A 142,213-nucleotide genomic window follows, 5' to 3' on the forward strand; every position below is an offset into this window, starting at 1 on the left:
GAAACACGCTCCACAGGGAAAGGGCCTCTGTGCCCTGCTGCATTGCAGGCCTGGAAAAGAGAAAAGATAAACCAGGCGATGAGTTACTTCCCCTGTGTGAAGTACTGAGGAAGAGGAGGGTGCAGCAGAGGGATTAAGAAATAAGCCTCGATCCCTGGAGAGGGGGTGGGACAGAGACCCCAGGGCTGCTGGGGACCTACTTTAAAACTGTATTTGAGAGGCAGTTGTGGTGCCGCTGTCTTAAGGGAACCAGCCCGGTGTAAACGACATCCTGCAAGCGCGATGCTCTTGCAGGGATGTATTGGCTCAGCCTGGTTTTTGGCTGAACTGCAGGAGTCCGCGGTGCCCTTGGCAGCCTCCCTGCCTCCTTCCACTCCTGGCCTCAGGGAGACCCGAGGGAGGCTGGTCCTGGAGAGCTAGCTGCTGCCATGCAGGACCCAGCATCCCACGCAGGGCACAGGGGCTCTGCGTAAGGTATGGTCAAAGAAAAGGGGTGAGCAAAACAGAGCCGCTCAAAGGACGATTAATTTCACAGGATGACATATTTTTCCCCACTTTCATCATTTGTTGGTACAGGATGGTGATTAGCGGAGCTGAGCCTGAGCTGCAGAGCTCCCTGCAATCTCAAACCAGCAGCAAAAAGCCCTAGGATCCCATTTAGCCGCCTGTCCCTGTGGAGCAAACCACCTGAGTACTTGTCTTTCTAACTACCTTTTTTTTTCTCAGTGAAGTAACTTGGATTTTTTAATCATGTTTATTCACTTCCTAATTTGCAAGAATTAATTAATTCACAATGGATGTCTTAGTCATGGCTGGGAATTAGTGAATTGCTGGTGTACCAAGAGCTCTTTCACGTGTTGAATTTAATTCCTGTTTCTAAGAGCTTAGAAAAATCATGCTCTCTCTGCTCACGGATTTCCCTACAGCATACTATACAGGGATGGTAGCTGCACTGAACCTATTACTTGCATGATCTTTTTTCCAATGGTCATTTGTAAAGCAGTAGTGTCTATTTTCCAGGAGCTGGTGTTGAACCCCTGTACTGGCGCTTGCCTTTAATTCCTTCTTCTCTCTAGTCAGTACCCTGAATATTATCTGTTTAAACTTGAATGTTTTTAGCATAATTACAGGTTAACAATTTGAACACAGACATACACACCCTTCCCATGTTGGCTTTGAAAACAATTATTCCCAGCTCACAAGCGAGATATACGAACTGCCAACGTTTTGCCAGCTGCATGCTGTGGGCGCAGGCAAGCTTGGCAAGCCATGCCCCAAGGCCCCATCACCTTGCACAGGCAGCGTGTCCCCTGCCTGCTCCAGCTCCAGCGCTGCTCCATCTCTTATATCAAATATATATAAGAGCAAGTATATATATGGGGGATATAAGCAAGTATATTTATATAAATATATATGTACACACACACTTGCTCTTATATCTTTTTATATATATCTATATTTATATAGATATATATACTTGCTTATACCCCCACGTCCTATCCGGTGAGGTGCTGAGCATGGCAGGGCTGGCTGGGGTAGCCCCCAGCGGCACCGGCACTCTGGCAGGCTGGACCCGGAGCCCACGGTGCCAGTCCAGGGAAGCATCCCCAGTGAACCAGCGCTGCTGCAGCTGCCCAGCCACACCGCCCAGGGCAAATTCCTCTGTGCTTCCATGCTGCCCTACACAGGGACAAGTTGCAAGTGTAGTCAGAAAAATTCTTCTGCGCCCGAGCCATAGCACACAGCGGGCTGATTCACACAGGCAGTGCCACACACGCAGAAGACCTGTTGGCTGAGAATTTCACAGGTCTTTCCACATCAGAGATGGCACCAGGAGTCTCACTTGGTCTTTAATCAGCCTGTTCTTCTGCTGTTAAGAGTTGTTTCCCGCAGGACACTGCAGTCAAGCCCAGGGAGCTCCCAGGGTGGAAAATGGAGGAGAACAAGGGGACTTTGCACAGCGAAGTCAACGGGATGTTGCAAGCAGTGACATACAAAGGGTCCAGGAATGAAAATCCATCTCACCGGGGTGAGATGATGGACTGTGAAATACTGGAGGTTGCTGCCAGGCTGCTAAAAGACACAGCTAGCGCAGAGTACGCGGGATATACATCCGAAAATGCAACACATGGGGCAGTGCGATGGCTGAGCACACTGCTTGGGCACGCCGGCCGAGCACCGCCAGACTGCTGTGATTTCTGGGACAGCTGGGGGTGGTGTTTGTTGTCAGGGTATGAAGACTATTTTTGCTTATGTTTGGGTTTTGTTTTTTTTTTTAATTTGATAAATTTCCAGCTCGGAGGAAGGGAACGCCTGCCAGGCATGGGGGAAGAGAGGAGACCCTGCAGTCCCCAGGGGAGCGTGTAGGTCCAGCACCCTGTGCAAACCCCATTGCACTAATTCAGGTATCGCTACAGAAATTGCTTTTGCTTTTCACTTGCCTAGCCACCTCACCGTGGTTAGAGTAAATTCTCACTCTGTATAATAGGAGCTTGCTTAGCTGTGAGTACAGCCAAGGCGAGAGGAGCTTCATCCCATCCGTGCCTGGCTCCCCCAGCCGCCCAGCAAGAGCTGCCGTGTCCAGCGCAGCGTCCCTGCGGGAGCCCGCGGGGCCGCAGGAGGCAGCTTTGCCCACCCAACGCCGCTTGCTTGGTGTACGGCAGACAAGGCAACCGCCACACGTGAAGCTCAGAGCAGCAACATGCTGCTGCAGGAAAAAATGATGGCATCAAGAAGCCTGACCTAAACCCTCCCCAGCGATGTGACGGGGAAGCACAGGAAAGGGAAGTGGAGACACGTAATTAAAAAGGAGCTGAAGCTAGGAGCTGTCAGCTGGAGCTGCGCGGTGCAGCAAAGCATGAGGAGCTTAAGGATGTTTCGGGAAACCAGGCCAGCAAGTCCCACGCTGCTGCACGGCAGTAATGCATCAGACCTGCGGGGGCAAGGTTTCACCTCATGGCTTGTAAGAAATTCATGACTTTTGTTCCATAAAAATACATTTTTCTGCTTTGAAATCACGTTGTGTATTATGCCGCGCTCATGGACAGTATCAACTTGATCTATGCTGGGAGAGATGTGGGCTTTTTTCGATTCAGGCTAATCTGCATTTGTCACGGCGAGAATAATATATGAGTATGACCTTCCAGGGACACAGAAACAGCCCGAGCCCTTCCACACCGCGATGGGAACTAGCAGAAAACCTTCGGACTGTAATTCACCGGCAACCCGACGCGCGGGGCCGGCTGAAGTCCAAGTCCAAGGCACGATGCTGCGTCACAACCCCACAGCTGAGCCCTGAGGTTTGCGACATGGGAAAAAAGAGTTTTCTGACAGCGCAGAGGGTGCAGGAGGTTGGGGCAAAGAGGAGCGGGGGAAATAATAATAATAAAAAATAATAAATAAAAACGATAAAACAATAAATACTAAAATTAAAATAATAAAAAATAATTAAAAGCATATGAAATACTGAATACTAATAAAAATCAAAAGAAGACTAATAAAGAATAAGAATAATAAAAAATAATAAAATTTAAGTAACAACGAATAATAAAAGGAATAAAAATGGATGTTAAATGCCAACACCACGCAGCCCGCGGGGCGGGGGGCCTTGGCGCGGGTGTCCCACCGCCGGCGCAGGGCCGCCTGGCCGCGGGCTCCCCACCCCCACTCGCGGGGGCGGGCACGGGGCTCCGTGGGGTCCCCGCCGCCGCCGCACGGGTCCTGCGTGGGCGCCGCCCTCGGCCCTCCGCGCCGGCAGGGGGCGGTGGCGTGCGGCAGCGGGCGGAAGCGTCGTCGCGCTCCGCCGCTCGCTGCCGCCGTCGCCGCGCTCCGCCGCCGGGCGAGGGAAGGGCCGCTGCGACGCAGCAGAGCGCGGGGCGGGGGGGGGGAGGGGGCCGGGCGAGCCGGGGCCGCGCCGCGCCTCTGCCTGCAGCTGCCGGAGCCGCGCCGCCAGCCGCCGGAGCCGGGGCGGTCGGGCCGCCAGGGGCAGGCCCCGCCGGACACGCCGCCGAGGAGGCGCCAGGCCGCGCTCCGCACGGAGGTACCGAGGCGGCGCGGCGGGGCGGGGGGCCGGCGGCGGGTCGGAGCCAGGCCCGGCGCGGCGGGCGGTGCGGGAGGTGAGGGGGGCCAAGGCCGCCGGGCCCGGCGCGCATTGTCCGCCGCTGCCCCCGGCGCGGGGCCGAGGCGGGCCGGGAGGCGGCGCCGCCGCGGCCGGTGCGTGCGGGGCGGCCGCTCGGGGCAGGGCCGGGCCGGGCCGTGCCCTCCGGGCCGCGGAGGCCGCCGGGGAGCGCGGCCTTGGCCCGGCCGGTGCCCGCCGCTTTCCGGCCCTGTCTCGCCGCTCGGCGGCGGCCGGTGTTGGGGGCGAGCGGCCGAGTCCTGCCGGGCAGATTGGCCTCGCTGGCGGCCTGGGGAGGGGGGCAGTGCCCGGCTGGTACCGGCTTCCCCGGGGGTCTGTGCCGCCTGGGCTGGGGGGTGTCCGTCCGTTCGCGTGTAACAGCCGGAGGCAGCCGGGAGGGGAGGGCAGAGGGCAGTGTCCGTGCTTCGCCGGTGCGGCAGCGCCTTTTATCCCGAAGTTCCTCAAATACCGTGTCCGGGTAACGAATTAACGCGCAGAACGGCGCAGCGTTTACCTCAGCCCGCAGAAGCGGAGCCGGTTGTGGGCTGGGAGGCAGCCGCTGCTGCACGGCGGCCCTCGGGACCGGCAGCGGGGGGGAGCGCCGCGCCCCAGCCGGGCGGCGGGGCGGGCGGCCGTCACCGGGGTTCGCCTTTGGGTCAGCTGAAATCCCCGCTTCCTTACGTCCTTTGTGACATGAAATCATTGGAGGTGCGGAGCAGGCACTGACTTACGCAGTCCTCTCAATGCCTAGGTCTAAGGCCTCTTCCTACCATTGTTAGTCATGTTCGTAGTCCTAATAGGCCTCTGTGCAGAAATAACTGTATGTGAGGGCTGTTAAGACCCGAATTTTTTTGCAGACTACCCCACAGAAAGCTAACACAGCGTGATCTCTGCGTTCCATAGAAGAAAAAAAGTTTTTTCATTGTTTTTTCCTACAAATCTGTGAAATACTACTAGTACTGAAACTAGGATGTATTCAGTATCATCTCTGGTGTTTTTTTTTTTTTTAGATTTTTTTTTTCTTTTAAAGAAAATCTAGTTTTTGGTAAGTGATCATGTAGGTGCATAGGGCTTATTTAAAACCGATATGCTGTCTTATGGGAATGGTGTGATTTAATTTGCATGATGAGTCAAAGATTAAATTACATGACCTAGGCTCTTCAGTTTCAGTGAGGCAAGTAACAAAGCTTGGAAGAACAGTTTAAATGTAGATCAGAAATGAAATTTGATTTGCTTCAAAATATTGTAAAGTTTTGCGTGTGTGTGGTTTTTTAAACTTACCTGTCAGAAACTCTAATTCAAGGCCCTGTGTTTTTCTTTCAGCAGTGTAGTTCATCATCAGGAAATGTGTCTTCCTTTTTAACGTGAAGAGCTCATGAAATCACATATTGTCAGAGGAAACTTAACATCCTGAGGTTATGCCTTGGCATCTAAGCTTTTAAATAATAGATTTTTACTATTTGAAACACTGTGTACCTTTAGTTAATACCTGTTACCTAATACCTGTTGATGTGGCACATGCCTTTAACTGCACAGAAAAAAAAGGCCAAGAAGTATTCTGTGAATTAGAATAAGCATGGTACCTCTTTCAGGGTCAGAAATAACTTGATTTTTTTTTTTTCCAGTTGTCCTGTACGAATTGGCAGCTTATCGGATCTGTGAGAGTGGCATGAGAGATCTATGATTCTATGTTGCCCTGTGGCACTCTGTCTTGGTAGGATTCTGTCTGTCATGGGCTCGCTGTTGTAAGAATATTATATTTTACAGTTAGCTTCATGGTTGTCTTGTGATGTGAGAAACTATTGAGTCAGCTAGCTAGTATATGCTTGGCTTAAATGTACTTGTATTTAAACTGTAATCTCGATGGTAGTGTGATATACATGTCGTTTGGGACTTTCCTTGGTCAGACAGAAAAAATACCTTAGTACAGAAGGAGATTGTGTCCGGTCGTGTTGGGAGCAAGCAGAATAAAGGTGTTGTAATGTAAGTTTGTATGTGTGGACTAATGTGCTGCTGAATATTTCTAAATGCTGATAGCATTGATCTTTTTCAAGTTAATTGTGCTCTCTTATTTATGGTGACGCAGAGTTCTGAAACTTCGTTGCGTTGTGTAGGCATTTAATGCATGGTTGTAGACGGAGAAGTGTGAAACAGAATTCATGTTTTTTTTAAGATACGTGTATTTATACAAAGGAGACTAAATAAAAGTGCCCGTTAATTAATACTTTGTGACAATATGTCTTTGAGAGATAATTATGCTCTTTGGGTATTATCAAACATAGACAAATGCGTATTCCCTGTGGGGTGTGATAATATTAAGAAAACTCCACCTCTTGGAATTCCTTGATTGCTTTTATGAAACATTTATTCAGGAGGGAATGGTATCTATTTTGCAGTCTACCGTGGAAGCTAATGCGTTGGTCTCTTACTAATTAATGGATGGTAGTTGAACGAGACCTTACTGTTGCGCCGTACATGCTGCACTTTCTAGGTTTTTTTATGGCATTTTTGTGAATATTAGAATTACCGACTAGTGTCCTCCCTTCTGAATCAATTCTGTATTGAGTTTTTGTAGATTTAATGAGATGTTTGCAGCCTTAATTTTTGTGTAAAACCTTTCTGAAAGGTTTGATAATCTCTGTAATGCGCTTAGAGGCTTTAGACACTTGCTAAAATGATGTCTTTTTTTGCAGTGCATGTAGAGTTTTGGAATGGCGCTCTAATAGTTGATGCTGGTTTGCAGCCAGGGGCAGGAAGGAGCCTAGATGACCTTTTGAATTCCCTTCTGACCCTGCTTTTCTGTACTTCTGACACTTTATAATACAGTTTATTAAAGCGTGATTACCTTTGTCTAATTGGAGGCATCTTGCAGCTTTCTATCGAAAATAAGATTTGACTCATCTGCTCCTTCAAAATTAGCAGTACCACAATAGCCTGCAGCTATTTATGTGAATAATGTGCAAAGCAAAAACATGAGTTAAATTTCAAATATTGTATTTTTTACATTGTGTAGTTGAAATCTTGTAAATTTAGCAATTTCTGGTAAGGAAACAGTGGGCTATGTGCACTTCTAACACTGCTTCTTAGCTGCAAGTTGAAGGCAGATACTAAAGTCATTGTGTTCACTGTAACTGTATTTTTGTAGCTGTAGATAAACCTCAAGCAAGATGAAAAATTCCTGTTGCTATTAGTGGTCAAGATTGTGCTGTTCTAACAGGAGAACTTCTAAAATGCTACTTCCCCAATTTGTTGTCTAATTTAGGGTGTTTATTAGTCTGAATTGTTTGCAAGTTTGGCTCTCGTTCCCTTCCGTCTGCGCTCTCTCTTTCCCCACGTTTTCTCTCAGTATCATGCTGCTTGCACCACAAGATGTAGAGGTGTGAGCTAGAAGGAAGCTGAATGTCTTCAGTTAGAAGGTGAAACTATGCTGAGATCCCTCCCCACCCCCCAAGTGCAAACACAAAGGTTAAATTAGAAGATGAGGCTGTCTTGAATTATTTTAACGGACCGGAGCTCGGCTTTTAAATGCATGCTTCAGGAGTACCTAAGGCTTAAACTGGTGTCATGTGAGTTTGGTCTTTTTTAGCCTGAGCAGATTTGTGTGCTGTCGTTATTCCACCTTATGATAAAATGGCACATTCATTTGTCCCTATTTAAATACTGTTTATAAAGGATTGAATTCAGGATTGATCCAGACTGGAAGCGGCCAAAATACTTTGTGTTTACAGGAGTAGCTGTGGTCATTCCTCAGCAGCCTTCATAGCCTGTGTTTTTTTCAGACAATATTAATTTAGAAAGTAAATTGCTTAGGTTTAAATAAATAACTGCAATTTCCTTTCTAACTCCCTTGTTCTGAGTATTCTAGCTAATACTTCATATAGTCAAAAGACACTATAAAAAGTTCCTGACTGTGGACTTCAAATCTGCTAAAAGGAAGCAAATTTTAAGCCTATCCACAAGTGCATAAAATTCTGTGGGAAATCGCTGAATGTTGTAGCTAATCTTTCTGCTTATTGGAAATCTGCTACTTCTAATAAAATACCTAGTTCCTTTCTAAAGATCTGTTCGCTCTGTAATTCTTCCCTCCCCTTCAAACACTCAGAGAATTCATTGCTGAAAGGTTAAATATAGCAAGACAGTTCAAAAATTGAGAAGTTATAATTAGCACAGAACTGTAGTATTAGTGTAACATGTTTTTCTAAGTTCAGAAACATCTTTGGATGAAGTTATTTAGGAGTTACTACTTGGACTTATTTTGAAATGTTCAAGTATACTGTCAAGTGTTTCACGGTGAAATGGCTGCATCAGTGAAAAATCGCTGTGTGCTGCTTTTGATCCTTACCCCGTTGTGTATTTTTTTTATCAATTTGTACTGATAACAAATTCATTTTTCTTACTAAAAGAATGTAGCTAAAAGTTTAACTGCAAACCCTGCAAGATTTGAAACGTGACACTTAAAAATAGCTAAGATAGAACTTGGCTATAAATTAAATTGAATTAGTGTGTCAACTTTTCAGGGAGTTGAATATGCACAATTGCAAGAGAAGTACTTATGTTCAGTCATTCATGTGTGCAAAATGCCTTATCTCTTTTGAAGTTATCTGTGTTAAAACATATAATGAAAAAATTGAGAAGTGTTCCCAGAAATGTGGAATGCATAATCTTTTTCTGGCTGCTAGAGGTGCCCAGGCAAACAGCTGACATCTGAAGAAATTCCTTTCTGAAAAGTTTTTATTGTTTTATTTACTGACTTTTAAGTAAAGCATGCTAGTACACAGAAATATGAAGACAGCCTGTTGAACAGACAGTTGTGGAAGGCCCTTCCGTCTTGCCAGACGGCTCTTGTGTCTGGTGCCGCCTCGGATTTTGCCAAGCAGAAGCTGACTGTGCGACTTGCCTTGTTTTTCTCCTTACTCACCTGGGAAGGCTTACCATGGATGGATACCGTTTTTTCAAGTATTTGTTCAGAGCCATGCCAGCTTCCCAGGTCATCTGCTGAGGAGGTTGCTTAAAATAAAAATCCGTAGACATTGAATTATCAGTAGCATCTTGTATGGTATGATAGATGTGTGTGCTGATAGCACATATTCAGAGCATCCTGCTGCAATGAAGTCTCTGATCTCTTCTTCTTGGTAAGCAGTTTCAAGAGTTTTTGCTACAGTTGTAGAAATGAGGCAAAAGATACTTGTGTCATTATATTTTACTTTGACTGTTACATGTGAAGTATTCCCTTTACTGCTTTGGCAGATGATGGTCCTTTTAATACATGTCAAAAGATTTTTTTTATTTTTTTTTTGCTTGATATATTGTAATGGTTTATAAAATTAACCAGCATATAACATTTTGACTTTATTGAATGTCATGTAGACAAAGAAAAAGCAAAAGAAAAGTTTGTTCACAGAGAAGTAAGATTTTAGAAAAGAAAATGTAAGGGATTTTATTCTACCTGAATGAGACCTTAGTGATACAGACGTGCACTGAGTGTAACACAGGTGAGCCCTGAGAAGTCTCTCCCACACAGTTTATGAATGCATCGTTCTTCTAACCTGTAACACCTGCTATTCAAGTCCTAAGTTTCTTCTGTCCGGAGATTGGTAGTGATGGAGAAACTTTATGGAGAAATTTAAAGAGATACCTTGTAGGGCAGAGAGTTGAGGCACAGTTCTTGATAAAGACTTTGTACATGCTCAGTACTGTATTAGAAAAATGTTGGGAAAGTGAAGTTAACATCTCAAAAGTTAGCAAATATTCAGAACCTCACTTTGCTTATACTGACTTGGTACAAAAAGTTTGATTACGTGATTGTTTTCAGTTTTTTTTCAGCAGGACCTTTTGTTCCATCAGTGCACAAGGAATGCTCAGTGAAGGGGCATCCTTTGCAAGTACTTATTTTGTCACAATGTATTATTTAGTCTTTTGCTTTATGGCATAAAACTCAGTTCTCTGAGTACAGGAGGATTCAGGTCCTTGTGGTTTTTTCATTGGTTCACAGATACTAATGAAAGTACATTTCACAGTGTTCTTCAGCAGCATGGTGATTCTCCCCTTTTTCAGATAACGGTGCTTAAGCACAGAGAGTTTTCTCCTGTGTTTGAGTGCGTGACCTGACGTGTGTGTTGCCTGGTGGAGCACTTGAGAGCTTACACTTCCAAAGCTTTTTTTCTGGTGGCATCCATTAATGATGTGAGATTCAGTTGCCTAAACATAGATATCTAGTATTATTTTAGATGCTCCAAGGCATCTGCCCAAGACAGGTAGAAGGTTTGTGATTTTCTGAAGGGTCAGTTGGAGACCAGCTGTGCTGTTCTAGTGTATTTGCAGTGACATTCGTCGTTCAGGCACCGGAATTGCTGCCGTGGTATCAGTTGTTAGTCTCAGAATCTCATTTTGGGCTCCCAGAAGAGGATGGGTACTTAAGTAGTGACCACACGTTAGGTGCTTGGGTTATGTGTTGCCTAATGAGAAAGGAAGATTCAAGGTAGAATTCTGCTGTCCGGGGCAGTACTTGAGTCTTGACTGAGGGACCTGGTTTTGCTGTCCTCGGCCTTGTTGCATGCTTTCCAACTTCAAAATCAAATAAGGAAAAGTTCCTATGGAAAATTCATCTTTTTTGTAGTCTGATACAGTTTGTCAGTGGAAGGAATGAAGGCTTCTCTTAAAAAACGTACAACTGAGGAAAACTAAAATAATTAAGATAATTAGAAAACCTTAAATCTTGAAGTGTTGGGTGTTGGATTTGAGGGTCTTGCTACTTGAATGTGAGAAATTAAGCTTGTCTTAAAATATGGTCTGAAAGCAAACACAAACTTCAGTGACCAGGTCAACTAGTCTTTTTCCATGGATTTCATGGATAATGATCGACAACGAAGGAAGCTTCTTGAAAATATTCTATGTTTTCTAAACAAGTGCTGTTCTGGACGTGATTATTTAGATTTGTAATCTCTAAGAAAAGCAGTATATTGACTCATCAGTATTGACTAACATAGTTCCGTTTTACATCTATAATTGACATTGAGCAATATTTAAACTCTGCTAACTCTGTAATAGGGTGGAGCTGGAGTAAACAGATTTTCTGTGAGGAACTGCATCCATTCACAGAGCAGTTTGGGCAGAGTCCTGGCATAGCTGTGCAGTCTGACTGGTGTTACTCTTAACCCATGTGTTACGGTGAAAGGATTAACATCCTTAGATCCAAAAGAGCCTCCTTATTTCAGGGTTATGGAATATTTTCCAAAGAAGTCACAATCACTTCAGGGCATTTGTGTGTGATGACAAACTTATGAATGTATTGAAGTTTTAAATTCTGTTAAAGAATTGCATGCCAGTTTTCTTCATTCCTTTAACTTGGAAAAAACAGCATCCAACCCACCAGCTTTCTAACTGGTGACTGTAGTTATTCCTTCCTACCTGTACATACACATTTTTATTTATCTTAAAGAGAAATGAACTCTGTTCAGTAAGCTTTCATTCTTGTTTGGGAACTTTTATATATATATAAATATATATATATATATATGCGCGTGTGTGCATATGTATAAATAAAAAATGTTAACAGCCACATAGGCATGGATTTACAGTATACATCCAACAGAAGATGGATTATGTTTTTTCCTTTGAGGCTGACCATGCAAAGCTTTTTGCTTCCCTTAGGAATTTACTGAATAAGGTCTCAGCTTTGCTGTGATTGAGTTGTTGGGAGCGGAGTCTGAAGAGCAGTTCTGCTCTCCCCCAGGCATTGGCAGTCGCCCCTCATGTATTTATGCAGGTTGAGGACTTAACAGTATCAAATCTAGGAAGAAATGTCAAATCTGTGTTTCAGAATTAGCTGTTCTTGAGCTGTTTAGTGAAGAAGGAGAAGGCTTGTTGGCCAGAAATACAGAATCTGTCCTCTCTAAATGGGTTATTTTTAACTTTCGGGATGACTTACAAGCATTGAAAAGTCTTAGTAAGTACAGCAGAAGTTTCTACAACTTGTCACGTCTGTTTATTATGGTACTCTGACTTTCAGTGTTGTGGATTCGTGCCTCTGAGATTTATACCAAAACTGAGAAAAATCAGGACTTTCATCAAGTCCCTAAATTAGACAACCAAATTAAACCAATTTTAAAATGATTGTGAATGGGAAAATTAAAATCTATATTTTAGGAGCTAAAAGGGAAATCTGGATAGTTTGAAAAGCAATAGTGTCTTTCACATTATTTAAATACTTTTGACTTAGTAGTGAAAAAAATTATTTTAATAGATATCTTAATTCTGTGAAGTTCCCTGATTTACTTCTGTATCTAATGGGATAGTTGATCAGATTCCAAAACTGTCACTGCATGCATTTTATTTTTGTTATTTTTAGAAATTTTAAAGATACCATTACAGATTTTATAACCATTTTACCATTATAGAATTTATAACCCATAGTACATTTTGACTGCAGTCAAACCTTAGGTTATAGTTTTAAACCACAGTCTTGAAAGCATAACCTTACCATCTCCTTCTTAAATTTAGCATTTTCCTAATATGTTGATTACTTTTGTCACTGAAAATGGAACTACAGTATAAAAATTTTCTCAGAGAATTATGGTTTCTTTTGGCTCACCTTTGTAATTAGAACGAGTCTTTTAGCATAGAAAAGATTTTTTTTTTTTTTTAAACCATTAAAGCTTTTGAATAACTTCAGAGTTTACCAAGGCTGTGAATTTTGATAGCTGCAAATTTTTATTTCTAGAGTATTTGATTGTTTGATTTAAGGGCTCGTGTTTGGTTGAAGCCTCTTGGTGATGTAGAAAGCAATGAGATTATACTGTTGTAAACTCCTATCAAAGTAATTTTTATAATCCCTTATTTAAATAAAATTAGTGTTAAACTGGTGCACCATTTAACAATTTTAAAGGGTTTTTTTGGTTTGTTTGGGTTTTTTTCCCCCACATAGCCCTAAGGAAGAGAAGGGGTTGACAGGATGCTGACATAGCTGAAATAATTAATAATACACAATGTAGGAGTTTAAGCATCAGCAAAAATGCAGGCATTTCCACCTGAGCTTGGTGTCAGCCCTTTGGAAGATCTGCCGTCCTTTGGAACGATTTTTTCAGTAGTTACAGAGATGATGTATGATCATTCCGTGGGTAAACTTGTAGAGCTGATAACTTCTTGTGGTAGTGTTCAAAGTTTCTCTTGGTAGCATTACACAGTAATTGCATGAGAGGAAAGTTGGGAGCTTTTATTTTAGTATTGCAAAACAATTTGATAGTTCCTTTTTCCAGTCCAACTCTTCTTAGCAGATCAGATAAAGGAACTGTCCCTCAGACATGCTTCAGTTTTTCCACTGTGTTAGTTGGCCTAATCTTAGTCGCTTCTTGTTACAAACCTAATTTTTTACTTGCTGTCTCTAGACTGGAAGCCTTCACACATTTTTGGTTTGTGGACCTCTAGGTGTGTTGCAGGAGAGATGCCGACTATGAAAGTATCAACAGTGCTGGTTTTAGTTACATTTTGTGAACCCTCTGGGCTGTTCTGCCTTGGAGAATCAACATCTACAACAGCTATTGCTAGCTGCGTTGAAGTAAAATCAGTTGGGAAGTCTTCCTTTTGGAAAGATACCTTTCTGCTGTGGTATTCCCCCTGCCCCCCCTTTTTTTAAATGCAAAAATGCTTTTTGAAACTTCTGGGCAACTTGTCTTAGTTGTAGCAAGCAGGAACTGTAAGGTATTTTCTTGTGAGTTTTGGCTGGAATAAATTTAAATGTTAAACATTTTATGAGGACCTTCTACCCACCTGTCCCAAGGTTGTTATTTTCTTGTATTTGTTACTGTGATGGAAACAGAGAAGTTCGCTTGCCATGGTGGGGTCTACCCGGAAAGAGAACTCAAGTGTCCCCAAAAGGGGAAGACAGATGAAATGTAGCATGTATGTATACGTGATGGATCACCACAGGCATCTGGGCACGTTGTTTCTATTCTATTTCCATTTAATGTACAAGTAACTTTCAGTAACTGGAACTCCCAGGTGGTGCCAGGAGGAAAGAGGACTTTCACGTGGGTTTTTCAGGAATATCTGCCTTTTCAGAGTGTGTATGCTGACGTATCCTGCTGTATCTTAGATCTTTGGACTGGCAACTTGTGAGTCATCGGAAGGACTCTTAGTTAGGTTGGCATGGTAAGAGCTTGGAGACATTTTGGGGGGCAATCTAGATCATTCCCCCTCCTTGATTCCTGTGCTGCAGAGCATTTCAGAGCATGGAGTTCAGGGTTTAGTTGAAACTCCTTTCCCTCTGTCTCAAAATATTTGCTACAAAAGGAAAATACAATGGCATGGTGTTAAAAGTTCTGGCTCTCACCTCATCTCTGCTGAAGGTTTGGGCCATGGATAGTTCTCCTAACCCTGGTATGCATCATCTCTGCCCTTAAATATATTTTTCTGTGCTCTGTGATCTGCCTTGCCCCAAAGGAACACACCTGTCTTGGCAATTGAGGTGCAATGTGGTTTATGTATCAGAAATCAAATCCATTAGTGACTTTGAAGATTTAGACCAAACATGTGAACTGGCATGAGAAACATAGGTGGTTTGAGGAAACTGTGTAAAGGACACTTTTTTTACAGCTGCTTTAGATATATTGTGATCTTGAAATTATTTATGTGGAATTTCTGTATCGCTGTGGCTGGTTCTTTTCTTGGGAGAATGGAGTGAATTATCCTTTAAGGTTTTGCTTGCTTGTTTATTTTTTATTATCATGGCACACAGTTTGATCATCAATTCAGTAATGACTTGTAGTTTGGTTGAAAAGGGAGATTATATTATGAATATGTTTTCTCTTTCCTGAACCCATGACAGTTTTTTCAGGCTAAATTTCAGGCAACTACTTTTCATAAGATTATTTCTTACAAACGCACTGATGTCTTGGTATCAATGAGGTGTACATCTGCACATCACAGATGTGTTCTGGCCTATAATGTGTTGGTGTCCCGTCCCCCCCCCCCCCAGTTTCAAGTGATGCCCATGAAACTAATTCTTGCTCTTGACTATTCAGGGAAAGGAGAAGTTTCTCCTGGCTAGCCTCTGATTTTGCTGATCTTCGTGCTGTTTTCCCATCTGCCACATAGTCCTTGGTACAGCGTACTCAAGAGGAAGCAGGGATTTTCATCTGAGGATAAGATCGGTGAAAGTTCCATACTAAAAGATATCTCCACACAGCCAGCTTGGGAAAATTGGGCACTTGATTTATGGTGGTACTGATGTTGGTTTGGCAGTGTGAAGGAAAGAGCACCCTTCATAAAGGTACTTAAGCAGTAAAGCCCTAGCACAGTTGTAGTTATCATGGTCAGAGGTTGTGGTTTTTACTAATATAAGCTGTATGTGCACTAGTCGGATTTACCAACAGAGCTGTGTCAGTAAACCCTTTGTATTGTCATCAAAACTGTGTTTTAAGTGTCAGGGACTATGGCAAAAAAATAGTTTGGCAGAAAGCAAATTTGTCAAATGGATAATGACCTTATGGATCAGCTCAGATATTGCCTGTACATCAGCTCCTAGTACTAGGTAAGAGATAATTTAAGGAAAAAAAAAAGTTAATGACTTTTTTTTCTTTACTGAATGAGGATGTAATGAACTAGAAGGAAGGGATTCAAACTAATGACAGGGTCATGATTCTGAGTCGTTTATTGATTGCCCTCTCCTGCTTTCTCTGTGACTCAGTACGTAACTCCCATAGGTTATTTGTCAGGAACTCCCTTTCACAGAGGAGATATGTAATCATTGAATAATGTGCCAAGTTCTCTCAGTTTCGTGTAGCAAGAATCAGCTTGGATTCATGAGAGTTGATCTCAGAATAATTTACATTTTAATCTTTGTCACGCCAATGAGATCTCTCAATAGAGGTAAAAGTGGCAGAACTGAGGAGTCATCCGTGGTCTCAGAGTCACCTCTGAAGAGTTTGACCAATTGACTCGACATCTTTTTGCAGTGCAGCTTGCCGTGCCTGTTGGTTTTGGGTTTCAGCCCTAGTTATGTCAAGCTAATGCACAAATGTAAACCCAGAGACATTCAGCTATGCTTGACTACATGTCATCTCAGCTAGCTTGTAAAGGGCTGTTGGGACTGAGGTGAATTGTACAGTTGTCTAACGTAAATAGTCTTTAATTGTGAACTCCCAAATTGATTATTTTGGAAGGGAAGCCTTCAGAGGTGTAATATGTCAAAGCAGAGACTGATGTAGTGTGTTATATTCTGCCTATGGCAGGGGCCAGTAGTAATCAGTTAGGGAAGATGGATACTCCTTGGTATATCTTCCCAGTTCTTAAGTCAGTGTTTTTAGGATGTTCCTGAGCTACATCGGGATCAGTGTTTCATAGCCCATTAACTTCATGCTTTAATGTCGTCGTTCCGTAAGTGATCTTGTTCCTTTGTAGGTTATATTTATTAAAGGTTTGTTTTTCTTCAGATAAATTATATGAAGAGCTATGATGTGTTGAACTTAGATAAACTTAGGTTGAACATTAGAAGTTTCTAGCAGGCCACAGAATTTGGTCTCCAAAGGAAGTAAAGGAAATGTTATTTTAAAAGTAATACTATGACATGGTTCTTACTGAGACTACATTTGGGTAAATACTTTATCCATTTTGATTTTTTTTTTCCTAGCTTTGTTACTTGTGCTTCTAGAGAATGGCTTTACTGAGTGTAGTTTTTTGTTTATTGAGTGAATACTCTCTAAAGAAGATTGCACCTTAGAGGATTGCACCTGGAGCAATCCCAGGACCATTCTCGCAGTTTAATTGTTCTCAACTTCTCTTCAAAACAAAACGCCCAAAAAGCGCACGTGCATTTCCCTTCCTATCTTGTGCTAGTACTTACGATTCTCATCCTCCTTCCTTACGTAACTAATTCATGTTTTAGGTAATCTCTTTTTCCTCTGTCCATTGCACCGGCTTTCTGGTTAAAACTAAATGCTGATGTTGTGGTGCTGGTGGGGTTTCCTGTCCTTCGCCTGTGCAGTTTCTGATATTCATACAGCCGTCTTTAGTTATTGGAACGTGTTAACTGTAGACGTATTGCACTATGTGAAATGAAGTCAGAGATTAAACTGCAGTGTACTTTCTGGCTCCCCTTTTGCCACTTCTTCACTCTCAAAATTAACCCCTAGGTGGATATCAGAAATCTGATGCAAAGAGAAAATCTCTGGAAAGGAATGGGAATAATACATACCAAGGAATAGAAATAGTTACAAAGGAGACTCTTTTGCGTTGCATGTTTGCTTCCAAGGGTGGGTAGAATGGCACGTACATAATTGCAGCATTTTGTGTCATGTAACAAATATTCTGGGTTTCGTGATGATGCAGTAGAGGCATCTGAGCCAACAGGGGATTGTAATGCCAGGTTATGAGAAAATTATTTGAGCTTCAACCTGTCCAGAAGTGGGCATATCGTCTGACAACTTTTCTTGAAGCTTGAAGTAAGTTCTTTTTTGTGCGCAGTGTGTTAGAGAGAGTAGTTACTTTTTGTGGTGAAACTTGTGATTATTATTTTTTTAAAAACATATTTACCAAGGAATGGGTGAGGCATTTACATGCTGGTCTGTATACCATCTTGCAGTATAGCAGTAAGGTTTGTGGGGAAATGAATGGGTGGGGTAACTAAACAGTACACCAGGGAAAGAAGCTGAGTCATAAGATTTCCTTGAATATGGAGAAAGACCTGGGATCTCAGATACTAAGCGTTAGTATTAACAAGCTTTTGTGCTCATGCTGGATCTCTGAAGCCCCTTAAAGGCAGCAGCCTTGTTTAAAACCAATTTCTACTTAAGTTTCTGCAAAAGCTCTGTAGCTGTGTGTTAAACTGCAATGAATATAATAACGTACAAGTTACAAAGTGTAACGTAGTTTCAGGATGCCACAGCGAGCAGTAGCTGCCCTCCTCTTCCCCCAGCATGGTGCAGGTGTCTGGTGGAGAAGCAGGCTCTTGAAGAGGCAGAAGGATCAGTGAAGTAATTGAGTGGCAGGAGAGAAGCCTGCTTAATGAAAGGAATTGGCAGGCATTTGGTGCTAAAGAAACGAGCAGGGCTGTGAACTGCTGGGGACTTAATTGCCTTGAAATTTTTAGAAAGCAAGAAGCTATCTCACATTATATATTTCATTTTTACGTAGAAATTTATTTTCCAATTTTTCTTTTTTCTGAATCCATGGAATTGATCTTTTTTGTTCACTTAATTGTTCATCTGTGTTACAGCAGAATTTTTTTCTTCATGATTTTCATTTTACTCTGAATTAAGTTACCATTCTTAGATAGGGTATTTTGTTCCCATTTTAAACTTTAAATGGGTCACACCACAAATAATTCTGTGATGCAGAGTCGTGAAACTGCTTTTGAATCAGATTAAAGCTTTTGTGTGCTGCAGACTTGATAGAACAAGTTAATAGTGAATTTAAGCAAGATGCTAGTGTTCAGCGGTGGGTGGGACATGCCAGATATGAGATGAACATGCCTGTCTTGCAAGAAAACTTATATGTATAAATTGTGTTCCTCGCAAAATGTCACAACAGATCCAAACAGATCATTGGTTGCTTTAGCCATTTAGTATGTCAAACGTTTTACTTCTTGTATGTGAGACAGTTGATGTAGCCCTTCTATCCACATTTTAAAGTTATGTTGAAAGAAATGCTGAAAAGATGTGCAGTAGTATTTAGAGGATAGCAAAAATGCCTTAGAGCTGGAGTAAACTCTTAAGATTTTTGCCAGCTGGTAGTGCCAGTAATTACCATTTACAGCCATGGCCATTCTGTTTATGACATGCTTATGCAGGTAAACCGTGGTTATACTAAATAGTTCATGCTGGAGCCCTGAAATAGATTGAGATGTGGCTTCTGCTCTTTATCAGTCTCATTTCCTCCATGATAGGAAGGTTTTGCATGTGAGGTTGTATTAGTAAACTATTTTGGATGAGAGGCTGTCATGTTTCAATTCGTTTAGCATATAAAAAAGAAAATTGAAACATGATTTTGGTACAATGCTGAGGCTTTAGAAAATTGTTTAATCTAGTGGGAAACCACATATCCAGAACCAGGGTACTGAAAGATGTAGTAGACAACAGCATGTGAAAAATGTGGAAGAATGTTTTAATAATGAATGTGAGTACTCAATTAAAATAATGTACTGAAGGAAATGATGGATGCTGCCTTCGGTCAGCTGTACTTCTGCAATTAGAAGTGGCAAGGCCTTTCAGGAAGACATGCTGTAGCCCGGAATTTGCAGTGGTGAGCTGGCAGCGGTATTTCGGATGCTTCGGAGTGGCACCTGGCTGCTGTCCTGCCGTGCTAGCTACTGCACGTGCCCTGGTGCAGCGCAGGGCAGCTACAGAAACTGCAGTCAGTAACTTAAGTCTGGCTCAATACTCTGATAACCAGTAAAATTCTATAATCTTGTACAAGAGGGCTGAATAGCTAATATGGTGTCTGCTTCTGGCTTTGAAGTGCTTGAATATTCTTTTCCCAAGGAGCATGGTACCTTGCATAAAAAATGGTTGTTGGATCAAAGGAATGGCTGTCAGTCGTCCTTCTGGATGCAGGGCATGTCTGAGAGTGAGGCAGTGCTTTTAAAAATGCATAATTTCTTGATCTGCTTCTGTTTTTATCATTCCAACCAGACTTCACAGCGGTGAATTCTAGCTAAACTAACAGCCACTTGTAACAGTAAGACCTGATGAAAACTGATTTACGTTATTGTTTTCAATACTGGCTTAATGATCCTTGTTAATCCAAGGGCATACAACAAAAGAACAGGTTCTAAGGGGAAATCAGTTCTATCAGGACAAACACTCGCTGGCTGTGTTATATTTTTAATACAAACGTGCGTCTCTAGAAAGATGCACCGTGTTTTGTCAGTAATAGACTGATAAATTGTCAATTAAAAATCCGTATACAGAGTAGACCCAACTGTTTCTTGTGAATCTAGGTATTTTGCCTTTGTTGACTTGTTAACTTATTTTACTGTATTTACTTAAGTCAATCTCCTATGTGTTATTAACACTGTTGAATGTAATCCGCACGTGATGTGATTTCAGGGTAGGGGCTGGCAGCCTCCCTCTACATGGAGGAGGAGGTGGTGGTGTGCCCTTCCCTCCTGCTGGCCCCAGCCCTCTCCTCCCCTCCTCCCTTTGTTGGGCTGGCTCTGGCTTGCAGCTGAGAGTGCCTTGTACTGGACTGTCTTAAGAACCTTTCAGAAATCTTTTTTTTTTTTTTTTTTTCTTTCTTATCCCCTCAGTTTTGTTGGGTTTATCTTCCGCCATTTTGGTGAGTTCACTCGGCACACTGGTCATTCAGAAAAATATCGGACCACTCAAAATAACTCAAAGTAACTGATGGAGAGCGACCTTCCCCCTTCAGTCCTGATGTTGATTCAGCTCCAGCCTTACCATGGAGTGCCAGTATGGTGAGATCATGAGATGAGGGAGCTGATTCACAGCTACTTGCTGGTCAAAGGGGTGTTTTTTCTACATTCCCTAGACTACTCATTGCTTACTTTCCTTTTACGTGTTAGTTTTCTGATAGCGTAGTGAGTTGAATCAGCTCACGGATAGGTCAGCTGGCCCTGGTGTAAAAGCAGGGGAAGGAGTGCGGCGCTGGGAGCAGCAGGGGAATGGGGTGTCCCCGGCGGTGGTGGCAGCCAGCTGTTGGGTTGGCTCATTTGTCTTGGGGAACCTTACTGTTAATTATTTGGCCTTATTAAAATTATGATGATTTTGCTTGATCTTCAGCAGTTTTCTTCTTATGTGCACACTAACTGGATGTTACATGTGCTTTTTCACTCGGCTTGGATTTTTTTAACATGTGCAATTGTAGCCAGGAAGTGGCCAAAGGGTTTTTTCCTCCTCTTTTCCTCATTAGGAGCTTATTAAAAGCAGTCACCTTAAACTCTTGGTGTGTAAACAAGGCAACAAGATCTAGCTGAAGACTTAATATAGCACAATTAAACTGTGAAGCCTACAATAGAATAAGAAATTGATTTTATTGTACCTGGTTGTTTCACAAAATTGGGAATGTAGGGTTTTTTGTATGTTATTTACGTAGCATTTTGCATGGGGCAAAGGCGGATGTTTGCTCTCCTGAGCTGGTATAGTGTGAATTCATTTGATGCTTTATTTATGAATTATACTTCTATGCAGAGAAAAAAAAGTTACAGCTTTTTTATGTTGTGGTGATTCATGGTATATCATAAGCAGAAAGGCTGAGTTTGCTTTTGTGTCTTTCCTTATAACAGGTAGTATTCCTTTACCTTCATTATAGCTTTAAAAGCCTGCATCAGTGAGTCTTCAGTGCTGGCAATTAATATGTCTGTGGAGTAACTCTTTGCACGTGCCACTGCAGTCATGAGCATTACTGTACTGTTTCTTGTACCAGTATTTTTCTTGAAAATAGTCATGCAGGCATCTTACAATATGCTTTATTTAAAAACAAAACAAAAAAAACCAAAACCCCCACACCACCTACAACAGAAAAACCCTTCTACGGGTAAGTAATCAGGTTTTAGACTGTGGCACACATTTCTGTTATATAGGTAGCACATTTTCTGACCCTTCAAATTAGAAAAAGTTATAACGATTACAAGAGAGAGCATACTCCAGGCTAGTGAATCTATTCTTTAGAGAATTAAAATTTATTAAAAGAGAGGGATTTGTTTATTGTGCTTCTGTATTTGTTCTTGCAGCAATTTTTGCTGCAAGAGGGCTGGCCTCACAGAGAAACGCTTTTAAGTGTTGTCTGCTTAGTTAAAAAAACAATCTTCTATATGGAACTCATTAGTTTTAAATTGGACATTAATTGATTGTGTGGTCAATGCAGCAAATAAATATAAAGCCTTACACATAAAGCAAACACTGCACGGATGCATGCTGCATTGACAGAGCTGGAAATTATATACTATCTGAAACAGTGGGACTACTATCTCTTGTTATCACAAAAGCCCAAATGTCCCAGCGTTCCTGAGTGTGTGTCAGTTGCTCTGTGTCAGTTGAGCTTAAATCTCTGGGTATTTGGCTGCATGCCATATTAATTGTTTGATGGTCCATTTGGATTTATTTAAGATTTCTAAATGTGGCCATGATACCAATGCTTTGAGGACCTTAAATTTTGTTACGTTTGGTATTGGTGAAATAAAACGCATGCCTAAGAAAGCCTGAGTTTTGTATCATATCGTTCATGGTCTCTTTTGACAAATGTATAAAAGCAGTGAGGTTTCTGGGAAGGTAAGATAAAGCAAAGCAGTCCAGCAGAGCACAGAGGTAGCCATATACTTGTTGCAGTTTAACTCTTCAAGAGTCCTGTGATCCCTTTCTTAAGCACCAATCAAAATTTTACCATGAATTTGCAAGGCAACTAGGTGCTAGTAATGTGAAACAATTCTCATTTGACATGATGTAAGGTCTGTTCTTATTTACAGAAAATGTCATTTGCTGTTGTTTCCTTTTTTTCTCGTTTTGCAGATGTGGGTGGTTGCAGTTCTTTCCGATCTCACACAGATGTTGTCATTGTCTATTGTGCACAGAGTGCTGCTTGGGGTAGTTTTGCTGGGCTGAAAAGGGAACAGCCTGTCTATGTTCTCCTCACTGCATGAAGTACAGCTCTGAGAGACAAAGGGCTGCTCCTGATTTTTTTTTGGCAGCATGTGGCACAGGTTCTTCAGTAATAGAGTTTTGCTTCAGAGTTGGTGCAGTCTTCAGGCTTGAGGCCCTAGAGGAAGCTCCTGGCAGTGCCACTGCATTCCTTCCAGTAATAAAATTGAAATAGCAGAACCAATGCATTTATTCCATTTTTTGTAATAAATGAAAGACCTTGAAGCAAAATGTCACCTTCAGTAATCAAGGATGTGGATTTCCTTCTTACTGGTGCTGGCAGTCTTTCCTGATTTTTCTAAATTGCGTATGAGAAATGCATACAGGAACTTACCTGAATTGGGAAAAAAAATGTTTAGTATAAAAATGTGCTAGTGAACTGTTATTAATTGATTATTTTCTATTAGATATGCTAGTACGTACAGTAAAACTTGTGTATGCATGTAGGTGTATCCGATTTATGCAGAAACTGGAAGGTTTCATGAATAAGTCAAAGTGGTAGACTATTTTTAATTTAAAGAAGAAATTGAGCACTGTCTGGAGGGAGATCAGGTTTTGCAAACCTAGACGTTTGGCACACCATGAGGACAGTTGTTTGCCATTGTTCTGTATTTCTATGTTATATATGTTATCCATGTTGTCTTTTAGTTTAGAAATAACATCGTTGTGATCCAGAAAGAGAGTGTGCAGAGACATTTTCTTGGTTTTGATTTCTTCTCTTTGTGTATTGCTGGAATACCAGGTTTTGTGATTCCATATAATATTTTTATTTTCTCAAAGAACTGTTTTGATTCCTACTGGATTTTATTCTGTTTTAACACATAATGCAAGGAGTTAAGACTAGCAACTTTGTGAGCCAGTTGGGCTCTGTTACATGGGCATAACCGTCTTCCAGAATGAATATGCTGAGTAGTTGTTAAATACTGTTATTATCAGTGATGATATGCAAGCGTGAAAGAACCCAGCATTGTTCTCAGGGCTCGTCTTAATTTGGCAGGGGTAGTAATCAAAGGGGGAGATAAAGGGACCATTTCAAATGTTGCTGTGATGCTCGAAGTATGTCATCTATGTCATGGAGAAATTGTCCTTATTTTCACACCTGTCTCTTTCTAGGAAGAAAAATTCCTGTGTGAAAATTCCGTAGTTTTCATTAAACATTGTTTTAAATGCCATTAAATTTTCATTAAATAAAAATGAGTAGTCACACTTTTCTTAAAGGTAGGTTTCTGTTCCACTACGTGTGACACGCTTGAGGCATAAAATTCTCTTGTCTAAGACGTGACCTGTGGGCACTTTTTTATCTCTTAGGGTACCAGTCCTGCGTTTGTAATTTCAGTGTTACAACCCCTTCTTTGTGCAGATTATGAATGAGAGACTACTATAACAAGACAATTATTATACTACAAGATAAAAGCAACAGAAAGTCCTTGTGATCTGTTAAAGAATGGAAATGGCTGGTGGAAGGTCTTGTTTCAACCTTCATGCTGATAACTTCTATCTGAAAGTAATCTGATTAAAAACAACCTACCTTATGCTTTTTATCAGCTGTGTTAGGTCAGCTGCAGGCATGGAACAGTGAAGGTATGATCTCTGTAGCCGGTTGCCTGAAATACCTATTTATGGAAACTTCCTTGGCTAAAGATCTGAGTGCTTCTGTTCTTCACCTTTAAATTGTTGCCCTTGGGCCAGCCCAACTTGTTTGTGTTACAAATCAAAATAACTCAAAAATAGTATCAAATTGGTATTTTTAATCCTTGATCAAAACATGATTGAGTAACATCAGGATTAACATTTTGGAGTTCATAGTGAATGAGCTGGTATTTTAATCAAGGATCAAAGCGCATGGTATTAGATAAGAAACTTTAACATGTACTGGTTATAGTTGACTTGTTACTAACTTCACGGACATTGTATGGAGATAGAAATTACTAACTTCCAGGGTAATATCCCTTCTTTGTGATGACGGTGTAATCTCTGCTCTGTCAGCTTCAGCTGTCTTTTGTGTCTAGCAGAAGTAGCACTGTCAGCATTTTTAATGCAGGATTTCCTGTTCGTTTCTGTCTAGATTAGAGTTCTAGAAGTATGCTTTATGGAATTCACTTGTAAGAAGTTTTTATTCTTGTTTAAATGGGGGTGTGTGTTTAGTAACAAAAGCTTTTGTATACTCATTTATACTAGTAATACTTTTCTGTTTTGTACACAGAAATTAATATGTGTGTGTGTGTGTAAAAGCAAATATATGTAAATATACAGAGGAATTAATGTATTTGGATTCAAGAGCAAAATATTTTTAGGGAAGGAAAATTGCTCCGATAAGAGAGGTTTTGTCTTTTTGAAAAACATACATACCAGGTGTTTGGTGTTAATGTTTTCAAGTGCCTTATTTACATCTCTGTTATTGGTGAAAAATTTTGTTTCCCATAAAATGAGTGGGAGTGAGACTGTATTTCAGTATGAAGTTACAGTAATACTGATACAGAAAAGCCAGGTTGTAGCAAGTGTTTTGACATAGGAATAAGCTGCCGTCGGCAGCGTCGACTGCATCATGCTTGTAGCTTTGCAGTCTACTTTGCATTTGTTAGGGAATGAATATGGGTAAAAGCATGTACCTGGACAGTTGTTGCAGAGCTACCGAGACATGATGACTTGTGTGTCAAAGACCTAATATAAGAAGGCATTTTGCTTGATAGCATTAATTGGAATAAATTATCCTTGTTAGTCTTGCCCATATGTGGCATTTGTACAGTATATGGCTTTGAATGTAATTAATGTACTCTTTAATTTGTTCCGGTAGCATAAGATACTGATCTTAATGTGCGTTCTTAGATTCTATATCTTGTGTTTTAAAAGAATGAGAAACACAAGCATTTAAGTTTGTTATGGTAAGCTCTACTTCAGCTGTCAGGGATGTGTATTCCACGTATGAACACCTTTGCTACTCTCTCTTGATCTTCATGTGTGTTGTTATACTGACCTCATGTTTCTATTTGTGACGTGCTTTTTTTTCTCCTCCTTTTCCAGGTGAAGCAGGAGCTGTAGTAGGAAGACCTTGTGGCTCGCAATCATGCCATTCCCTTTTGGCAAGTCCCACAAGTCTCCTGCAGACATAGTGAAGAACCTGAAGGAAAGTATGGCCGTTCTAGAAAAGCAAGATATCTCTGACAAAAAGGCAGAAAAGGTACAGTAGGGACTTTCCAATTCCTGAACAGTAATTGAAAGGGGGGAAAAAAAAAGAAATTTACAGCTGTTGAAACTGAGTCAATTAGGAATTATTTTTGGGTTTTATACTCTGATAAAGGGTAAGTTATTATGTACCTTTGAACAGCTCTGTATCATGTTGGTTGCCTTTGCGTTTTTATGTCACTGGCAGCTGATAAGATATTTAAAATAATTTGGTTTGGAACTGTAGGACGTTGCATTCTTTAATAAGCACCTCACAGCCGCACAGTGTTCCGGTGCTTGTGTCCACCATAGTGGCTTTATTACTGTGCAGTAGTTCTGTCTGTGCTTGTTCATGCAAATGTTCACAGAGCAGAGTGTCTCTGTTTCTGAAACTGAGGAACTTTATCTCCATGGATGACAGTAGAGGATATATTTGTACCTTTCCTTGCCTTTTCTTCAGCCCACAGGAAGATATGGTGAAAAGTTCCCGCGCTGGTACAGTTTCCTTAAGATAGGATGGTTTGCTACTTCAGGATCTGTTACCTGTTGACAGTCATTTACTTTTCAACTGGTAGTCTCGATAGCTTTACTAAAAGTTCAGCCTGTGTGCAGCTGCATCCCATTTAGTGACTCGTATGACAGGGGTATTTGCTGTTTAGATGAAGTTTTTCCTGATAAACTCAGCACAAGGGCATAGATTTCAATACTTCCAAAAAACCCCAAAACCAACCAACCAAACAAACAAAAAAAGCAAACAAAACATCACCGTCTCCAATCTACCAGCTTTTGAAGCAGGCTATGATACCCTCCTTGGATCCTCTCCCAGCATTATTTAACTGTTCTGTGCCATTTTTGGCACCCTTACAGAGTCATGTGTAGGAGTTAGTCACAATCTTTTTCATGTTCACCAATATTTTTAAGCAGAGTGTGGCCAGCTTTTCTACATCCAGTTTCACCTAGATTTGGCACTACTACTTGTAAGTGCAGGAGAATCTGGGTCTTAACTGAATTGCCATCTTTATCCTGATATTCTTTAAAATCAGCATCTTCTACCCCAATGCCAGCATGCAGTATGTTCCAGGTCTCCTGCAGTGTTCTGTAGTATTTTTCCCTGATGCTTTTTCTCTCTTGCTGGAGAGAAAAATGTTATGGCCTGTTATGCAGGCCTGTGTGGAGGCTGGGAGGATTTTCATTTGCTGCTGCTTTTCTTCTCTCTTTAATAAAGACATCTGTCAGGAGAGGAGGGGCAGGTGCATTCTGAAGAGTCTGTGATGAGACATGGCACTGCCTCCTTCATCTCAGCCTCATTATTAATTCCTGGAGATGCAGCTTGATCTTAAAATCCATGCTCTTTTGTGTCATCTTTTTCTTTTTGCCTAGACCTCTAATGGGGAACAGACTGGCTTCATTCCATTGCGCATAGCTGTATCACATACCTGTGTTCTTGATACTGTAGCTGAAGATTATTATGTACCATTTCCTTCTTGCTAGCCTTTAATCCCACACCTCCGTCTTCTTTAAAGACCTCGTTTACGTGAGGCTGCTGGTTTGACAAGAAATAATATGCTAAGCCTGTAGAGTTGTTTCTCCTGTTGTGTCATATGGAAAGCAACACATGCTGCTTAAAGGAAAAAAGAAGGCAACCCATGTTCTCTAGGTTAAATGTGAGGAGGGTTAAATAACTGACATTCACAAGACTGAGCTGGGTATAGTAGTGCTGGCCTCTGTCATCCTCGTTATTCACAAAGGAGACCAGTTGATGAATCTGAACATTCACAACACCAGCATCCGCATCTCCATACAGAGATTCTTCAGGAAATAGTTGTTCCATTGGCAAGCCCAGCCTTCTATGACGGTGACTGTGGTTGTGGAAGTTTATCTCAGATTCTCAGATCGTTTGCTGGTTTAATAGTGAAAGTTCTTCAATATCTTACGGACCAGTCATCACATCTTTGAGGGTACAGCTCTGATTAAACCCCCTGAATTTGTGCCCTCTTCCTGTCCAGTCTGTAGAAATGACTGGAGTAACTTTGGAGTTAAAAGACAGCAAGGGTCTGAGCAGTATCTCAGTATTTAGGCATCTTCTTATCTTTCGCTACCTCTTTGATTGTTATGATCCTTTCTGCAGTGTAACTTTCCAGCCTCCTTTGGAGAAGAATTCTGTGCTGATGAAAGGGTGAGTTCTGTGGCCAGGAGTGGAACAGAAATAGAAAAACTCATTGCACAAAAAGCACAAAAATTATTACCCTTTGGAAAAGGGGAGAAGAATGCCAGGGTTTTTCTTTATTTAATAACTCCATTTTATTAGTGATTAGACTTGTATAAAACACAGTCTCTTTCTCTCTCAGTAATTTCTGCTTCATTGTTGCTGTTTCATCCAGGGGTGTGCTTTTGTAGCCTGTCAGGTAACAACAATGAACTTTCAAGGCAAAGCAGCAGGGTACATATTCAGTGTTGGTTACTGTTTATAGTAAAGACAACCTTTTGGGTGCAGGGAATATTTACTTTTCCTATACTACTTTTGTTTCTTCAAATTAAGTACACACAGTTGCATTTTTTCTTTACTCTTGAACATACGGAATTGGAAATGTGTATGTAGATTAGACTAAAAAAAATTTCAGCACATGTTGAAGTGAAGTGAACGTTTCAAAATTTAGTTGTTGTTTTAAATATTTCTTCCACAAAATGAAATTAATTGTAAATGCCCTTTTATTTTACACCTTATGGCTGGCTGAGGTTCCAAAGACAAACTAGTACTTTTCTACTACAGTACCACAGTGTTTTTAATATGTAGTTCACTGTAGTTCCTACCACGCGGCAGCAGCACAACGCTGTTATGAAAATATTTAGTTTGGTACTATGTAGAGGATGCTCTTTGACAATTTCCTAACACGCTTGGAAATACAGATTTGTAAGAAAATTAGACAAATAATTTTCCAGAGAAATTAAAAGTGTAATTAATTATGTTTGAACAGAATACCTCAAGTTTTTTCAATGCTTCGACTGAAATTTAAAACGTTTAACGTTTAGTGAAAGGAAGAAAAAGCAAAGTAAGTAAGAAAGATCTCTAAAGCCTGGACAGTGTGTGTTCCTGTATGTTCTTTATAATCAAAATGGAAGAGATTCTTCAAAGCCAAAAATGTGAAACAACGGTAGTGATCACAGTGCATCTTGTTCAATTATGGAACGTTCTGCTCTGTAATACTGGAAAATTTGTTTTATAAACAAAAATCTGAAATTCAAAAACTGAATTCTAGTTGCATGTTAATCTACCTTTTTTTTTGAGCTCTGTGAATACTGGAGAAAAATCAACCAAGCAATTCTCCAGGTCATTTTGAGATGTTCTTCAAGTTTGTGATACCTGCTTAGGAACAGAGATCTGAAGCTGCTATAAAAGCTGGGCTGTGTCTCGCTGCTGACAGACTGCCTCGTGTACCACAACTCTGGCTGCTTGTTGGCTGCAGCCTTGTACTTAGGATTGAGGTGGTAGCTTGCTGTCTGTTAGTATTTTGGAAGGGAAACTTGAAATAACAAGTGTTTTATAACTGAAAATGTGTTCATCACATATGCTGTTAGTTTTCCATTACTTGTGTTTTTTCAGAAAGGGGGCGGCTAAAGGGAAGGAGAAGGAGAACTTCCATATAAATGGGACCTACCCTTGATCTAGCCCATTAGTTAGTCTTTTATTTGCATCTCTTCCTCCCCTTTGGCTGACATCAGCATTTATTTTTATACTACCAGTTCACTTGGTTTGTAGCACATGTTAACTGTCGTGAAGGTAAATATTTACTCATGTAATAAACTTGTTCTTCCCTACCCTCTGACCTTGGGCTAACCTGCACAGAACAGCTCCGGTTTTGGCTTTCGGATAATTGTTTCAGCCATGTTGTTAACCCATGCAGGTTGACTGTTGCAGGCATGGTCAGTCTCTCTTCTTCAAGTTACCAGTTCTACGCAGTGGGCAGTATACTATATGTATGGGACAATGCCATATGCTGTTTTGATTCAGCAGTCTGACTGTTATATTATTTCATGTTGCCATAGGCATAGATCAGATCTCATTCAGTGAGTTAACGCTGTCATTTACAAAGCAGTGAAATTTGAAATTTGTTATGTACATGTGTACAATTAATTCATGGTTGAAAGAAGGCTAAAGGTTAAGTAATCTGCCTTGCATACTGCATGGGGCTGTTACTCAAACGGTAAGGTTGGGGCTTCTGGAAGTAATGGATGAGAAGACATGCTTCTCTTCTCATTGGACTTAGCTCTTTAATCATAGAATCATAGAATACCAGCTTGGAAGGGACCTCAGGATCATCTGGTCCAACCTTTCTTGGCAAAAGCACGGTCTAGACAAGATGGCCCAGCACCCTGTCCAGCTGAATCTTAAAAGTGTCCGATGTTGGGGAATCCACCACTTCCCTGGGGAGATTATTCCAATGGCTGATTGTTCTCCTTGTGAAAAATTTTCCTTTTGTCTCCAATCGGAATCTCCCCAGGAGTAACTTGTACTCGTTACCCTTTGTCTTTTCCACGTAACCCCTTGTAAAAAGGGAGTCTCCATCTTCTTTGTAGCCAGCCTTTAAATACTGGAACATGGTGATCGGGTCTCCCCTAAGCCTTCTTTCCTCAAGGCTGAACAAACCCAGTTCTCTCAGCCTTTCCTTTAGTGATATCTTCATGCTAGATGTCTGCTGAAAAATAATGTGATCATTTTTGGCCTTTAGAATAAACTGGTGGCACCGATGTAGATAATCATGTATTTACAGAATTGCATGTTTTTGTAAGCATTTTGAAATCCAGTCAATTTAAATAGAATTATTAAAACGGTGTTTGTTACTTATGATAGATACTGCTCTAGAGTAGTAAAAATATTTGCCAAGTACAGGCTCGAAACTATAGCTAGCTTACCTTTTTGATGGATGTTTTCATTAATAGTGCAATTTATGTAATTGCATTATTGATGTGGATAGAACCCTTAGCCATAGGCCCGGAGCCTGCTCAGCTCACCTTAAATACTTAAGGACTGATAATGTGTTCTTAATCTTTTTCTACTGTTTCTCTAAGTAAAGGCAAGTATTGCTTCATAAAACTCGAGTACTCCAGCTGAATACTCCAGCTGCACAAGTCTATATGTAGTATTTGGTATTTGAACTGCTTAGCATTTAAGGAGATAGTAAATTTTGGGAATATCTGTGAAATACCCTAGAGACTGGAATAAACCATAATGGTTCATAGCTATAAAGACATGCAACTGATTCTGGTGTGACAATCACATGTGTGACTTCATGGTGTCTAATTTTATTTTTAAATAATGTCTTCTTGTCTTTGATAAAAATAGAGAAAAAAAGTACTTTATTTTATTTACTTTACATTTTACATTTATAGTCTGACTTGTCCTCAAATGTTACCGATTGTTTGGTATCACTGAACTTCAAATGTGACTTGTCACAGAATTTGTCTCTAAAACTCAGGTTGTTCCATGGTTGCTGCTTCTCAGTACTGAGAAAAAAAAAATATTTAAAAAAATAGATAAAAAATACTTATATTAAAAGTAATATTTTATATGTAATATTTATCTAGATACTATATATAGATTATATATTATAGTATACAGTATATATTCTGTATATATAAAATATATCGTGCTTATATATTATATTAGAATATGTATTTTTATATATATGTGGCATCTGATTGTTAATTCCGCTTTCCCTTTGCTCTTGGGTTGCTGGATGAACTTCATTGTGCATTTTGATTTTCCTCTAGAGTTTTTTTTTCTTCTGTTAAAAGAAGGTGGAACATTAGGCAATTATTTAGGCCTCATATCTTAGGAAATCTTGCAAGTAATGCTAACTAGCCTTTTGTCTTTTTTGAAATCTTTGTACTAGTTTTTCACTTAGCTCTTAATATTGATATTTAATGTAGCATTATATTTTCAGGTGTAAATTCCATTCTGCATCTGAAATGACAAAAATAGCTCTGCACATCATGTATTTGGAATATATTAGAGAGTTCATGGAATACAGAAGAGTAGAGAGATTCTAGAATAAGTTTGTAAGAATCTGTTTCTAGTCCTTTTGATGTTGAGATTTAGAGTAGGAGACGTTGAGTATTAGAGCAGAAGCTGTTCTGTGTTACTGTGTCTCTAACCATTACTTCCCACTAAAGCCGTATGTCATTCCAAATTCAAGTGAAGCACATTCAGATGGTCTTGGCAGTTGGGAAATAAATTAAAAGTCCTGGTGTCTCTTCTTAAAGTTACTGAGTTGTATGTTCATATTAGGTCAGAAGGATTTTTTTTTTTTTTTTTTTTTTTTTTAAAAAGAGTACTCAGTGTTTGGGAACACCGTATTTTTTTCTGTCTGGTTTGTAAGCATTTCCATTACTAGTGTCTTTCTTGGGGTGGTGGTGAGGGAGAGCCTTCAAATGTGGCTATTAAAGCTTTGTGAGGGTTGTTCGGTCTTCTGGGGTTTTGGTACGAAAAATTCTCCACTAGCATTCTTCTTAATTGCAGGCATGCCCTCAATATTGCCACTGTCTTACTTAAAATAGGTTGCTGCTTGAACCTCTGTCTTTCTTCCTCTTTCATCTTGCTTTCTAAATTAGTGTGCAGGGACAAACTGCAATAGAATTTTTATTGCTGCTTCCTCTTTTCTTGGTAGCCATGCTTCGAAGGCATCTCTTCATCTCTCCACATTTGACAGATGTTCCTGTTCTTTTCCTAGTAAAGAGATAATTGTTCTGAATTCTAAAGAAATAGAACAGTTGTGTGGCGTAGTACTATTATAATATGGTGAGCTGGCTTTCTCATTTTACGTCTTCAGGAGCTGTCACGAATCCAAGCAGTCATATCGAGCACCTGCTTCTTGCTGTCTTACTACCAGTGCACAGAAAATCCTTTGGAATTTCGATTAAGGAGGAGACAACTGGGACTAGGAGCTGCAGTTAGCAAGAAAAGGGAGGCAGCGGGGAGTGGAAAGTTGTGGAGGAGATAAAAATGTTATGGAGCCTCCTTAAAGGTCACGGAATCCTTACTTGCATACCTAGCAAAGCCGGAATGGCTTTGGCTTGAATAGTGCATGGGTCACGCTGATCTTAAGCCCCTCTAGATAAAACGCACAATCGAGAAATCTTTTTACATACCTCTTATAAGGCAGGCAATATCCAGAAAGTGATAATTTTTTCACTTCGTTAATCTTCCATGTGCTACCAATCATAAATACTTTGCATTAAAGTGTATGCGTACCTTGTTGGCAGGTTCATCTAATTACTAAAAATTAGTGCACTTACAAGCCATTCATACTTTTTAGGCACGTGAAGAACTAATACAATATAATTAAAGCAGCTCTTTAGGATTATTATTTTCAGCATTTTGCCCCCAAGCTACATAAACATATATATTGAAGGGAGTAGTTCTTCTTTTTTCTCCAAGATAACTGTGTTTTAAGATTTCAGAAGTGGGTATTAGAGGTGTTCTTGTAGATTTTTTTTTTTTTTTAATGTAGTTTTACTCATGAGAGAACACTGCTTCCACTGCTAAATGTTGCTCCAGCCCATCACGGCAACTTAGGAATACTTTACAGTGCCTTCCCAAAGTGAGAGTTCAGACCTGTCTGTCTTCTGTAAGATGAACTTCAAATGGGAAGCATCTTAGACTTCTTATTGTCTCCTGTATTGCTGTGTTCTTTTGAGTGCGTCTCTGGTCTGTTTGCCAGTTTGTTCATGTATACTGAGATAACCTGAAAATTAAAGGAGGTTCTCTTTGAGGTTTTGTTTCCTTTGGAAAGGAAAAATTTCGTCTCCACTGACTGGAATGAGGGCCTCGTATTTGACAAAACCTGATGAGTGCAAAATCTGTAGGAGGGGTACATTTGGTCTCTCTGAGCAGTTCACTAGAGACAGGCATATGTCTCCATGTCACATTTTCCAATCTGATCCTGTGTACCTCTGTTTTACAGAACGGAAAAATTGTCAGGTTCTTTTCATCCATTGCTATTCTTTAGGGGATTTTTGAATGGGAAGTTTAAAGGCAGTAAAAAGGAAGAGATTTTTACTTTTGGTAACTTGTCAAATAAATTGCATGTGTCTTGCCTCCGCTTTTTTTTTTTTTTTAATAACACATAATGGACTTATTTGCAGAAAGATTATCTATTGTTTTTTTAACAAGTTGTCATTTCCTGATTTCCCTCCCCCTCAATGGAAGTTTGTAGATTATAATAATGCAGTGTACAGTTACAAAGACAAATGACATTGTGCTCTAACTGTATTCTTTTCCCATTTTCTTTAGGCCACTGAGGAGGTCTCAAAAAACCTTGTTGCCATGAAAGAAATCTTGTATGGCACAAATGAAAAAGAACCACAGACAGAAGCTGTGGCACAGCTTGCTCAAGAGCTGTATAACAGTGGTCTTCTTAGTACCCTAGTAGCCGACTTGCAGCTAATTGATTTTGAGGTAAGAAAAGAAGTTTGACATTTCATATATTGTATATGTTAAAATAAACACATCTGAATTCCTGCCACTTTAATTGGTTAAGACATCTTTCGATCTTCAGCTTTTTTTTTCTGGCTGGGACAAAACCATTAGATGGAGAACTCATTGTTCCAAACTGCCTAGAAAAATAAGCAAATATAGAATATGAAATCTGTGAGTTTAAGCACATGAACCGCACAAAATTGAAGTAGATAAACCTCTTAATTCTAATGATACCGTTCTGTTAAAATTATGGAATAGTTCTTAATTGTTGTGTACACAGAAGGGTTAATCTCTTAGTAGTAATGCCATAGTGAACACAAGCTATAATACTACAAGGCATGTCTCATTTCATTAAATTAAATTACTTGGAAAAATAAGGGAATTATCATAGCATTTATGAAGAATTTTAAATATTTAAGGTAAAGCTGGTAGTTTTAATTACAGTCCAGTATTTCTCTCTCTCTCTCTCTCTCTCTCTCTCAACAAGTGATGCAATCTTTTTTCTGTTTTCCTCATCTTTTTTCTGTTCATTAAAAAAACAGCAAACCCAAGTTTTTATTGATTACTTCAAAATAGCAATACTTATTTCTATTCAAACATATCTCTATACAAGCCTCTATCTGGCATTTGTCACCACATGACATGGAATAATTTAGCTTCCCAATGCCATCGTGAAAAATCACCCTATTTAGTTATAAGAAATTGCAGTACAATTGGATTTTCCTATATTTTCCCTGAGGTCCTGCAAGAAGCATGCAGTTGTCTAGGAAAGCAGCCAAAACCCACATATCTTACTCCACAGCCTTGACCATAAAGACCATCCTACTTAAGGTTGCTTATAAACGGTATTGTTCATAAACAAGTTGTTCACAATGCGAACACAAGAGTTTAAGGTCCTATTGTAGTATGACATTAAAAAGACAATAGCTTTCTTCCCTGTTCTTTATTCTCTTCCCTCCACCCCACCCATAACTCCTTCTGATTTGTGTTTAATTGTAATACGGTGGTATTTTTTCCCTACCCAAACAACTGTTTATACCAAACATAAAACATTCAAGTTGTTAAATAAGCAAGGAGACCTGGGAAAGCCAAGAGGGAATGCTGAAATGTGATGGCCTTTAATTGCTGAAGAAAGGAAATAATGAAATGTCATCTGGATTCTGCTGACCTCTAGATTCTTATCAGCTTGGTGTTTACTCAGCCTGGTTATTAGCGAAGGAAAGCTTCATTATCTCCTGGTAATGAAGAACGATAACAGTTTGTACAGGCTTGGTCTTATTAAGGAGAACTATTCATTTTATATTCTAAGGGGACTTGAAAAGATTGCGAGTGGTTTCCTGCTTGTGGACTTCTGCTGCTTTGTTACACAAGGATATGACGGTTCCCCCTTGAGAGAGAACAAGTCATTCACGCCGCTTTCTAGGCTGGACCACGTCTGCTTTTTAAGGATGGGATCTGGCAGACTGTCCAGCTATTGTTGTTACCTAGAATTAATGTCAACACATCTCTACTCTAAACCTACACTAGCTTCCCAGCTGTGACAAAGTCAATCAGATGTTGGCTTTGATATCCCAAATCTCTATGGTTGGGGGTTTACTGCATTGGAAAGGGATTTCTCCATCACCAATGGAGATACGAACTTGATTTCCTGTTGGTTCTTAAACTTGAAGAGTAGGTCTAGCATTTATTCCTTCTGGTGTCGCACCACAGCTTGAGGTCATTCAATGATGAAGTAAGTGTCTTTTTTTTTTTTTTTGGTCAAGAACTTCAGTCTCATTCCTGAAGAAAGTTTCCTTGTAGAACAGGAATAAGCAGCTAATTAATAGACAAGGACTGTTCACTTTGACTCTTAAACTGTCTCAAATGTATTTGAATCTGAATAGTATGGTAAAAAAACCCAGAAAAGTAACAAAGTAAAAACTAGAAAAGTAACAGATTTAATGTTGTAATGTTTTAATTAAGAAACCGTCTGACTGTCCAGACCTTGCTGTATGTAAAGACCTGTTTAAAATGATACCCTTATCTGGAAGCTTGCTTTCCAAGTAAAGCAGTCAACACAACCATCTACGTACCAGTTATCTCCCTGCTGATTTGCGCTAGTGTGTCTGTAGGAGAGATGGTATCCCTTGTGGAACTGTTTTTTTTTTTTTTGTTCTTGTTTTTTTAAATGAAGAAAAAAAAAACAAAAAAAAACAAACAAAAACGTCTTTTGCATAAGGGAGCCTGAATCCTTCTGCTCAGAAGACAATACTAGCACAGTCTCCCTCTCACCTCTTGCAGTCGTGACTATTGGCACAGGGTTCAGTGTCTGTTTGCCCTTGTTAGGCCATGAGATCACTTAGTAATGCATCCTTTTAACAATAACTAGCTTTGGTATTACTGTGTACCACTATCAGTTCAGTTATGTGCATAATAAGGAAATGCTGTTCTTGCTGGTGAATTCAAAGCAAATTGTGAGATCCAGCGCAAAATTGGCAATGTTAGTGAATGAGAGTTGATGACTATATTATGTGGAGTTTGAGTAAAGCAATTTCTGCAAACACTGCTCTACTCATTTGAGAACAAAGAGTTCTGGTGTTGCTTTGGGCTGGCTTTCAATGGAATTGTAATTGAGAAAACAAGCGTTTACAAACAAACTCTTATATCCTGAAAACAACACTAACAAAACTGTCCGTGGTAATTCACAAACATGCCATTTGTAAAACTACAGTTCTCCTACATTTTTATAAACGTGATTTTTTTTTTTTTTTCCATTATGCAATCTTCTTGATGTTGGTTAGAACACTGAAATAATTTTGAATAATTGCTGTTGTTTTTAAAATTCTTGCTAATTAAATATGCCCTGCATTTTACTCAAAAGCTTGCTGATGTTACTCAGGGCATTTATAGTACAGCTAGAGATTGTCAAGAAACATTATCTGCGTATGGTTTTTGTGTATAACATTCAGGGAACCTTCATGTGGAGTTGCTTAACAGGCCTTTATTTGCAAGTCCAGGCTTAGTACGAGTTTGCCTAGGCTTTTTCTGGAGTAGATCTGATAACAGGTAGTCCTGAAGTTGTCTTTATGGCAATCCAAACTGGAAAGTTGATTGCAGAAATCTGGCTTTTAAATGGTGCATATGAATGACAGTGAAAAGTGCTTATATTTATAATCAGCTTTTTGTTAGATGTCCGTAGCAGTTTGTCATCTTCAGCTATGGTCTGACAGAAGAAATAAATAGATGTGTATATATTCAAAAAAGAGAATATTCCCAGCTCCTTCTATACTGTCCGGTGCTATCCCTGTGCATTTTCTTGTGCATAATCTGTGCTGAATTTCAGCATCCTGGTCTTATTTATACTTCTTTTTTGTCCGTTGAAAAATGTGAGACTTGCATTTTAGGTCAGTGGATGATTTCTCTTTGTAGTTTTTATTTATTATTTAACTTCCACAAGTTACAGTTTTAAGTTGTATGTTAACACTGCAGTCAGAAATGCTCTGCATACTCTTAATGGTGGCATTACATGTTCCTAGGCAAGGGGAGAGGATAATGGAGTAGTGAAGAAACACACTTTCAGGCCAGAACACAGTAAAAACTGGTATGTTTTTAGCAAAAACAAGTATAAAACAAGCCCAGGAAATTAATGCTACATAGAAGTATCTGATGCAACATCAACTGGCTTTACTTCTTAATGTAAATTACCTGTGATCTGGCTGCAACATTAGGTAATATTTTGAGGGCTTTGGCATATTTGAAATGGGTATAAAGAAACAGAATATTTGATCTGTTTAAGATCAGAGGACAGAGGCTGACTGAACTGCAGAACTCGCACAGTATGAATGCATGAGATGATGATAATGTTTAATTGTTGCTTGCCTAGTGGACTTGAATGTTACGTGTTTAACTGCTAATGTTTTTGACAGGGCAAAAAAGATGTTGCGCAAATTTTCAACAACATTCTCAGAAGGCAAATTGGTACAAGAACTCCCACAGTTGAATATATCTGCACTCAACAGAATATATTGTTCATGCTATTAAAAGGGTATGTACACTGTGAAGCATAAATATGCTTTTACGTGAAGTAAGAAGTTTTTAAATTCATGGAGAAGCAGTGAGTTCTGAAATGTTTTTTCTTCCTTTTTCTTCCTTTGCAATATGCTTGATTTTTTTTTTTTTTTGTCTTGGGGCCTGTAATTCCCCTAAGTAAAGGAAAATTTGAGTAATAAACCACCAAAAATATACTTTTGCATGAAATATGACTGAAAATTGAGAACTGTTAATAACCTAAAATATTCTTACTGGGGTATTGCAGACATTTTCCTTTCCGAATACTATTTGATCTTATTTAAACTATTTCCTTGTGAACTTACTCTCCTATCAAGAGTTAAAGGCTGGTTTGTTTTTTTTTTTTTCCTTTAACCACTGTCATTTCTAGTTTTCTGTCCTATCCCTTAGTTTTAGTTTGGTCTTAGATGTTTTATTCATAGTGATTTATATTCCTGTAGTGACACAAATGCACCAACTCAAACTTGACCAAACAAAGAATGATTTGGGGCATATGGTGCATGCCAGACGGCTGTTTCTGCCTCTATTCTTGTATTATCTGGTGTGCTGGATATTGGAGAATCATTCCATACTAAATACGTGGTTGCACATGTAGAGCTGTGGATCTCAAACATGAAAGCAGAAAGGCATTACTAACATTTTCATGTTTAAATAAGATTTTAAAAAAATCCTGAAAATGTGCTCTCTCCATTTAAAAAGAATGGCTCACATTACTAATAGTATTAATTAAGAAGGTTCTGAAAATTGCAATTCCAATGTGTTATTTTGGGATAGAAGCGTTCATCAAATATTAATAAACTATTTTAAAAATGCAGCTATTTCAAGTGCTCATTTTATAATTTGTGTTAAAGCTGCTGGGTAAGCTTACTGCAGTTGATGAGTACTTATTCCACCTACTGGGATAGCTAGAGGATGTATGTTTGTATCAGGAATAGTGTGGCCAGCAGGACCAGGGAGGTGATAGTGCCCCTGTACTCAGCATTGGTGAGGCCGCACCTCGAGTGCTGTGTTCAGTTTTGGGCCCCTCACTACAAGAAGGACATCGAGGTGCTGGAGCGTGTCCAGAGAAGGGCAATGAAGTTGGTGAAGGGTCTAGAGCACAAGTCTTAGGAGGAGCGGCTGAGGGAGCTGGGGTTGTTTAGTCTGGAGAAGAGGAGGCTGAGGGGAGACCTTATTGCTCTCTACAACTACCTGAAAGGAGGTTGTAGCGAGGTGGGGGTCGGTCTCTTCTCCCTAGTAACAAGCAATGGGACGAGAGGAAATGGGCTCAAGTTGTGCCAGGGGAGATTTAGATTAGATATTAGGAAAAATTTCCTCACGGAGAGAGTGGTTAGGCATTGGAACAGACTGCCTGGGGAAGTGGTGCAATCACAGTCCCTGGAAGCATTCAAAAAACGTGCGGATGTGGTGCTTAGGGACATGGTTTAGAGGTGGACCTGGCAGATATGTTAACGGTTGTACTCGATGATCTCGGAGGTCTTTTCCAACCTTAATGATTCTATGATTCTATGAAAAGGCCACGCTTCTCAGTGAGGTACTTGCCTGTGTTATGTTGGTAGCACTGAGATGTGAGGATAATCAAGTATATTTTTAGCGTTTAAACAGGAAGCTTTATTGTGTTCTTCCTTTTCCCTCCTAGTTCATAGTAGTAATTAGAGATGCCAACTAACCTGCCACATACATGGCGTATTAGGCTATTTTATTGTAATATCTCTACATTTACCTCATTGTGGCCATTTGTGTAAGCCACTGGAAGATGGATCATACAAGACACTTTCTCTGTGGAGAAAGCATGAGTTTTACATCTTTTAGTTTCATGCTGACTCCAAAGGTTTAGCGCCAGAAGCAGTATGGAATATTTTCTTCAATTCATACGCATGTAAGATATACACTTGTCTGCCAGAAGTGCTTTGTTGTTGTTCCCCCCCTGCCCCCTCCTCCCCCCGCATTACAGCCCTGATTTTGGGGGGAAGCGAGATTTAAATGTTAGTGGGACAAAAGGATTATTAATTGTGACATAACACAAAAGAAAATATTGATTCAGTACTTCTTCAAAATAATTTACAAAATAAGGCAAAGACATTAGAGGTGCAGAGAGATGAAGCTACATTCTCAGCATGCTCTCATTGATATGTGACTGAATGAGGGCTGTAACACGTTTGTCCTAATTTTTAGTCTGTCTTGTCACTCTTCAGAGAGCATTATTTTGACAGGGATTGTTGAAACACATATTCATAAGTCAATATGTTTGAAATGGGCATTTAGTTAGCTTTAATGACTTAAATGTTACATGTGGTATCCAACTGAGTCAAATTTATGTAAATTTAAACTATGGAGCGCGTTGCAAAAAGTTCAGTAGATTTCAAATCTCCGTGACAGGAAAGCATTGCAGGATTTAACATGAAAATTAGTTCACAAGAAGATGTTTTTGTATGGTAATGTAGTTAGTGCTTAGTATGCACAATGATACTTTGCTCCTGAATTATTCTGGTGAATTTAAATGAGCTTCCAGTGGTATAGGACGAAGGATTCTTTAGGTGGGAGGCAGGAAGGTGTATAAAAAGCTTTGACTGCACCAGGACCAGGTAGGAACAACAGACATAACTTTTCTGTAGACTGGGATAGCGTATATTGCAACATGCTAGGATGAGTTCTTGGTTTGGAAAGACAGTCCTATCTTCTTCCAGGGTCCTACTATTAGCTTGCTTGTGAAAACAAGGAGCTAGTAACAAGTATAACGGTATATTTCTATCAAACGTGTCTTAAACATGCTGTTGTGAGATTTTGGCAGCTGCTGTTGGCATATGCTAAAATCAGTGGAGAGAACCCTGTAGTATTTGAGCAAGAAAGCCTGCCAAGAAGTGTAGCGACAATTTCTAAATGAAGCCATCGGGGATGGCTTCATGACTTCCGTCAAATCAGTGATGGACATGTTCCAGAGGTCTCTTGTAGGAAGGTGTGGACACTTTGCTAGAGGCAATAAAGACTGAGGCACAGAGAAGGTGTTCAATATTGTCCTTAAAATCAGAGGACACTGTTGCCAGAATTTCAGGCTTGAAGCCTGTGATGTGTAGAGTGGCCAGTGATGCTGAAAGATGGTTTAATGAAAGAGGAGGCATGAATTCATGTCCAGTATTATTAACCCTTCATGCTCATATTAGGGATAGTTTATGTAAATTGCTGTCATGTTTAAGCAAACAGCTTTCAAGACAGAAATCACTTACCGCTTTTCCAGATGTCTGCAATCCCAGCAATATGAAAAAAGAAAACTGATTTTGAGTATGAAGAAAATATTTTTTAGTCTTGTTTCTCAGTTTGTGAAAGTCATTTGTATTGGCTATAATTTGGCATTTAACTGGTAATGATTTCAGTAATATTTCGTAGAAGTATTTAAAAGTGGAGTTTAATGCAGAAATAAGTACCTCTAATTTTCTGAATTTTTGTTTATTTGATAGCACTGAAAACTGTAATAAGCAGTGTGGTACTGCAGCACTAACTTGTGAAAGTATTTATAAAGCATCTTTGTTGGTGTGTTTGTTTTGGGGTTTTATTTGTTTGGTTTTTTTTTTTAAATAGGTACGAATCTCCAGAAATCGCTCTAAATTGTGGAATAATGCTTAGAGAATGCATCAGGCATGAACCACTTGCTAAAATAATCTTGTGGTCAGAACAATTCTATGATTTCTTCAGATACGTGGAAATGTCAACATTTGACATTGCTTCAGATGCATTTGCCACATTCAAGGTAATTTACATACAACATTTGAATTATTATTTCTGTAGTACTCTGCTGTGTGAACCCAGATGTTGTATGTTACATTCTTGGGCAAAACAAGCCTAGGCAGAAGGAAAAAAAATAGGTGTGATGCAGATGGGTAAGCTGGACACTGTTGTTCCTTATTTCTTAGAATGTAAAACATTCCTTTAAATATATATACACTATGTTCCCAATAACTTTTATTCTAGAAAGCAAGATTTAAACTATCATACGTTAGCTGAATATACGTGCACTTCCATGCCAGGGGCTTTTAAATCTGTGTTTCCAGCTCTTCAAGTGAGCAAACTCCTTTTCATTCCATTACGAACCTGAGTATATTTGATGCTGATGCTTTGTCTGGGGAATTTTTTTTTTTGTCCTAAAACAATCAGTTATTAATACTATAAGCATAACACTGATCAGTATTAAATAGTGGGTCTTAACTTTGGTTGTGTATAGTTCTGTGCAGAGCATAGCCTTGATCCATAAATGGCATTCTTCAGTGATAATTCCACAGGCTATTTACAGGCTATTTATTTATTATGTGAATTAACATAACACATAGCAGACCTTTCCTAAGTGATACCAAGAGCCTTAGCAATGTCCAGGTAACTGCATTCATGTACTAAATTTCTTTGTTTAATGAAAGAGCAAAATTTTCTGTTGGATGTCTTATATATGCTCACTGTTTAATGAGAATGTATATGTACTGTTTAAATATTTTAGTGAAAATACTGGGTTTTTGCTCTTTTACAGGATTTGCTTACAAGACACAAGCTGCTAAGTGCAGAATTTTTGGAACAACATTATGATAGGGTGAGCAGATACATTTTAATATTCAGAATTTTCTAGTCCTGTGTATCTTATTTGAATAAGTCAGTATTTTCATTCCTTGTTTAGCTTTGCTTTTGGAAATTTACATACAATATTAAACCAATTGAAATTACAGTAATTTCTGCCAAGCAGTAGAATTAAAATCAAGACCTTACTGTTGAATGTAGAAAGGTGTAAAAACAAGAGAAGGCAGCAGAAATCTAGTTCTGTGAAAACTAGATCGGATTTTTCCACTAGAGGGAACCCTTTCCTTGTCTTTTGTCTGTATTAACGCATAACAAACAAAAATTAACGAACAGTATTCAGTACCAGAAACTATTATAGTTTAAGAAATAATGAGATAACTTCTTCCACCACATTGCAATCTAAGCATTAAAGGCTCCTAAGAGAGTAAATTTTTTTTTTTTTAAAGCGTATACAATGTTTAAACAGTAGTGACTTACAGGAACCTACTGAGATTTCAGATTTTGTTTACATTTTTGTTATGAATTTGCATCTCCTCCAGTTTGTTATAATCATTTGGAAGAAGAGTGCGTATGACACTTGGAAAGGTCCTAACCCTTCTCTTTATTCTGTGTGTAGTTCTTCAGTGAATATGAGAAGTTACTTCATTCAGAAAATTATGTGACAAAGAGACAGTCACTTAAGGTAAGGCAATTTTATTTTCTTCTTAAATGCAACGTTAGAGAATTCATTTAATTTCAGGGTGGGTTGACTTTAATTGAAATGGCTTCAGTAACTGCCTTGGATAGTGTTTATTTTAATTTTTCATACGTTTTAATTCTTGGGATCGGCTAGTTTTCTTTAGTCCAGTCCTTCCATTATTTAGTGTCCAGCACACACCAAGTCATTTCTCTCCCTATGCAGAAATGGCTATATGCAAATATGTTTATTTTTGTTTGGTTTTTTTTCTTCAACAAATCTGGACACAATTAAATAACATAATAAAGATTCACATGGTGTGACTAGAGCAATACTAATCTTACATTCAAGTAGGTCAGAAGTAGTGAACGTAAATATAATACATAACTTGTAGCAAGGATGGTAACTTGTGGGGAATATCCTTTTACTCCCTTCTGGACAAAGAAGGTAGTAAAAGAAGTGTAAATATTTCTCATTTGAAATACTAACTCTTTTTTTTTGTTTGTTTGTTTGGGGTTTTTTGTCTTTTAAAACCATATTCCTATTGATGATGTATAGCTTCTGTATAAATGAAAAAAAAATGAAATCATGGGGAAAAGGAATGAAAAAGACTTTTCTTTCAATTCCAGTTCATAACAAGGGGGGAACAAAAGGCGATTTTTTTTCACTTGTGAGAAAAAAGAGAAACTGCATCATCGAAATAAGAGGAAAATGTACCCTGCACTTAGAAATTAAGGGCATTTGAGTTCTATTGTTGCTCTCTTTACAGACTGGTGTCAACTACTCAGTGTGTTTGAAAGCACTTATGAAAAAGTTGTTTCTTACGTCTGGTATCAGTCATTTTTTCATTTGGGCTTGTTTTCCACTTTTAGCTTCTTGGTGAATTGTTATTGGACAGGCACAACTTCTCAATTATGACGAAGTACATCAGTAAACCTGAAAATCTCAAGCTAATGATGAACCTTCTACGAGACAAGAGTCGTAACATTCAGTTTGAGGCCTTTCATGTGTTTAAGGTATGTTTAAAAAAACCCACAGTTTAAACAAACAACAAAAGAACCCCACCAGAAGTTGTTTAGTTGAGTAAATTACTTAGCTGAGCCTAAATGAAGCTTATCTTCATGTCTACTAAGTGGTTAGATAAAGAGAGAGCTAATGTTTGTCTTTATTAGGATCCATCTTTACAAACAGCTATTTTTTTTATCTTTTGAAAATTGTTTAGAAACCACTTAGGGACTTTCATATGATTGTCACTGTAATCTCTCTTAGAAAAATCTGGAATTAAGAAAGGTGAAACGCAGTAAAGATAAGGAGGAATGCATGATTTCATGTGAAATCATGAAGCATCTCGGAGTTCAAAAGTGTTCTCATCATGCTGCATGTTCTGTGAAGGATAGCAGTATTTTAGTCGTCACCTACATTTCAAAGCCGAAATTGTAGTTTGCACATTGTAACAGATGCCTTCTGACTCTGCAGCAGACAACCAAATAGCTAAGAGCTTCGAGATACAATTTGACATATAAAAGCTTTCAGTGAACTTTAAGATACCCATCTGATGCTGTGTATAGTATGAAACCATTCATTTCCTATAGAATTTATCCGTGAGTTGTGTTCAGTGGTTTCTGCAGAGGGTGTAGTGGCTGATCACCTCCCACAAATTGAATTTCCTTTGGTACTGGTGTTCAGCTTCTATTCTAATAAAATAAAATTACCCCCTTTTTTTTTTTTTTTTTTAAACTTGCATTTACTCCATCATTTTTTTCTGTAGAGATACTGGAATATGGAATAATTAAAATGTCACCTTAAGTTGTTGTCATCACTGTTTTGTTGGCTAGGTTTGTTTCTTAACATAGTCTTCTGTTTCCTACTGTTATGCTAAATGCCTTTTATTTTCTTGCAGGTGTTTGTAGCCAATCCTAACAAGACACAGCCTATATTAGACATCCTTCTAAAGAACCAGACCAAACTTATTGAGTTCCTCAGCAAGTTTCAGAATGACAGGACCGAGGATGAACAATTTAATGATGAGAAGACCTATTTAGTTAAACAGATCAGGGATTTGAAGAGACCAGCACAGCAAGAAGCTTAATCTCCAATAAACCCTTAAAATATTAAACCCAAATTCAGCATTTGCTGTTAGATATTCAGCATCAGGCACTCTTATCGATTCATGAGGAACATTACTGCTAATCTGCTGTTCAGTGAACGGTTTTTGTTTTTCTCTTTTCTTTTTTAGTCCAAGTTGAAAAACATAGCTGCTGCTTTCTTGCACAATGTGGACTTTCTTGATATTTGTGTCATTTCAGAATTCAAAGACACTGCTTGTTTTAGGAGTCCTGAAAAGAAAGATTCTAGGTTGAAAGCAAACATATAGATACTAGTTTGGTTTAGGAGAGAAGGTATTAATGTAGTTAACAGGTTGCATGCTTGCAAATCTGAATAAATCTGTATGTTTGCACTTACCTTGTTTGAGATATGAGCACAATGTGACCTGTGCGTACCTGGCACCATAGTATAAGATTATATGCCTTGATTAAAAAAAAAAAAATGCGCAGTGCTTTATTTGTAATCAAAGGGGAAATGTATCTAAGATGTGAGCTTATTGGGATAAACAGTTGTCTTGCAAATAAACTGATATTGAAACTTAGCAACTTTTAAAAGAGTGAAATCTCAAGGTTCATAAGGAAAAATGTATATATGCCTTTCACTGCTTTATAGAATTTTTTTTTTTTACATGATTTGATTTTTCTGAGAATTGACTTGTAAACTTGGAAATATGTTCTAAGGGTTTTTGTTAATTTTACTTTAAAGGTATTTCAGACAGTAGACCTAGCAGTGACATTTTGCATTTCATTTCAACAATGCTTGCTGGTTTCTTTTGTATATAACTCCTAGGCTGCTCATTTCTTTAAAATATGATTTAATTTGTACAGCAGAGGAATGTTATTGTATTAGTCTGTAACTATTACCTAATATTGAGTTTTGCAAAATGAATGCTCATATGTAATTGAATACTCAGATCACATGGAAATGCTGATTTAACAATCTTAAGTACTGCAGCATTAAAAGGAAAAAAAAAAAAACCCCAAACAAATTTGTTGTATTCACTTATCTAATGGGGTGCCATCAATTAGGGTAGGCTGAAATAGAGAACTGGAACCCTTTATACTACATTCTTACTGGATAATATTGGCCTTATTCAATTAAACTAGCATTGTGCTCACCAGCTCTGCAAATGGCAAAGATTATGCTAAATTAATATCGAATCCTCTTACTTCTGGGGAGCCTGCAGTGCATCATTTCTTTCTTACAGTAAATAACTCAGTACAGTAGTTGTGAAAGTGAATGATTTAATTCCCTCCAACTTCAAGAAACAATTTCATAGATGTCCTAGTGTAACAAAATGATTGAATTTTGTTGATTTTTGTTCTTTAATGCTGCAAACTATCAGTATTTATAAAAACAAAAAAACCCAACTGATTTTGCACCATGTTTTTGTTACTGTGACCATACAAAAGGAATCTACTAAGTATAGCTAAATGATGTTATTAAAATTGTATCTATCCATCGTATAGTAACGCTAAGATCACAACCAAGCAAACTTATGGATTGGAGTCTGAAAGTTCAAATTCTGCATGGCTGAGTCTGATTGAGAATGCTATAGAAAATGTTTGTTGCTTCCTGTCCTCTTCCCAATTAAAATATTGCGCAATCAGCAAGGTGAAACTCCGAAGTGATGTTTAAGCTGATTTGAAAGCCTTCACCAGGGAAGTCAGTCAGCTCCAGAAAATTGAGTGTTTTCACTCAGTTGTTTAAAATTGCTCTTAACGTTATAATTGGTCTTTTAAAGGTTCTTAACGTGTCCTTTGCAAACCGATTCATTTTGCCTACAGGAAAGAAAATAGCTTACTCTTACTGAGGATCACTTACACAGGCAGGCAGAATTGGCCATGAGGTGGTATTATAGTTCAGTACTAACAGTCTATTATATTTTGGTTTATCATAGCTGAGTGGAGGAAAACATTATTTGCCAAGTTACTCACCATAACATATAAGGCTTCCTCTTTAGAAAAACGTAGATGTGCTAAAGATTTATATATGTAAAGAAGTGAAAACATTTGGACTGGGATAGAGGTTACTCTATGTTAGGCCTTGGAAACAATGGCTATGGTGACTTTTTTAATATGTGGAAACATTTGAATGTTGGCTCTCAAAGAAGTTGTATTTAAATTAAAGCTCATTTGATGTGCTCTTTGTATTAAAAACCTATTGTTCTGGAAGTGGTTTCTTATCTGCTTGAAGGCTTAAGGGTATTACTAAAAGTTATTTAAATGTGAGCGGTTCTTGATTTTGCTTTTTTTTTTTTTTTTTTTTTTTTTTTAAATAAGAGATGTATACAGTTGTAATTCTACTTCTGTGGTAGCATTTCATTTCTCCTGAGGAAAATGCATTTCTTATCCAAAAAATCTGGCTGGCCCCATAATTTAAATTGAAATAAAATTTTGAAGAAAAACGTGTGTTCTTTACTGTGTTACTGAAGAGGACAAGTTTTCTTGTGGATGTGTGTCTGTTCTCCTTTATTGCCTTAGAGGGGTTCAGCTTTCTCCCTTTTAAATGTGAAATAATTTTAAGTCATGAAAAACTCTGCCTTACAAAAACATTCTTAAGGAATTAAGACAAAGTGCTGTATTAGAGATATAATCAATTTTAATTAATTGTTGGTAGTCCCTCTTGCCTATTTGTAGCATTATTTGCTGATTCTGTTCCTTTTTTGCATGACCAAGGGCAGAGAGGAGATGCTGTTTCATGCATCACATCTAGAGACAGGACCTGATAGGATTAGTGGAAGTGAATCTTCAGTAATTTTTGGCCTTTCCCTTCTCTAAATTTCAGGAGCCAAAAGTGTGTGCAATTGGTAACTCTTTCCTTAGGAAGTCCTGTGGTCTCTTTGCCTTTGAAGCTGTCTGGCTCTGTCCGTTTTTCACAGGTAACACCCCAAGTTATGGAGGGTAGCAAACATCACTAGAGTTGTGTTACACTAAAAAAACCAAACAAATAAAACCAAACCATTCAGGAGGTTTTGATGCAGATTCCTCAGATGGTTTTGTTTAGCAAAATTACTGAAAAATCTGGTTTCCTGCCAGGAACTTACTTACCTTGCAGACAAAAATATTTGGTCTTTTATAGCCTCCCACTCAGGGCTATACCTGTTTGAGCCCTTATAGAAAATGTTAGTATTTTTCTTCCTCATTTGACAGTAAGATCACAGGTTACAAGGGGAAGAAATAATTTATGCTTGTAGTCAAACAAATTCCAAATTTTAATTAAGAGTGCTCAAGCTGGGTACTTGACAGGGTGTTTGGATGAAACGGCCCTGGTGGGAGTAGGCATGGGAAATGCAAGGAGATGTTGCACTGACTTCTTAAAATTTGTTTTCCCTACAGAGCTGACCAGCAGGACCTGCCTTCTGAGCTGCCATCTCTAGCAACCGGAGTAAGAGTCGCCCTCAGAGCCCATGCGAGCAGGTCATGGACAAAGCTGCTTTCAGTAAGTTTGCTTCTGTTTGTGGCCTGCCAAGTCATTCCTAGCAGGCAACTTCATCGGTTTTCCTTTTGCTGCTACCCTTTTTTCCCCCCTTTTATTCTAGACCTTTGCTGGCTGCTTTGTTGAATAATTTTCCTGTCTGTATTGCTTTCCCTTACGTGGCTGTTTGCTTGAGCTGGTGCGATCTCGTTGGGTGTATTACCTTTATTTTCTGTCATCGTTTTGGTTATTTTTCATGATATATCCATACTCCTTTCTCCAAAGGTTTTGGTCTTCGTAATGCTGTTTTAAGCGCTGTTTCCTTTACCTTTTCAGCATATTGTAATTAAAGTTGATTGTTAGTATCATAATAAGGAAAAAATAAGCCTATTCTTTTGCATGTTATTTCTTTAAATAGTGTTCAACTTAATCTGAGCTCATTGAACTTGTGAAGAGTTGTTTCCAGTGTATGTGATCTATATTTACAAGTGTACCTCGGTAGATCCAGTTTAAATCCCATATGACTGGAGGCAGGTCAAAATATCAAAAAAATCAAAATATGGAAAGAAGTTAAAAGGAGGGAGGAGAGGGACACTTCAATATATTGCATTCTTTGAAGGAAATTGGCTATTGCATGAGAGAAAAGACCTGTTTGGCTTCCCATTTAGAGATATCTGTTGACTTACCTATATTTAAAAAAACACCACCAGAATCTCCTGAGTTATATAGCCATATATTTTTGGTAAGTGTGTTGTATTCACAACAAAATATAAAGGCAAGCTCTTTTTTTAGAGGGCTCATACTGGAGATCCTGGTTTACAGAATAAAGTAAGGATATTTTGTTTTCTTGCTCAGAAATGCCCTGGCCAGAACTGGCTTTCTGTCACTCTTCATAAATGGACCCTTCATGCTAAAGGTTTCCTCACCACCTATCGCAGGAGAGTTTTCCAGCTGTGTTGCGGTGGGGCTGAGCGTAACTCCGGGACGCAGGGTGACATCCACCGAGGGAGTGTGTCACGCGTCTGGAGGTGACGTTAGCCGAATTGCCTTACGTGTTCCTAATAATGGTAACACTAAAGGATTGATCAAGAGGGCATGTTTGGAGTGAAGGAAGGTAAACAATGTGCTGTAACATAAAGAGATAGTTTAGATATGTTTTGGGGGGGTGGATCTGTTTGGAAAAAATGAGATAAGTATATATGCTGCTTTTTATATCTATTGGAACAGCTATGTATGTGCTATTTGAGATAAATGATTACAAGTGGAGTTGTCTGTTCTCCTTGCCTAAAATTAAATCAACGGTAGGTTTTTTTCCATTTCTTCCCCAGCAAATTCCTTGTACTGAGCTGTCATGGAGGATCCCGTTACAGTTCTTGTTTCTTCCTCTTGTGGCAGCCTTTGGGAATGCCTCGCATCCCACCATCAAGAAACTCAGGGTGATAAAAATGTGAGTGTTGCTTAACAAGGTTCTATTATTAAAACAGATGTTGAACTGAATTTAGTATTGCTTAGTGTTACTTAGCGACTTGCAGGAGAGGATTAGGTTTGCATTTAATTTGAGCAAAAAACAAGAATAGAAGCTGTACAGATTTTTAGGGCTGTTTTGGCAAGTTTAAGAATGTTGTGTATTCTAACAATAAATAAGCCTTTGTAACTATAATTCGGGGCATCTAAATAAGGCATCCAGTATGTGTAGTACAGTGTTTAAACAACCAAGGTGTGAGTAAGCCAAGTTTCTGGCCTCAGCTCTTTAACAGCCTCTACAGATTGTACGGAATTAAAAGAAAATGTGTCACCAAGAGAAATCAGACTGTATTGCAGGCTTCTAGGCATCTAGACAGGTTGAGAAATACAGTCTGGAGAGACTAAAAGGCGCAAAGGTTTACCTGGCTGTAAAACAGCTTGCAGCAGCTGAATTTCCTCATCTTTTTCCATCTCTGGAATTACAGAGTGCTGGGTCGTGCCAGCTAATATCCAATTACATGAAAACAGCATTTGAGGATTTACAATAATACATTTTTACGTAAAACGTTTTTGCCCTAGAAATTGTTTCTTAAAGAAGGAGAACAATCTCACAAACAAAAACAGTGTATTGACAGAGATAGGTTTTTGTAATGTTTCTTCAGGCTATTAGAACAGTAGGGAAACCATCTAGGCTTAACTTTGTGATGGTGCACGTGCTTCATGTTTGAGGAGCCCTTACAAAGCACAGACATGCAGATTAGGGTTGGATCTTAGTTTTAAGTCATATCGGAGCAATGTTCTAGAAGGAAAAAAAGCACAGATAACGCTAACATAGCAGGAACAGTTACAAACCTGCAGAGAAGAGTAAGATTACTTTATTGGAGGTTCTGAATAGCTTGTAAATATCTGTTATTTAATTTAAAAGATGAAATGGTTTGCCATGCTAGGTTGTAGGCCATCAGAGTACAATACATGTAATATGGTACACACTATACAGACAGGATTCAAATTTTGGCTTCAGTTTATCTAATGTAACAAACACGTATTTTAGAACAAAGAGTGAAAAAGCTATGATGGACAGTGGCTGAAAGTATTCTTGCTTCTTGGTGTTATTTGGGAAGCTGGAGCCCAGCTCTCCAGTTCCTAATGCCAGTCTTCCCTTCTCTTGGGTATTCACCCAGTTTGGGTGAAACCTGCAGGTGGAAGGGGAGAGGCGTGGTGACAAAACCAGAATTTTTAAAGTATCAGGGAAAGCACATGCCTCATTCCTTACTGCTGCTTTACAATTTTAAAATGTTTTCCCTTTATATCTTTGATATGAGAATAAACTGAAAGCTAATATGGGTTAGTTTAAACATTTGTACAGAAACTTTTAAAAGAGCATTAAGTTGTGAGTTCATTTCTTTTAGCCGAATGTTTCTTCTGAGCTATGTTTTTTCTTTTAGCCTTGACTGGTGTAAATTAAATTTCCCTTGACTACACATTGCACTTTTGGTAATTAGTAACACATGACAGCTGTGCACAGGTGGTGTTATAGTTTAGTGTGCTCTGGTATAAGGTTCATACGGGGAAAAAGCAAGTAGGCTGAATTCATGAGTACAGCGAGTTATTGACAGCTCTAGACATCCCAGTTCTGAAGAGAAAGTCCTTCTTCTTTTACTAGTAAAGATGTGCAAAACCTAGGAATTGCAAATAATTGTATTGATATTTATGTTGGCTGATGGCTTCTCAGAATGAGCAGTAAACCACAATCTAGTTTTGAAAAACATCTGCTAGGCAGGTAACACCCAAGGTGAAATATTATTGTGTGGCTTGTGGTTTCAGCTCGTTTCCACCAGCTGTATAGGCTCTGCTGCCAGCTCCTGGGCAGGAGAGAGTTGGCGCTGCTGCTGGTACAGCTGCCCCTTGCTGTGGAGTCAGCTTTCTGCAGTCCCCTGGCTGACCTGGCTGTGCCTCATCCCACAGACTTCTTCCACATTAGATAAAAACCTTCAGGAAAAGAACATGGAGCAAGGTAAGTCGGTGAAGCAAAGGGTCAGAAAAGACACAGTTTTGCAGCTGAGCTGCCAGCATTCTCATAACACAGCACTGCAGTGTGAAGAGCAGTTTTGTGTTACCTGTCTCTGACTCAGATAACCGTGTTTAGTCAGCCATGTGAGCTGAACTGTTTCTGGTCTGGGGATATGATGATTTGTAAATCTTCCTTCTCTCTTCTGGTGCTCCCACTCCCTGCTTCTGAACTTCCAAGCCCATAAAGGATATTTTCTGCAGTTCTGTTTTCTGTTAGTTAATCCCTCTCTTACCAAGTCAGATTCTTTACTTACAAAATCCCAGTCCTCTTGGCAAATCACTTCTTTTGGGAACTGCCCTTCCATTCCAGTTTGTGCTATTTGTCTCTTCTGTCCTTTTTCCAAGGGGCTCTTTTGGATATCTTGGGAAATGTTCTGTAATTGCTGAATCTCCTGTAAGAAGTGCAGTTATTTATGTCTAATAATTTTTTCTCCAGTCGTAAAGAGTTTATCATCCAGTATCATTGCTGCAGGCAACGTGGTTTCCCATAAGCCACTATTTGTATATCATTAGAAAATAGAGAATAGGCAAAGCAAGAGTAGATCATGAGTACAGCACGTGTGTGGCTCACAGCTCTGTGTTAGGCACACGAGAATTTTGACGGTGATGTGGAGGGGGGTGGGAGCAAATAGCATAGTTTGACCAGGGTGAATCTTACTAATGGTTGAGGTGCCACAGGTTGGCATGGGGGTTGGTTGACCAGGTAATGTTAGGAAGCCAGCTGCTATCAACACCCACACACAGCTATGTGGGGCACTAAATACCTGGAGTTGGTAACTGATTTATAAAGCAGCCAGTATTTTATCTCTGCTTTCAAAATGCTGCCCTGTTTGTATAAACTCTTGTATTTGGGTTTCTGGTGTCAATGATGGGCTCTGTCAGTGAGTGAGCTTTTGCAATCTTTCCTGTTAGTTGTGTGCTGTAGGAAGGTGGCTGGGACAGTCTCCTTCTGATCTCAAGCTAGCTGGCAGGGTGTTATTACAGGTGAACCTTGCTCTCCAAACAGTCAAATGGTGTCTGTGTTGTCCTGTGACTAGACAGCCGTCTGCACAGAATCTTCTGAACTCAGCAGAGATCAAATCTTTGATTTCCTATTCTCTCGGTCCATTAGTCCTAAAAAGACTGTTTCTGCTGCAACAGTTTGATTTGCTGTGCTGCTACCAGAAGTGACAGGTTTAAGGACTAATCGATGCCACAAGTGTCCAGGTTCAGACTGACCCTTGCCATTTGCATGCAAGGTAAATATCTCAACGAGACCCTGTTTCCCTCCACTGCTGTCTTATTAGCACTTTCAGGACAAGAAAAGGCAGTTGCAAGTGGAACAGCATTTGAATTGGTACACCAAAGGGACAACGAGCTCGAAACATTGTCCAGACAACTGGCTTCATGGCCTGACATGAAGGCTGTTCTCAGGACTGGCCTGCAGCCTCTCCTGAAGAGCACTGGGTGATGATACCCTTGTCACTGTTATTTGTTGCTTGAGTGAAACTGCTTTTTGTGCCACACCTCTCCAACCTTATCCTCTGGCACAGTGTAGAGCTGTTTGAAGGCTGCTGGAAATAATGCTGCCTGGAGCAATTTGCTGGAGTGAGGTCCTTCAGCCTGCAGCTGCTATACCTCTGGACATGTGTGGTCTGCTTCTCAGGGGTCTGCAATGTCTACAGGTTTACATTCACTGTACAGGGAGGTTTTGCTTTCTTTGGAGGGAAAAAAAAAAGTCCACAGATCAAGGGTCAGAAGTCCTGTGACAGCCAGGATATGGTTTTAATTTGATTGTCCTTATCTTACAGTGTGGCCTTTAACTTCAGGATGCAGAAGGTAAGTGAGAAGGTATCTCTACCCAGACAGAGTACTGGCAGTTCTGGTCTGAGGTTCTCCACACCTCAAAGAAAACTGCTGTGCCAAAGTGGGTTCTTTTCTGTCCCTTTTTGCCTCCACAGCAGCGGAGGGCACAGAAGCAGATCTGGGCCAGACACTGGTTGTTCCTGGTGACATCAGTTTCAGGTTTTGGATCTGGCTTCCTGATGTTTCTGCGCATACTGTGGCCTGATCCAGAGCCCACTGAAATGTAAAAGAAGATTACTGGTGGCTTGCAGGGCTTTAGATCTGGCCTGTAGGACAGTCCAGGTCTCAAGGCATTCGTCATCAGTACTGAGTGGGCAGAGGAGAGCCTCCTTTTAGCCAAGTACAGGAGGTTAGGCGTTTTTGTTTATAATGCAAAAAGAAATGAATGAAAACCAAGCCTTGGGAGTGTTCCCAGCTGTAGGAGAAACTTTTGCTCTATAAGCAAAGGAGTGGAGGGATACTGCTTTCCAATGGATTTGTCTCCCATGCATGTTCCCTGTGACAGGCTTACAGGTGGGAATCAGCATGGGGGTGGCCACTGCGGCTCTACATGTGTGCATTGCCGAGTTTACTGGTGCCAAGCAGAGTTTGTGCCTCTGCGGGGGGGGAAGGCAGCCAGCAAAGGAAGTGGGATGGGGAAGAGGAGACGGCTACAACGATTCCCAGGGTCAATGTGGAGCCGCTGAGTGGCAGCAGCCAGCAGGTATGTTACTCTGGAGTAGTGGGAGTTGGGGTACGAGGGGTGAGGGAGCAGGGATGGGACCTGAGAGAGGAAGAGGATGGGAGAGATGAGAATGCTCTTCCATAGGATGGCTCCGGGCTGAAGGGGGTTGAGGAGGAAGAGGTGGTTCCAGCAGGGAGGAAAGGACATGGAGATGGAAATGCTAGCTCAGAAGGCATCTGGGGATTACTGGAAAGTACCTCCTCCCTCACTGGAAAACATGTATCTGGGCCTGTCTCTTGCAGGTGGGGATCCCTGCAGGGGGCTGCTGTAACCTTCTGCCCCGCTCTGTAACTGGGGAGGAGTATTGAACACCATCCCGCCCCGCACAGCAGGCACCTCTGGCACTCGCGGCCATGGCGCTCAGAAATGAGGCAGTCACACAGGGCCATCTGAAAACTGTAGTCACGGCCCTTGCTTTGTCTGAGACTGGGCTCTCTGGCTGGACTGTCTCCATCTGAAAGTATCCAAAACTGATGGGGATCCTCTGGGGCATTGCGCAGTTTAGTTCGAGTCAATTCAAAATTAAATACTGTGTTTCGATCGTCTTTACAAACCAACCTTTTTAAATATATTTTGGCGGAAACAACCTTTTTCCCCTCATGGAAAACTTCTGTTTTCTCAGAAACAGAATTCTGTTTCAGATCTCCCCTATGGAAAATTCCCAACCAGCTCCAATTCTAAAACTTGATGCCAGAACGCATCTAGCAGGCATTAGCAGAGGGTAACTCGGGGTGTAATGTATCATTTAATCCTAACTAGGGCAACATAGCCACATGAATCTGAGAACATGAGCAGGCACTCAGCATCCCTAACTCAACATGCAGTAGGCAATCCACCAAAAGCACCCATGCAGAACAGGGAAAAAGAGTTATCATTTTTCAGTTTTGAAAGCTCAGTTCTACCCTGAGAAAAAAAGCTGGCAAAATGTCATCAGATGCGCCATTATCTGCTTCCTCTTACTGACTTCCAAATCCAAAGTGTTCACTTTACAAATAAGAAGATGCTTTTTTTTTTTTTCTTTTTTTCTTTTTCAGATAGTTTCACCAGCAACCAGTCCGAGAGACAAAAAGGTTTCCTCCTCCTATAAGAAGTATACAGGGAAGAAAATTATCTGGCATGTTTGCAGGCACAACAAACTTCAACATTTAAGTTGGTTCTGTTGATGCACAAGAAATAATAGTCTCAAGTCCTTCTCCCACATCTCTGCTGCTGCTTTCCTACTCAGAAGAGAGACTAGCTGACTGAGAAAGTGCTGTTCCCTTCAGCAGAAAAAGGATTTGGGATTCAAGCCTGTCTCAAAAGGTAGCTTAAAGCCTATTCATGGAAGCATTGCCCAATTTAGCACACATCCTGCGAAAAAAGCAGGCTTCTGGACAGGAAACATGCCTTGGCAGCGCAAGACAATATCATGCTGGGAAGGGAAAAGGAGGGAGAAAGGCAGGTGAAGTGCTTCAAGATGTGGTAATGCTTAAGTGTCCTTCCACAGTGTGTTGATGGGTCTCTGTTTTTTGTGTGGACCATACAGGCTCATCTTTTAGAGCTGAGCTGACAGGCTGTGGTCAGGTATTTCAAACTTGTGTCCTAAACACGGACTTTAGTGTATGTTAAACCTATCCAGACACTGGAGTACTTTTCCTTTTCTAGCTTCAGTGTAAACTGCTGGCTTGCCTGCCTGCCTTTGACATGAACTGAGCAAAAGAAGCGGCTCTGGTTCAGGTTTGGATACGTGGTGTCATGGGCCAGCACTGCTATGTCAGCACGGCTTAGGGGCAGAACTTCTGTTTTGAAACCTGTGTGGATGCAGGTTAGCTTAAAGCATTTCTTGGAGCCTGAGAACAGACCAAGCCATTACTCAGTCACTGTCCCACTACTGTTCACTGAAAGTCCCAATAGCACAGGAGTGAAGAAATTGATTATTCCTTTTCCTTAACAGGGACTTCTTCCAGACGCACCTAAAAAGACTGTCTACAGAACAAATTGCACTAAATATCCAGCCACAGACCCATCAACATGAGTGATTGTCAAAGGCAATGAAAACGTGTTTTATTTATCACTAATTTCACTCAGATATCAAGGGCAAGTTTCTTCTGCCCGAGGATAGCTGTGAATTTTTGGAGGGAGTTTTTTGTTTGTTTTGTTTTTTTTTTTTTTTTTTTTTAAAACTAACCCATTATCAACTTAGAGATGCTATTTTTTTGGGCCTTTTAAAAATATTTCTTGCAGCTGAAATAGGCTTTAGTTTAGTTTGGTTTTTGAATCCTCAGATTTGCTGACTTCCATCTGCAGCCTTGAGGATCCAATCCAAGATGGGCATTAACCAAACGTCCTTACCAATGTGCTTGATCCTGACTTGTGCATGTCTTTGATGCTGTTTGCCTCAGAGCCTTCAATTCTAGGCAAGCCTTCAATTTTTAATGTAAAACAGAAGCAGGAGCAAAAAATTCTTTTTAGAGTAAGAAAGAACTACTGAAAAACCCCTTTCATGTCCTCTATGTATTATAAAAATGGGAAAAAAGTAGTCCAGAGGTTCTGTGGCCACTTCCTTTGTAGGCCTCCTTTGATGATTTTGTTCAAGCAGTTCTGGTTTTTGGGTTTTCTCTAGTGTGAGCCTTCCCCGCAAAGAAACAGATGAATAAAGTTTCTCTTGTTTGTCTTTAGGTAAAATATGAAGCTTTACACTACTGCCTTTCAGGTGCTGACACGAGCTGCTCTTGCACTTTGAAACAACAGGTTAATTCTTACTGGCTTTTCCTGTTGTTGCATCTCGTTTTTGAGAGTGATAAAAATGAAAGTAATTTTTAGGCAGCATTTTGGACCCATTTAATTTCTCAGGGTTATAGAGTTAGAAGCACTCGGCATTTCACTGCTCCTGCAGGAAAGACCAACCAAACGCTTAATGAAGGAAGTCTGGTTTCTGAAGATTTGAGCGTGATTGCAATCTCATAATGGCAAGGTTTCCACCTGAGCAGCTGTTGGCAGTTCTGAAATGTTTGGTTAGCCTGTTATCTCTTCTAAAGATATAAATATAAATATGTATTTAAAAAGAAAAAGGTAGAAACTAATAGGAAGTTGTCATGCAGGGCGATATGCAAGCCCCAAACGTTCCTTGTTTATCTTGTATCTTTGCACTGAGTGCATTATTGCATAATGTCACAAGTGCTGAATATTTTCTCTAGCGAAGTGATGCACTTTAATTAAATTCACTGTTTAAAGTTCAGTTATTCATTAAAGGTACCCAGTTGTCCAGAAAGACATGCTGACCTTGGATATACAATCCTCTGAAGAGGACCCTTAGGGGTATGAACTAGAAAAATGTGGAGAGTTCCTTGGCCAGTTAACTACATAGATGTATACCGTTCATCTGACAGTTTTGAAGCGACACTGTTCGCTGTCTGATATCAGCAAATCAGGGCGTCCATGTCCTTCAGTTTCTCTCACGGAATCTGGACTTTGCTGCTGTTAGTTGGCTCTCGCAGCCAGGGCTGAGCCTCAGCCTCCCAGACAGCTCCAGCCTCTCCTTTGACCAGGGTGGGAGCCCTTGGGCGTTCCTGGTTAGTGGCTCACCTCTGAAGGGCCTTTTTGTGATGGAAGCGAGCAGATAGAAAAGCTTTGCAAAATTCAAGCTGCATTTATCCACAACAAAGAATGTACAGTTCTCAGCAAACAATAAAACATTTATTCATTTTCATGCTCTTATTTTTTGTTTTCCACTGCTCAAGTGTTCTCTGTGTTGAGGTTGAATCTTTCAGGGGCCAGTAGCCCTGTGCCAGCAGATGTCTTCTTTCCTGAAACAAGAGAGGCCCTGTTTTCTCCTAGCATCTTTTGCCCTTGTCTAGCCTCAGTGTAAAATATCCTTTGCTGTAGAAATGTGTTTCTTATTTCTCTCATCTGCCTAATGTTCCTTTCTCTTTGAATTTTGTCTTTTATCTTCTCAGATCCAGCACTAGTTTGATCTTGTTTTCCTCTGCTGGTGTTATCCCATCATCGGCCGGTGAGAGAGACAAGAAAACTGGCTTTACCAGGAACAGAGTTATTCTTTTATTCTCCAGAATTATGAAGGGCTTGGCTTCTAACAGTCTTTGCTCAACCTATGCGTGGATAAGCAGGTAAAAGACACCATGGTCTTTACTCAGCATAAGGAACATGGGGCAGCAGGCAGTGAAAGATGGTCAAAAGATAAAGAAGCGAACACTTAGGTTTCAAACAAATAAATTTGATTCAAGAGGTTTCCCTACCTACTGAAGTGTCAGTGAAGCTTTAACAGCTCACTCTACTTGTGAAAATTTAAACTGCAGCACAAAATCTGATTGTGCTTCGATAAGGGTAAAGGCTTGAAAAGGTATGGCATATTTTTGTGATTCTGTCAAGACAATGTAATCTCCTACCATCTAGGAAGCGTGATCAAAGAAACACTGGCTTTGGGGGTTGCAAGCATCTGCTGAGCAAGTGAAGTAAGTGATGTTTAAAGGTCAGAGCGCTCTGTTGATAAGAGAGACGTATTAAAGGGGCAAAAGAACCACAGAGGACTTCCTGTGTCGTTACAGCAGGTGATACATGAAGTTGAGAGGATAGCTGAACAAAGAAAACCACAACAATGATGGGGTATTTAAAGCAAAACAGGGAAATAATAAGTCATCCATGTTTATTAAAGCGGAGGGAAAGAGATTTCTGCCTCAGTTCCTTTCTCTATGGGATATAAAGGCAGCCTTTAACAAAAGGGGGGGGAAAGTCCCAATTCTGTTTCATTCCTTTTAACCTAACCAACGAAAATCCCTTTAGCCTGTGGAAATTATCAGTTACATAATGTTGTTACCAAAAAATCAGTGTTTTTCAGGAGTCTTGAGTTTAATCCTTCTTTGTAATCAAAGCGATATGTTGCTTGGTTGTAAACAAAAACATCCGTACTCATGAGTGTTTCTCAGATATCCAGAATTAAACAGCATTAGTGAAACCCCGTAGTTGAGGGCATGTCCTCAGCCATATGCAGTGCTGTGTGAAGACACCCAGGCTCTCTCTGAGTTACTTCACCGGTCTGATTACCTGGTGCGGCTCTCCTGGTCTGTCACCCAGCTAGTGGTTCGGGGCAAGCTGATGAACTGCTCTGCTGTGTTGTGCCGTGAATACTTGCTTGCAAGGCCTTAAACAGATAGCAAGCACAGGTTTATTTGGAATAGATCATCCCCATGTAATAGATAATGTATTGATTTGGGAATGTATTTTATTGCATTTGGTGTTCCTTAGTGAAAGTTTGACTTCCCAAAAGGAATGCTTATTTGGGGGAAGACCTTGCCAATGCATTTTCCAAGAGATTCCTGCTGTTTTGAGCAGATTTATACTCCAGACCCTCTAGTATGTTAAGTGGCCTTTTTGTCCACCAGAAGCTTTTCCTAAGAGCTTTTACGCAAGTTTTGTTGCTAATTATTACGCTGGTACTAAATCAGGTTGTACATGTTGGATGCCTAAGGTGCCCAGCTCTTACACAGGTGATGCCCTGTGAAATGGTCCTCCTTAACAAGGCAGGCTGATGCTGTCAGGAAAGCTCAGTCCTCACAGGGACTGTCCATATGGCCTGTTACTATCCGTCTGTTGGTATGAAGACAAACATCTTGCAAGAAATGGAGGTCTGATAATGTGCACAGTGTGAGAGTGTGTGTAGGGATAGGCTAATGTTGACATCATTAGTGCTTGGTCACCTAGGTGATGGATCTTGCTGCTATAGTAACCTGGAGGCTACATTACTCATCAAATATGAATTTTAACAAACAGGAATGTTTTAAGGTGTTTGTATCTTGTGTCCCCTGTAACTCTCTGTTGCCCTTTTAAAATATTTACAAGAATTGTAAAATGAGACTTTTAAGTAAAGGTTTTATTCCCCATTTTTTTCTTGGAATTGTGTCCTGGAAAAGACATGATGTTTATGCCCAAGCATCAAACTTAGGATACAGATTTTTGAAGAAAAATAATGCTATTGCTTATTGCCCTCTGAACTCTTGCCTCTTAGGACTGTCCCTTGCTAGGGAAGCTGATATTTTGACTTGTATCCAGAGGAGTTTCAGCCAGCTCAGTGTATTTATCTTTAGGTATCCACATGGACTTTTTATATACTTGTGCCATCATGCATACCTGCAGCCATATGCTTTTCCAGGGTCACGTCTGAAACATGGATATTCTGTGTATGGCTTGTGGTGGATTGTGGGACACTAACTTCTCTTTCTTGACCCAGAAAAGAAGTGATTTTAATACATGAGGTGCTTTCAGCTCATCAACAGCATAGTATATTCATTCAGGGATGCGACCTTAGATGCTGCTGGGTAAGAGATTTTCTTGGATTCAGACACCAGCATGTGTGTCTCACTGAGATGTGTGAAAGATGATTCAGAAGTCACAAGAGCACAGAGTGGCAGATCAGCTCATAAGACTGCTGATTTTTCTTTTTGATGACTACATAAAAATTAGATCTGTGTGCTTTCAGGAGTCCCGCAGTATATGCCCTCCATTACCCACAGTGTGTCATCTTTTTCACTTGGACAATAAAGACAGCAGGAGATTCTTTAAATTCCTATATGGTGGTACTTAATGCTGAAGAGATTTCTAGTTTCCTCTTGGCACAGCAGGATGGGACAAGGAGAGTATGTCCTGATGACTTTTGAAGGGACAAACTGGTATATCCTCTACAACCTGACCTGGCTGACTAGACTTTCTGCTTTTTGGAAAATTTTACAGGGGATGAATAAAAATCTGGAAAAACACTAATGAAATCAAAACCACGAGTGATTAAAAACGAGACTTCCAACTTCCTGTCCCACTTACGCAGAGCACTCTAGGCTTGCAGTGAAGATGGAGCAGGGCCAGCATGTGCACGCAAGGACTTCACCAAGATAAATTTCCGCGTAAGCACGGAGCCATAGAATAGGGTAGTCCATTCATCAGAACCAACTCTGTGGAAATACCCTAGAGGGTAACCCCAGTCATGCTTGAAATTTCCAAGAGAGTGCTCTGATGGCCCACCATACAGTGGAATCATAGAATCATTAAGGTTGGAAAAGACCTTTAAGATCATCAAGTCTAACCGTTAACCTAGCACTGCCAAGTCCACCACTAAACCATGTCCCTAAGCACCACATCTACCCGTCTTTTAAATACCTCCAGGGATGGGGACTCAACCACTTCCCTGGGCAGCCTGTTCCAGTGCCTGACTGCCCTTTCAGTGAACAAATGTTTCCTAATATCCAGTTTAAACCTCCCCTGGTTTAAACTTGAGGCCATTTCTTCTTGTCCTATCACTTCCTGTTTGGGAGAGGAGACCGATCCCCACCTCGCTACAGCCTCCTTTCAGGTAGGTGTAGAGAGCAATAAGGTCTCCCCTCAGCCTCCTCTTCTCCAAACTAAACAACCCCAGCTCCCTCAGCCGCTCCTCATAAGACTTGTGCTCTGGACCCGTCACCCAGCTTCGTTGCCCTTCTCTGCACATGCTCCAGCTCCTCAATGTCCTTCTTGTAGTGAGAGGCCCAAAACTGAACACAGTACTCGAGGTGCGGCCTCACCAGTGCCGAGTACAGGGGCACTATCACCTCCCTGGTCCTGCTGGCCACACTAGTTCTGATGCAAGCCAGGATGTTATTGGCCCTCTTGGCCACCTGGGCACACTGCTGGCTCATAGTCAGCCAGCTGTCGACCAACATCCCCAGGTCCTTTTCCACTGGACAGCTCTCCAGCCACTCTTCCCCAAGCCTGTAGCGTTGCATGGGGTGGTTGTGAACCAAGTGCGGGACCTGGCACTGAGCCTTGTTGAACCTCATACAGTTGGCCCCGGCCCATTGATCCAGCCTGTCCAGATCCCTCTGTAGGGCCTTCCTACCCTCCAGCAGATCAACACTCCTGCCCAACTTAGCGTCATCTGCAAACTTACTGAGGGTAAGTACAGCACTGAAGCTTTGCCTGCTCCTGGCACAGCCAACTGCATGGCTGTTGATGCAGCTATGTTAGATATTTCAAAAAAGCCTGAGAAGAGTATTTGTTCATGGCACTCCAGCTGTAATATAAACCTGAAAATATTGCCTCTGGGCATTAACAAGACTCTTTAAATGCTCTACTGACCAGCATCTTCACTGGCAGAACAGGGACTAGCTGTGTCCACATGATCATGAGCAGAATGCACATTCTTGGGAATAAGGGTAATTGGTTGGGAGAGATATAATTTAATAGGCCTTGAAGATAAACACAGGGAAATGGAGGATGCTCTGTACATAAAGTCGTCTGGATTTGCTGTCTCTGCTACAATGAGAGGGTGGATAGAGAAAGATTGCAGCGTACTTTGGGCATCTACTTGTAATCATTTGGGTTGCCCTTGTTCCTGGGCAGAAAGGTGTGAAACAGTGTAGGGGGACAAGAAGAGGATGTATAGAGAGCTTGCTTTAGCTGCATGACTATTGTGCCCATGTAATTAGCTGGATTAGAGCTAATCTAATTACATTTTTTATTGCTTGTCCATTGGCACTATTGGCTTCTGTTTGTGGTGAAGGCTGGTTGACCCCATGAAGCAGTCTCTTCTAGTCAATGAGCAGGTGCCCTCTATGTCATGTGAGATTAGGCCAGCTTTAGAAGAAACAACAACAAACAGTGAAGTGTGTGTGTTTGAGAAAGGCTTCATAGTAGTTTGTTCTTCTAAATGTTTCACCATTAAATATTATTTCTTCCTCAGTCCCTTAGGAGGCAGACCCTGCCAGAAAGAATTTGCCTATGGCTGGCAAGTTGGGTGAAGATTAAAGACCTGGAAAAACATTCTTCATGACTGAATTCTGCAGGGAGCCCTGATCTCAATCCCTGGTCTGTAAGATCACCAGGCTGAAGTGCTGCTGCCACATTTGTGAAGCTGGAGCCCGGTCATGTGAGTGTACCAGGCACTGTAAATAGGAGTGAGTAGCTACAACTTTTTTTTTTCTCAAAGGAAAGCCAGCTGCTTTTCCTCGATCGCTTGGAAGATAAACCCAATTTCCATGTCATCAGCTGAATTTCAGGTTCTACTTTCATCTTCAAGTTGTCAAGGATAATTAATAGTAGTAATAAGGGAAGAGGGAACAACTAGAATAGGTGGGATTAGGCAGTGCTTCTAGCTCTGTATTGAACTGCTTATACTTCTATAGAGCTGAAGCAAAGGAAAGCTGAAGGTCCCTAGACCAGGTGTTTCCCTTCAGCTTATTTAATGCTTGAACATGTTTTAGCTGGTGAGTGCAAGGGGAAGTGGACAGATCATTCTCATCACTTAGAATAAATGTTGGTGTCCTTTTTCCTCTCAATGATTTTCCTCTCAGGGTTAAGGACTAGTGGCAGATCTGCCTAGAAAACAGTGTTATTTGTTCACCAGAAAAGCTGATGGGTGAGCGGGCCAAGCCAGCCAAATTAGTAGGAGCAGTCAAGGGTGAAGGTGGAGCTGACTAGGCCGTGCTCAGTGCTGCGTAAGGGTAGCTGGCCTCAGAATAAAAGAGGCCTCTGAGTTTAGAGAACTCAGCTATCCTACATATAGATGCCTACGCTCGGGGTTTGAACAAAAACTATTTTTGGTGAAGGTCTTCTTAGGTGGTATCTTTGTTCCCTTGTCCCTGGGACCTTCGGACAGGAGCATGGTAATTACTAGATGTGGTTGAATTTGCTTGCTTTGGCTTTTATTTCATTTGGGCTGCAAAGCAGAGGATAATTACATAGCAAAGACTAGATCAATTTCTGCCAGTTGCTGACTCTGAGCTTGCTTGAATTTGTGTAATATGTGTTGATGCTATAAATAAGAGCGGCTCTGTCTCTTGCACTGAAAACTTTTTGTCAACCATGCAATACTGAGATTTTTTTTAGGTATTAATTAAGTTACGGGTATGTATAGGATGCCATGTGTTGCTCGGAGGGATGGCAGATTCTTTCCATATGACCCAATTTGCAGTAGGTTTGGGTATGACAAACAAGGTATCCGAACAAAAGGGTTGTTCGCTGAGTCACCCTCCCAAAAAGAAGGCGAAACTGAGGATGTCTAAGCAGTTGTTTGGCTTGGGTTCTCAGTGAGACATTTTTGTCTGCATGTCCGTCTGACATGCTCACCATGGTTTTGTTGTTGTTTTTTCTCATCTTTTTGGTGTGTATTTTCAGTACTGCATTCAAAGGCAAGGCACTAAAAAGAAGTACCAAATCTAAGGAACCAGGGCAAGAAGGAGGGTGCCTGCTATGCAGATATTCTGGGCAACAACTGGGCACCAGGCAAAAATTTCAATAAAGACAGAAGAGGCGAAAGTGGGGAGAAGAGATTCAGGCTCTTTCTTGCTCAGTCCTACAAGCAGTTAACATTGAAGTCTCCCTCTCCTAAGCATTATTAGTATTATGGTGTCCTGTGATACTTCATCCCTCTTGGGTTCAAGGTGATGGTAGTTTTCTAAGCATGTAACATAAAAACCTGAGATGGTCATCAAGATCTGCTAATTAAAGAGACAGCAGACTCATTTAGAGGCTGAGGCTGTCACGAAACACCACAGCAATTATCTCTGAGCTTTGAAGACCCGTTCTTCAACAGGCAAGCTCCTGGAAAAAGACCACATTTTCTTTCCTCCTTCCCTGCATAAAATCCACTGGAGAACTGGTGCTGGTATTCAGTGTCATGCTCCTTTCTCTTCAGTGTGTTCTGCTCTTGCCAGAAAGCATTTTATTCAGGCTGAGCATGCTCGCTCACTTTTAGCAAGCCCTGAAGAAGAGCAAAACTGAGAGATAAGAAAAAGGTGGGGTGGCCTTTGCTCACAGTATGTTACTTGCATGAAGGATGAGCATGAGCTGGTGAAAACTGGGGGCGGCTGGTGTAAGCTAATACACACCTTGAAACTACCCAGCCTTTCTGTAGCCGACTGAAATACACATTGCGCTCAGAACTGTAATTGCAGGCACATTTTCTTGGAGCCAGGCACTTGACGCCATAGAAACTGGAGTCAGTGGTGCTTCACTCCCCACATCTAAGACTGATACTATGCTGCATCTGCACTAAGTAACTTCATGTAATGAGCCTGTTGGTTCAGCCACTGTTTTGGCAAAGCTCATGGTGAGGGAACACTTGCCTGCACCTGTCAGAAGATGGTTTTTGCCAGGCCAGGCCTAATGACTTCATGATACTAGTCCTTGTGGTGAGGGGGGTATCAGCCAGCCTCCCAAAATCCCTTCCCATTCTTTTGGTTTGCAGGTCCCTGGCAAGAAGGAGGGGGCTTTGGTTCAGTTTGTTGCTTCCACAGAAGAAGCATGCGCTGGGCTTTTCCACATCAGTTGGCCTCTTTCAACATCAGACAAGCAGAATGTTATTACAAGGTTGGTGCACATAGAGCAAAAAGTCCTGTTCTTGAATACAGAACTAGAAATGAGGTGACAGAAGGGAAAGGGAAAGCAAGAGCTGAGACTACATCTTCTCTTGTACTTGGGGGTCCCTCTTTGGGAACTGGGGAAGGATGCAGCTGAACTCTGGGGCTGAGACCTCCCACCTGCCTTCTCCCACAACTACTTAAATCTAGTCCCATGCCTTCTATCTTCCTAAACCAGCATCTCCCCTACATTCCCTATCTCCTGCTTTTCTTCCTAATCTGTATTTTAACACTTGCATTCATATGTAAAGGTGAGGAATAGGGCCCTTCCCACTTCCTGGGCTTTCTTGGCTTTCAGGCTTGTATCCTGTTCTTTTGACCAGTGCTTTCCCACCAACTCGAATGCCCTCCCTGCTGGTCACAGCCTTTCCAGAAGTGGTACAAAGTACTCTGTGTGGAGTTCTCCAAAGTATTTTGATTTGTAGAACCCCTAACGTGTTTCCAGTAAAATTGTGGATACCTCTATAGAAAAACTCCCTCTAAATCATAAAAAGTATAAACTGTACAACAGTTCTGCTAATTTTTTTGTCTCTGGTATGCTCCCTGCTTATCCTACGACATAGAAATACAGATTGGGTATTTAGGGCGCTGTCTCTAAGCCACCTTTTTCCTTCCCTTTCTCACCATCCCTCCCCACTTTTTTGCACATACCTGCTAGGGGGTTTTGGTGCCACAGCAGGCAACCAGGTGTTACCAAGCATCCTGGCTCTGGCTTACAGCAGTCCTGCCACCAGTGGTTAACTGAATATAGTGGTTCAGGTCAAATCCATTGTACATCTGGCCTGTGCAAACTTTTTGAAAAGTGGATATTTTTTTATTTTTTAATACTGACCGAAGGATGTTAAGTGTTAGCCTTTTATAGACTAGAGTTTATAAAAGAGTAATAACTGGCATACCTGGGGCTTGCTAGTTTCCAGGAGGGAGACTAATCCAGGATAATTCTTACTATTAGGAGAAAATTACTCACTTGTTATTTTTGAAGTACATAATGGTAATAGATTTCCATTTACCCTCCTAGGTGGCCCAGGGCTTCCTGCTGCTGCCTAACTGTCAGTTTTGTTTCAAAGAAGAGAAAAGAAGGAACAAAAGACTCAATCCATGATAGCTGTAGTAGGGATTGACATGTTACCCCAGCTGGTGCGGCATGCACACCCAGGAGTGACAAGAAATTCAGCTCAGTTCAGCTGCAGATGAATGCTGTGACATTCCATGGAAACTACTGGATTGATTCTTTACCTTTGGCTATAGGTAATTACTTTGCCTTGTGCAATTATGTGGGGTAATCAGAAGTAGATTATACAAGGAATAGCAAAACCCATCAGTGCATCCTCCGCATTTGTGATCTGTTCCTTTAAAAGTGATTATGATTTTTTTACTTTTTTTTTTTTTTAGCCCAGCCTGTCTCTTGTTTTCTATCCAGCTGATCAGTATGGCATAGGAAGGGAAAATAAAAGTATACTCTCAGCATATTACTGAGTTCTGCTCATTTTTACAGCATGCTATCTAGTACAAACCCTTATTGGAACTGCAGCGGAAAAGCTGAATGATTTAAGGACTCTAAAATTCACATTTTCTTCCAGCCTGATATTGTGAAGGACTATTAATACACCAGGCAGACCTCTGAAATAGATGCAGCTCAGTAAATGACAAACACATTTGGCTTGGCTTGGAATATATTAAGGCAGTTATCTTGTGCTCTCTCTTTAATATATTTTTTTTTCTACATAAAGTGGTACTTTTTTGAAAGGTGAAAAGTGGCAAGGTAGCAGACAGTTTCTCTAATAAAGGTTTATAAAGTTCCCACCAATCCATTACCTGAGAAGGGCTATCATGCTGCTATGCTTAATGAAAGAACAGTCAAGTAAATTGTTCCTGGGACCTCAACTTAATTACATGCAAGAGATGGAAACTTTGCTATCAAAGACTAATAAAATGTCAGGTGGCTTTAATGAAGTCAGTAAGGCGGCAGTTTTAAACTGAAACCTGCTGGCTTAATAATAGAAAAGACAGTAGATTTGAGCAAGATGTTTTATAAGCAGCGTGTCATTTCTCCACTGCAAGGCAAGAGACGCATTTTTTAAGCTGCATTAGCAAGAAATGTTAAGTTCATTCTCAGTGTTTATCCTCTAAGCCTCAGACTGAAGGGCCTATAGCTGGAGGAGATTTCTTATTGAAAAATTCTTTTAGTCTGAAACTTGGCATATGATGACTAGGGCAATTTTTCTTAATGCTTGCAAAGCCATTTATCCAGATATGTAATTGAAATCAGGAGATGCCTCAGAATGACATGGCTGTGACTGACAGTAAATTTTGAGATATTAAATAAGTAAAGAGGCTTAAAGTTTTAGACCTTTAATGTTGACCCATTTTATAATTATTTGGATGTTTTCCTATAAATTTTTAAAATACCTGTTTTGGGTCCATTGTTATGCTGAGAATAACTTGCCTTCCTCGCCAGTCCTGCAGATTTTTTTTGTGGTACAGTAAAATTAATACGAGTATTCCAGTTGTATTCACAAATACTGCAAACTGGTAGATTGTTCGAGGCACTTGTGCGTATTTCCATTAAAAAAAGAAAAAATAATTTTTAAAAAGGCATTTTTTCAAAGTGCATGTTGACATTAACAGCATCCTGCAGGATTCCTGACCTCATGGGGAGCATTTTTTTCTCCGCGGGTGCTTTTGGGGGCCGGTTTGTGTTTTACAGGGTGACGTTTAAGCCGTGCCTGGGCACGAGTTGCAGAACCAGTGGCCAGGGAGGGCAGTGGGCTGTCAGGTGGGGCTTCCTGGTGGAGAATAGCCAGACTGGTCCAAGCGGGCTGCTTCTGAGCTGTGAACAGGGGACTCCCCCAACACACACGCTCCGATGTCAGTCTCGCATATTTGATCAATACCACTTTCCACTTAAAACAGGAAATTAGTTGTTGTACTCCAGAAAAGACTCAGGTTGGTTCAGTAGTTGACAGGCCAGTGCCTGACTTGCATAGAAAGGGCAGAGCCGCTGTCACTGCTGCCTGGTGCTCTGCTGCTGTCTTGGCATGGCATGATGCTACCTTTCGGTCTGTTTGCCTCTGAAAATCAATAGACTAGTTCTGTCAGGAGCCCTGATGAACATCAGGAGCCTCGTGCTTATTTCTCTCAGTATCTTTCACAAATGACGTAAATATTAGAAGAGGATCCTTTGCTCTCCTGACTGCAGGCTTGTTCCACCAGTCCTGCAGACTGACTGATTGGGGATGGGGGGTGGAGGCATGTTTGCCACAAAGAACAAACCCCAATTTTCTACAGGTTCTGCCTTTAAACTAAAGATTTTTGTGACAAGCTTTCTCTGCCATTTATCAGATGTATTGAGAGATTTCATATCACTTTTCCCTAGCTGGCATCCTGGCTTTAGATTTCTTCTCTGTGATGAGAGCTGCCCAGTAGACCATTGGACTGGAGACAAAGGAGGTAATATAGTGTTTCTCGTACAGAGAACTTTGTTTGGCTACACTCTTCCTCGCACAATCTAAAAAAAGGCAGGGCCAAATCTATGCCCAAGAGTGATGAATGGGGTAGAAAGTGGGATAACCTGGTGGACTGAGAGGAGTGGGGCACAGGGATTTCTGCCCCTCTGCTCCTATTCTGGATACTTCCTTGCTCTAAGACTACATGTCATTTAGGATAAACATTATTAGAGTAGTTAGTGACTGCCTTATAGCTTTTGTCACAGAAGATCCTGATGGTGTGTCTTGGCTTGCATGTTGAGTGTGAGATGTTTGGATCTGTCTGTAAGCACTCCTGATGCCAGAAACTCAGGATCATCTTGTCTCAGTTTGAGCTCCTAAAATTAGGGGCTGTTTTGGAAATGCTGCCCCTTAGCTCTGTGTGAGATAAAACTTGCAATCCTGATGTAACTTTTACCCACACGGCGGGATGCCAGGAGGACTGAGCGGCTCTAAATATTGAACAATGGCAAGTCAGCACTATGAGCAATTGTTGTGAGTCAACATTGAATCCCTGCCAAAGATGCTTTTTGCAAACAAACTTTAGCACTAATTTATCAATGGGTTAGTTCATAACATGATGTAAAGCACTCAGTACATAATGAATCCTTCTGGATCGAAAGAAAATGCTCATAATGACTTTATTATAAATAAATACTATGTTTAAGTGGACCAAATCAATGTAAGGGTATTGCTGTGTTTCTCCACTGACAGTTTGCTACTTTCTGTACTACCCACAGCTGGCAAGAGAGGGTTTTGTTAATATTTTTTTCCTATTTTGTTACCTTAACAAAACTGTCAACATGTGTTCTTTACTCCTTGCTGTGCAAGTGCTTCAGTGAATCCTGTGTACCGCCAGGTAAAGCCCCGCTGTCCCTGCTGTTCAGAGCCCCTTCGTATCCGCGGCCCCTTGCAGGCAGCGCTGCTCCTGCTGCTCCCCAGCCAGCATTCAGTGCCGCGAGACCAGAGTCAGTGGCACAAATGCAACGGCCTCAAATTCTCTTCTGCATGCCACACTCTGCTTTTGTCGGGAAGGGCTTTTTCTAGGTCACTGTCCCCACGATGAAGGTGATCCATCTGTTCTGCTGCCCAGAGCTGATCCCAGGGAGAGCCCACCTGAACGCTCTCCGTTCCTCCACGGGTTCTGGTCTCAGGCCTTGAAGCGAGCGGCAGCTGGGTTTATCCCAGCTTTCCCCAGAGTAACCTCTCCTCTCTGCGTGCATCCTCTCCAGGCTGATGCATCACCACGCTTGGTGGGTTGTTTTAGTTTTGTTTTATTTTGGTTTTGTCCCTTTCCTGACCCGATTTCAGCGATGCCACTTGCAGTACTGAAGATTCAGCACCGCAGAGAGCTGGGCCTTCTGGGGCTGCTGCTGCACCCTCCGTGTGCTCACGCCTGCGGAAGGGCTCGAGGGCTGCAGCCAAAGGCTGTTGAAGCAAGAGCTGGCGGTGGCTGTTGCGGGGAGCGAACAGCTTTCGGCTGAGACGGGGAAGCAGCCGTGGGTGCCGGTGGCAGGCAGATCCCTAAGGACAGGTTTCTCGCCCGGGACTCGGACGGTGCCTGCGGGCCCCCCGGGCAGCCCCGAAGCCCGCCGGTGCCCCGGGCGCGGCCCTGCTGGCTGCAAACCCCCGTTTGCCTTCACAGCCCTCGGCGGGAGGGCTTGGGGGACGCCCCCGTCCCCATCCCACCGGCGCGGCGGGCGGGGAAGCGGGGCGGCCCGGGGGTCTGCCGGGGGCGGGGGCGGCGGCGGCCCCTCCCCGGGGCGGTGCCGGTGCCGGTGCCGGCGGCGGCGGCGGCGCGGGCGGCGGCGGCGGCGCGGGGCCATGGTGAAGATCGGCGTCCAGCAGCCGCCGGCGGTGCTCAAGCCGGAGCCGGAGAAGGAGAAGGCGAAGGCGGCGGCGGCGGGGGGCGATGGGGCGGCGGGCGCCGTGCTGCTGCCCCCGGGCGCCGTGAGTGCGGGGCGGGGGCGGGCGGGCGCCGCGGCCCGGGCTGTGCCCGTCCCCCGGGCTGTGCCACTTGGGCTGTGCCCCCCGGGCTGTGCCCGGCGGGTGCCGCCGGTGGCGGCCCTCTGTGCGCCGGGTTTTTTCCCTTTTCTGCTAAGTTAGAGCCGGTCATAGCTTAAAAGTGCGTGCGTGGGGCCGGGTGTCTGCTCGGAGCTCTGCTCCTGGTAGGAGAGGTGCCTGGGGGAAGATAAAAGCGTCTGGTTTTATGGATGTTAGCTCGTCTCCTAGAGGGTGCGGAGGCATCCGAAGTTTGGAAGAGTGGGGAGGGGATGAGGCAGGGTGGTTGCACCGTTATGGGGAGTGACATCCATGGGCACTGAGGTAAATGGCCAGCACGGACAATGGGCATCACAACTCATCCCTTTGGTCTAGGTGGTTTTGCCTGGGGGAATGTAATTTGGGATTGATCATTCATGGGTGCAGTTCAAATTCTAATGTCTCTGAAGGCTCAGGGTTGACATGGAGAAGAGGCGAGAGGATCAAAACGGCGGGTGCTGGAGCAAGATAGGAGGCAAGGGGATAAGAGCATGCACAGCTCTCTAGATGCTTTGCAGTTTTCAAGATGGGAGTTGACATGCTGAAGTTGAACCGCTCTGCTGGCTTCAGGTGACGGGTGTTAGAGGGGAGCCAGTGCTTCTGCCTGCGGAGGCCGGGATCCTGCCAGGCGCGAGGTGGATGAAGGCGTTGGGGCACCCCTGGCAGACGCAGAGCTTGGCTGGGACCTGGGGGTGGAGTTATGCCAAGTCCCATCCAGACCGCGTGAGTCACGGGCAGGCGCCGGCCCGCAGCGGGTGGTGCGGCCGGTGCCCCTCTCAAGGAGGAGAAGATGAAACGGGCACTGTTGCGTTTGGCCAAGAGTTGAGTGTATCTGAAGCCTGTTGTGCTAGAGAGCCCCCAGCTTGCGAGCTCTTCTGCGAGGGTAGACCCGCTGGGGTAAATATGGCATTGCGTAGTGGGAGGGTGTTGCCCAGAGAGGTGGGCCTGACCCACAGCGTCAAGTCTGCCTTGTTACAGTGCTTCTGTATCAGAACAGGAGACTAAAATGGCATTTCTGTATTCCTCACAAATGCCTTAGACTGTGCGCGCAGTTTGATCATTTATTGAACCCTATTATCTCCCTGACTCAAAAAACTATGGGGGAAGCTGTAGTCTTGCTCCGTTCCTGCAGCAGTGCAGAGCATCCCTCCTCACGTCCTTACTGAGCGAGTGGGAATTACCTGCCCCGGAGAGTTGCTCTGCAGTAGGTGCTGCAGGAGATTGCTCAGTTCTGCAGAGAGTTCAGGGAGTCGCTTCTGTCATAACGATCTCTTGCATCACGCACGGATGTGCTCGCAGCTCTCAGCTGGGCTGTCAGTGTCTGAGTGTGCTCAGTCTGTCATGATTGCATCTATTAATCTAATGCCTAGGAGCTGTATAGAAACCTGTAATGGGGCAATGTGGCCAACTGTGATCTCTCGGTGATTTCCAGACTTCATCTTTTCTAATTACGAACAAAAGAAGGTGGTAGGTTTTTTTCCCACCTTTGATGTCCAGCCCTGAAATTTGACTATCACACTGGACTTCCAGCGCACACTGCCATAAAATCAGTTTTCTGCAGCTGAGAAGTCGGTCGTTCTGCCGCTCCTGCACAAGCTCGGGCAGGATCTGGCTCCTTCTCACATGCACTGTGAGAAAAAGAGTTTAAACAATAATAAAATAAAAGTAACAGAAGCTTATTTCCATCATTAGTGCTGCCAGATCCCAGCAATCAAAATTATTCCAATTCAGGTCCTGCCAGATGAATGAAATTGGCTTAGGTAGCAAATAACAAATCTTGGGTTCTTTACATTGCCTTCGGCCTTTCTCTGACTCCTGAGGGGCACTATGTTGTTCTTTTAAGCCCACATGAGCTACAAAGGAACATAAAAACGCAAACGTAGAACAAAGACTCTTCAACAGTCTCTTAATTCCAGCAGACAGGCATGTAAGAAAAATCAGCATAAGACCTGTGACAGAAGGGCAGGAGCAGGTTGCTGTGAGTCGGTACAGCATGAGGGCATCCAGGGAGCAGCACATCCACTGACAAGAAGGTGGCCTTTCCCTGATGCTATTTTTCAGGGTATTGCTATGACACTGGATTCTTTCGTAATGGTCTTTTGGTTGTAGTTTGTACTTAGCTGGACTGAGGGTGTGTGCTGCTTTGTAAAACACCCAACTTGTGGGGTTGGTCTTTCCGTAGCCAGGCTTTCTTGCCATGCTCTCTCTCTTGCTGCCGATAATTCCTGTCTGTGTGTGTCTTGCTCTAGCTGCCTTGCAGCAAAACGGCATTGGTGACATGCAAACAAGATGCTCTGCATTCCTTTCTTCTTTGATCTCACAACTTCAATCTCAGGGATAGGAGCCAGAGCTGGGATGTGATTCAGCGGCAGCTTCCGCAGCCTGTGAATTTTGGCAGGTGCTCCATGAATGCAAAGATGTGGCATGCAGGAAGATGTCTGTGATGCTAATGTGTCCCGACAAGTAGTAGGTGACAGCAAGCTTGCGTGTGCTGAGCCTTGTTTCTCCCCTGCCCAGCTCAGTTTGAACTGGAAAGAATATGCAGTTTGAACTCTGTCAGAAAAATCCACGTAATTTTGAGGCAATTGCAACGTTTTAAGGCCTTATAAAAGAAACAGTCTTGTTGTCGTTAGTAGGAGCTGGGAGGACGTAGCAGCCTCGAGCAGAAGGCAGTTTGAGGTTATGCAGTCAGTAATTTGTTGTATTTGCTGGAAAATATTTTCTCAGTTGCAAAATAGTATTTAGTGAGTTTTAATTGAACTCCAGATTTACAGTCTGAAATGGAAATGAATACATACGCTGTGTGTACTGTTCTGGGAATTATGCTCCTTGCATTTGTGATGGATGTTGAAATCCACAGGAGCTGAGTAAAACTGATGGCTGGAGCTCTCTAAAGTTTGGTTTGGGGATTTTTTTGGTTGTTTCCTTCTAAACCTTTTCTAATACTAGCAGCTACTTATTCTGCAGAGACAGCGCAAGAGCAGGAGGAGAAGGGGTTTCATTAAAATTTTCTGCTTCACAAGGGGTAAATGATAAGAACTGGAGGGAAGAGGCGCCTCTCATCCCTCTTGCTCTGTGTGTGGCAGAGACCGGCTGCTCAGCTGCCCTGGCTAAGAGCTCTGCCAAATGCTCCTCCCTGCTGGCCCAGGGTGAATCGTGCCTTACAGCAAATGCTGCAGCACAGACTGTGTGTCCGTGGGGACCGGGACGGTTTGCAGACGATGGGAAGACATCTGTGTGTGTCGGGGGATGCTTTCACAGAAACCTTTTGGGGAGAGGAAGCAGAAAGCAAAACCTGTTGTCCTGCGTCTGGGAAAGGCTGTGCTGAGATGGCACGTGCGATCGTGTTTGTTTTCGGCTTGCCAGAAGGATGAATGTTGAGGGGAGGACTGCGTCTGCTCAGGCCGTGGCTACTAGGTCTGGTTGGTGGGAGAGAAGGGCATTATGGATGAAGCAGGAGGACTGGGAGAGTGCTCTCTATACCTGCAGGCACTGGCAAGCCTGCTGGAAACACCTTGGCAGCGGGTCAGAGGCCCAGGGGCTGCAAGGGGCTTTCCAGGGTGCATGCAATGGTGTCCTGTGGGTGCGACTGATGTTTTGCGCTTGGTTGGTTGCAGTAATACAAGGCTTTGGTTTCGTGCCTTTCCTCCCATCCACATTACCCGAGACTTGACAAGACTCTTCCTTTTGGTGGGCTTTGGATCACACACACCCTCATCATCTGGAAATGCCTTCCCACAAGGAGCTGCTTGCCACCCGGTGCTGGATCCGTCCAACCCTTCTGTCTCTCTGTGTGGTCTCTTTGTAGGCTGCACCTCAGCGTGACCGTCCCGTGGGGTGCCTCAGCCTCCTGGCTGCAGGGCTGCCACTCCCTGGGTGGCTGACAGTGAAGCTGCCCCAGCCTCTTCCTTGCTCCCAGCCTGGGGCAGCTGGCGGCAGGTCGCACACCAAGCGTGTTGCTCCGTTTGTACAGAAATAGCAGGGGAAAGCCCTGAAGCCCTTGGGGAGTGTGTTCCCTGAGGGGGCGGCTGCCTCTCTGGTGCCCAGGAAGCTCTTTCCTGACTGCCACTGCGACACTCCCCAGTGAGGAGCAGGTCTGCTGTGGATGTGGAGCTCTTAGCAGACAGATAGTGTCTTGCTGCTGGGGCTGTTGCTGTGCCCCTGCTCCCCTGTCTTTTCTTGTGCTCAGGCAGGGACAGGGAGCTCTGACTGCTTTGCATCTGCCCGAGCAAGCCTGAGAGGACGCGTGCTTCATGGGAGGTGGCAGCAGATCAGAGCAGGACAGGCAGCAATGCCGCTTCTGGCCTTCCCAGAGGTACCGGTGCGCCATGAGCCATGATGCTCCAGAGCTGGGTGCCAGCGCATGGGGCAGGCGAAGGAGCGGCGGCTCTTGCTGGCCATGCAGGCAACTCTGCTGGCCCTGTAAAGTGGGTTCGTGCCAGCTTGGTGGTAGCTGCTGTGCCAGTGCAGTGCTGGGTTTTATGAGCGACCGCCTTGCAGGATGTTTTTGGGTGGAAGACAGATGGCGAGGGAAGGGGATGTGAGGAAAAGTCTTTTAAACAGGCTTTTTCACAAAACAAGTTGTAAATCCAGAGAGAGGGAGAAAAACTAGCTGGCAGCGATGTGGATTGATTACGTTCATTGACGTGTTTGCATGTGTGAGTCCAGGCCTGATGCTCCTGAGCTGTGGGTATTTTCACCATGTTGAGGTCTTGATTTAGGGGTCTAAACACAGTAAATGTTAATTTGAAGAAGCTGGCTCCTGTAACAGAAGATTATTCCTGGCCTTTGCCCAATGCCCCTGTATCCACGTGGGCTAAAGTGATGACTTCTTTTTGTGTCCTGTATGGAGTCATCAGCTTAAAAAGAAGCGTTGTCGCTGGTTCTTAGTTCTCCATGGTTTTGGGATGCCTTGGAAGCAGAGGAAAAGGGCTGAATTCAAAAAACATCTCTGGACCCTTACAGGATCTGCTCTAGTGAAGTGCTAGACTTGAATATCTTACTGGACTCCAGACATGAATATTTCATATTCCAACTGAGCATGACAAAGGATCTGGCTAAAATTGGCAGGGGGATTAAGAGAGGGAATGACTATTTCTAGCAGAAATGTTATAAATGCAACTGAATTTGGAAATGCAGAGCTCTCTTTCACCAAGGTGATGTAGAGTGAAGAGCTGGAGACAGAGAAACTTGAAATGTCTGTCTAGAGGTGTGCATTCTCCCAAAGCTGGAGGAGAGCCGAAGCCAACACAGCTTTGCATGTAGGTGCTCTTTACATGGGAAGAACCTGTTGCGCTTGCCCGCTTTGGGTGCAGGAAGTTCTCTGGCAAAACACAGAAAACAAAGAAATATCTTTAAAAAGAAGTAGTTTTAAAGGGAATAAATAAACCATATGAAAGCAAGAGGCAGAAGCTTTTCTGCACACGCTGCATGTATTAATACTGCAGTGCTATAGGTCCTGTCCATAGGACAGGAGCCCTCCTTGCTCTGCTGTAAGAAGCCCTGCGCAGTGCAGTGATAAGCTGAATGCTGGTTTTCACCCTGTCGTTGCACTGTGCTGCTCGCGTGGCTGTCTGGGGAGAGGTGGCCTGGCAGGCGGGCTGCATGGCTGCTCAGAGGAGAGGAGCTCCTGCGCAGCAGAGCATCGCTTCCAGGTCTGGCGAGACGGAGCATCTAGGGGGGATGAGTTGCCCTTGTGCGCAGTTTTGCAGTTCCTGCTTTTGTGCTACCAAATCTTTGCTCATTAATGGGTTTACAGGAGATCAAAAAGGCATTTTCACTTCTGGACGGGTATTTTCTTCCCAGGTGATGTGTGGGAACCTAGGCATGTTTTGGTTTTTTTTTAATGCCAGTGTTACCATTTCAGCGAGGACAGTGAGAGGTTTAGTTTTTTTTAATCCATCCCTCTGCATTTTCTTTGCAGAGTTGTCTTCCTTGCTGCTGTGCCCTACCGTTGAAGTCAGTTTGAACAATAAATCTGAGAAGGGTAAATTTGCCTCCTCTCTTGCTGCTGTTAAACTAGACACTGTTTCTTTGTCGTGAATTCTTGAGTGTAGGACTGACTGTCAGGGTTTTCCTACGCTGTTGCTGGGAGAAGAGATAATCGCTGTCAGTGTTTCTGAAAGGGAGCAGTGACTTCATTTTACAGTGTGACGCTGTAAGTCCTGATTTTCAGGGAAGAGGCAAATGTTGTAACCTGAAATCTGGTTCCTTGTTAAGACGCTTCAGCTTGAACTCTGGGAAGCGCTGGACTCTCACCCCTCTGCTCAGAGCGAACAGTAGGAGTTTACAGCTCTGATGCCCCCTCTCGTCTGCAGAGCCAGCAGAAGGCAGTACCTTGGCTGTTCCAGCTGGTAAGCGCCTTGGGCATGGCCGTGTCCTCCTTTGTACCAGCCTTTTGGGAATCTGTCAATGCTAGTGGATGAGTGAGGCAGGACAGCAATGGCTTAGTTGGCCACAACCAGATCAGCAGTGCTTGTCGCCCTTGGCAACACCCAAAATGCCTACTTTGCTCTTGACCATCTCTGCCTGCCTGACTGTAGAAGCTTGGAGGTGGGTGCTGTAGTTTTAAATTGTACATTTGTTTGGACCCCAAAACTATCTGGACATGGAGCTCCCTGGGGGGAAGCAGTGGTTAGAGCCCAGCTGCGGTGTTCAAGTGAGTCCTCTGCCCCACTGTTGCTCTGCTGTGGTACTTCATCAGGATCCAAAGCCATCACTGATGGCGAACAACTTCAGGTGAGATCCTGTGAAACCTTTTGATGTGTGTGGTCTTTTCCCTGTCACATTTTCTGCTTTCAAATGTGTTGAGACAGCACCCGATCCTTCGTACTTTTTGCAAAATCAGTCGCTAGTTCTCTGGGCTTGTGCCCAGAACTCCCTGGGCCTCTCGCACAGGTTGGTAGGTGGTTTTGTTTTATACTGGAGCAATTCTACAGTTTTAGTCTGGAGAAAGGTGAGTGTGTGGCTGTCAGAAGGGAAGTCTGTCCAGCTCCTTCTGGAGGACATGGTCCCACTGTCCTGCCATGGGATAGCTCGTGACTTTGGTGGGCAGTCAGGCTTGTAGCTTGCTTCTTCCCAAGCCACGCATGAAGGTGGAAGCAAGCAGGCTGGTTTTGTGGGCAGCTGGTAGCAGCTTCTCTTCACTCACCTGGATGGAGAAGAAAGACACTACACTGAGAGCAAGCTGAAAGCTGTTGGCATTTCCTTGCATCAGTTTCTCAACGTTCTTGAGTATTTTTGGCGTTGGTCAAAGATCTTTCAAGGACCCAGGTGTCTGCCCACCTGCACATGTCTTTACCTTTGAATCAAGTCTCCCTCTAGCTTTGCTAACCCCTCGATGTAAGAGCTTCCCTTATTCCCAGAGCAGTCGCTCTGCTTCACTCTTGCTTGAGCTATCTTTTGTCTTTAATTGCTCTAGATAGGTTTTGAGACCCAATGCCAAAGCTTAACCTTCATTCTTCTTCTGGGGAAAATTCCCATTCTTTTAATGCCACCTCCCACTTCAGGGTTGCAAAAAAACCCCCTGGCCTTCACTTGGCCATGCTTCCTCCTTCCCTGTCCCAGGTGAGGTCTGCGCAGGTGCTCCAGAGCCTTTTAGCTGTGGTGGTGGAGCTGCCCTGGGGCAGGGACTGATTCTCCACTTTGTCACAGTGAGTGGCTGCAGCTCCTGTTGATTTCTGGAAATCAGGCCATGTTTATCAGACTCCATATTTTGGCAGTCAGGCTGTTAAACACCCAGGTTGGGGCATTTTTTGCCTCTTTATCACAGCTGTTTATTTTCTCTCTGCCTGCCTGTCTGTTCAGTGTGACGCCTGGGACTCTAGCTATGTGCCCGGTAAGAATAGGCTTCTTTTTACAAGGGGCTTTGTTGGCTCTGCTAATGCTCTGAATGGTTTTACTCCTGGGAAAGTGGAGAGGGAGGCTGGAAAAACTCCAGCTGGAAGTTGTTGTGCCTCTGCCAAAAAATAAAATAAAAAATATATATGGAAATGAATTACTCACCCCTGTGCAAAGAGGGAGGAGAAACAGTCCCTTAGTTCCAGAAAGAGATGGAAAAAGGAGAAAAGATGGAGGTTTATATCTCTCTTACTGATGGGGGAGAAGGAAAATATGATCACTGAGCGCTTAGGAGCTCCCACATGCTAGGTTGCATTTTGAACATCCTGCTGTCTTTGTCATATAGCAACAAAGCTGGGGGTTTTAATTAGCCAGTGGTTGTTTTTGATATTCTAATTTCCAGTGCTGTGAAGTGACTCCTGAGGCAGGTGGCTTTGCTAGTCACGTGTGGCGGTGTCATTTAAAGATGTGATTAGATTCATTTATTGCAACCTTCTTGCCTTCGGCTGTGATAGTATCTTAATTATAGCTTTTTTTTTTTTTTTTTTTTTTTTTGGCTTCCAGGCATCTTTGAGTCCAAAAGCCATCAGTTGTGTTCTCCGTGGAAAAGCTGCTGCGTGCCGTGCACAAGCGCTGCTCAAGTGCTGTGCACAGGGAGTTCAGTTGCCTTGGAAACTGTGTGCTATATATATGTATATGTGTGTGTATATATCTACATGCACAAGCGCATTATTTTCTTTTCTGACCTAATGCTCTTCAGCCTGGAAGGACCCTCCTTCCAGGTAACAGGCTCGTTCAGGGGCCTTTCATTGCTAGTGCTGAGCACTGGCCGCTGTGACTCTCTGCCAGGGCGATGGCTCAGGCACTGTTCCTCACTTGGTGTCACCTGGTGTTTCTCTTCATTTCACTCCCTCTCCTCTCTCCAAGCATAACTGCTCTTAAGGACAGGACTCATTTTTTTGTTCATCTGGCAGAGGAGCCTTTCTTGGAGTGTGGGAGATGCTTCGGTGGATGCAAGGATGAACTGCCTTTGCTGTGATGGCTTATCTCTCTCCGTTCCTCTTCCCTTCTTGTCTTCCTTCATCTGCCTTTTCCCTGAATATAGTCTCTCACTTCCCTTTCTCCAGAGCCGTAGCTTGGCAATCACTCCAGACCCAAACCCTGGCTGGCCACCCGTGCTCTCTCTGGCCATCCCTGGGGGCTATTCACGGCCAAGCTCCCCTGGGTCTGAATGCCTAAATACGGGAGGAGTTGTCTCTGGGAGGCAGGTCTGGATCTCCTTGCCCTACAATTTGCCCCACAAATTCTCCGGTGCTTTTTATTGTGCAGAGCAGTGGTACTAAGTGCTGGCAGTGCCCAGCACCTGCATGTAGTAGGGATGCTGTCTGTGGGGTGGATGGACGAGAGGGCTTTGCTTCGCTTGCAGGAAGAGCAGGCTGCATCTCTGCAGACATGGGGGTCGCTCTCCCAAGAGGCGACACTCAAATCCAAGCCCAGTGCATTGGAGGAGAGGTCAGTCCGTACCAGCTTATACCCACTGCAGCAGCACTGCAATTTGTCAGCAGTCAGCTGTGGGGTTTTTCCATCTGAAGTCAATGGAGGTGTTGCTATCACAGGTCCTTATATTTTGTAAAGCAGTAACTGATTTTGACTGTGAATATGGGACTTGATGGGCTGAAGGTAGAGACCTTGAACTGATTTTTTTCTTTTCCCATACTCCATATTGGCCTTTGGTTACCAGAAATGAGTAAACAGCAAAATCAGTTACATTTTTCTGTTGTGGGTTTCTCAGGTTTCGAGTCTGCTTCCTTTGAAGAAGCCACGGCTGCCTGTGGTAGTGGCTATAGTTACGTCAGTACATCTACATCGAGAGCTCAGGCTGCTGCTCCCTTGAAACAAGCAACCTCCCAGAGAGGGATGACATATTTTGCTGCCTTTCAGATAGCACTCCTCTCTAAACCGCATCTATTTGAGTATTTACTCTGCATCACATTTCTCTCCTCGCTTGTCAGTCATCAAAATCGCACCTACTATTTTTAGTTGCCCCAAGCTTCTTTGCCTGTTGGGGATGTATATTTAGACACTTGCCGAGCTGTGTTCCTTGTTTGTCAGGCCCTGCTACACCTAAAATGAAAGATATCAAACCTGCATGTTTCAGAAATGCTGGAAAAATGATTTGTGGAGAACTCAGAGCTGTTTCCAAAGCTGAAGGAGCAGGAAAAGGGCATGAGCTGAGCCCATCTCTGCCGAGGCGGTGTGTGATTCAGGGGGGAGCAAGACATGACATGACACCTTTAATTTCCTCACTTCTGTCATCTTCAGCCAGACGTTGGTGATGAAGGAGTGATAGAATCAAATATCTATTTTTCATAAGCTTGTACTGTATTAATGAGAAATATCAAATGCAACACCTCACTGGGTATGGTTCTTGCTAGCAGTTTGTGCTAGTGTTGTGTGTCCAAAGGCTGAGGACCTCCAAGGACTTCTGCATTTTTTTAAAAGGCTAAGTTCTTCAAAAAGACAGAGGACACCAGGGCATGGCAGCCCTGCTGGGAATCTACACGGTTCTTGCTGTAAGAAAATCTCTTGTATGGGCATTAGTCCTGCTTTGCAGGCTGGAGAAGGATGCAGAGGGTGAACAAGGTGCTGTGGAAGCCCAGTCACTGGCACTGGGGAGTGAAGTTTCCAGCTGGGAGTGAATGTGCTTGCAGGCTCTCATCTTCCCTGGCCTCGCAGGGCCAGAGCTGCTGACCTGGGGCTGGGGAGCTCAGCTCCGGGCTGCAAACTCCCCTTGACCCCGTGTCTGCAGCACTGTGAAGCCTGGGGGGTTTTGCTCAGCAGTAGGTGCCCTCAGCAGTGCCTGGCAGGCGTTGATGGTTTCCCTGCTCCGTCTTCCTCTGGCATTTGGACTTGATTTCCATCCTGTGGACGGGCCATCGCACCTGTAAAGCACAGCCAGGTTTCTGTCCAACACCCCCTTGTAGGAGAGGTGCTCCTTAGCCATTCGGTAACAAATAGGGATAACAGGACACCAGCCATTTTCATTGTGTCTTCAGCGAGACCTGAACTTTTGAAGCAAATCCCCAAAGATTGAATTAGCATTTTTTTTTTTTTAACCCTCAGGCTAATTTCAAGTCTCCTTTACCAAATGGTCTGTATCATAACTTCATCCTCTCCCATCTGGGCACCTGCTGCCTGTCCTGTTCCTGCGCTGGCCCCGCGAGCAGGCAGGGCGCTGAAGCATAGTGAAGAGCCCGTTTTATCCAAGAAAAGGAATTCCTTTTTGTATTCCAGTATCCTGTCTGCTGCCAGGTGCTGGGTTGAGTGTCTGTAAAGCAATCATGCCTGCAAACTGAAGCCGAGTCAGCACGTCTGGGTTATTCAGGCTTGTGCGCTGGAGCTGTCTCTGATTCTTGCCCGGCAGGGTGAAGTATTAGCAGGAAGTATTAGCCTGGCACAAAACCAAGACGCGCAGGCGCTCTCCTTGAGAGACGGATGCTTTCCCCCATTACCCATGTGGAGCAAAAGCGAGCTGTGCCTTCCCTTTGGATTGCAGCCTTTTCCAGTTTTCACACTGGAAAGGGAGCTGGACCGGCCCTTTCTGTAGGGTCAGCAAAGTGGTGGCCTCTGCTGCCTGCACTGGCGTTAGAGCATGTGGCAGTGCCAAGAAATACAGAGCAAAGAAAGGATCATCGCGTGGAGTGGCAGGGTTTTCCTGCCCTGAAATCGCAGTGGGATACTCTGCAGAGCTGTGGATCTGTCTGTGCATCCTTCTTGCGTGCACATCTGTAATGCCTGGGCTGTGGACGTTGTGCTCTGCTGCTGCTGCTGTGACTTTTCCATCTGTTCATTCATGGATAAGCAAATGAACGTTTGTCCTCTGCACAGCCCAGAGAGGGAAAGAAGGGCCTTATGTTGATTTTTGTGTAAAATATGCCCGACTGTTGGAATATCATGTTTAAAAAGATGAAAAAAGAAAAGGAGAGCCCATTTGCTGAACTGAAATACCTGTCCCAGGGATGGTTTTGACCCCAACCTTTCCCATTTCTCTTGGCTAAAAAAAACCATAGTTGTTTGAGGCAGAAAATTAGTAGGATGGCTTGTTGCAAGAAGAGTGTCTGCAAAGTTTTTAATCAGTTTGTCCGCAGTAATCAGTAAGTCTGCAAAGAGCACAGACCTCCTCTAGCAAATAGCAAACCAGCGAGGGTTTATTTGCCCCTCCCTACCATTCTTCAAACACAGTTTTTCTTTTTAGTGGGGGTAATTTTTTTTCTCTTTGAGCTGCTGTGTCCTTCTGAACCCTCTCCCAAGCTCTCTGTGGAGTTAGCACTTGCAGCTCACCGAGGAAGAGAGCAGTACATTATCCATCATGGGAACCTGGCACCTTTCGGATGTAATTCACTGGCAGAGCGTTAATGAATTCTTATGGAATATTGATAAACATCTGGTGAACGTACAGCATTTTTGTGTGTTAATATTTTGATTTTTGTCCTCGGTGGAAATGCGTGTCTCGAAGGTGTGGTCTGCTCTTCAGGAGAACCCCACTGCCAAGTCTAATTCTTTTCCCCACCACTGAAATTCATGGAGGTCGGGAACGCTGCCAGATCTGCAAAGCCTGCTGTGCAGCATGAGCGTGGTGCATGGTTTGGTTTGCCGGTTGGTCCTGGGGGTCTTTCTGGCAGGGATGGCTTTCCTGCAGCTTGCTGCTGGGACCACCTGGTTCTCTTTATGATAAGGTTAGCTTAGGGGAAGACTGCTCCCTTGCTGGGGAGCCCGGCGTTCCTATGGCAAGAACAGATGGAGATCAGCTGCGATGGATTTCCTGTGTTTTAAAATACCCACATTTCTACTGCAGGGAGTGGCAGTCCTGTGGGGAAGGAGGTACGCTGCGGCATGAGCGGAGCAGCAGCCTGTGGAAGAAGCTGCCTGGATTTTTCCAACCTGGTGAAGATTTGTTATCTTGGGTAAAATGCTGTTAAAGCAGGTTGTGCGCTGCTCGGTCCACAGGCTGTCAGCACTGAGAACGCCTCCAGCCCAAAGCTCAGGTGTTGACTGACGTGTAGTTGCTTTTAAATTGTAATTCATTCATCGTGACAAAGGCTGCTGGCCTTTTAATCTGCTGGACTGGGGAAGGAGATGCGTGTTTCAGTGAGGGTTTGCACAGGTGATTTTTATGCAGTATTTTGCAGGACTGTGGTTAATTGTTCCCCTTGACCTGCCTGGCAGCACTTTTAACTTTGCTGCCTTAATCTCTCCATCAGAATGGTTGCTGTTGAGTTTTTCTTTCCTCCCTCAGGATTTGAGGTTTTTTTCATTTTTCCCAGTGTTCTGTAACTTCTCTCAGGGCAAAGCTCTGCTTCGCTTCCCCCACCTCCTCCAAAAATGCAAAACTCAGGCATTTTTCCCGAAGCCAGGAATGCTTTGTAGGGAGCCGAACTCATCTCCTTTGGCGGTGAGGGGTGGGATGTCTCGCTGTGTCTTTGGCTGTGCAAAGAGCACAGACCTGCTCTAGCAAATAGCAAACCAGCGAGGGCTTATTTGCCCCTCCCTACCATTCTTCAAACACAGTTTTTCTTTTTAGTGGGAGTAATTTTTTTTTCTCTTTGAGCTGCTGTGTCCTTCTGAACCCTCTCCCCAAGCTCTCTGTGGAGTTAGCACTTGCAGCTCACCGAGGAAGCGAGCAGTACATTATCCATCACGGGAACCTGGCACCTTTCGGATGTAATTCATTGGCAGAGCGTTAAACATTTTCTCAGCTGTGCTTCAGTGTCAGTAGCAGGAGATATTTTCGTTCCTCTTCACCCCCACTGTCTGCACTCTTTCTCTGATGACAAGTGTCTGGGGAAATTTGTTTTTGTGAAACACTTGACATACAGCATGACTTTCCTGTCCTAGCAGTTCATGTCAGAGCGCCTTTAAACTTCCTCTAGTAATGTGATTTTTTTTTTTTTTCTTTCTTCTTTTCTTTGTGGCTTGTCACAGTTGCTGCCCCTCATCTGTAGAAGAAGGAGAAGGGAAAGATTGGAATTGAACCTAAAATGTGGTATTTTTCAGTTTGCTCATCCCTTTATTTGCTGGAGGAGCAGTTGCAAACTGATTAAAAACTGATCCTTCAGTGTAGGGAGCTGGCGGTGAATAAAGGTGCTTTCAGCAGCTGGGATGGAGAAGAAATAAATACAGATTAATTTCTCCTGGAGGCGTGCTGGAATTGTGGCTCTCCCAAAGCAATTTGGTCTTTGCAGTTATCAGTCTGAATGTGGCTAGAAAAGAAGTAGTCAATAGCTGGAGCAGTCCGCGTCGGCTGGGAGTGGAGTGGGTAGCAGAGGGGTTGCAGGATCCTGGCTCTGCCCCTGTTCTGTACCTCGATGGAGCTCAGGTGCCGGGGAGGTAGGGGGGGATCCCCACCTGGCAGGCTCCCTATGGGTGCCCCAGCGATGCTGGGGTGCCCTTGCCTCAGGGGCTGGAAGGACCTGTTAAATCTGTTTCTCCAGCTTGTACGGGTCTCTGGCTAGCCGTGGAGAGAGCATCTTTCTAATCCAACACATCAGATCACGTACTGTGGAGAGGGAGTTAATCTGCAGGAGCCATCCCTGGCGTGCCTCTCCCCTGCCTGCCTGCTCAGCTGAGGGCAGCTTTCAGCTCTTCTGTGTGGAAACTGGGGCATCTCTGAACCAGCTTCTTTCATCTTCTTCTGAAAGGCCTTACATCTTCCTGCTTAACATTACGGAGGGTTATTTTGGTAGTAAAAAGAAGAGCATCGTAGGCTGGAATGAGTGGTCCCCAGGAGGTAACCATGCCTTTGCACTGCCCTCCTTCCTTTTCGAGGGCTGTGATGAGGTGAGCTGGCTCCTGTCTATGTAGATTGGGCAGCACTCTAAAAAAGGCAGATATGTTTTCTTTTGATGCTCTGACCATATTCCTGGTAGGTGTGCAGGAATCTGCTTGAAAAGGAAGTTGAGATCAACATAGCTGTTAGGGTAGGCTCACCCCAGCGTGGCCAGGAGGTTCTTCTCTGAGACCAGTAATTTCCACCTCAAAAATGCTGCAAGAGTGGCAGCATTTCAACAAAAATTTTTGAGTGTAAATACATAAATGCTGTTACATTCAGTAGCCAGGAACTCTTAGTTCCTCATTTCCTTTTTTTTGGTTGATCCTTATCGCCCACTGAAACAAAGCTTGACTTTGTTCTGAGCAGTTGGTGGGAAGCAGAGTATGCATATATATGTGTATGTTCACACACACATATGTAAAAAAATAAATATATATATTTGGGGGTTGGGAGAGGAAAATGCATAAGAAGTGTTTTACTCTTGCCAGAACGCTGCCAGATGTGAAGCCACTTTGCAGGATGGTGCCTGCCTTCTTCAGTCGCAGACAGCAAACTCATGCACGGCCTTTGCATAGAATGTAGTTGCTTTTCTGATCCCTTGCAGTGGCAGCTGACTACTGCTCTCGTTTTCATCTCCCAGGAGGAGCCGGCTCCCGCGGTGCAGGGCCGGAGGTCATCGCTCAGCGGGGTGTGCTACCTGACCATGGGTCTCCTTGTGCTGCTCCTGGGCTTGGTCTTTGCATCGATGTATGTGTACAGATACTTCTTCATCACCCAGGTACGGGCGAGTCGGGAAGGTGGCTCTTCAGCCGGAGCAGCCAGACAAGCTGCTTCAACCTTTGAAAGAGGTGGTGCTGTTATTTGTTGCTTTGCACTGCAGTAATTCGGGAGCCAGTCCTCCGGGCACTGTAGACGAGGCATGTCTTAAGTGGAAGGCTCAGGTTCACCTCCATCCTGATTCCCAGGAACGGCCTTCCAGAAACCCTCCTTTTCCCCTCCCTTGTGGCTTTGTTTTGCCTTTTTTTTTTTTTTTTTTAAACTCCATAAAAATATCCTGCTAGTTCTGCCTTTTAAACCCAAGATCACTGCTGTCAGGGGGGTAAGGCAGTCTGAAAGCGTGGCTTTTTGTGAGGGGAGAGCAAGCCCTGGAGACAGCAGGGAGGTACAGGCAAGGGAACAGCTTTTTGCAGTAGGTTTTTTAGGCCCTAGCACAGCAAAACTCTGTAGGTGTAACAAAAATAAGTGCTGCTATTAATAAAGCAAGTGGAGAAGTGAAAAGTAAGCGGGAGATGGTATGGAAGATAAGCCCTCAACGTCCATTAAATTCAGCACCTTTTCTTCCACGTAGTCTTTGCAAAGCCTGGCCTAGCTGAGGCACTGGGCTGGCAGCGTTGTGGTGGGTCAGAGCATAGGGAATGAGAGAGGGCAGAGCTGCTTTTTAAGGAGGAAACTGCTGAGCTCTGTGGCTTCCTGAGTGTTTAGCCAAGAAACCCCAGAGCATTGATTTGCACTGAAGCCCTCGTTCTGCTGCAGAGCAGCTATTAGTGAATGAGTTCTTCCAGGACCGCCGGCTGCCTTCATCTCTGCAGCCAGCACTTATCCACTCAGCAGTATAGTCTTTTTATACACTCCCTTGCTCCATTAATTTTCTTGCTGTCAAATTAATTTGCAATCTTTGTTTTAAGATACATCAGCGCTTTATTACCCATGCTCATTTATACCTGATCTGGAAACCCTGCGACAACCGTAGGGCTGCTCCACCCTCCCATACACTGCTGTGTTAGTGTGATGGAACCCTGTTGCAGGGCTTTTGGTGTAGACATTTCCTTATGAGATGAAGCCCCTGGCATTGAGGGAAGATTATTGACCAGGTTATGGACAGCGTTCAGTCCATCACCCGGTCAATAGCCTGCCCTCGGCGCACGCTGAACGGTGCTGGGAAATGCCTGCTGGCCCATTTTGGCCCCACTGCCTGCCTGCAATACCAAATGGCAGCTTATATCCAATTACACAACAAAGCCCGTTCAACATGGTCAGAGATGCTTTGGAGACCAGGGCAACAGGACCTTTATGTCTCAATCTCCAGTGGCTGCAGTTTGTCCCTGTGATCTTCGTGCTCAGACTTCATCACTCTGTGTTGGCTTTCTTGCCTGTAGCTTGTGCTTCTGGAGCCCTGGAGAGCAGCAGCTTCTGTTTTGCAGTGAGGCGAAGCCACTTTGTTTTGGTCCATTTGCCATATACAAGCTACAAATGCCTTTGGAAATGTTACTCTGCTTGCCCCAAGCTTATATGTCTTATGTAGAAAAATGCAGTTACTGGAAGCCCTGTCTATGGAGGGGTGTGAACAGCCCAGTTAGGAAATTTAAGAGCCTACAGGCAGTCAGTTTGCCTTTCTGAATTACCCCTTGTGAAATCCCACAGGGAATCCTTTACTCCCTTTGGACCTGGCTAGCAGGAAGGGAGATGTGGTCATTTCACAAGGGTCTTTTGCACTACCTTCATCAAGAATGGTTTCTGGTAAAAAGACTGATCTTGAAATATTCTCAAGCATCTGTTTGAAAAGGGTGTCTTGACCCAGTATGGCTACGTTTCTTCCTGTGTTTGCTGTAGTTGTTAGTGGGGTGTATGAGTGTTGTACCTCCACCTGGATCTCGTCCCCACAGCTGCCCCGCGAGAGTGTGTTTCACTGCGGTGTCCTTTACGAAGACTCGCTGTATTCACCGTTCAAAGGGCAGCTGGAGTTGCACGAAGACGTCAAGATTTACATGGAGGAGAACTACGAGCAAATCAACGTCCCAGTGCCCCAGTTTGGAGGGAGCGACCCTGCGGATATCATCCACGATTTCCAGCGAGTAAGGAGCTTGTGGGGCCTTAGGGGGTGTAGCACAGGGCTGAGCTGGGGTGCACCAGCACGGTGCTCATGGCCTAGTGCTATCACTGTTGTCATATATATCTACGATGACCTTGTTACTTAGCTGTCCTCCTTCCCAAGGTCCTCCCTGAGATTTTCCAACCTGCTCATCTTGCTTGGTAGGGAGGTCCTTGGACAGGTTTGTTGCTTAAAGCAGTTTCCTGTCTTCCCTGAATTCCCTCTTTTCACCCATCTTCACAGCCACGTTTCATTGTGAAGGGCTCAATTCCTTAATTTCTCTGGAATGCAGGGTCTGACAGCTTACCATGACATAACGCTGGATAAGTGCTACGTCATTGAGCTGAACACCACTATCGTGATGCCTCCTCGCAACCTGTGGGAGCTGCTGGTTAATGTGAAGGTACAGCTGCAATTCTGCTTATTTTGCATGCTTTTCTTGAGTTGGCTCCTGAGTGCCAGCTAGAAGCTCATGGGGTACCAAAACTGCTTTGTCTGTGGAAGAAAGCCTTGGCCCTGACCAAGCTGAGCCTTCACATAGAGCGAAGGCTTCAGGGGGTTTAGTTGAAACATTAATTTTGCAGACAGCACGGTAACGCTGGCATGACAGATCAACCTGACCAGGGTGACACAGAGAAGCAGCAGATTCCTTCCCTCTGATGTTTACTGATCAAGGAATAAAAGAAAGATTTCCCTCCTTTCACTCTTGCTGTGGTTACTGCTGCAGTTTGCCATTTGTAGCACTCTGTCCCTTGGGGAGTACCAGGCCTTCAGCTTTCACCCTTTGTGGGGGGAATCTGTGCTGCCTTCCCTGCTGTGCTGCAGCTTGCAACGCTGGACTTGGGCTCATGCAGCTTTGTTCACAGCAGGCATTAATTGGGTTTAGTACCAGCAGGTTTGTTCAGCTCAGAAGCCTGTGCTGCTATTGCAGTGGCTGAAAATAGTCTTAAAATAGAGTACTATTTAATCTTAGCAGCAGGAAAAAAACCCAGGATTTTTAAGACTGCAGAAGACGCAAATATATCTCAGTCTTTTGCAGGTAAAGCAAAGCACTGAGGCTGGGTCTCTTACTCCCTTCTGTGATGGTCTGTTTAAAAGAAAAGAAAAAAAAATCCAATCTAACTCTTACTCTTTCTTAAATTCCCTTTGCTCACGTGCTGCGACATGCAGTGTGATGAACTTTGTAGGGGCTAAGCTCAGAGGCAAAAGATTGTGCCGTGAAAAATGCCTGATCTCCAGTCCTTGTCAAACTCCCAGTTTGTTTCCTAGCAGTCCTCCCAATTTCAGGCACTGTGACCATCTGGCAAATTTGCTGGGATCCCTGCTGGGGTACAGCACACATCTACTTATAGCTTGCTCCAAACCAGCCACAGCTTCTGACCATGGCAGATGACCTGTCCCTGAGGCAGAGGGAAATGGAAAAGGCAAGACTGCACAAGCTGACAGCAGAGCCCCAGAAAAAAACTGAGAGACTGGGAATGCTGGTCACATTCTAAAATAAGAGATATAAAATCACAAAATGATGCTTTCTCTTTATTAGAAATTGAATTAAAAATACAGTTAAAATGGTCTTACGTGTTTGATTCTTTAAAGAGACTACAAAACAGATGTGGGTTTAAATAACTTTCTGATTATTGGGATGGGTGAGTGTCCAATCTGTCTATGGAGGTTTTAAAATGCATCTTAGAGACACTGTTTTTAAGTGTTTAGCTTGGTCTTGAGCTCAGAAAAGGTTTTTTGCCATGAGGACAGAAGCGGTGGAACAGGTTGCCCAGGGAGGTTGTGCCACCTCCTTGAAATCCTTAGAGGTTTTCAAGACCAGACTGGATAAAGCCCTGAAGAACCTGGTCTGATCTCATAGCTGCCCCTGCTTTGAGCGGGAGGTGTGACTGGAGACCTCCTGAGGTCCCTCCCCAGCTGAATTATCCTATGAGCCTGTGATGCTCATGTCCACAGGTGCAGCCTTGCTGGTGGCCTGTGTCAGGCAGAGAGGGGAGATTTCTCCCCGCTGCGGTGGACCTTCGTCACCTGATGACTTGTCCCCCTGCTCTGAAGTGCTCCTGTTTGGATGGTGGATGAGCTGCATTGGTCCTTGGACTTGGAGAGTTTTGCCTTGCTCCTCTTGCACCTCCTTTTGCCTTCTCTGCTCCTCTGAATTCAGAGAAGTCCCTAATGAATAATACTAGTTTCCAGCTTAAAGTTTAGTTTTGAAGATGTTCAGTGGCTTCAGTCCTGTTTCTAGGACTGAACCTCGGTCCAGCAAATAACGTTAGTTGTTTGCGCCAGCAGACTGCGGCAGCACAGGGGTTGAGTGAAGCTCTTTTGTGCTTTTCCCCCTGGCCAGCCTGGTGCCGGGGTGCCCCTTTGCAGTGTGGTTGCTGCATGTCCTATGCCTGCTCTGTAATCCCTGCTGTGTGCGGGCACAGCTGTGCCAGACCCTGCTCACGTCTTGACCCTGCTGTCACCATGTATGTGTTACCAGGCCTCTTGTGTCTGATTTTTTGCCTGTAAATGGCAGCTCTGCTACTTCTCGCAGACTTTATTCTGTTTAGGTGTAACGGTTCAGTGAACAGGGCTGCATAAGGATCTGAGAGAAAAGGATGGGAGGGATGCTCCCCCCGTGCAGCAGCAGGAAGTTGGAGATGACCCAGTTAAATGGTGGATGATCCACATCTTTTGCAGAACACAAGACGCTCAGTGCTGTAGTTTTCTTAAAACTCTTGGAGGAGAATTGAAGGTATCATGCTTGTTGCACAGTCCTGCAATGGAGGAGCAATGATTCCTGACTACTTCAGCTGCCACAGCTATTTAAATCTAAAACTATGAAGAAAGTGGATTGTGTGCATGTGTCGGTCTCTAAGCCCTGTCGCCAGGTCAAGGATATGGCAAACCCTGAGCCCCAGTCCCGGGTGTTAACATGACAGCTCCTGCCAGTAACTGCACGTATCGCATGCCCTCTCCTGCACTTTCCCACTGAGAATCAATAATTGAATTTCTTGCAGAACTGTTGTGTTAGTGTAGTACAAACTTCCACTAATAGTCTAGTCCTCCAGTATTAGAGTAGATCTTTATCGACCCAGTAGGTTATGCCAGCCCAACAGCGCGGCGCTAAGTTAAGACAGCATGTTTCCAGGTACATCTCTATGGAGATAACCAGTCCTGTGGTGGAAACTGAAGAGGTGATATTTGAAATTGTGCTGTTGTTGGTTGCTTTGCTCCCTGATTATATTTATATTGGCCCCAGGATCTGCAAGTTCTTTTATTTTTGTGACTCTTCTTAAGTTAAAGGGACCAGAAGTGAGTCTTTGCTTAGCATCTAGTCTGCTCGGAAGCGCCTCCCGGCCCAAGCTGTACTTGTAACACAGCTGCTTATTGTTGCAGCGATGCCCAGAAAGCTGCAAGATGCCCTGAGCATCCGGGGATCATCTTGCAGAGAGTCCTCACGGCCGAGAAGGTCTCTTTCCTGCAGGGAAAGAGGCTGCCTCCATCCCTGGGGTACTCCTGGGTCCCCCATTTTCTCTCTCCTTGTTTTTTCTAGCCCCTGGTGGCTTTCTACTGTGTCTCCCCACCAGGCACCCCACTCATCACCCTGGTCTTCATAGTGGCCTCCACCCCAGAAGCAGGGAGCTCATGGGTGCTGCTTTGCCTCAGCTCAGTCCCTGGCGTGAGCTGCCTTCCTGCACTGCCCCAGAGTCGCTGGACGATGTCTCTGGGGTGATGGAAGTGTGTTGAGAACTCACTTTCCCCTGAGTGCCCACCGCTACCATGCAGGGGTGTGTTTCTAAATGTGGTGCCCATGGCCCATCTCTAGTCCCTGTTCCTGTGGGCTGTAAGGGCAGGAGATTATTGTGGCTGTGCTGAATGGACCAAGGAGGAGGGGGAAGTGTGGAAAACTCAGCAAACTGTTGGAATCTGAGCAAGGCTGGTGTTTTTGGGTTTTGCCTTTTGAAGTAAACATAAAATGCACGTTTTCAGTGGAGTTCCTGGCATTTTGCTTGAGCCTTCATCCTTCTCCAGACAGGTTCGTTGTGCTTTCAGAGTTACAGCTTTGCACACCCCCCTGTAAAACTGGGGTTAGTTTATAACAGGTTTGATCCTACACTGGCTTCATCCCCTACGTGAACATTCAATTTTCGGATCTAATCCATTTTGTGTGGCCTGTACTAGTAGCATGGGACAGTTTACTGCAAGGACAGGGAAGAATGTTAACCGGCCTCGGTAAGTGGGGTTTGAGCCTTCAAACAGTGAATTTTCCGCAGTTTGGCTGTTCTTGGCGCTTTGTGTGAGGCAGTTCTGTTCGAGGAGGAGATCACAGCACTGTTTGTGCTTTTATTTTGGTGGAAACTGTCATTTCAGAAAGGGACATACCTGCCTCAGACATACATAATCCAGGAGGAGATGATCGCAACTGAGCACGTCAGTGACATGGAGCAGCTCGGCTCCTTCATCTACCGCCTCTGCAGTGGCAAGGAGACCTACAGGCTGAAGCGGAGGAGCACGAGGAGACGTAAGAGCCTTGCTGTGTTCAGCTGTCCTAACTTGCTTTCCCCCCACATCACAGTCGTTATTTCTGCTGTTACAGCCATGCTGGCCTCTTCAGGGCGAGAGGGGAGGTTTCCCTGGGGGTGTAAGCGCACAGGAGATCTTTTGAGGTGTTTCCCATCGAATTCATCTAAATCCAAATCTGGGATGATGCCGCTGCAAATGGGTGCAGGCTGCTGTGTTTCTAGCACTGCATCTATCAGCCTAATTAATAGAAACATTGAGAAAATAGTTGCAGGAGCCAGCAATTCATTTACATGTGGACTCCTGGGGCTCACCTAATAGCAGTGCTGTTGGGAATTGTTTGGAAAATTTCCCTAATGGAGACACCCACTTCAGTGGCAGCTATTCAGAGCAGATTAGATCTGCAAATTGCCTTTAATTAATTAAGTTCCTAATAATATGGGAAAAGTTGTGAAGAGGGAACATTGGACTACCTTAAAATGATTTAATGAAAATCAGCAATATGTATCTCGTATACAAATGGTAATATTGCTGCAAAAAACTCCTTTATTTCAGTATTTGTATTTATTTGTTTTTAGGTACTGGTGTACTTACAGGCTTACCTGAAACATGAACCTATAGTCAGTTTGGGTTTGAATCTCTGGGGAAGCTGCAGGGTGCCGAGAGCGTTTGGGTGCAGAAGTCACCATGGCTGTCGTTTGTGGTTGCTTTCCCAACAGAAGCTGCACAATTGTGGACGGGGCTGCCAGCACGCTGGCTGCTGCTCTCGTGGAGCCCTGGCACAGTCCTGCTTGTCAGCAGGGGCACCACCGGCTTTGCTGTAAACCACCACCGGCAGAGCTCCCCAGGGCTGAGGTCCTGCAGTTTAAGGGCGTGGGGAACATTACTTGTTTCCCAGAGAGGCTGAGGCCATAGCAGGATCAATGCATGCGGGGATACAAACAGCCAGACGGGTGGTGATTTTAAGCCCTCCTTGGCTGCATTCAGAGCTGTGCTCTGTACCAGCGTGTGACTTCTGCTGGTTTCATGAAGCTTTCTGGTCTCTGAGATGCTGACAGCTGAAACCAGCTGTTTCCATGCAGGTCCCCCAGCTCATGGCAGCTCTTAGTGCAGGACCATGGCCTAGAGAATATGGCTATTCTTCCAAAGACCAGGTTATACTGCTTTTCATATGGGCTGTGTTGTTCCTGCATTTCAGTGTTCAGTGGTTGCATCTCATCTGCTTTCCTTCCCCTACTCACTGCAGCTCTTGTAGATCATCATTTGTTGAATTTCCTCTCTTCTCTCTTTCAATCACTTCTAGGTATCAGTCGACGTGAGGCTGAAAACTGTCATCGTATTCGTCACTTTGAAAACACTTTTGTGGTCGAAACTGTTATCTGCAAAAAGTCATGAAGCCGCTCTCCAGATGTAACCTTCCTTGGCTTTGCTTGCACACACATGCTCTCAGCCCTCTCTTTAGACATGGTAATCTGTCTTACTTTTTTTACTCCCTCCCTTGCTTGTGCAGCTCTAACCTCTTGGGTCCGTTGTGGCCTCCCAGTGGATTCTCTTTTCTCCCTGCTACCTACCCGAGACGTTTGCTGGGCTTAAATTTACACAGTGATCAAAGATAGCCTGGGAGTAGATGCAGCGTCTTCCATGCCACAGGACAGGAATCTCTTTTGGGAGCAGGTTTGGGGCAGAAGGGATGGCCGAGAAACAGGTGTGCTGGAAATAGGTGCTCTTTTCCCGGCTGGGTGATTTCAGGCTGGTGTAGTGCTTTGAGGCTGCCATGGCACTGGGACAGAAGGTGTATGTACAGGAGGAGGGTTACCATTTTGATGCTGATGTAATGACCAGAAAGATGTAACCAGATGCACTTAGGAAAAGAATAGTTGTGAGACTACAGACAAGGTGATTCAGAAAGCTCAGCAGAGGGAGGGTTTCTGTCCAAACCATGCTGTGGTGGTCCCAGCTTGCTATGTGCTGTCCCCCTGAAGACCAGATTTCAAACACTGAAAGCAACCACAATGTGTTGTTTTTATGACTGGCTCCTGGACTCACCCCTCACCACGTCTCCTCCTGAACGCAGCATGGCTCAGCGTGACCCACTGAGCAATGCTGGGTATCCTAATGGGTGTTCAGGGTGGGCAGGAGGCCGGGACAAGGGGCAATGAGGTGGGCTGGGAATGGCCACAAAGCAGAGGGTGAAGTGCAAGGCTGTGCAGGCTTTTCTCTAACACACAGTTACATCTGCTGTGGATCCTGGGCAGATCTGCTGGCACTTGCCCCAAGGAAATAGAGAGGTGAATCTTTGATGCAGGGTGCCAAAGCTCACTGATGCCCTATCTATAGGCGGTGGCTGTGGGTGGAGCTGGGTGGTTTACTCCAGCCCCGTGTCTGTCCTGGCCAGCTCTGCTTGCCTGGAAAGATGAGTTATGTTCACACGGGTCTTCCTTCCTGAGTTGTCGAGATCCCATCTGTGTGCGGATGGGGTGCCATGCCATGTACAAAGTTGTGTCAGCAGCAGAACTGGTAGTTACCGGCAAGTGCAGAAGCAGAATTTTAATTTTTTTTTTTTTTTAACAGAATGTGTATTCTTGTAGAACTCCTCTGATGAAAGCTGTTTTGATAGTAATTGCTGCAGTCCAGCTGTGTGTCACATTATCTGCAGGCACCATTGTAGTACAGATATTGATACAAGGCAAGATTCAGCTGACCAATATACTGCAGAGAAATTGTGTGACCAAAACTGCATTTCTATTGATCATCAGACAGTAGAATTGCAGAGTAATTACATATTCTTCCCTCTGTTCCATAAATATAGTTAAAACTAATTAGGTTCTTGAAATGCAGGCAGTTTTTTGGCTTGAAAGACTGGGGTGAGTTTCAGCTTAGCACATTCTTGTTAATTGGTTTCCAGCAAATCTGGACGTGTTCACCATCTGTTGAAATGAGCTTGTTGTTTTAGAAGAGGAAGGATAAAGTAAATGCAAGTACAATCATTAACTCAGCAGAACCAAAAAAAGTGAATATATTTTAGAACAAAACTTTTAAGTAATAATACTGTGAGTTAATTATGTGAAAACAGAACAGGATCTCAAAATGGTCAGTAATGCAATAGAAATTAGTATGTCCTTAGAGACTGAGAATTTATTTTTTTGTATAAACATAGTTTAACAGGTAGAGGAGGACACTTTGGTTTCATTCTGTTTTAAGCTTGATGTAAAATGAAGAATTAGGTGCACTTCACGCAGGTTGGTAAGGAAAGCCTCGCACTGCCAGAGGGGTATTTGCTTTTCTAGCGTTGTGTTTTTCCAACGATAACTTGCTACTAGCCCTAACCTTTCATTGTGGAGTGGATGACAGGAAGGGTCAGAGAATAGGTTTGCTTAATGGAAGTACCACAAACTGGTAAATTTAAGCCCTGCGTTTCTCTTCATTTCTAGGAACCTAAGCCTGCACTCAGGTGAGCATACGGACCTTTTTCCCCTTCCTTCTGATTCTGCATGAATTAACTGGTCATTGAATATGTTAACTCTGTGCAATCCCACAGCTGTAAGGACAAACCTTGGTTCTTTAAGGTGAACTAACGTGGTCATTGTTTCATAGAATGAGAATGAAGTTGTCTAGAAAGAGAACATAAGATGCTTTGTATATTTTGTCTGGTAGGACTCTTACTTCTTAGGAAAAATCCATGGGATAATAAAATCTTTTACCTCTGATATGTAAAGCGTGTGTTTGTTCGGAATGAAAAGCACATGCCCTCCACGAAGCTGTTGCTTGTGGGCGGCTGCACCCAGAGGGTAACCCCTGGAGGGGCCAGCCCAGTGGCATCCTGGAGCTGGGCAGCGGGAGGATGCTGCAGTGCAGAGGCCCTTCCCCATGGTGATGGGAGAGCTGCGTGGGGACCTGGCTGAGCCCCCCGGTGTCGGAACCTGCCTGTGCTTGCAGGCTCTGAGGGGCTTTTCCCCTGTCCCTGTGCTTCCCTGGGAGACTGAAGGGCAGCCCGTGGTGGGGAAGTCGCTGCCAGACTGAGGTCTGTGAAGCAGCAAGATGCCTCTGCTGCTTGGGTGGCTTGTGGGTGTCTGATCTTCACGCTCAGCCTTGCTTCTCCAGCTGCCCGACTTCTATGTAGAAATTTGTTTGCGTGTGGCCTAAGCCTGCTGTTGCCTTCTGGCCAGCTCGATGGGCCGCCCTCTTCTCCTCGCTGCACGCAGCGATGTGGGTCTGTTAGTGTTCTTTCAAGCTTTCTCTCCCCCTCTTTCATCTTTCCTGTAGGGAAGTGTTAGAATATTGCTCCTGAACTTGACTGTTCCTCTTTCCAAAATTAGTCAATCAGTGCGGAAGTTCACATTTCACTTGTTACAGTCATTTTGGCTGCATTTTGCATTTACCTCTTCAGTATCTGGATACTTTTTCTATTATTGGGGTTCTGCAGAAGAGATCTGCATCTTACAGTAATTGTGTTTGCCAAAGCCTCTTCTGCTGGGCTGGCCCAGCCAGCTCTGCCTGACGGCCCTCTCCTTCCATTGGCACTTGGCTGAGGAAGCAACTCTGCATCATCCCATGGGGAACCTGACTTCTTTAGACATTTTCACTTTTTGAAGGCTGAAATGCTGATATTAAGAACATGACTGATGCATTTCAGTAAATCTAGTTACCTTTAAACATAGCCACCTCGAGACTTGTCCAGTGTGAAGAAAACCAGCTTGTATTGTGAAATTTTGCATTTTCTTTTGAACACTCACTCGCTCAGTTTTTCATTTCTTGAGGTTGTGCTAATTGCCCCTTGCTCTTGGGAGGCTTGAACTAAGTCAGTTCTACTTCCTAATCTTGCTCACGCTCTCTGGCAGAAGGCTGCCTTATTTGATTGAACAGTGGCACATATAAAAGCTTGGCAATAAAGCCTGCTTTAGGAGGACTGTGTGGCAGAGAGGCAGTTGAAACCCTAAGATATGGGTCACTGTGATAGCAGCTAGCATCTAATATAATTTACCTTTTGTTTTTAGTACTTGCATATTGCGGTACATCTCAGGGGTTGTTATTTAGCTTTGCCAGGCAGTGCTAAGTAAGTCAAAGTTTTGTTTTAGCTGTAGGAGCATCTGCTTCCAGGTTCTCGTGGATTTTTAAAAAAAATGTACTGGAAACGTATTAAATTAGCAGTTGAGGGGAGGGACCTCAGTGTCTCTTCTAAAACGTAAATGAGCTCTTGATTTGTGACAAGTCTTTTACAGCTACATTCACAGTCCAGTCTCATCCCATGAAATGCAGCCCATTGGGATTTCTGCAGACTTGGGATGAGGAATGTTTGGGCCATGATGGACCACATAGGCTCCAGCAAGGAGGCTGAAGGATCTGCTTTTTCACCAGCATGGTGGGGAGCCCATTTTCGGTGGGGGGAATGGCTGCATCTTGTTGATGTGTCGGGCATGCTTCTGGGTAGGTGGCAGGAGGGCTGCTATGCCCCTCGGGAAGGGGCAGCCAAGCATGGGCAGTGGGCACATTTGTCTGCTGCCAGCCTGCTGATGCCACGAGGCACGGGAAGCTCTGTGCTCACAGGCGTCCGACACAGCAGCTCTGCCAAGGGTTGGCTGCCCACTGCCAGCATGGATGTGGGGTGGCTGGTCCACAGGGTGTCCTGGGTGTCTGAAAGGCCGTGCTTCCCACACTGGCTTGGTACGGGCAGCAGGGAGCTGCTCTTCACAAATCGCCTTTTGGATTTGGGGATGAAGAGGGATTGTTGGGCTGCTTTTATGGTGTGAAGAATGAAAATACCCTGGGAAATGGGTCCCTGATGCATGTATCTGAAAATTGAGCAGTCCCCTTGTTATTATGGTTTATAAGACTTTCAGTTGTCCTTACTGGGAATTGACTACAGCCTGTTCAGCTCAACATGAACAGCTGCCTGATATATTATGTTGATGCCAAGCTAATGAAAGCCTGTTCTCACTCTTGTACATACTTACGGATGTGCCTTAGGATGTACAATTTGTTCCCGAGCATTTTGCTGCCATCGTTCTGATTTCCACCCAGGGAAGTATTGTGGATGCTGTCACAGCTTCCAAGAGAAAAAAAAGCTATATAATCTACCAAAAATAGCTTCCCAAGTTAGTGTCCCAGGTCTCAGGAAGATGCCAGTTTCTCGTCCTTTTGGTAAGTAAAATTCCTGATGGTGATGTTCATGTCCCAGTGAAAGAGGTACTGCAGATCCATTGGAGGGAATGTTTTCTGGAGTAAATGAACAGAAAGCAGAGTTTGAGGGGAGAGTCGCTAACAAATGTGGGTTGAGCTTTAGTGAATCTTTTCTGCTGGGAAAAAAAAAAATAGTGTAAACAGGTAGGTGGAAGCACCTAAACTTCCTGATATTAAGCTGAAGCATTTGTTTTAATATTTTAGTAATTAAGTTATTGTTTCTTGGTTTGAAACTTTTTTAATCTAAAAATGCTGAATTAAAATGGTCAAGTAACATGGGAATAAAACAAGCACTGTACATTTTGTGTTAAAAGAAACATTTATGTTGACCAAAATGTCAACAAAACATTACTACTTTTTTTTTTTTTTTTGTGCTGGAAAAACCTGAGATAAAGAACCTAATTTTGGTTTGATCTGAATTTTTTTTTTTTTTTTTTTTTTAATTTGCTTCATACCCCAGCAGGAAAAGTCCCTTATTTTCTATCCAGTATCCAGCCTTACTGCCAGCAGGGCCAAATGCAACTGATAAGGGAACTGGAGCTTGGAGCGACATTTACACCACCCAACTTGTCATACTGAAATTAGGAGCCTTTGCTTCCTAGAGAGTACGGAAATCTCTAGAGGATGATTTTGAGTGCTCAGTTTAGGAGTTTTTGCATACCTTAGTCTCCTAAGGTAGATGATATGAACACCCTTGTGTGTCAGATATTTTTAATGACTGGCATTTTTTAAAACAAGACTGACTTTAGGATGGGATGATACTGGCCGTTGCTTTTCCGGGCTGCTGTGTACGTGGCCCCTTGTACGTAGGACACTTCTGCTTCTCTGCCGGAGGACTAGACCTGCTTGCTCTGAAATGCAGCTGGCTCTGACTTGCTGGGTCTGCAGGTAAGGAGGTAAGTGTGTAGCAGAAATACCAGTTGGGTGTCCCTGTGTGGTAGCTTGTGGCTGCTGCTTTCACAGTCTCTGTTGTATTAAAGGAAAATCTCTTGATTTAGGTTGGAGCCACCTCCAGAGCAGCTTCAGCTGATCACTAAGTGACCTTCCCCATCCCCATAGTCTCCTTTCGTATAGTCCCTTTTCCACGGCGTCCTCACAGCTCCCAGATGGATCTTGCGGGGCAGAGCTCTCCCCAGCAAGGCGGCATGGGGCAGTGCCCCATTGCAGAGGATGGTCCCCCAGAGGCATCTCCTGACAAAACACCTGCAGACAGGCGCGGTGCAGCACAGCCCAGTGCCTCAGCCCCTGCCCTCAGCCTCTCCGTGAGTGGGCTGTGACTAATGGCCTGCTGGAGGCAACCGGAGGATACTGCAGAGATGATACAACATGCAAGGCAGACTTGCAACTGTGACTGATTCTATGCGCTTACACACCTCTTCTGTAGGCAGGTCACGTCAGAGGCCGCGCTGGAGCTGAGTGCGGTAGGCAGGCAGGAAGAGCGCATGGTGCAGGGACTGCTCGACAATTCCCAGCGCTTCAACTCCTTCACTCTTGCTAAAATCTTAAAAGAAATGGGTGGGTTGAAGAATCAAGAATCAGATGTTTCCTTAAGTTGCTGAGAATATTTGCTCTGGGAATATTATTATTCATAGTGAATGTGGAATGTGTTTGTGCCAGCTCTAATTAACCATTCTTGCTAGCACAGAGATGTTCTCCAGTGGAAGCCAGTACATTATTCTATTCATTTGGATTAATTAATGTGAAAAGGCCAAGTATGTAATTTCATACTTGAACTTTTAGATCTGTATTTGAATTGAATTGAAATCATGTTTTGCAATGATTAAAATATTCTCGTGGTCTGACCGGGGAAAGAAGTTTCAAGAAAGAAGACAACTTAATGTTGAAGAAAACCTCTCAAAATAAAATTTGTCATTTTTTAGAGAGATTTCTCTAGGATGTCACTCTGCTCCCCCATTTGTTACTCATAGAGCAACTTGTTCTCAGTAAAGTAACAGTAAAGGCTTTGGATCAGGCCCGAATTAATTTCTCACTCTTCTCAGGTGGTGATTTTGTAGTTGCCACTGCTAGAAGGACAGTCAATCCTCATGAGCCGTTCTCCCTTCTCCAGAAACTGTTGCATGTTAAAACTCGGAAGAGCTACAAGCTTACTTGCTTTGGCACTGTGGATACATGGGGCTGCCTGCTGAAAACAGCCTATGTCAGCAGCGTTGTCAGAGCATTGCCCTCTGCAAAGTCTGCAGAGGTTTTGGGAGGTACAGCCTGCCACTGGCCCCCAGGTACCTTCTCCTGCCGGCATGGCTGGGTCTGACGGACCAAGGAGGCCTGGGCAGCGCCCGTGGGTGAGCGGGCGGTGACTTAGCAATGCACATCATTAAGAAATTTGGCAAGCTGGATTTGAGAAATGAAAGAAAATTACAGCTCAGTGATTTTGAATGTATAGCGGCCTTTGTGGTAATTACACCAGCAGCACCATGTTAACGGTCTCTGTGGGGGAGTATTGGAAAATACAGACCAATGGAGTTACCCTTTAGAGAAAGGTTTGGACCTGACACAGCTGTGGTTTTAGTTTTGAGTGCTGAAAGTAGCAACTTTAGGCAGCATTTTATATGACTGCTGAGTTCAGTTTGGTCTCCAAATGGACTGATCATTTTGTAAGTCAAATATTTGGGAGCAGTCTAGTAGACTGATGTGATGTTGCTATACAAGCTAAGAATAAACACTGGAGGTCACTACAAAAACGTCAAAAAAAAAAAAAAAAAAGAAATGCTCAAAGACTAATAAACCACGTACAGACATCTACATCTACAGGCTGGCTTTAAAATTAGCTGTGACTGGCTTTGCACGGCCACCTGCAGCTCTGGCTCCTAGTGGAGGAAGCAGGGGTGGCTGTGTGGGTTGGCAGCCTCATGCTGCCAGCTTGATCATGTTGCCAGTTGTGGAGCTGATTGCTTTTGGTTTTGCAATGATTTTTAGCAAGATCTCAGAGTGAGTTAGGGCTGTCAGACTAGCTGAGGGGGAAGGGAGCAGGGGGCTCGGTGGGGGGGGCTGGATGCTGGCTCCAAACTTCAGAAAGCGCTTCCCATCCTTGGCCTTCCCCAGTGCTACTGAAGACTCCCTGCATTATAAGAAGCTTTTAATACATATTTCAAATGTCCCTTTGGATGCGGCATGGTATGTATGCAGCTCACTGGGGGGCTCACATGCCTTTGTAGGACACATAGCGCAAAGGGCTTGAAGCACTCTGCCTTCAAGGCTGCCTGCTGGGGTCTGAGGTGCTAACATAACCTCCTCCTTAAAAACTAACAGCACATCCAGTTATTGAGCAACGCTGGAAAAATCCCGCGGCACCACACACAGCACCTGTTTGCACAGGTCCCTGTGGTGTAAATGAGGCAGGCACAGAGCAGGAGGGTTCACCTGCTCCTCCCTGGGGCAATGAATGCGGCTGGGAACAGCAAGCAGGTGAATTCCCACTCAGCTGCTGGCACTAACTCTGTGTAAACGTGTTGTGTTTCCCTTTGTGGGCAAGGTCACTGTGAAACTGTCCGCTAAATCAGGAGTCTTGGTCAGGGCAAATGTGGTTAGCCCCTGGGACCTGCTTGGATGGCCACAGTGAAATGGCAGCTGTTTTGGGGCAGACTGTCCGTTTGCCTCTGCCATGCCAGATGGTGACTGTTGGGAATGAGCACTGAGCCTCATCCAAAGTCTGGGTGCCTGTGGCTGGCTGTGTGCTACCTCCCTGGCCCACCAGCCATAGAGGCAGCCCTTAGGTAGGTCTTTATCAGGCGCTTAGTTGTATTTCAGGGACAGCTGCATGGTCACAGCTGTCTTGCCTCTGCTTGAGCGCAGGACCTGCGAAAGAAATGAGGGCCAATTAAGCATATTCTCTCTCCTGCCCTATTTTGGTCACTTTTCTCCATTCAGTTGAAGACATCCAGGTCCCCTGCACTGCCAGGAGGGGCTTCTCTCTTGGCGGCAGCAGGCTGGGTTGCTGAGCAGTGGAAAAAGAATTGCCTGATAAAAGTGCTTTGAGAAGCATTTTGCAGTATTTGGAAAGGAGATATTTAAAAATGATGCTCATCCACCTCTCCAAGGAAAATGAGTGCTACAAAAGTACGTCCAGTTGCAATGTAGCTTGGGTCCCTCTGAAACATAAGGTGGGTTTGCAATAAGCGTTTTGGCCCAACTCTCTCTGAGCTTTAAAAAAAGATTCAATTAAGATGTCACGGGTAGAAATGCTTTGTCTTTCTCCTCGCCCCAGTATTTTAGCGTTAGCCCGTGAAATGCATGAGCAAACAACAAACAAACTCAAACCTAGTTGCCTTTATAACAGCAGGTACCAAATATCAAATTGACTGGTTGAAATGTTAAGCAGGGAGAGGAAGGCATGTCAATTCTGTAAGGAGGTTTGCAAAGGAAATGCACTTTGCTTTCGTTCAGTGCTTTTGATGAAGTTTAATTGCACTAAAAAGTAAATATTTGGTATCAATCTCCTTGACAATTTGAATTCAGCCAGCATAGCTGTTTCTGAAATGCTGCCTCTGCCAGAGCAGTGCTTTGTGCTTGCCTGTAGGGACTTGGTGGGTCTTTACATTTTCAGTTCACTTCTTTCCCCAAATTTTTCATTAACAGCAAGTGGTTGACTGTTTTTATGCTATGACTGCTGGAAGGGCGGCTCCGTGTGGGGCTGTTTGCAGAAGCTGTAAAATTGATTAATTCCTGCTAATATTTGCACTTTCAGCACATTCAGTTTGTTTGCTGTGAAACTTGTGGGCCGCGTAACCTTAGATGCATGCAGCTGTGATGGGGCAGGGTGGCCGCTGCTTGCATCCACCGGCTTGGCCAAAAAGAGTGAATTTTTTGAGCAAAGAGAAGGCTCTCGATGTCTGACACGTGCCTCCAGGGGCTCGGCGGCCGCCACCATCATGGCTCCAGTCTCAGGCAGTGAGCGGGGCTGAGGGCTGCTCAGCACCTGTGCCATAGCATGTGGGGCTGCTTGCATAAATTAGCATGTCATTAGCTCATCAAATGAGCCCCATCATTCAACACGTTTCCTGGCTGCGACTTGCCTCAGCTGGCTGAGGCTGGCCCAGGACATGCTGCGGTGGCTGCTCATGGTGGTGCTAAGGGAAGGAAGGACCTGCCACCTCGGGCCTGCATGCCCTGTGCCTCGATCCTGCTCACATTTGGTTTTATATTCACTTGTGTTCATGTCCTCGTGCTCACCCAAACATGAAGTAAGTGGGGGAAGCTTAAAGAAATAGTTCACTGTCAAAAACCACATTATTTCCTCACAGAAATGTGGCCCTGTGGGCAGAGTTTTGTCACTGGAGCTGTGTTTCTGTGCAAAATCCTGCCTGTGTACAGGAAACTTTTAAAGGTAATACTGCTTTTCTGACTGAAACTATTTTTGGCAAATGGCTTTGAGGAGAAAGAAGTTAAATCCTTTGCTGTCCGTATTTAAAAGTAACCCTCGGGCCACCGCGTCGAGGCGCAGTCTGCCTGTGGCTGGGCTTGCCCTCCCAGTCCCTTGGTCTCTTGTCAGGGGCCATTGCAAAAACAGGATCCCCAGGTCATCTAATGGAGACAAAATCCCAAATGTGGTGCTGTATTTTGGAAAGTATTTGAGGGTGGTCGGGGTTTTTTTGTTTTGTTTTGTATTTTAAAACAAAGCAAGCCAGCTGTGGCAGAGGGCAGCAGGAGGAGAAAGGGCTGGCGCTGCAGCCTGCTCTCAGGGGATGTGCGGCACCACGAGGGGCCACATTTCTTTGTCACTTGTCATTGCTTTGTCATTTAAAAAAATGCGATAAAAGAAGTAGCTGGCATGGTTGGAGTGAAACACTGGGCAGCAGCCAGCCCTTCTCGATGTGGGTGTTGGATGTGACTTGCACCTACTGTGCTCTGATGTCAGTGGTGCAATTTGCAAGGAAAAAAAAAAAAAAAACAAACCAAAAAGAAAAAAAAAGAGGAAAAAAGCTATCGTATGTCACCAGAGCTTAACATGGAAAAAATTGCAAAGCCATTGAGAGAAATACATGCAAAATACATGATTTATTCAAAGACCTGTCACTGTATATACCTTTTCTTGGTATTTTCCCTCTGTGGCAGTTTAAGGCTGGAGATGTAGCAGTGCTTTGCACAAGGCCTTAAATGCTCTCTGCCTTCCGCTGCAGGCGTTGCTGACCGCTGCGCCGCCGCTTGTTAGCTCACCATGCCTGCTCTGAGATGCTCCCTCAGCCCTCCATCATCTCCCACTGCCAGCCTTCACCGGCACTTGCTCGCCTTGGGTCAAGGGTGCTGTTGCCAAGATCTTCCAAAGGAGATTTTCACAGCTGGCACCGGCCGAGGAGAGCTGCTGTCGTTGGCCACCACTCTTCACTGTGTTTTTCTTTCCTTCTTTTTTTTATTCTTTCTTTCTTAAAGTTTCTTTCTCCTTTAAAGGTTTGGTAATGGATGTTGAAAATTGTTCCCATCTAAGGCTGTGAATAGGAGCTAAGTGACAGAAAGTTAAAGCAAATCGGACACTTGCTTTTGGTTGCATCTACTGACTCCTACCTAGGGAGGCAAAAGCAACTCTAAAACCACTCTGAAATTTTGTTTACAGTTTAAAGAGCAGCTGATCCCTCTCAAAAAACCTTCAGCCCAGAAGGATTCTGCTGCTTTGTCTCTGACTTTTCTTTATTTCTCCTTCATTGTTCTTTCTAACGAATGCTATTTGCATGAAAACAGGACCTTGTGTTTCTCAAGAGCTGATCCATCCCTATTACTTATTCCTCATTTGGACATTGACCATTGGAGTCTGAGTCTGTCCAGGGAATGCAATTAAATCAGACCCTCCAGACTCTAATCCTCTGGGATACTGGGCTCATTTCCACAGCAACTGATTGTGATATAGAAAAGGGTTTCTAACTTCAGGTGGATTAATTATGCAGCAGAAGTTGAGCAAACATGGTTGTAATGGAGAGTGAGGTGCAATAATACGGAAAATGTAAGTTACATCAGTGAACTACCTTTCTGACAGGGATGCCTCCCCAGAGTCCTCCAAGGGGCAAACGTAGCTGTTAAAGAACTGAAATTTGCATGTGCTGTTTCTGGCCATGTTTGAAGCCCCACTTTTCCCCCGGAGGCTGTGAATCCTGGAGCCGCAGGTGCCTGATCTGCTGCCCCTTTGCTCCAGTGGGCCACCTGCAACGTGGCTCTAGCCCATGGCTGGTTTGTCACCTGCCATAGGTTTGTGGTGCTGCTTCTAGTATCTTTATCAATGATCTGGACGAGGGGATGAAGTGCACCCTCAGTAAGTTTGCAGATGATGCTAAGTTGGGCAGGAGTGTTGACCTGCTGGAGGGTAGGAAGGCTCTACAGAGGGATCTGGACAGGCTGGATCATTGGGCCAGGGCCAACTGTATGAGGTTCAACAAGGCTCCGTGCTGGGTCCCACACTTGGGTCACAACAACCCCATGCAACGCTACAGGCTTGGGGAGGAGTGGCTGGAGAGCTGTCCAGTGGAAAAGGACCTGTGGGTGTTGGTTGACAGCCGGCTGACTATGAGCCAGCAGTGTGCCCAGGTGGCCAAGAGGGCCAATAGCATCCTGGCTTGCATCAGAACTAGTGTGGCCAGCAGGACTGGGGAAGTGATTGTCCCCCTGTACTCGGCACTGGTGAGGCTGCACCTAGAGTACTGTGTTCAGTTTTAGGTCCCTCACTACAAGAAGGACATCGAGGTGCTGGAGCGTGTCCAGAGAAGGGCAACGAAGTTGGTGAAGGGTCTAGAGCACAAGTCTTATGAGGAGTGGCTGAGGGAACTGGGGTTGTTTAGTCTGGAGAAGAGGAAGCTGAGGGGAGACCTTATTGCTCTCTACAACTACCTGAAAGGAGGTTGTAGCAAGGGGGGGGTTGGTCTCTTCTCCGAAGTCACAAGTGATAGGACGAGAGGAAATGACCTCCAGTTGTGCCAGGGGTGGTTTGGGTTGGATATTAGGAAACATTTGTTCACCAAAAGGGTTGTCAAGCATTGGAACAGGCTGCCTGGGGAAGCAGTTGAGTCCCCATCCCTGGAGGTATTTAAAAGACATATAGATGATGATGATGATCTTAAAGGTCTTTTCCAACTTAAATGACTCTATGATTCTATGATTCTTCATCTCGTTGGATTTGGGAAACTTGCCTAATGGTACTTTGTGCTGTCTTCATTAATACTCAAAATGTTGCAAGACTTTTCTAGGTGTCCTTGAACTGACCAGCAAAGTGCTTCTTTCCTCTCGGCTCCCTGTCAGGATGACCTTCAAGCTTTGCTGCTTTGACATTTTGTGTTTATCCAAGAAAATAATAATTTGTAGCCTGAATAGTTTTGCCAAAACTTTGGTAAGAGAGATTGTGACCTCTGCGGTCCTGTTTACATCTGTGTTTAAAGGATGTGTAAGCATGATGTGGGAGCTGGATTGTAAACCTAATGTGACTAAGAAGAAGGTTGAAAATAAGATTCTTTGATGTATGCAGCGGAGTTCTGGAAAAACAAACACTTCATCTGATGCAAACAAAATAGTTTTCAGCATGGGAGTCCTGCTGCTGTGTTGTGCAAGTTAGACAACCTGATAGACCAAAAGTTAAAATGGATATATTTACCCATAGGATCAGATTTTTGCTTGCCAAAAAGTGGGAGAGAGATTTGGGATGTCTTTTAAAGGTGTTTGGTGATAGGTGTATGTGGGCATCCCAAGGCAAGTGACACAGGCTAATTTGAGAGAGCAATAACCCATAATAGCATGAAGTATAATAACGATGTGAATGGTGTGATTATGTCCAGAAATGAAATCTAGGATAAGGCTCAGAGATACTTCTTGATTTCTGCCCTGTTGTTCCAAAACAAGGGAACATATTATTCTTGCCTCTGTATTTTGTGTTGCAAAGGCCAGGGGCATTAAACGTCTCACTATTGCTACTGAGTGTAGGGTTAGGTTTTGTCTTGCCATTATAGCACGGAGATGGTTACAAATGCAAATGTGTCCAGCCCATTGCTTTACCTCCTCCCACTCCTGGTAGCCTAAATGTGTTTTTCAGAGGAATCATAAGGCAAGGTATGTCAGGCTGTGGGTTTGCATTAAATCTGATCTGGCTCCTTTTGTATGGTTTTTGCAGTGAGAGACAGGTGGAGGTGAGAAGGGCCCAGAATAGCCCATCCCCATTTGATTCGACATTGAAAGCTGGGTGGAATACACCAGGGCATCCTAAATGGGAGCAAACACACCTTGTCACACAGCAAGGTCCTGCCCCAAGGTCCCAACACGCCTCTGTACAGCTGTAGGCAGGAACAACAGTGAGAGCCTGAGCTCAGAGTGAGATGAAGAGTTTTTTATAGCTCAGGCTTCCTTTTGTCTTCTCACTACTCATATAAAATGGTCTACATAAACATATTTATTATTAATACCAAATTATTTTACTCTGCATGAGGGAAACAAATCTATCTGCAGGGTTTTTACAGCCACACTGACCTTGGTCTGTCAAAAGTCCCATTGCTTTATTTCTGCCCCCTTCCAGCTGCAACGTTTTTGAGCCACTGCACTTCCTGTTAGCATGAATCAAGTCAGACTGGTCCCTGCTGTCTGCAACTTCTCGTGCTTTCCTAAGCTCCTCTTTAAACTGAATAAAGCTGTTTCAAGTAGTCTCCTTCATCGTCTCAGATACTATGACTGGCTGAGCAGGACCAGGTTAGATGCTGGTCTCTGGGAGATGGCTTTACTTGTAGTCACAAAGTTAATACTTAACAGGGAATGGTCGGGATTGTGTTGGGTGTACTCTGAAGTGTGATCTAAACTGGGATTCCTGGGTTTGGAATGCTTAGTTTTAGATTAACAATTGCCTAGCAGTGTTTATAACTCTAAACTGCTGATACTTGCTCTCAAGTATAATCCTAGTTTAATGCCTTTTTTGTCTTGGAATAGAGAGAAGGATTAATAGGAATCTGTGGCATACAGCAGACATGAGGTTTTACATCCTTTGGTGTCTGCAAACGGCACTGATTCAGCTTTTCTTCCTGGGAAACATTTCTAGTTCCTCATAGATTTTTGGTTATATCAGTATTCCACAGCAACTTTTTTATCATATTAGATGATGTGGTAAATGTCATTCTTATGGAGTGACAGTGTATAAAAATCAGAATAAGAAGAATTGAGATAAAATGAAGGATAAACAGAGGAGTTGTAGGTGTCCTTTGCCTTTCACAGTAGCTAAAGACACTGATTCATCAGAGTTTGTTGCTATGGTAGAAGTTTCTCAGTGAACAAGAAACCCGATGGGGGGAAAAGTCTCAGCATTTCCAAAGAATTCAGTGCCTCCAAAAAGATGAAGACAGAGGCATATGAAAAGGAAGCAAGGATGAAGACAAGGATAAGGCGAGCTGGAGCACTTGATTGCCTTGTAGCTTTGCACTGGCCAGTTGCAAATCTAGGAGCAAGCTGCACAGGTTGAGTTTGAGAGCCAGACTATCCTCCCACAGAAACCAGACATGTCCAGGGCTCTGCATGTCTCTGTCACACCAAGGTCAGCAATGGGAATGCTCCGTCACTATGTTGTGTCACTTAGGACATTTTTGCTTCTTTATGAGACTTCCATCTCATACATCAGTAAATGCAGCAGATGAAAAGACCACACAAACAGCTTTATTGTGTGGGGAAATAACTGTGAGGTGAGCTGGGGTGCAATTTCTGCATGTGCCTATCTGTAGTACTCCACTTTCACAGCAGAAGTAACTATTTCACACTTCTTGTCTGTGAGAGTTTTCTCAGAGGGCTTCTCCCTAGCATCTAGGGTGCTACAAATTCATCTTTAGCTCATGGTGCTGTCTTTCTGCAGAGAAAACAAAGGACAATTTTAACCCTCTCTAGTGGCAATAGAAATGTTAAGACCACTTTGAGAGGAGCATATGCATACGAAAATTGCTGTAAAAGCATATGCATTTCTCTTGAGACTTGCTTTTCTGACGTTTTTCTCATTATCACTGACCACAGATGTGGCATTGCTCATAGTAAATATTTTGTTCCATTCATTGTATGTGGACATCTTTCATAAAACCTGAAAGACAATAGTGAAATCTGTCGGGGATAATGCATGCATGGTACTTGTGCTGATTCTTTGTTTTTGGGATATGAATGCTTTTTTGGGGATTTCTGTGGTTATATGCAAATATCATCAATGATGTTTTCTTTCAAACCTTTTCCCTTCTGAATCCAAACAGATACTTCCTGAGCCTGAAACACAAGATAATAGCTGTACTAGAAGAAAAGAAATTTGGAAAGCAAAGGACAGATGTGCAGAGCGGATAGCTAAGTTTGAGCTTCACTGCTTTCCCAGGTGAGTCAGTCTGCAGGAAATAGGACATTTGGCTTGTTTAAGTGTGAAATATCAAAGCTGCTGAAACACATGCCCAGTCTTTCAGTGAAACCTGCAAATAAATGAGTAGGGAAGTTACTTATGTGAATACGATACATGCATGAATGTCTGCAAGACAGATCTGTTGGCAAGAAATCCGGCAGCCTTAGAGTGCATTTTGTGAAAGGCCTCTCAAATGAAATGGGTTGGTTGACCCAAAGGGTGAAGTTCCCCGGCAGAGCAACTTCACCACCTCCCATGACCCGCTATGCTTTCAGTGCTGGTTTAAACCCTTTCCTTTTCACTATCCAAATGCAAAAACAAGTGCAAGTGGAAAGAAGTGCTCCATAACAGCTCTCTAGCCCCCATTCTCATTCTTTCAGAATAAACTAATGATTTTTAGCTAAGAACTGTATGTGTTAGGAATGAGTCATCTGTTCTTAGAGGTGAATCATTTCCAAACAAATCCTGGGTTTTGCTTTCTTTTTTTTCTCAGATGAATCATTACCTGTATTCTGGAAAGCCTGCGATGGCTTTAGATGGCAGATTTTGAGATTTTTTTTTTCCTTTTATTTCTTAGCACTGTAGATCTTCAGTATTCTCTTGGTGCAAACAGAAATCTCTGTAGTCTCACTAGGCTCCCAGTGTCATGATTTGGATATAAAGCTCTACAAATGAAAAAGCTGTTACAGCTACCCGCCTGAGCAAAGAGAATGGATCAGACCACACCAGATTTGACCTGTAAAGTGAATGTTCAGAGGCCTAGAAGCAATAAGATCCAGCAGAGAACTTTTGAGTTGAAAATGTTGCCTTTGCAAAATTATCATTTCCCCCAGAAATCTAGAATGAAAGTTGTTACCCTGTCCTGATAATTCGTGCTCTCTGAGAGCTGTCAGAAGCACTGTGAGGCATGTGCAGAGGCAGGGAGCTCAGACAGTGGTTAGCTGTACCCTGTCTGTGGGGAAGTAGTAGCTTTTCCATACCTCAGCCTGTCTGTTTCTAGAAAAAAAGCAATGGCCAGAAATGCTGGAGAAACCGGGGGGTGGGGGTGTTGGGAGAAGAAGAAATGCCTCAGGTGCTTTTAACTTGTCCTTCAAACAGTTTTTTCCTGCCTCTTCTAAGCAGTATGTTATTGCTGAGGGAGGTAGCCAAGCTAAAAATTCTTAAATTTGCTATTCGTCTAGCTACTGTCTACCAGCACTCTAAATGAAATTACAGTGCAAGTTACTTTATGATCTGTGGGACCAAGGACAGCAGGATAACAAACAAATAAGAACAGGCATACTTAAAAATGGAAAAAAAGCTGAGCAACAGGAACCATAAAACTACAGGTGAGCTTCTAGTCTCAATTATAGCAGTATAAGCCCAAAGTCATGTCAATAAAACTAATGGAGCTGCCTTGGGCTATAGAAATGCAACTGAGATCAGTTTCCTCATATACTTTGGCATTTCCTGCCTCCTGAGGTACTGACAAAATCCCCGTTCCCTATGTTCAGGCATTATCAGTTAAAGTGAAGGCCCTCTTGGTATGGCCCACTGCTTTGAAATGTAAAATAAATCTCCTGCATCAGCACTGTTTTCTTCTATTAGTTTTTAACTCTGCTTCCAAAAGGAGTCTGAAATCTCAGTGGTAAAACCTTTGTGTCTATTGAAGCGCAATTAGTTAAGGCATAAGTTATAAACAAGGAGATGATGAGGATTCAGTGTCTGCTGGCAGGGAAGCTAGTCAGATATTCTGAATTTACTGAGAGAGTCAATGGAAATGGCAATTGATATGGAGAAGGAATTCTTGCTGGAATATCCTGGTGGGTTTTATTTTCATGCACTTGGACATAACCAGGACATGCTAGTGTAAATGCACAGCCCTGGTATCATCAGAAGCACAGTTCATCAGCTGAACGCCAAAAGGACTCTGTAAACACTAGCAGACACTTATGTCTATGTCGTGTCAGTGTTTCCTTCCTCAGCAACTGGACTTCTTTGGTACAATCTCATATATAGATACAGTGACTTCAAAAAATTTCACTTTTACAGACTAGAGTCTCCACATGCAAAGTCGCTAGCTCAAGGAAGAAATCAATACATGGTTTGTGCGTTATCCTTCTCAAAAGTGTACAGAGAAAAGACAGTTCAAAGGCTGGGATTAGTATCTCTGCCTAGAAGATATACTGCAAGGATCCAGCTCAACATGAATATGAAAACTAATTACTTTGGTTGTCATCATCCTCATTGCTCAGGAAAGTGGCAGCTGGCCGCCAGGGTAGCGGTAGGGGCAGCAATGGGGGTTCCCCAGAGCAGTGAGCTGCCTCTCTCCAGGCTGGGAGCATGTTGTCATTCAGTTTATCTAGATGCCTGTGTGCACTGATAAGTAACTGACTGGCATGTTAGGCTCCTGCTGGTTGATTATTTTTTATTGCCTTGTTTGTTTGGGAAGTGGTAGTGCTCAGCTAGCTCTGTGGTCCGAAAGGTTGCTTTCCCCTGGGATCCTATGTTGCTGGCTGCTGCTTTAGGTATCAGGGCTGATCTTATCTTATCCCCCAGTAAGGTGGGGGTTGTTCCTTCAGATTCATGTGTTTGCCGCTATGTTGGACTCGGGCTTTTTATTTCATGCTCTTGTTTGGCTTGGCTCTGTTCATGAAACTAGGTTTGTAACCAAGCAGGAAGGAACAGATATGCGAAAAGCCCGCAAGCAGGAGAGGAGCTGGTGAGGAAGCCTGGAACTGGGATAGTCAATTAATCTGAGCTATCTGGCGACTTGAGCTGGTGGCAATATTAGTTAGAAGTGTGATGTGGTAGGCACAAGACCTGTCACTAACACAAGCGTTGCACTTTCCAGAGCAAGTCAGCCAGTGGAGGAATGGCATGGAGATCTTGCTGTACCCATGTTAACCTAAAGCTGCTTTTGGATTTAGAGTTACAATAATTTTATTTTTTTAAACAGCATATGCAAATCTAAACCTGGCAGGTGTGCATGTATGTGAACATGAGCATACATGATCGGGCAGGGGAGGCAACAGAATTTAGTCTGAAGCTTTTACCGTAAACTCTAAATCTCTTTTTCTCTGCAGCCCAAGCCTGTAGTGACTGAAGGCCTGGGGAGGTTTGCGGGTGCTATACAGACAGGGAGGCTGAAAGATGCTACCACGTATAAGTGAACAATTTTTTTTTCAAAGTAAAGAGGAATCACATCCAAAGAGATATGCATCATCATTTATAGGAAATAATTCCATTTCTTTTTACCCTTAAATGCTGACATAAAACATTATGGAAGGAAATAAAAAAAAGTTAGGAGCAGTCTCCTGGGAATGGACTTAGTTCAGTTTTTTATGAAATATTTTCAGATCTGAATATTTAAAGTAAATTGCTTAGGTAAGTAGTTCAGGACCCCGTACTTTCCATGAAAGCATCTCCACACATCATCGCAAGTAACTAACATGCAACACGTGGATCAAGGCTTTCGCATGGCTGTTTTTCCACTGTTTTGTAATGGGTCTTCCAAGGACTCCTTTAAAACGAAATAATAACATACCCCATCAAGACAGCAGTTCAGGTTTGCCCAGCAAAGGGTGACCTGAACCATGTGTCGTAGCACTTGCTGAAAACTGTTGTGAATGATGTTATTCTTCACCAAAAAGTACATGAAGTATGCCACGTGGTAAGGCGTGAAACAGACCAAAAATGCCACAAGGTTTGTCACCACTATCTTCTCCGCTCTGGTGGAGCATGTGTGGGGGTTGGCTGGTTTTCTGTGCTTTCTCAAACACGTGATGATCTGAACGGTGCAGAAGGTCATGGCTGCCATGCTGATGAAGAAGATAGTCTCCAAGGCGCTGAACAAGCCTGCGTTTTTCCATGTGCTCTTGGAGAAGCTATGGAAGCAGGACGAGATATTGTGGCTCTGTCCATGCAATTGGAAAGTAGAGACTGTCCCGACTGAGGTGCCCAGGCAGATGACAGCACAGACCATAGCAGCTTTCTTGTTAGATCGCAGGGTGGGAGCCATGAAAGGGTGCCGGATAGCGATGTACCGGTCTACACAGATGCAGAGCGAGATGAGGATGCTGCCGTACATGTTTACAAAGTAAAGACTCTCCAAGGTGGAGCAAAACACAGACCCCAAGTTCCAGTTGTCCTGAAGGTGGTAGGAAATGATTTTAAAAGGAAGAGTAAACAGCAGCAAAGTATCCAGGAAAATAAGGGCTATCATGTAGACTGTAGATTCTGACAGCTTTTTAACCTTAAAAAACAGGAACGACAGAGCCATCATATTGAACAGCAATCCCAGGGTAAATGTGGGGGTGTACATGATGAGCTGGAACAATTCCACGGTAGCGCTGATGTTGTTGATATTGCTTTTGGCATGGGTGTCATTCATATCTCCAGGTATGCTGGGAGAGAAGAAAATCGCCTTCACCACAAGAAAGGGTACAGATCACATTTAAGACCCGGTACAAAGGCCAGTGAGAGGTCTCTGTGTGTCCACAGATTTGGAGACACTTCTTCCTCTGGGGCTGCTGTGTGCTGAATTGCAGTTCCCAGTAACATGGAGGTGCTCAGTGCCAAGGGATCTTAGGGCAAGGTTGTGCCTCAAGGAGGAGCAAGGCTTTCTGGGGTCCAAGCCTCACTTGCACTGTTACCTGTTACCCTAAACTGTGCTGCCCTATGATTTAGGCTAGGCACCATCCCCTTGGAGTGACGCGATCTCTTTGCAGAGCTGGGGTAGTAGCCCCTGATTTTAGCGTTGCTTGGATTGTAGGGATGGAGGCAATTAGTTGGATCAGATTTCCTGAATCAAGCTATTCTAAGAGACCAAGGGAGCCAAGAGCACAAGGGTCCCCCATGTTTGTTAATGTGAAGATCCCAAACAGTTGCTGCCATCCTGCACCCTCTCCCACCACCACTGGGCAAAGAGGGGCTGTGATTACCTCTGGCCCTTCTGACAAGCTTGCTAAAAGGAGGCAGGCAGGAAGTTTCAAACAGGTTATTTCTAGCAGAGGTTAAGTCTTTGGAAGAAGAATGAGATTTAAGAACCCAACCTTTTGCCTAAACCAGCCAGACTTACCACAGTGGGTAAATTTGTGACTGTAGAGACAGGGGTTGCAGCAAAAATGCAGCTCGTTTCTCCTCTGCAAAGATGTGACTAAAAATGTCGAGGTAGTCACTCTTTGAGCAGGGGTCATGAAGTAATTCTCTTCTTTAGCAGAAAGGTGCTGGTTTGATCCTGCCCTCAGACTCTCCTGATAAGGACTGGGAAGGCTCTCATTGGTCTCTGCAACGCTGGTCTCAGCCAGAGTTGCTTACAAATGCAAATACACAGGAATACCTGGTCCTTTCTTCCTGCCAGTTCTGTCACAGCAAATGTAATCTGTAAATAAAGCCTTTCAAAGATCTTTCTGTCAGTGCCCAGAAATTACTTTAGTCTGCTGTTGTGTAATTGTTATTACTTCTACCTAGTGCCTTTTCTACACGAGTTACTGATCTTGATGCTGTTTCATTTCTGATTTGTCAACCAGTCATCAACTGTGCAGTAGAAGTTCCTGTTCTGCAGAGCAAGTCACTCCCCCAGTGTTTCAGAGGTAAGCTCTCCCATGCTGTGGTTTGAGAGAGATTAGGGTCTCTTTGAGAGAGATTAAGATCAGGAAAAAGCAAATTTATTTCTTACTTAAAAACTAGCAGTTATTGTTACGAAGCAAGATTAGGTTGGCTGTTTGCTCCTTAAGGACACACAGATGCCAGGTAAATGATTCTTAAGTTACCAGTTTACATTACAGAAATGAGAAAACCAGATCCAGAAACCCAGCCTGATGAGGTGAATGGGGTGCTGGCAGGGCTGTGGGTGCAGAAGAGCATACTTCTGGCAGGGTCAGGTGCTGGGATCCATCTGCAGCTTCTGTCCTGCTGTAGCAGGTACAGGTTTTATTCAGGTCACCGCATCAGGCAGTGCTGCTGGCTGCGTAAAGCACTTAACAGCCTCCTTCCTTGCAGAGCACCGCTGCCCGCCAGGCATGGGGGGACATGGCTCAAGGGGGCAGCAACCCTGACAGCAGCACTTGCTCTGCTGCCATCTGCGAGGGACTGAGGGAAGTTTGAGAGGAAATAATGAAATTCCCTCACCCAAATAAAAAGGGGCAGAAAAGCCTGAGTTTGTGAAGTGCTTGGGGATCTGAGTGGCTGGAGGGGAGAAGCACCCCTTGTTATGCTGCAGGTTGTTCACTGCCTGGGATTTAAACCCTCCTGCAGCCACAGGGCTGTGGAGTTTGTTTGGAGGTGGGTTGGGTCCCTGAACCTCCAGATTTAGGTGGCCTGTGGCAGACAAGGGGTTACACTGACTACCTGGGCAGAGATATTGCCTGGTACAAGAGAGTGGCCTAGGCTTAGCAACCCAATATGCTGCTTTTCTGCTGAGTCCCTTTCATCAAGTGAAGCACTGAGAGTCTAATGCTGGGAAGGAACCTGTTACTGAGAGACAAAGGAATAAAAAGTTACTTAAAGAATTCCTAAAAAGTAATAAATATCGACAAAGTCCTTTACTTCATTGCCTCTGCAGGAGATTTCATTAGTCCTTTTTTCTTTTTTATTCAGTCCTTTTTCTTTTCTTTTTTTTTTTTTTGTATGGTAGTGTGCCTAGGAAATTCTGGGTCTAAAGAAAAAAAAATTCAGCTTCTTACCAAGACTTTACTTGAGAAAAATCTAGTTATGATAAAAAGGCATTTTAGACTAGTCTGTTGTATAGATTTCTAAACAAAACAGAAAAATATTATTTAAAGCATAAATGCAAAGGGTAGCTCTGTTTATTCTTAAAAAAATATGTCAATATGCTATAAGCAAAACAAGTTATGTAAAATATACTTAGTTTTCAGATCTTGTAGCAAGAAGAAAGCTTTTAAGGCAAGGTTTCACTACAATGAAATATTCTCTCTTGTCATCTTACCTTTGGGATGTCTCTAGCTCTGGTTGTTGACTTCTCCTTCTCAGCTTGTAGAATTCTTGAGTCTTGTGTTTTCTTGTAAGGCAGTGGAGTGAGCTGCACGCAAAGTAACTGCTGGTCAGGATGTCACAAAGCTTGAAGTGCTCCTGCTTTTCGTTTCATGACGTATTTCCATTACAACATCGGTCTCCCCACACAATGTCTGCATACACGCACTATGTACATAATATGCCACACAGAGCTCATTTAAGGCTGTAAGTAGATGGCTTTGTGGGGGTAGCGTCTCTGAGTCACCCATTCAGTAACAGAGAAGGAAATTCTGGCCTTACAGACCTTTCTCTGATTTTTTTCTACAAGACATGATTTTATTGATTGTATGTAACCTCTGTGGGTAGAGTATTAGCTGTCAACGTGTGCTTTAAGCTAAATCCTGAGCTATCACTGTCATTGTTTCCCTTACTTTTCATGATACCAAAAAGGAAAAAGAGATCATTGATTTTCAGTGGTGATCTGATATGTTCACTTCAAGTTGGTATTTTAAAAAAAGACAAGAGTTAGTCTTAAATCTGTTTATACTCCTAGGGAGCAGGGAGTGTACTCATGGAGAGTGTCACGTGCTGATTTTGTTCAGGGAGGAAGGGGAAAAAAGATTTTTTTACTTGTTTTATGCGTGTTTGCCATCTTCTTACCAAAGGGAGAAAGAAAGACCAGAGGGGTAGTTTTGCTTGGTCCTCTGCATACCCCTTAAATATCAGAACTGAGGGTTATATTGGCTGAGTTCAAACTGCATCTGTGAAAGAGACGGGGGATAGGACACAAGCGAAAAAATAGTACTTGGGGTTTCCCCATGGTATTTTAGTTGAGATGACTCTACTTAAGGGAAAAAAAAAAAAAAAGAAACACCATCAAGGGGAAAAAACGTGGTAGAAGGTCTGAGTGAACAATGCCTCATTGCATTCCTCAGCTAGGTTTCACTTCTATCTATCCAGTGGTGGTCTTGTGACCATGACTGCATTTTGGATGTTAAAAAAAATAAACACACACACACACACACACACACCCCCTCCAACACAGGCAGGCACCACTACAATGAAGAGGCATTTGGGGCCCAAGCCAGCCTGGGTGGTGGGAACTGAGGCTTCCGTGAGCGTGAGACATACGCCCAGCTGCCAAAGTGCTCTCTGTGCTCCTGCCCAGGTCCTGGATTTGTGCATGCCAGTCCTGATACAGCCACCAATGCTCAGAGCAGATGCTCTCTTCCCCATTCAAGGTTTTCCTCGCACACACTTGGAGCTTTCTCTTCTCTCTGATTTTCTCATTGATACTCACATTCTCATGCCACCAGGCTGCCCAGAAGCATGCCTCCCTGGGCGTGCTTGCTGCACAACGCCCTGTGCAGCTACACATTTGGAGAAAGATGCTTTGGAAAGGGGAGGATGAGGAAGTGGCAATGCCAGGGTTGGTGTGTCATAGTCTAGCTGCCACCAGTGGTTGGTCTGCTTTTTTTTTCCAGCAAACATCCTCATTAGTTTTTTAGGGACGGATCTGAGGAGAAATGGCCAGGAAGACATGCAGGGGGTACAAATGCACTTGGGACAAGGTGTGAAGGCTCCTTTCCCTTCAAAACTGAAAGGGTGAAAAAGGATGATGCTGAGGGCTGATGGTGAGGGGAAAATGAAACTGAGCAGCTTAATGGAAAGGCTGGGATAGTCCATGAAGGACTCTGAGTGTTGATTAATAGCTTAACTTGTGATGAAGGGGTGAGGAAGCTGTGGGCAGCCAAGGTACCTTTCTTTTCTTGCCGCAGGCCCTACTCCATGCTAATGGGACGTGACTCTTCACTAAGTCCTCAAGACCATGTGTACTGTCCCTTTTCTTGCAGAAAGGGGAGAAGAGGGTCGCACCCTGCAAACTCTGCTCTGTCGTTGGCGCCTCTATGCGTGTCACCGATGCCACCAGCATCTGAATCATGCAATTTCAAATGCTGAATGCATCATCTTGTTCCTTTTTCCTGACAAAGGAGCTGTTTCACATGCATTTTTTGGTTAGTCTTGAGGACTTTGCCATGTTGCTGCTGCCACACAGACCTCCCCTTCAGGCCACGTGCACATCCCTGAGTGGCAGCCAGTGAAACTGCTGATTCCCTGTGCTTGCCCTTGGGGCCGACCTTCTCCTTGCAGTGCTGGGCTGTGCCAGTCATCCCACGGCACTGACGGTCCATTGCTGTGCCCTGACACCGGATCACACCACAGACAACAGTGCCATGGTCTTGGCTCTTCAGCTGTCAGCCCTGGCTCTCAGGAAGTGTGTCAGTATGGGGCTGGTGCTGCTGACACCCTTCCAGTTCAGGAGCTAAAGCAGTAGCTATTGCACCACACAGGGTTGTGCAGTGGAGACATGGAGGTTTTTTCTTGATCTAAATTAGAGTCTACCTAGTGAGAAAAATATTTATTCTGCTTGAGAAGAGAGAGTATCCACTGCTGTGATCCCCTTGCTTTCTTCTTGATTTCCCCCAGGTGCCACTAAAGTCTTCTCCACTCTCCAGTTTCATTCACCTCCCCCCTGCCTTCCCACATCCCCAGGCCCCCTGTATTTTCTCTTTTTTGAAGGGCTGCTCTAGCTCTGTGCTGGGGAGGAGGCTTCAGAAGCCAGCCAGAAGGAAACAGCAGGAGGTTGGGCAATAGAGATCACAACAGAGCAATGTGTGGAGCCTTGGGATGGTCCCAGAGAAGTTTTTACTGCTAAAGTGTTCTTAGTTGGGATTGCCATGGGGGGCTGAGAGCATGTCTGAGCTCCTTGGTCCTGCTGTGAGGCCTCGCTGGGTGGCACCCAGGAACACCAACCTCTCCCTGTGTCCCACCTGGGACATGGGCCAGGAGACTATTAAAGCTTGCTCCTGCCTGCCCTGGACCATGGGCCATGTACTCGCCTTGGGCTATTGCAGCATCCCACCAAGGCTGCCTGCAGCCTCTGGGTGAACCAGAACTGGGATGGAATGTCCCATCACCTAAATCCGCTGGCTTTGCAGAGCGGTTTGTTATTGAGTTGCTCCATCTCGTGGCTACAGGGGAAATGAGAAACATGGCTTCAGCCCTGTAATGTCTCTCTGTCTATCTGTGGTTGATCACAAGGAGGAACAGCTTATCCTGTAGCTCAGCCAGCTTATCCCACAACTTGCCTCCACCAGGTGAGCACTAGACTCCTTGTCTTCACCGGGGTCTGTATTTGCTCCACCATCCACATCATGGACAGCCCAGGACTGATGAGAAAATGGAGAGCCAAAAGCTCTGATGGTGATGGGTGGAGAGGGCCAAAGCACAGGAACAGCTGAAATGGAGCTTTTCTGTAGAAGAAGTAAGCATAAGTACTGCCTGTGGGCTGCTGGTGAGGCTGAGGCCAGGGTCAGGAAGCTGCTGTGCTGATACAGAGGACTGACCACAGGCGATGGCCTTCTCACTGGCTTTTAGTGTCCTGTGGAAGGACCCTAGAGCTTGAGGGAGGCACCAGCAAACGTTGGCTGTGCACCAGGGCCAAGAGTGTCCCAGCAGAGAAGAGTCCTTTCAACACTGAACTAAATCTGCTGCTTGGGAGAGCAGGTGAGCTGATTTCTCTCTTTGAGCCCTGACACATTTATCTTTGGAGTGATCTAGTATTTGTTGAGAGACATGTCTCAGTTTCCACAGAGCAATCAGCTGGCAATGCTCCTGTGGGGCTCCTGAGGCCAGGTCAGCAGGGTGGGTATTTTCTGTGTCAGTGCTCTGAGACTGGTGAAATTTGAAACTGGTGAAATGTGAATAAACCCTAAGGAAAATAAACTCTTTTTCCCAAATCTTCTACTACATTCTGATCTAAGGCCCAGGCAATTCTGGCATTCATTCCCCTACATCCTTATTCTGCTAACAAGCTGCAGCACCAATGGCAACAACTTGGTGGAGATCTGTCTCTTGTGTTGCAGATTTTACACTTTTAGTTGTTCTCCAGCTCCCCAGAGCAGGTGTTCAAGTAAGACTCGTGCACCCCGGCTGAGGGCCCTACGTACCACATCACAGCATATGCCTCTTTCCAGCCTAATGACTGAGTCATTTTGACACCTCTAAGGTATTTTTATATTTTTTTTTTTCCTACTCAAACCATTATCTACACTGGTCTTCAACTCATAATTACTTTTGAAAGACTTGAGACAGCATTTCGTAAATCAACTACTTCCCAACAGATCGTACAAACCTCCAAACCATAAGACACCCCCCCTCTCCCCCGGCATGATGAGACAGGCACTTCAGCTGTAATTTTGCAAGGTGGGGAAAAAATCAGTTACTGAAGATGATCAAAGAGATCTCATTTTATTTTTCACAGTGCTGAAGTGCACGTGCAACTCTAGGAAAGTAACTGCATAACTGGACCCCCTTTCCAAAAGGCACTCGTACACATTTTGAGCCAACTGGGCTGCTCGTATGGCTGAGGAACTGCGTCCTTCTGGGGTGCACCCTGTGGTGACTGGGAGAATCTCAATCAGACCCCACATGGCTCACGGCTCCATTTCTTCTTAATGGGAAAGGTCAGTTTTCCTTGCCTCGTTTCTGGGGCCTGTGTAACAGCATAGTGTGTGTGTGTGTGTGTGAGAAATTGTTAGGCATATTTATGGTAGCGCTCATGGCAGGGAGGGAAGTTCGTTGAATGTCATTATGAGAAAATAATGAACTGAAGAAGAACATAAGAGTCATTTTAGGCAAGAGAAAAAGTGCATCTATAATATGGCATCCTGTCTTTGAATGAAGTCAGCAGTGGATGTTTACGGGAAGAGCGTAAGAAACTGTGTTCCCATTGCTGATAGTGCTTCCAGCAGTAAGCAGCTTAGAAAATAAGGAAAGCTTGATCATAAAGGCTCCCTTAGTTAGGTTCCAGACTTTCCTCTTCCCATATCCCACAGTGTTTTTCTACTGAGGCTTTACGGATACATGCCATGCATTGAACATGATATGCACATGTCTATTTAGCAGACAATTCTAGCATCTTTATGCTGAAAATACCGAAGTGTTTTATCCATGTGTCTTTAGTATTTTAGGGAACCAGCTGGATATTGATGAACCATATTACCTAACAACTGCTGCTTCAGCAACATTTCTTAAAAAAGAAAAACAAAAGAAATTTTATGGTACTACAACTTAAATTTTCCAGTGTTTAGCAGAAGTAGTGTGTGTGTTAGAATTGCTTAACAGAAAAAGCAGGTAGGTTGCTGGCTGAATCATGGTTTCTGGTCTTCCTAAGCTAGCAGAAATTGAAAGACAGCAAACCTTCAAGTTTAGATAATTAGCACAAAGAGATGAATTAGTTAGAAACTCAGTGACAGAAGTCAGAATTTGGCAACACTACTTTTCCCTGCATTTATATTGATAACATATTCCTTAAAGGAAATATTTTTACAAAATGATACATTTCCAAAAGACTTATTTGGGGAAAAAAAATTGGAATTTTTTTTTAAATTATTTTTTATTAAAATTCATTTTGCTTTCTCTGTGTTCTGCTCTACTACTTCATTACAACCTGTTTATCTAATATCAGCTCTGCCAAGCATTGTGCTGATGAGGTGTGGTGTTTGCTGTGCCTAACCACACCACTTTTAGGATGATTTGGGTATCTACACAAGACATTGCAATGCACCACAGCAGGGTTGCCTGCTTGACACTGTCAAGTTTGGGGTTTTCCGTCCTCTCCTAAATGTAACTGTTCTGGTGTCATCCTGGTGGTGTAGGTAGGGTCTGTTATCTTTTCCGTTTTACATGTGGGGAATTGAAGCACAGATAAACAAAAGGACTTTCCAAAGGTGATACAAGACACCTACAGTGGAGTGCGGTTTCCCAAATCCAGATACATCCCTCCCAGTGCCAACACGCTATTTTTAGGTTGCTCCTTCCTGGGGCCTATCTCCCTGTCTGCAGCCCAGGAGAGACAGCATTGCATCAATCATGTCTGGATGTTCACACCCCTTCTAGAAGTCTTGCATTTTTCAGAAATAATTTGTGTGTCTGCCCTTTCATATTCAGAGTTAACTATTCTCGTTTGGTAGGTGTTGAAACTATGTAGTAACATGCGAAAGAAGTAATCAAGAATATGATAACACGTATTTCATGTCATTTTCCATATATATATGTCATCACTTAATTCATTTGAATCTTTCAGTCTTTCTATTTAATTTCAATAACATTTTAGTTAGAGTGAGGCTGTGTATACGTGATAAAAGCATAGTGTCTCTGCAGTTACACTCTGTGCAGATTTCAGCAAGGATTGAGAGAATATCTTTCTCTCCTTCCTTTTTTCTGTAGCTGATCTCAGGAAGTGGTGGCCTTCAAGCAGATCTTGCACTGTTTTAAGCATGTTCATGGTATGGTGTTTGTGCAGAAGCACTTACCATTTGTTCACCTAAATTATGGATATTTCCTGAGCACTCATCCTCATTTCTTTTTCCATTATTATCCCTTTTAACACGGTACAGCTTACAGAAGGAATCTGTACTTCTAAATATTTGGTTTTTTGGCCGTCTTGTGCATTTAGCAGAAGGCTTTCTTCTTTTTGCACCTTGCCTTGCCTTGCCAGCACAATTTTTCTCATGAAAGGCACAGGTGCTGAAACACCAGTTTGGCTGTGTTAAAGCCTATTGCAGTGCTGCTGCTGGTTTTTAGACTACTGCTAAGAAGTGGTGTTATGCATTTGCTTTCTCCTATGCGAAACATGCGTGCGGCATCCCACATGTCTCTGAATCATAGAAAATAGTCTGCACATTCTTGTTTCGTTTTCACACGATTGTAGTTTTCTTACCATTGATACGGTATTTTTTAAGTGTTTTTTTTTTTTCCCGAGGCGCTGATTTTTATAGCTTTGGTTGCTAACAGCAAGAAGTTTATGCAGAAGGAAGTCCATTTCCTCATTCCTTTCATGTTCAGATGAAAGGCAGAGGAAGAGAAAGACTTCGATAGCTTTGTGTCCCTTGTCATTGTTACCATTTGGCATTGTTATGTTTGCAAGAGCTAGCTTCCAAGCTGCTCTGTCTTCTCAGAAGAGCTACTGTGCAATAACTACATGTGGGTGCAGAAAAGGAACTCTGAATTTCCAGCCCTATTTTTAACACCAATCCTTTTCAAAGCCATTGACTGATAGAATAGAATAGACTATTACAATTGGAAGGGATCTACAGTGATCATCTAGTCCAACTGCCTGACCAATTCACAGCTGACCGAATGTTAAAGCATATTATTAAGGGCATTGTCCAAATGCCTCTTGAACACTGACAGGCTTGAGCATTGACCACCTTCTCTGGGAAGCCTGTTCCAGTGTTTGACCACCCTTTGGTAAAGAAATGCTTCCTAATGTCCAGTCTAAATCTCCCCTGGCACAGCTTTGAACCATTCCTATGCGTCCTATAACTGGATACAGGTAGAAGAGCTCAGCACCTCCCTCTCCATCTCCCCTTCTCAGGAAGCTGTAGAGAGCAATGAGGTCTCCCCTCAGCCTCCTTTTCTCCAAACTAGACAAACCCAAAGTCCTCAGCTGCTCCTCACAGGACATTCCTTCCAGCCCTTTCACCAGCTTTGTTGCCCTCCTCTGGATGCATTCAAGGACCTTCACATCCTTCTCAAATTATGGGGTCCAGAACTGCACATTATTTAAGGTGAGTCCACACCAATGCTGAATACAGCAGGATAATCACCTCTTTTGACCGGCTGGTTATACTGTGTTTGATGCACCCTAGGATGCCATTTGCCCTCTTGGCTGACAGTGACCCCATGGGCATCTTCCCATTGCCTGGTATCGAGGCTGATGGAAGGAGAGCTCCTTATGAGATGGGTCAGAGAGAGGCTCTTCTGCGGGACAGCTGGGACAGGAGCCAGGGACCCTGGCGCATGTGTTGGCCGGGACTTTGCAAGGCAGTTCGAGCAGTGGTTGCTGGCTGGTTCCTGTCCTGCAGGCTGGCACCAGTGCTTGTTGTAAACCAAAGCAGTGGACCAAAGTGCCTGAAGAAGCTGGTCAACCAGCAGTCCTATGGTTCGAAAGTGTGAATAGTCCCCTCAGTGTCGGTTTACCTATAAAATGAGGAATGTGCGAGGTTTAATGTTTGTGGGGCAATGTGTACAGAATAGTTTTGCTGTCACGTTGTCCTTAGAAAAGCTTTTGTTGAATCACATTCAGGACATAACTGACAGACTTAAAAGTATGTTCAGAAAAGCACTCAGCACGTGGCATGTTTAACCCTCTGAGCCTCTCATACTGCAGGGTCTGGGGAGAGAAAGGTTCAAGCATTGTCTCAAGACATAACCTGTAAAATAACCTGATTTAAGGGAAGCAGTTCTTCCTAATACCCATTGTTTTGCATCTTTGTATTGTTCCATTGAATCCTACTAAGTTCTTGGCTTTGAGACAAGGAGAAATGCAATTTAATGGAATTGGCTTGGGTTTTTTGGTTTTGTTCTGTTTTTTGGTGGGGTTTTTTTTGTTTTGTTTTTTTTTTACACTGTGGAAGTGGTGGGTTTTGATCATGTTTGCAAGTAAAGGCTTTCCATATTACTGCTTATGCTGATATTTCCATTATGCTTTCTTGCACCCCTAATTGTTCAGTAAGGCCAAATTTAGGGCTATTTTTTACTATTTGTTCTCTCTAAGAGAGAACCCTTAGAGCTGCAGGAGGCTGACGCAGACAGGAGTGATGGAGCCTCTATTTGCTGTCTGTCTGCACATACTTGTGGGGAGAGATGGGACACAATGGGAGGGGGAGGAAAGATGGAGGAAAGGGGTTTTATGGCCTTTTCACCTTTTTACAGGGGTTCAGCTGAAATTGTGAAGGATTCTTTGTCCTTATGTGCTTTCTTTACTTTTTTCCATCTGTCCTCGCTGCAGGTGTGTGCAGGGTGTTCCTGCCCTGCAGAACTAGGGCAGGGAGAGGTTCATGCCGCCTGTACTCTAAGGTAGCCTTTGTATCTATACATAACTATGTGCTATAGTACGTATGCATTGTTAGATACGTAGTCCCTATAGAAAGGGGCCCACATGGCACCACAGCCTGGGTTTCTACCAAACGAAGGGACAGCCCCTGCTCCTGCCCTCTCCTTCATGCCATCTCCCCCCTCCTCTCTCCACTGGCCATCACTTGCTTTCCCCAGAAGGTTGGTATATGGGGGCTGAGGTTGCACCGTTCTGTGCCTTTTCTTTTTTTCTTTTTTTTCTGCGCCTTCAGTGAAAGGTTTAAAGGGCTTTTAGCAGACAGCGTTTGCTGTGAGTTGAAAAATGTCTGTCTTCCTGCCTGCAAATGGAGCTTATTTAACTGCTAATTTTGTACCATGATATGTGTACACTTCAGAGTTCTCACACTTATTAATTCTTAGTGAAATCAAATTCATATGAATAAATATAACACTGATGAAGTTGTTACAAGCATTTATCAGGCCACATCCTTTTCCTGTTGTTTTCCTGGTAAGCAGTTCTAAAGTCAAGTATTTAAACATTTTAGCATAAAATTTCTCTGGTCTTGAGCATTTCTTTGTAAATAACCACAACCGCTGAAGCAAAACTATCTACGGCTATAGCTTTGATGCTGATTTAGCAGTCAGGCTTGTGATTTGAATTAAGGGAGGAGGGGGAGAAAGTGTTAGAATATCTTTTTCTTTAACTACAGGATTTTTTTTTAATATTCCTACCATAGTTCAGTTTCTGCAGAGTTGATGCTTGGTTCGTGTTTTGCAGTGTTGACACCTGGTTCTTCTGAATAAATTGTTCCAAGATCCAGAATATTGTTTCTTCAATTCCTTCTGTATCTCATAAACTTGTGAAAAGTTAGATCAAATTCAAGATCGAGATGACTCCAAGCTTCTAAAGCTGCAGTTTAATAGGATATACATAGCCTGCCACATTTCAGCCAAATCTCTTCCTGAAACTATAACTCGGGGTTTAAAATTTGTTCTTCTTGAGTAGGAAAAAAGAGTAACGATCCTAAAGTAACTATTTGTTGTGCTTGCTTTCTTCTTCTTTTAACCTGACCTGGTTTATCAAACTAAGAAATATTGACCGTTTCTGTGTAGGAAAACTCCTGCTTATGATTCTGGATTGAGGAGAAGATACATAATTGGAGGAAAAGCCACGCATGCTGATTTAATTGTAATTCCCCCACAAACAAATGGACGCAATATGTAATTGTGGCTTATTGCTGTTCTGCTCAATAGCACCTTCCACACCAATGTCCAAGTGACTCATGGTAGAGAGAGCTGCTACTCAGCAGGACAGAGATTTACGGCCTGGTCCTAACAACACCTAAGCAACAGGCTAGGAAAAAAAAGAGGTATGTGATGCTGTTGTAAAACCATTTGTATTTGTTAACTTGATGCTAGTGAGACCATGACACTTCTTTTTGTACATACTAGAACCACAGAGTGAATGTGAGTGCTGGGTTTTGTTTTGCATTCAATTGAGTTTTCACAGCCAGGTTGTGCATTGCTGTGGCGTGTGGGCATGGAGGCAGCACAGCTTGTGTTTAGCGCCGCTCCAGCTTGCAGGGAGTCCAAAGGCCAGTTGCTGCCCAACAGAAGGGCAGGAAAAGCAGGCAGGCCCCCAGCACTGGCTCTGCAGGAGCCTAAATATTGCCACCTTGCACCTTCCTCCTGGTGGGCCATGCTCGGACATGAGCGTTCTCCTCTTCAGAAGTCTCTGCCTGTGGTAAACGACTGTGTTTGAAGTATTTAAAGGTGATCCATTTCATTTCGGATAGGTCCGTTTCCTATACTAAGGTACAGGAGACACCTGGGCTGCGTTGTGCTGCTGAAAGTGAACCTGGGCGAGTGATTGAGAAGGGTCTGGGTGCTGTGCAGCGAACCTCCCAGCAAGAAGGAAACTCAGGCAGGGTTTTCATGTTCATGTCATTTCCATGTTGTACACCAGTCATTTCATTACCCCCAGATCTTCACTTTTTACTTAGCACCATGTTCTCCACCCCCAGGCGTACACAAGATCATCAGGTCTCCCAGCTCACAGAAATGAGAAGAAAGGTGACTCAATCCCACACCTTTCAATGTACAGGAAAAAGCAGCCTTTTCTCACTGCTGAGGGAAATCTGGGGCAGATTCTTTGAAGAGTCCCAGCTGTGGCTTTCTAGCAAGTGTCAAGGCTGGGGAAAGAGCCCCGTGCATAGAAGACTCCCTGAATGGGCAATGCAACAAGGTGGAAGTAGGCAGACAATGCCTGTGGGGCAGGAGGAGAGGGATGGCTGCTCAGCGTGACCACTGTGGGTGCTGGAGGGATGCTTCTCCTTTTCCCTGGCCTGGAGGATAACTTCCTACCTTAGGTGGAGGTTAGTGAACAAGCAAAGTGAGAAAATTTGGTAAGGAACCTTATTCAATTTCAGCAACCAAGCCACAAACCAGTTTGGAGAACTGAAATCATAGAATCATAGAATCATTAAGGTTGGAAAAGACCCTTAAGATCATCAAGTCCAACCATTAACCTATCACTGCCAAGTCCACCACTAAACTAGGTCCTTGAGCACCACGTCTACCCTTCTTTTAAATACCTCCAGGGATGGAGACTCAACCACTTCCGCAGGCAGCCTGTTCCAATGCTTGACAACCATTCCGGTGAAGAAGTTTTTCCTAATATCCAACCTAAACTTCCCCTGGCACAGCTTGAGGCTGTTTCCTCTCGTCCTATCGCTTGTTACTAGGGAGAAGAGACCGACCCCCACCTCGCTACAACCTCCTTTCAGGTAGTTGTAGAGAGCAATAAGGTCTCCCCTCAGCTTCCTCTTCTCCAGGATAAACAACCCCAGCTCCCTCAGCCACTCCTCATAAGACTTGTGCTCTAGACCCTTCACCAACTTCGTTGCCCTCCTCTGGACACGCTCCAGCACCTCGATGTCCTTCTTGTAGTGAGGGACCCAAAACTGAACACAGTACTCAAGGTGCGGCCTCACCAATGCTGAGTATGGGAGCACTATCACCTCCCTGGTCCTGCTGGTCACACTACTCCTGATACAGGCCAGGATGCCACTGGCCCTCTTGGCCACCTGAGCACACTTCTGGCTCATGTTCAGGCGGCTGTCAACCAATACCCCCAGGTCCTTTTCTGCCAGGCAGCTCTCCAGCCACTCCTCCCCAAGCCTGTAGCGTTGCATGGGGTTGTTGTGACCAAAGTGCAGGACCCGGCACTTGGCCTGGTTGAACCTCATACAGTTGGCCCCGGCCCAATGATCCAGCCTGTCCAGGTCCCTCTGTAGGGCCTTCCTACCCTCCAGCAGATCGGCACATCCACCCAACTTGGTGTCACCTGCAAACTTACTGATGGTGCACTCGATCCCGTCATCCAGATCATCAATGAAGATATTGAACAGGACCAGCCCCAACACTGAGCCCTGGGGAACACCACTCGTGACTGACCAACTGGATTTGACTCCATTTACCACCACTCTCTGGGCTCGGCTGTCCAGCCAGTTTTTAACTCAGCGCAGAGTGCACTTATCCAAGCCATGAGCAGCCAGCTTCTCCAGGAGAATGCTGTGGGAGAGATGGAAGGTTAAGGAGCCAAATTTTAGGTACAAAGCTTGGGAATGGAAGAGGGTTTGCATTTCAGCTGAGGCCATGCTCAGGGACAGAAATGTTGCCCAGGATGTTAAAATGTGGAGTAATTGGTATTACCTTAGGTCCTAGAGGAGGATTGTGATGTATTTTGTACTCTAGATGGTACAGCCACTTAAAAAATGAAAGAAATTTTGGTTGAAGAGCATAGCTAGCCCAGCATTTGTCCCATAGGAAACTGCACTTGCTGAGATACTGAAAGTGCTCCTGGGATCATTCTGCCAGTGTGTTGGTAGCTCAGCTGCCTATTTATATTGTTTTATAATATATGGTTTTTTTGACATACTGACCTTTGCAAAGGAATTGGTTTGAAGCCGTGTACCAGGTCTTGTCAGTGCAGCAAGTGTGTGTTACACACTGTCCTTTAGGGACCGGCGTTCAACAAGCCCCAACTTCAGTGCTGTTCTCCAGGCTGTGGTTGTGTTAAAGAAGTATGCAAGCACATCACAGAAGAAGAGTGGAGTGGAAATCTTTAATCACTTGAAAAAATGTCAATACCTTGTGATTCATGACAGCCTGCTGTAAAAGAGGTTTCTGGCCACAGAGATGAGTCACAGACGACATCACCTGTATGTGATGCACTTGCAGGCATGTTTAAAAGGACCATGGCTCAGCTGCGAGCATCACCATCATGGCCCTGAGTGCACCAAGGGGCTCTGCAACCTCTTCCTCTTCTCCAAACCTCTTCTTCAAATGGGGCTTGGCAGCGGGTGCCTGAGACAAGCTGTGACCCAAAATCAGGCTGCTGTGGAGGAGCAACATGAGGCAGAGTTGGGGGACACTTGCACCCAACCTCCTGCTTTGCTGATGCTGCCCTGACTGCTGGGCACAGCCCCAGCCCCAGCCTGGCTGTATCCCTGCGGACCTGTCAGGGCACTGGGGCTCAGGCTGAGCCTGGCTCCCCATGGCTGCCCACTCTGCTCACCTGGCACAGGTGCAGCAGGATGCACCCTATGGGAAGGGTATGGCCACTTGATGCTCCCAGGTGCTGCCCCACTGCTCCTGGCAGCCTGCCAGAATGGAAACAACCTACCCATTTAATGATGATGCCTAAAATTTGGCTGTGACTTCATGTCTAGCTAGGTTAAAAAGCTGAGTGACACCTTTGATCTTGGTAGGTGATGTCTGTACATCTTTGGGCTAGTCTTTTGTTTCCCTGAGTTCTAGTTACAGTAAGAAAAAGCAAAAAGCCCAACCCTGTAGACACTCACACTTCAAAAAAAAAAAAAATCAACTATTTTTGAAAGACTTTAGAAATTACAATAGTCTGAAATTATTTTGAAGCTCAGGTGCCTCCTGCTAGTGTATCTCTGATCTTTAGGCATTTACAGATCTCACTGAAGCTCGTGGGTGTGCTCTCCACCTTCCAATCAATGAATTGAGGGAACAGCTGACTGTTCCTTTCTTAGTGGGGACTGAAAAACCGGGGGCCTGAAGACTAGACTAATGATGGTGAGTCCCTGGTGTGGGTGCTATCTCTGGCATTGACAGAGATTGGCAATGGTATCGGCCACACTGAACTCTAATTAATTTTAAAAAACATTTGGTGTTGGCATTGAAAAGGGTTTCCATCAGTGGGTGGACTGGGTGCAAACAGGATGAAAGATGTATCTGGTCACACCTCTTGATTTGTACAGGGGTCAAATTGTAGGAAGAATGCAGCAGAAAGTCGAGACACAGCAGCTTAAAAACAGGAGACAGAAAAACCAAGCCATGGCTGCATGACCAAGGATGTTTCAAGGGCAGAAAGCTGGAGGCAAGATGTAACTAAAGGCTGAAAGTAAGGAAATGTCTCCTTGCTATTTCCCACCTGCTGGATGCTGGGAGACAGAGCATGATGTTAAAAAATTCTCTGTTAAATCTTTTCAGCTTTTCATAAGGGAGAATTCTCACTGGTTGGTTTGCTGGAGGCAGGCCAAAGGTGGTGATAGTGAATGCTGTCCTAAAGATCAACTGAAACACCTTTTTTACATAATAGACCTGGTACTTGGTGCAGTTAGGACATACCGGCATATTTTTATTTGATGGTAGGATTTTTTTGCTTCTCTTTTTCTCCTGTCTGCAGTATTGAGCCAACACAGGGGCAATTCCCACTGAGTTAGACTGAAATCTGCAAGTGATGACACTTCAAGCATTAGGCTGTGCTCTAAATGAATAATGGTGTAAGAGAGAGCAGACGTTTGCTTTCCAGCGTGAGTGTGGAAAGGGAGCATGTGTTTGTTCTCACACGCTGTCAGCATCTCTGCTGGCGAGGCTCTGGCTATAGCATTGGCTTTGGTCCCTTCTTAGGTTTGTGTGTTGCCAGAAAACAGCAGTGAAATGGACTTTTACAAAGTTTAGCCAGCACAGAATTTGTTTGACAGAGATGTATAAATAAGAAATGATCCAGCTGAATTCCCCAAGCTGAATTTCTAGCACTGGAAGTCAAACCAGGAAAAAGAACAGGTTTTGCTATGTAAAGTGGGCAAATGTGATTTAGATTCATTTAGAGAAGTTTGTGACTCAAAATGAATCATGCTGTCTACTTTTAAGAAGAAGATTTAGTTCTCAGGATATCTTTGTGTTTCTATTACAAAAGCCTAAAGAGAAACAGGTTTTGAAGGTGATACTTTCTGTAATAATTTTACTGTCTTTATTGAGCTTTGTGCTTGGTGTTATGTAAAAAAAAAAAAAAAAAAAAAAAAAAAGATAAAAATCACACTTGCCGCAGTTCGGATTTTGGTATTTTAACCAGTCCAGTCATATCCTATAATTTCAAGGCAATTGTGTCACAGGGCCCTGCTTTGCAGTATGATCTCAGTAAGTTAGAAGGAGAAAGCTGGAGATACGCAGAGTTCTCTGATTTTACTGGAACTGTAATGTGCTGGGCACGCTTAAGAAGATACAGGCAGTGGAAAAAGAGGGACAGAGATTTGCAAGAATTCAGTGCAGTTATTTTGATGACTTTACACTGCTTCAGCATTTTTTTTCAACTGCTGTAGGAATTGGGAGTGAGTCTTGCTTTCACTGGATTGGAATTACTTGCCTTTGGAAAAGACTTGGTGTAGGAGCAGAGAAAAGGCAGTGTTCTGTAAAAGGTTCAAAGCAGAATTATTAGGATCTTTTAAAAGAAATAGCAAATTCCACATGCATTGATATGATTCTAGGAAATACTGAGGAAAATTCCCCAGCCCACGTAAACTTGAGCAAAGGGGAGATGAATCATAGTTATGTTTACTCAGTAAATAAACAGATCAAAGGTTTCAGAAAAACACTGGAATCTTAATTTTTTCCAGTAACACCAGGCAATTAGTAGATTTAATACAGATACTAATGACTGTTTGAACTCTTATTAACCTACAAGGGCAGTCACACATGGTCTCCTTTCCAGGGCTCAAGTAGCTTCTGGCGTAATTATTAGCTGCATCTTTTTCAGTAATGAGTGGATTGGGGCGGCAGAGATGCTTAATAAGCAGCTGTATGGTTTCATCTGCACGATACAGATGCAAGTATCTAACAGATGCAGAGTACACAGGTGATCTGAGAGCCCAGAAGTCCTAGCAGCCCTCTGTCCTTGGGGAGGACAGACTGGTTCTGTTGAGGGCAATCCAGATGTTAAAAAGTTGAATTGCTCACTGGAGATGCCAGAAGCTCTTCACCGACTGTTGAGGGAGCCTCATTCGTTTCTTTACTTGACACTGCAGTAGGGTGCTTTGCTTGAGATGGGAGCAGTTGTTTTGCAGGGGACAATGTGGCATATTTACAGTGCAGTAAAACGCAGCTAAGAAATACAGCTGCTGAGAGGACCTTGGGGAAACTGAAAAGTGACACTGAGCCCTGGCACTGCTGTGAGGGGCCAAAATGAAACCTTAGTTTCATTTCAGCACATTGTACAAAAGATAAAATATATATATATATGTATTCTCCCCCCCACACCCCTGAGACCAGACAACCTACAGCCTTTCTCTGCTCTCTCTGTTAGCTCTAGCTGGAATGTCTCATGCGCTTAATTAAAGCTGCATTTTTAAAAGGAGAACAGTGGTTTTGGTCTGTGATCTTGATGTGGCAATCATATGCATCAATGCTGTTGTTTGCAGTTTCCAGAACTGCAACAGGACTTCACTCATGCACCGAACTAGGTAAATGCACTCTTAGTCTGAATGAAGATTAACTGTGGAACAACGTCTTTCACTTACTTGCAAGTGTAGTTTGCCAGTTCTCAGGAAGCATGAAAAAGGGAAGCAGTAGACTAGGGTCTTAAAAAAAGGAATTTTCCCCTTGTTCTTTTGACATGGAAATCCACCTGTCCTTAAAGCTGTTGTGCTTCAGGAAGTGGAGGGGAAAACAACTGATTTTTCAAATCTCCCACAAACGTAATGGTTCACAAGCAGCAGTCTGCCCTTGGCAGCACTTCTGGGCATGAGCTGGGTGCCATGGAGCAGGCTGCGAGGGGGCTGCCATGGTGCCAGCGTCCGTCAGCCGAGATAGGATCTCTCATGCCTGTGGGATGCTCCTTGCACCACGGGAAGCTGGCCACCGCGTGTGGGTCCAGGGCTGGGGCCCGAAACCCTGGCTAATAGAGGACTTGCAGAAGTGGTGAGCTGGGGTGAGGAGGAGATAAGTGGCAGGACGTGGTTGCTTCGAAACACCTGCATCTTGAGCAAAGTTTGAGACTTGCCACAAGGTCTGCAAGTGTGCCTTGCCTCCCCGCAGTGCTGCCTCTCGTGGTTTAAATGAGTAAGCACTGTGACCTTCAGTACAGGCAGCGTGTAGAAAAGCAACTGGGCATGGTGTGGAGGAGGTGCCAGATGCTGGGTGAGGGTTTTTTTGCAGTGAAGTGTGTCAGACAGTATAGATCAGACCACGTAGATAACATCCTGGTGCCCCGGAGCATTTTTACTGCAGGTCTGTTCGACTGGGGTGTGTGCAGTCCAGCAGTGGCTGAGTTCACTCCTGGGAGGATGAGTCCTCACCTTGGAGTAATGCGTGCTGGAGAAAGCAGTGCCATCCCTCTGACCTGTTGGTGAGGCAGAAATGGCAGTGATTTAAAAAAATAAGTAAATTAAAAATCCATGGTTCCTGCATTAATTTGGCTCTGGTGAGCCCTCTGTCACACAGTACGCTGCAGTGAGTGCTGCCAACATTTCTTTTATTTCACAGATATTTTAAAGGTAAATAAATGAGAGCAAAATTTCCAACAGGGCCAAAGGCAATGAATTGTGCCACTCCAGGGACACAGAATCACCTTGCAGGACCTGAGCTACGCTGGCTGCTTGGCTATGGCCTGTCTGATTCACCCGTTTTGCTTCCCATGTTTCTGGCACTAGATGGAGAGCAGTCTGTGCGGCAGAGGATCGTGTCTCTCATCTTCAGTCATTCTGACTTCCTCAGATGAAAGACACTATATAAATACAACTATTCTTAGTCTGGTGAGGTGTGCTTCAGTGCTAACACTTGCTTTGGTGTGTGTATTGGTCTGATGCTAAAGATGAACAGAAGATTGCGTGTCTGAACTTGACATGTCCATGCTGAAGGGGTGAGTTTTCTCGCTCTGGAGCTTTCCAGCTAACACTGTGGTAACAGAACTGCAAAAGCTCATCACACAGTGATCTTTTGTAGCAAGCAGTTCCTAGGAGTGATATTCCAATGCAAATAGCTTTCTCAACAACTGAAATCCATTTCTATTATGTGTTTAGAAGCAGTACAGGATCTCTCTCCTAATATTCTCCGTAGACTAATGTTTCCTAACTTTAAAAAAATAGGTGGCTTTTGGTTTTGTTTTCTTTTCTCTCCCACACACCTTTACAGGAGAAATAGTTTTAGCTGTTTTCAGAAGCAGTCACTGTAGCTGAAGGAAGCCCCAGCCTATGCAGATCCACCTCAAAATCCATCCCCGTGACAGTGGCCACCTCTACTGAGTAGCAAGATGGGCACCACACGGTGTGCCCAGTCCTGCCCTGCCATGTCCTGCCTGGGAAGCAGGGCCCATCTCCTGTGCGAGGGCCAGGTGGGAGCCGCAGTGCGAGACGCAGTGGCAAAGGGCACGACTTTTGAGAGTGCTGGGTGGGCACACACACACAGCAGCTTGGGGACACCTCTGGGGAGATGCGCAAAACCTTGCCTTGGGCAGGAAGAGGGATCAAAGGGGCTTTCTGCACCTCCTGGGGTTTTTATTCTCGGAGCAGGTTTGCATCTTCAGACTGAAGCCACCTTGGGCTGCCCAGGTAGATCCTTCCCATGGCAGCAGGCTCAGCTCACCCTCTGTAATAACCACTTTCCATTGAATGCTGCAGCATCCTTTTTTCCACTTCTCTAGGCCTTCCTTCCCCATACAGAGACAGCAGGCTAGAGAGTAAGAGAAGCAGCTGCTAACCCTTTTAGTAACTGAGCCTTTGAGCTGTTCTCTCCATGCTCCATATTTTGGCAGTGCTGGGAGAGAAGCCAGAGCAAAGAGTGTGTCTGTGTGTGGCTTGTCTCTGTGTTTCTCTACATGCTTAGCAAGCATGCTAATTTGAAATCTAACCAAGCCAGCTTTCCCATTTGTACTGTTGTGTAAATAATGAAGACAGGCAAGTTTCTTTTCAATTTGCTCAGGGCAAGCACGTTTCTGCCCCTCTTTGTAAAGACAGTTCCCCTTGGGAAAGCTGAAGTCCCCTTTTGGTGTGCAGCAGACAAGGTCTCGTCATCCTCCTGGGTCCATAAAGGGGTTGTCCGAGCTACTGCCATTTGCTGCTCTGGTGCTGGGCAGGTCACTCCAGGCTCTTATGGCAGCTGCCAGAGTCATCTCGGGATGTTTGTACACAGGGCTGGTGGGCTCTCTGTTTTCTCCTGTTAGACTCACCACTTCCTCAGAGGACGCTGCTTCTCCACAGCTCCTCTCCTTGCCTTTGGGTGGAAGGATGGAGAGCATGCCCAAGACTTGTAGGAAGGTATTAGTCTAAAGGGGAAAATGTTCTGAATGTGAGGAGGAAAAAACCAGCAAAACCATTTTTATGAGAGAGGCAGAAGTCTGTACAAAGGTAGCATCAGTTTATCTTTCGTTCATTTGCTTGCATTTTGGACAGGTTAAGTTGTGGCGTTGGAGAATAATCTTTGAGTGAAATACTGCTTAGAGCAGCACATAAAGATGTGAGGTTTAGGACGATATCTCTCTGAAGATCGGTTTCAGTCTTCAAACACGTTTCAACTTCATTTTGTGATCTGGAGGCTGCCTTAGGCAGTGAGGTGGCTGCTCTTCTCACTTTGCAGATTTCTGAACACTTGAAATTACTTGATATGATAAACTGCTAGAGTGATATTTATTAGGCTTTCTTTGTGAGTAAAACTTTGGAAGAAACGGTGGCTGATCATTCTCACATGACAAAACTGTCTGGTTTATGTTTTTTAACTAATGTATTTAATCATAATGATGTTTCACCACCTCCACAGGGTGCATGTCCACCTCTGCTCACCACAGCCCCTTGCTAGAAGGCAGGAGATTATCAGTGCTTCGATCTAGGTTTGGATCCTCCTTGATGTGCCTTCCAGCTCATAAATCATGTAGTATCATAAAAGCAGTTTTATAAAGGCTATAAAAACAAGTTCCATATTAGATCCTCTACTAGCTATTAAAGCAGTTGAATTTACATAATTTTTTTTTGTTAAAAATCATTTAGATATGTTATTTCAAAGGGAATTCTGGGGCAATATTACTTTTCAAACAGTTCAGCATTATTCTGATGGTACTTTTATGGCATTAGAAGTTAGTGGAGTGGTACTGATCAGAAGTTCAGTGCTCAAGCAGGCCTGGGAAACGGAAGATGATATAACCCACCAGGCAAAGGGATGCAAAAAGAGTTTGGGGAACAAACACTCTATGGTTTTAGGTTTTGTTGTTGTTGTTGTTGGGTTTTGGGTTTTTTTCCTTTTGTCCAAACTACGTTTATGCTTTATGGTCTTTCAATTGCTGCATGAGTCTACAGAATACAGCTCGGGGATCACATTCACTATTGAACAAATGCTAATTGTAGGATGTTGCAGTAATCTGCCATTGATAAAAATGCCCTCAAGAGCAGCCAGCCCTCTCCTGGGTTGTGAAGGCCTGTGGGGTTTGGCCCCACTGGAGAAGCTTGACTGGATAAAACCAAAATCATTTTTTGTGAATATTCTCACCTAGGTGTCCTGAAACAGCCTTGTCCAGAAAATTTAAGGTTAAATACAACTGCTTTTTAAGGACTGTGGTTAATTGCATCTGGTTTTGTTCAATTCACAGAAACGAGCAGAACTGAAAATGTAATTTTTAAAGGCATTATTTTGGGTGGTGGTTTTTTTTTTTTTTTTTTCCACTAGGACAATGCTGCTTTGATTTTACAGTACAACTGAGTCCCTGGGGGGAGACCTGGGTATGTGAGGGGTTCACGTTCATGTCCTTACCATTTTTCTCTGCGTTAAGAATAACATCAAGAGAGAAGAAACCTCTTCTGTTGTGCAATCTGAAAACAGAAATTGTGAACTTGTGTATTGACTCCGGAAGGCTTGTGTTGTTTTTTTAAAAATGTCAAATGCTTTTCCATTTTATTCATCAACAAAATTGTTGTGCACCTTCTCAAGCTGCATGAGGTTTTTCATTGCTTTTGTCCTCATATAAATACAACCAACTGAAGATTCTCCAGAGTTAACAGTAAATTTCATAGAGGAGCCTGTATGTAAAATTCTGATTTAGAAAGAACTGTAATCTTATCTGCAGGTCAAAGACAGAATTTAAGTGTGTCATTTAAGTGTAAGTTCATCTTGAAAAGCAGTGAATTGAAAGTGACACCTTCTTGCTCAAAAGATCTGCTCTTTTTGTGCTAAAAGATTTGACTATTGTAACAGCGCTGTAAAACCAACACAGTTGCGCTCTCTTCCTTCTTTCTCTTTCTTTCGGAAATTTCAAGTATGCTTAGACAGGCTGCTCTCATTTACATATATAACAGGCAAAACTTAGACAAATGGAGTTATATATAAAATCACTTTTGGCCAAAAAAGAAGTGGCACTGGTGGCAATAAATGGGAAGAAAGTAGTCCAATATAACTTTCAGATTCTGTGCTCCGAGTTTGCTGCCACGTATGACATGAGCAGACTGTCTGTAGACCAGTCGTATGTAGTGGGTCCCACCACTCCCCATTATTACAGATGACTTCTCTTTCCTTCATTGAGAAAATTACATTTATTTCTTTCTGTAAGTGGAAGTCTCTCCCTGCCTGAGTGTGCTGGGACTCTACCAAGCATGGCATGAGTGAATGCTGTCTCCCTAGCTCTGGCAGATCAAACTTCTTCCTCACCCATGCATACGAGAGTCCCTACACACTTTTCCTCTCTGCCCACTGCGTATGTGGACTTGTTCCTTTGAAGATTAGAAAATGATCTTTTCCAAGTACTTAGTGATAAATGAGTTGAAGACAAAGGTACTGCTTCATTGGTCCTGACTTTAAATATCACACCCTTCTGTCATGGGTCACAGTTGCTGCCTAGTAATTTTTAGGCAGCTAGTGCGTTTCCTCAGTCTTGCGCTGTGTTTGCAATAGAGCTGTTGACAACCAGAGCCATAACATCAGCAGCACTAAGAGGCTTTTTGTCTTGGAGGAGAAAAAAAAAAAAACAACTTGCATTTGCTGAGAGTCGCAGAGCAGTGGAAAGGGACTTCTGGAGACAGTTTCCTTCTCCAACACTAGATCAGATCAGCCATGACTTTGTCTGGCTATGTCTTGTAAACCTCTGTGAGAGGATATCACAAAGCTTCTCTGGGTAACCCCTTCCAGTGCTGCATTGCCTGCCTAGTGAAGAAGTTTTTCCTAATGTTGAATCCAAACCAAGGGCCATTACTCCTTCTTATATTGTTGGGAACTACTGGGCAGAGCTTGGCTCTATCATCTCTGTCACTGCTTTCCAGCATGCTGGATGAAACCAGTCCAGCTCCTCGACCTCTCCTTGCAGACCTGTGCCCAAGATCCTCAACCATCCTGCAAACCATCTGCTTGAACCTCTCTGTTTTCTCCCCATCTCTCTTGAACTGGGAGGCCCAGAGTTGGACATCCTATTCCAGTGAAGCTTCACCAGCTCGATTAGAGGAAGTTAATAACTTTTTTTTTTTCCTTTTTTTTTCTTTTTCTTTGCACTGGCCCCATTTTTAGTAAGTCCTGGTATCAGTTTTGCCATATTTACACAGAGAGGGCACCACTGGCTTGTATCGAGCCTGGTGCCCCCCGTTGCCCTTTTGGGAGGACATCTACATCAGCCCTACTTTCCCAGCCTGTGCTGGCCCACAGGGTTGTCCTGCCCTGGGTGCACTACTCTAAGTTTCTCCTTGCTGCACTTCAAGAGGCTGCTTCTCCCCTGTCCTGGAGTTTATAGGGCCTCTGGAGTGAGGCTCTGCCATCTTAGCCATACCACTGATTTAGTGTTGTGCACAGGCTTGCAGAGGGTGTGCGCTCTATCATCACCCGTTGCATCTGCATGAAAAGCTTTAAATAAAAAGGCCAGTGTTATACTTTGTACCTTAACATGCTGTGTTTTTACAGAGTCACAAATTGCACTGATGGTAATGTAAATTTTCATGTAGTCAGCTAATCATAAAAGCAAGCGCTCAGAGAATTTTGGAGGAAACATTGTAGGGGATTTCACAGGGGATTGTCAAGAATTTACGGAGAGGGTTTCCACAGAAAATTTATTAAATTATCCAGACTTCTGGGTGTGATCATCTTTCCTGGTTTTACTTTTTCTGCTTATTACTGTTTATTCAGTTGTCCTGGGTTGCCATAGTTATAAACCTGAGGTAGTTCCTGGGAAGGAAAATCTCTAAATAAGTCTTGGAGCTGTTTTAAGGAGAAAATGGTAAGAGTTTGTGATGAAATAGGTAGGTAAGAATCACACACTGCTATCAGATTGGGGAATTAAAATGTATTTTCAAATCATGCACTTCCTATATACAGTCTATTTAGTAGAACATGTTCTTTCTCACACGTATATTTCATATGCAAAGTAATGTG

At 43.5% G+C, this 142,213-nt stretch overlaps 3 protein-coding genes and 1 long non-coding RNA gene across 6 annotated transcripts; 3 read left to right on the forward strand and 1 right to left on the reverse strand.

Annotated features, from left to right (window-relative positions):
* Positions 1-3,838: 3,838 nt before the first annotated feature.
* CAB39 (calcium binding protein 39) lies at positions 3,839-47,899 on the forward strand. 2 transcript variants are annotated; one of them, XM_087740164.1, is made up of 10 exons: positions 3,839-4,039; positions 5,740-5,828; positions 25,723-25,879; positions 34,154-34,318; positions 38,245-38,363; positions 41,963-42,131; positions 42,900-42,959; positions 43,560-43,625; positions 44,492-44,635; positions 45,520-47,899. In XM_087740164.1, the coding sequence occupies exons 3-10, from the start codon at positions 25,766-25,768 to the stop codon at positions 45,706-45,708; spliced, it is 1,026 nt and encodes a 341-aa protein (XP_087596290.1). In that variant the 5' UTR covers positions 3,839-4,039; positions 5,740-5,828; positions 25,723-25,765; the 3' UTR covers positions 45,709-47,899. The 2 variants fall into 2 exon arrangements, with proteins under 2 accessions (XP_087596290.1, XP_087596288.1); XM_087740162.1 differs by lacking the exon at positions 5,740-5,828 and having other exon boundaries at positions 3,840-4,039.
* Positions 47,900-48,507: 608 nt separating this feature from the next.
* LOC148050859 (uncharacterized) lies at positions 48,508-68,081 on the forward strand. Its single transcript, XR_015700539.1, has 12 exons — positions 48,508-48,606; positions 49,064-49,166; positions 49,998-50,256; positions 50,471-50,589; positions 52,431-55,224; positions 56,280-56,547; positions 59,181-59,351; positions 59,642-63,159; positions 63,947-64,160; positions 66,452-66,573; positions 67,642-67,871; positions 68,016-68,081. It is a non-coding gene; the product is annotated as an uncharacterized LOC148050859 (long non-coding RNA).
* Positions 68,082-71,878: 3,797 nt separating this feature from the next.
* Positions 71,879-97,898, forward strand: ITM2C (integral membrane protein 2C). The gene is made up of 6 exons (XM_087739877.1): positions 71,879-72,058; positions 87,457-87,594; positions 89,480-89,668; positions 89,978-90,088; positions 94,042-94,192; positions 95,495-97,898. The coding sequence occupies exons 1-6, from the start codon at positions 71,933-71,935 to the stop codon at positions 95,584-95,586; spliced, it is 807 nt and encodes a 268-aa protein (XP_087596003.1). The 5' UTR covers positions 71,879-71,932; the 3' UTR covers positions 95,587-97,898.
* A 17,093-nt stretch (positions 97,899-114,991) lies between these two features.
* LOC104023674 (lysophosphatidic acid receptor 6) lies at positions 114,992-118,723 on the reverse strand. Of its 2 annotated transcripts, none has more exons than XM_009477522.2 (2): positions 118,626-118,723; positions 114,992-116,082 (listed from the first exon to the last, which is right to left on the reverse strand). In XM_009477522.2, exon 2 carries the CDS (start codon positions 116,067-116,069, stop codon positions 115,143-115,145), a length of 927 nt encoding a protein of 308 aa, XP_009475797.1. In that variant the 5' UTR covers positions 116,070-116,082; positions 118,626-118,723; the 3' UTR covers positions 114,992-115,142. The 2 variants fall into 2 exon arrangements, with proteins under 2 accessions (XP_009475797.1, XP_087596686.1); XM_087740560.1 differs by lacking the exon at positions 118,626-118,723 and adding an exon at positions 116,757-116,881.
* Between the last annotated feature and the right edge of the window lie 23,490 nt (positions 118,724-142,213).

Source organism: Nipponia nippon, unplaced genomic scaffold, assembly GCF_047370975.1.
Source record: "Nipponia nippon isolate SJK-2023a ecotype South Korea unplaced genomic scaffold, ASM4737097v1 scaffold_7, whole genome shotgun sequence".
In the NCBI taxonomy this organism is placed as follows: Eukaryota; Metazoa; Chordata; class Aves; order Pelecaniformes; family Threskiornithidae; genus Nipponia; species Nipponia nippon.

What these genes read in the sequence shown, in the direction of transcription:
- CAB39 (XM_087740164.1), top strand. Translation starts at nt 25,766, where the DNA reads ATGCCATTCCCTTTTGGCAAGTCCCACAAGTCTCCTGCAGACATAGTG. An exon ending in TTGTTCATGCTATTAAAAGG is followed by an intron (nt 38,364 to 41,962) that starts GTATGTACACTG and finishes TTTTTTAAATAG; the next exon opens with GTACGAATCTCCAGAAATCG. An exon ending in TGGAACAACATTATGATAGG is followed by an intron (nt 42,960 to 43,559) that starts GTGAGCAGATAC and finishes TTCTGTGTGTAG; the next exon opens with TTCTTCAGTGAATATGAGAA.
- ITM2C (XM_087739877.1), top strand. Translation starts at nt 71,933, where the DNA reads ATGGTGAAGATCGGCGTCCAGCAGCCGCCGGCGGTGCTCAAGCCGGAG. An exon ending in TCATCCACGATTTCCAGCGA is followed by an intron (nt 89,669 to 89,977) that starts GTAAGGAGCTTG and finishes TCTGGAATGCAG; the next exon opens with GGTCTGACAGCTTACCATGA. An exon ending in GCGGAGGAGCACGAGGAGAC is followed by an intron (nt 94,193 to 95,494) that starts GTAAGAGCCTTG and finishes AATCACTTCTAG; the next exon opens with GTATCAGTCGACGTGAGGCT.
- LOC104023674 (XM_009477522.2), bottom strand. Translation starts at nt 116,069, where the DNA reads ATGAATGACACCCATGCCAAAAGCAATATCAACAACATCAGCGCTACC.